At 46.0% G+C, this 107,500-nt stretch overlaps 6 protein-coding genes across 9 annotated transcripts in view; 3 read left to right on the top strand and 3 right to left on the bottom strand.

Annotated features, from left to right (window-relative positions):
* LOC130403232 (aminopeptidase N-like) overlaps positions 1 to 3,412 on the bottom strand; it is a 14,703-nt gene extending 11,291 nt beyond the window's left edge. For both annotated transcript variants that reach the window (XR_008904078.1, XM_056607493.1), the window contains exons 1-2: positions 2,763 to 3,412; positions 1,449 to 1,591 (exon numbers count right to left, since the gene is read on the bottom strand). Coding sequence is in view for 1 of the 2 variants with exons in the window: in XM_056607493.1 (XP_056463468.1) it covers positions 1,449 to 1,591; positions 2,763 to 3,376 (757 nt within the window). In the remaining variant the exon portion in view is untranslated. The remainder of the gene's footprint in view (positions 1 to 1,448; positions 1,592 to 2,762) is intronic.
* A 484-nt stretch (positions 3,413 to 3,896) lies between these two features.
* Positions 3,897 to 26,179, bottom strand: anpepa (alanyl (membrane) aminopeptidase a). The gene is made up of 21 exons (XM_056607492.1): positions 26,006 to 26,179; positions 19,924 to 20,663; positions 19,417 to 19,559; positions 18,953 to 19,092; positions 18,135 to 18,261; positions 17,659 to 17,813; positions 17,315 to 17,428; positions 15,120 to 15,260; positions 14,809 to 14,874; positions 14,606 to 14,671; positions 13,464 to 13,639; positions 12,259 to 12,335; positions 10,926 to 11,059; positions 9,658 to 9,713; positions 9,099 to 9,246; positions 8,552 to 8,643; positions 8,058 to 8,168; positions 6,773 to 6,940; positions 6,323 to 6,463; positions 5,047 to 5,128; positions 3,897 to 4,933 (listed from the first exon to the last, which is right to left on the bottom strand). The coding sequence occupies exons 2-21, from the start codon at positions 20,553 to 20,555 to the stop codon at positions 4,781 to 4,783; spliced, it is 2,922 nt and encodes a 973-aa protein (XP_056463467.1). The 5' UTR covers positions 20,556 to 20,663; positions 26,006 to 26,179; the 3' UTR covers positions 3,897 to 4,780.
* A 1,576-nt stretch (positions 26,180 to 27,755) lies between these two features.
* Positions 27,756 to 33,729, bottom strand: ap3s2 (adaptor related protein complex 3 subunit sigma 2). Its single transcript, XM_056608441.1, has 6 exons — positions 33,552 to 33,729; positions 32,992 to 33,083; positions 32,718 to 32,829; positions 32,518 to 32,589; positions 30,481 to 30,588; positions 27,756 to 29,482 (listed from the first exon to the last, which is right to left on the bottom strand). Exons 1-6 carry the CDS (start codon positions 33,618 to 33,620, stop codon positions 29,357 to 29,359), a joined length of 579 nt encoding a protein of 192 aa, XP_056464416.1. The 5' UTR covers positions 33,621 to 33,729; the 3' UTR covers positions 27,756 to 29,356.
* Positions 33,730 to 42,082: 8,353 nt separating this feature from the next.
* On the top strand, positions 42,083 to 86,306 carry LOC130403193 (insulin-like growth factor 1 receptor). The gene is made up of 21 exons (XM_056607408.1): positions 42,083 to 43,150; positions 47,505 to 48,071; positions 60,451 to 60,754; positions 61,044 to 61,180; positions 61,371 to 61,515; positions 62,565 to 62,773; positions 63,130 to 63,256; positions 63,796 to 64,031; positions 64,598 to 64,765; positions 67,900 to 68,107; positions 68,632 to 68,948; positions 69,897 to 70,030; positions 70,919 to 71,078; positions 71,789 to 71,885; positions 74,466 to 74,536; positions 81,348 to 81,577; positions 82,061 to 82,168; positions 82,595 to 82,754; positions 84,106 to 84,235; positions 84,845 to 84,979; positions 85,141 to 86,306. Exons 1-21 carry the CDS (start codon positions 43,033 to 43,035, stop codon positions 85,478 to 85,480), a joined length of 4,101 nt encoding a protein of 1,366 aa, XP_056463383.1. The 5' UTR covers positions 42,083 to 43,032; the 3' UTR covers positions 85,481 to 86,306.
* Positions 86,307 to 86,374: 68 nt separating this feature from the next.
* On the top strand, positions 86,375 to 96,565 carry lrrc28 (leucine rich repeat containing 28). 3 transcript variants are annotated; one of them, XM_056608294.1, is made up of 10 exons: positions 86,375 to 88,205; positions 88,630 to 88,855; positions 88,969 to 89,009; positions 89,500 to 89,537; positions 89,706 to 89,843; positions 89,972 to 90,178; positions 90,538 to 90,640; positions 90,789 to 90,964; positions 92,134 to 92,275; positions 93,851 to 96,565. In XM_056608294.1, exons 2-10 carry the CDS (start codon positions 88,688 to 88,690, stop codon positions 93,918 to 93,920), a joined length of 1,083 nt encoding a protein of 360 aa, XP_056464269.1. In that variant the 5' UTR covers positions 86,375 to 88,205; positions 88,630 to 88,687; the 3' UTR covers positions 93,921 to 96,565. The 3 variants fall into 3 exon arrangements, with proteins under 3 accessions (XP_056464269.1, XP_056464268.1, XP_056464270.1); XM_056608293.1 differs by having other exon boundaries at positions 86,375 to 88,345; XM_056608295.1 differs by lacking the exon at positions 86,375 to 88,205 and adding an exon at positions 88,212 to 88,433.
* Positions 96,566 to 97,290: 725 nt separating this feature from the next.
* LOC130403604 (myocyte-specific enhancer factor 2A-like) lies at positions 97,291 to 102,461 on the top strand. Its single transcript, XM_056608020.1, has 4 exons — positions 97,291 to 98,051; positions 99,153 to 99,356; positions 101,332 to 101,454; positions 102,450 to 102,461. The coding sequence occupies exons 1-4, from the start codon at positions 97,998 to 98,000 to the stop codon at positions 102,459 to 102,461; spliced, it is 393 nt and encodes a 130-aa protein (XP_056463995.1). The 5' UTR covers positions 97,291 to 97,997.
* The last annotated feature ends 5,039 nt before the right edge of the window (positions 102,462 to 107,500 follow it).

Raw genomic sequence — 107,500 nt, 5'->3', positions numbered from 1 at the left:
CTTTTATCCAAAGCGACATACAATAAGTACAATCTTTCAGAAGAAAGAGAAAAAATATCGGCTGTCGGTACAGTAAGGATGTTCATAGAACCAAGTGCCAAGCACTTGGAATTGTAAGGTTAACCCATTCCCCGTATACAACAGCGATAGCTAGGATAAGATGCTAGACAATGCTACGTACTATTTTTAAGTGCCAGGACGTACAACATACAATAAGTGCATACATTAAGTGCAAGTATGTACAACATACAATCAATGCGTACATTTAGTGCCAGGACGTACAGCATAATAAAGTGCGTAAGAGGGGTGTGGGGGTGTCTTCCGTTTTCCATCTTTGTTCAGACGCCTGAATGGATGCAGTCTACCTGTCTGTCGAGACTGTAGGCAAAAGTCTCAATCACGGTTTGTCATAAAGGGGTAATGTGACATGATCGCTCAAGTCTGCATTTGCTTCATATTCTGCTTCCAGAATCCTTCTTACAATTACAATCAGGGCGTTTAGCAGACGCTTTTATCCAAAGCGACTTACATCGGTTAATACACACATTGACACACCGACGGCAGAGTCAACCATGCAAGGAGACAGCCAGCACGTCAGGAGCAGTTAGGGTTGAGTGTCTTGCTCAGGGACACATCAACACTCAGCTAGGAGGAGCTGGGGATCGAACTAGCAACCACAGTTACAAGACAACTGCTCTACCTCCTGAGCTAAGCCGACCCAGTTACCATAGTGGTGGTAACTAGTGTTTGAATTGCATGCCTTCTCACTCAGACTCGGTGACACAAAGTCACAAAGACTTGGAGAAGTCAAAGCAATAAGATTTGGTTAGTGTGCATAATGTGCATACTATGTGAGAAAGAAGGAACAAACAAGGCTTTAAAAAGAGTCCATTTCCATTCCAGGTTGTCTGTTGAGCACAGTGGCGAGACAGAAAGCTATAACAGACTAACCACATACTCAAGATGAGCCCTGACGAGGAGGAACTGTTTATTGGAGAATTCTATAAACAACATGAGGCAGTGGGGTCGTAAATCAGGGCAGAGCTCCGGAAGACGTGTGTCAGTTGGAGCTGTCAGTTGAAGAAGCTTGGTGGCTTCCTGTCGTGGTTTCCAGTGTTTGAATGATACAATGTTTTCTAGTGACGGTTGAGGTTGTGACTGCAACTGACTGTGGTTTGACTGTAAAAATGTGTGTGAAGAAACAAACCTCATAGAAATGAATAAGATTTGATGACGTAATGAGACTCATAAGGTAAATTAATGGAGGTTACAACCAAGATGATTAACAGCCAAGACAGACATGTTTGGTTTTAATGTTTAGCCCCCCGATTATTTGAAGGAGGCATCTGCCTTGACCTGAGCCCACAGTCTTGTCTTTGAGTCGGTAGTCTTGTGGTTGTGTGTGTGCTGAAAAAACACGTGAGGTTTGGTGAGAGGGCTGGAACTACCGTAGTTGATGGAGTTGGACAGAGCCACGGTCTCCAGCGGGTGAATCATTGTCAGGTCGAAGACGGCCTTCATGGCGGGCTCGTCGAAGCAGGGGAACGCCTTCCGGGCGTCAGTGGGCTGCATTTGTGTGGTGGCCAGGATTCTGTCCAGAACACAGAACATAGAACACAATCAGAGATACCAGAGGTCAGAGATACCATCCGGGTGGTGGCAAGGATTCTGTCCAGAACACAGCACACAGTCAGAGAGACCAGACGTCAAACTTACTATCCGGGTGGTGGCCCAGGATTCTGTCCAAAACCCAGAACACGGAACACAGTCAGAGACACCAGAGGTCAGAGATACCATCTGTGTGGTGCCACTCTGCCCATAACAGCAGGACCAGAGCAGTCAGAGGTATCAGCGTTCAGAGATACCAGTCAGATAACAGCAGTCACGCATACAGCAGTAAGAGATGCTAAACTAGCAGATATACCAGTACTAGCCAGAGATACCAGTAGGGAGATACCAGGATTCATATATCCCAACAGATATTCCACTACTACTACTAGTCATAGATACCAGAAGTCATAGATACCAGTAGTCATAGATACCAGCAGGTACCACTACTAGCCAGAGATACCAGTAGACATATATATACCAGCAGATACCAGTACTAGTCTTAGATAGCTGCAGAAATAGATTTATTTCACTTGTATTGTTTGTTTGTTGTTATCTGTGGTTTTACTGTCTGTGAACCAGGTTTTCAGTGTTGCACAAGAACGTGCGTGCGATCATGCCGTTGTGTGTTCTGCTGCCAATCCCACCCACTCACGGATGGATGTACTTTTTTCCAGAAGGTCCTAATGAGTCAGAAAGGCCACCTAAGGACTTCTCTTTGAGGGTGCGGAAGACATGCGATAAAGTTTAAAGAATTACTTTTAATTAATTAAACGTAATGCTTTAAAGAGCAGGTATTATAATCCCAGAACCCCAACCCATCTGGGATTAATAAAGTGCTTGGTTTAACATCTTGCACGCAAACAACACAGACCAACAGCTTTGTCCCTCACTTTGTCTTGAACAGATTGTTCTTTGTAGTTTACACTTTTAGCAAACAAGTAAATGTAACAAAGAAATATAAATCCTCTTTTGACTGGACTTCTGAAACTCTGTATCTGCTGGCTGATGTTTCACAGGGGAGAAGATTACAAGGACAAAATATTTGACTTGCTCATCAGAAGAAGACTTTTTCAACTGGAGAGAACCGAACTAAACCGAACAAACCGCCCTACCGCTGCTTCAGATTGTTGTGTGCGTGCGGGCGACCTTACTTCTCCACTCCGTTCTCCTTGTACTTGCTCCTGTAGAACCCGGCCAGGTCGTCGGCCAGCTCACCCACAAACTCTGTATGCAGCAGGTAAGACCGCCCCGCCTCTAGCCTCCCCTCCAGCTGAACCACCAGGTAATCCGTCGTCAACTCCATCCAGGTGGCCTTGATGGACGGCGCGGTGGCCCCCAGAGCCATGAGCTGCGCCTCGTGTCCCTGGAAGAGGGTGAAGTTGAGCCGGTTGGAGTGGATGAGGATGAGGTCGGTCTCCTTCAAGCAGACGAACCGCACGGTGGAGTTCCCCGTGAAGATGAAGAGGCCCCGCCCGTCTGGCTCCAGCCGGGGCCACAGGGTGATGGCGTAGTGCACGGGGGCCAGGGTGTCCGGGAGCCGGTACTGCTGCCAGGGAACCAGAGGGCCAGGGCTGGAGCTTGGCCTGGGGCTGGGGAAGGAGGAGTCTGCGGTGGTGGTGGTGGGGGAGGATGGCGACGGCTCAAGGTCCTTGGTCTTCTCCTTGGCGTAGAGGACCGACAGAGCGATGATGGAGGCAAGAGCCCCCACTGAGACCAGGGCGAGGGCGAGGGCCAGCGCCCTGCTGATGTAGAATCCTGCTGCCATGGGTGAACCTCCGTGGCGGCGGTGCGAGGAGAGAGAGGCGGAGGGGGGAGAGCATGAGTTTTTATTGCTGAGCGCCTGAGCCACCGAGGAGGAGCTGTGAGGCCAAGGCTGAGGCGGGGCCAACAGCATGAGGGTTCGGGACCATGGCTGGAACAGTCTGCTGAGATAAGAGAACTATCGGTGAACTTTACACCTCTTGAGGCCATGTCCGACTGACGTCCTTGGAGATCCTGCTAGGGTGTTGCCGTTGGCTCAGGATGGGAAACGCCGCAGCATTGGAAACATCTGGTATTAAACATCTGGCATGAATGTGTTGTGTGCATTGGAGCGTTGTTCTGTATGGACCTGGACGCCCACGTTTGGGACGTTTTTCCTCTTCCTATTAACTGGTATATAAATATAATATTATGACGGCCCAAAGGTGAGTCATTGACTTTTCTTAGAATACAGTTCATCTTAAATTGAACCAAACTGACATGTCCCCAGTGTTAGTCATAGACAATATACACACTCAAGAGTTGAAAAAAAGATTAAGACATTTTATCATTTAATTTGGGTTTATACATCAGATTATACAATACTATCCGTTACAGACTAGATTTACTGTAACAATAATACAACTGAATTTGAACCATTGACTGAAATGGAAATATTCTCTTCCACTATCTGTTATGATTTCTTCTCTTGACCTTATTATTTATCACTGTGTTGTTTCAAACGTAGCATAACAGGCACATAGATCAGTACAATACAATAATTTATTGAGCAGTATAACAGATCATTCATGAAGAAAACACTTTACACAATGTTGTACTTTATTAAACAACACCTTTTCAACTGATATCCTCCAGTGTCACATTCGGGCGAATCCAAATCAATTAGTCTGTTAGTCAAACGCTTTGTACACATTTTAATACTGTTAGCGACATTGTAGATATAAGCTATGACACACAAGAAGGACATAAGCACACACAAATCAAATAGGAATGTAAAAAACTAGCACCCCACCTTTAACCAAAATAAGGTCCACAACCTTGTCGCATATAGCTCCGCTTAATTTTGATTTTGAATTATTAATTATTCCGGTGTCCCTCATCAGATAGATCCACAGATTCAGAACCCACACGTTATAAACACAGGTGGTCCAGGGACCCTAGGGGCACTACATCATTCAACATCCTGCTCGTGGAGCTGATTCAGTCCCCGGAGAATGAACTGCTAAATTTCTCGACATGTGGACAGCTATCCACAGGCCCTGTGACGGTATCGAGGCCTTATGTACACAACAGACTTTTCTGCGCTGCTACGTCGCTTCTTCGACCTTGAGTGTACGTAGCACCAGAATCCCCAGGAGAGACGTATCATTACGAGTCCTTCCAGCGGAGGTCCCGTCTAGGTGGGGTTTCACTTGGCCTCTCCGGACAGCCAGTCCAACACCTGGCTTCTGCTCTCAGCCAGCCATCTGATGTTTGCCCTGGTATTCTCTATCGCCTGCTCCAGAGCCAGCGAGGCCGAGCCGAACCCCACCTGGAGGTTCTGCTCCTTGAAGCGCTCCAGCTGGAGACAGAGGAAGAAGGGAACAGAGCGTGAGAGAGAGAGAGGTTGGATTCGACATCAGATTGATATAGACAAGTTGATGTTTTTGTTTCTTTAGGGAGAGGGGATTGTACCTCTTTTAGCTCAAACTCTGTGGAGAAGCGTTGTGTAATCCCGGTGATTAGACCAGAGAACGAGAAGGAACCACGCCCGTAACTAGACGTAGACGGAGGGAGTGACGGACAGATCATTAAAAAACTCAAATGACTCGTTATCATCATCGTTCGCTGATCAATAGAGAGCAGATGTTTCACTCTGTTGACGGACGAGGCTCTGATCCTCATCACAGCGTTTACCAGAGCTTGTCCATCATTCCGGGAAATACTTGGAACCTGACGGGTGGGAAAATCTCCCTGGAACCGTTCTACTGAATCACGTGCCTCACACTAAACCCCCGCCACCTGCTCGGCTTTAACAACTCAAAAACTACGAGGCTGTGGCTTCTTTTTTTCTCCCAACCCAAATTACCCAAATGCTTACATCTTGTTTATGTGAGAAGGTCCAACTGAGATATTCTCAAAATGATCGCTGAGAAACATTTTGAAACGACACAAGGCTGAGGACTTATGGCCCGTCAAACAGGTTCTCAAAGTATGGCTCTTATTGCAACCAGATGCTGGGACATGAATTTGTGTTTTTGTGAACTTTTTTATAGATTGGACGATATGGACTATTCTAATGCTATCTTTGCTACTCTTGTCAAGCCCTTGACTGAGCATCTGAAAGAGACCTTTTAGCTTCAATTCAGTGGCTCACTAGTCTCGCCAACAAGACTTAAGATAAATAATTTAAAGTCTGATGGCAGATGAGCTCCAACCTGTGTGATCGGGCCATTTCACTTTCTTTCGCTTGTGTTGACAAATCATGTCGCTGGAGGGTGGAATCTGTAATTGTGTAAAGGACTTTTGACAGCAAACAAAAAACCTTGACTAGCTGCCAGACTACCACCTACAGCATCCTGTCCGGACACCAATCTTTTATAATGAGTGAAAGAGGGTTTTCTCCAGTGTAATAGCCAAACAGGAACAAGCTCTGTGCTTTCTCCTCTGGAAGTGAGATACCCCCAGATAAGGGTCTCACTGACTCTTTGAGAATTGATCTTGAGGTCCCTCTACTTGTTTGTATAAATGTTTTAATGGAACAGCACCTCTTTACATTGCACACTTTCTGAACCCCTTTCTGGCCCAAAATGAGCCCTTAGGTCATCTCCAGTTGAAGATAACCATCCCACTTAATATTAGAAGTTGGAAGTTGGCTCTGCAGTTACAAAAATAAAACATTGTTGATCTCTCTTGCAAACTCTGCATTTTTCTTATTATTAATTAAAAAGGTGCACCATGGAATACCTACTTATTGAAAATGTAACTCCAATTTTCCCGGACAAAGTTCCATGCGAGCGGCATTCCCACGACGTTCCGAGCCACGGCCACGATGGTGCTGACGGAGTCCTGCTTCCGAATCTTTGTGGGGTCTATGGAGTACTGCAGATACCTGCCCCAGGGAAAACATACAAGACCACTGAACCACAACCTGGACTTTAAGATCTAAAGGGTCTAGAAGGCACCTTGGTCCTCTGCGAAGATAGATGGACAGGTGCGCTCTTTATTCATCCAGTGTGGACATTTTTGAGAGTGGGAATTTGGTTGCAACAGCAGCAGAAGATACAACAAAGAAATGAAAGTAAAATACAATTAAAAATTCATCATTACGATGTCAGTGCAAATGCAGAATTAGGCAGCATGGATAGCTGCGTGATGAGCGATCCACCTGGTGGATGTTTATGGTACTGCTTCCACAGACCTGTTGAGGAGCCACGGTGCCTTGGTGCAGGCCAGGGCGCCCCGGAGACGGGCAGACTCTGTTGCCACGGTAGCATTCTGAAACATCCTCCAGGCAAAGTCCCACTCCTCCATTCCCCCGAAGGCGATGGCGCTGCAGTACACTGTGCTCTTGAGGTTGGGATGGATCCTGCTCCACATAACGTCAACAACACAAGACAGGGTCAGGGGTGAATCCTCCTAAGGCTGAATAAGGCGTTAATGATTATATTGACGTTGAAAACACACTCGCTGTAAAATTTATTTACGTATCCCATTGTTGCGATCTGCATCCATACTGCTCTCAGCCACTGAGGGTTTAGTGACTGTAGTCTAGGGGTATGACCATAGACTAGTCTAGGGGTATGACCATAGACTAGTCTAGGGGTATGACCATAGACTGTAGTGTAGGATAAGACCATAGACTGCAGTGTAGGGTATGACCATAGACTGTAGTCTAGGGTAAGACTATAAACTGTAGTGTAGGGTAAGACCATAGACTGTCGTGTAGGGTAAGACCATAGACTGTTGGGTAAGGTAAAGAAGATGAAGCTGATTACATCAAACACAACATTTACAGTTCATGTTCTCCCTGATTAAACCATTTCAGCTCATCAACGTCAACCCAGTATTGAAGAATGTGTGTTGACGAGTATGAGACTCAGCAGCAGCTATATGTCAGCCTAGAAGGAGATCAAGCTGAAGAAGAGCCAAGTATTTAACAAAGACCATCTGATAAAAAGCCCTCAGTGGTGATTGCGCTCCAACTGCCTTTCTATATGATGATAATACTGAAGAATGTTAGAAGAAGGTTATGTTCATGTGGATTCACAAGAGTATCACTGAGGCAATTGATGAGATGCAGGTAGAGTTGTAGTTCAGGTTTTAAAGACACAAAGGGCTCCATTAGGTGGATGGGAGGTTCTATAAACATGGTCCCTGTGAGATAGTTGGAGGTTCTCTAATCATGAGAGGGTGATGTGGAATAAGCAAAAACAGCGCAATGATAAATGATCTTGTGATGTGCGGGGATGTCTGCACCATGTAGATCCAGTAGGTATTACGGTTATATAGGCTGGATATGCCTTATTTACAAAGCATTGCTCATAAGGTCATAAGTTCATAAGTCGCGGTTCAAGCGTCATGTTTCTTTGAACATGCAGTTCACGCACTCTGCTGTCAGATGCGGTCGACGCACAGCTGATGTGGCCGTACGAACCCTGGGTTGACACAGGGACTATGGATCAGGTTTGATGACGCTTTCTTACGGGTTGTGTTCCGGATCAGCCATCCACTCGGAGAACCACCTCAGAGCCAGCTCCTTGCATTCCTTCAGGCCCGTGCTGCAGGCCATGTTAAGGGCATTGATCTGGTTGTACCTGGGTCAGAACACACACACACACGCACGCACGCACGCACGCACGCACGCACGCACGCACGCACGCAGGCACACGCACACACACACACAGTTTAGTACCTGGGTCAAAACACACAAACACACACACGCACACACACACACATACCGTTTATTACCTGCCAAAACACACACACACACACACACACACACACACACACACACACACACACACACACACACACACACACACACACAGTTTAGAAGCTGGTTCACACACATACAGAGGTTGGTACCTGGTTGGGTCACACACACACAGCTATAGAGTCCACCGTTTACTGACAGGGTGTAGACAGAGTAAACACATGTCAGTGAGTTAATTTGTTTAAAACAGTTGTTCATTCATACTGGTCATTGTGGCCGGGTGGTACTCGTGCCCAGTTAGCCGTTATCGTCCTGTAGTACTCAAACAGCGGCAGGGTCTGTTTCCTGATGTAGCCCTGAAACACACAAAATTACAAAGGCGTTAGTCGGCTTAGCTGGTAGTGGTGACTCAGGCTGGCACAGTGGTGAAATGCAGTTACTCATGTGGGAAAAGAAGGAATTCAACACTTAAGTTGTAGTTTCAGTTCCTGTACGAGACCTCTGCATGGATTACATCAGTTAATGCAGTTTTAGGAAACGAGTATTTATCTAAAACAAGCTGGTGCTTCTCCATACAGGAAGCAGAAGTTATCTATTTTACAACATTTTGTATGTCATTTTCCCCAAAAATTTGGGGATCGATACATAATTCCTAACGTTTATTTTTGTGCCAGTTAGTGTAACAACACAGGGCTAGAGAGCCCTGTGTTGTTACACTGTGATTTAAATTCACCGGTATAGTGTTCGTTCATCGTGTTGAGCAGGCTGGTATAGCAGTGAGGATACAGGGTTAGGGTTGGATGCAGCGTACCTGTAGAGGCCCGTAGACCTCGGTGCGGTCGAACATGAGGAAGTAGTAGTTGAGGTTACTGAGGGCCGAGGCCCAGGGGATGTAGTCCCTCTCCTTGGACAGGTAGCTGGTAGTCCTCAGAGCCAACGTGGTGTTGATCACCTTAGCCCTGCACGGCGGCTACACGTCAAAACCGTTGCTAGGATACCACCCGCACAGCGTTGCTAGGATACCAGCACTACCACAATTGCTAGGATACGGCACAATGATGCTAGGATAACGGCACAGCGTTGCTAGGATACGTCCACTGCGTTGCTGGGATAACACCATGGCGTTGCTAGGATACGGCCACTGCATTGCTAGAGTACAACCCCACAGCGTTGCTAGGATACCAGCATTTTTTTCTCCCTGATGTTTTTATATTTACCGTCGTCTTTTATACATTCATTTTGTTAATTGTCTGTCATATTTGATGCGGTGAATTGTTTTAATCATTTGCACACTGATATGATACCAAGCAGCATATGGGACCATCATTTCCCATGTTGTAACAATATTGTATGTTATTATATCTATTTACCTGGCCAGGTTAAAGGCGTCATCCAAAAGTTGTGCTCTGTTGACGGTTGGTATAGCCTGAAGGGGCAGAGGGAGTGCACATACACACACACACACAGACAGACACACACAAACACACACACACACAATAAAAGCCTAGACACCACAGAAAGCTAAGATTGAAGGGATACGTTAATGGGAAGGGAATACAGTTTTAAATACTTTCCAAAGATTTTCAATGTGTTCCAAGTAGTCGCTTGAACAGTGACAACACAACAGGTTTGTCTACAAACACACTGATAATTTTGCACTATTTCCGTCGTTGTGGTTATTAGGTCACCTGTGATGCCTCACTGGTTCAATTTGATCAACTGCTGCTTCAGGTGGAGGAACCTGTCATCGCATGACTAATAATTACCATCATCAGAATATCTGTTTGTTGTCAGACCACAATTTTGTTGTGTTGTTACTGTCTTTCTTTCAGGGTGAATGGGTAGCTAGTCGGAACACACTGGAAAGTAAATAAAGTTATATTCCCCTCACATGAACAGGATGCAACTCGGTGGTGGTGGCTAATGGAAAACTAATGCTAACCAAGCGAACTCCCCTTCTGAATGTACAATAATTAATTTGGAATTCAACAACTCTGACAGGCAAACGCCTATCTACCGATATGTCAGCGTATATCTTTGAGGATGGACTGTACGAAACAAGAGCTAGCCACTTGGGCTGCGTTCCAAATCGCATACTTTTTTATTTTACTTACGTACGTACTGCAGCTACCCTCACAAAGTACGTACTGTTGCACACAGTATAAATACAATTGTGACCTAGCACAGGTGATTTCACTGATCAGCACACTTGTAGTGACACCCATGTATCTTCTGCTGGCCAAAGGATTGTGGGGCAGAATAGCCAAGAAAGAAGGCTGGCTTGCACACTGCGAAACGCGACCGGATGTAGTCCAACATCCTGGTACTTTTGGCATGCTGCGTTTTCCATACAAGCCAAAAAAAAGTGTGGTAGTGTGGGTGTTGGACCGCACGGTTGGGTGGTTCTCCTCAGCACTATTCTAGATTTATTTTTTGCATTTTTATACTTTATGATAGAGTGAGACAGACATGAAGGTATCGGATACAGAGGAGAGGACATGCTGCAAAGAACCACGGGCAGGAATCGTACTCGTGGCCGCCTTGATCAGGACTGAGCCTTAGTGGTACGCGCTCTACCCAGTTAGCCACGGGGGCGCCACCTCCTCGGCACACGTAGCTAGCTGGTTCCCAGACTCACCTGGTGGTCGGTATGCAGCAGATGCAGCAGGCGCTCCCAGTTCTCCAGGTCATAGTTGACCCTGAAGTATCCCGAGACGTTGGTGTTGGCCAACACCCACTGGTCCCCCGTCGCGATCACACGGCTCTGCATGTCTGCGGAACCCAAACACACCAAGAGAGGAGGGAGAGAGAGGGAGAGGGAGGCAGTTGGGAGAAAGTGTGCGAAAGGGGGAGAGACAGAGAGAGACAGTAAAGAGAGAGAGAGAGTGGAGAGAAGAGAGAGGGGATAGCTGAATTATTTATCCGTCAGCAGCAGGTGAAATCCACAGTAGTCAGGGTGGGGGTCCAACAGGTATAGATGGGTCCAATAGGTTTGGGTTGGTCCACTAGTTTTGGGCTTGTCCAGTAGGTGTGGGTGAGAAGGTAGGTTTGGGTTGCTCCCATAGGTTTGGGTTGGGTCCACTAGGTTGGTGTTGGTTAGTAGATTGGGGTGGGATGGTAGGTTTGGGTTGGGTCCACTAGGTTTGTGTTGGTCTAGTCTAGTGGATCTGGGTTGGTCCAGTAGATCTGGGTTGCTCCAGTAGGTTTGGGTTGGTCCATTAGATCTGGGTTGCTCCAGTAGGTTGGGGTTGGTCCAGTAGATGTGGGTCCACTAGGTTTGTGTTGGTCTAGTTGATTGGGGTGGGTCCAGAAGAGTTGGTTTGTACATTAGGTTTGGAAGGGTCCACTAGGTTTGGGTTGTTCTAGTCTAGTGGATCTGGGTTGGTCCAGTAGATGTGGGTCCAGTAGGTCTGGGTTGGTCCAGTAGATGTGGGTCCAGTAGGTTTGTGTTGGTCCATTAGATCTGGGTTGGTCTAGTAGATCTGGGTTGCTCCAGTAGGTTTGGGTTGGTCCATTAGATCTGGGTTGGTCCAGTAGATCTGGGTTGCTCCAGTAGGTTTGTGTGGGTCCATAGGTGGTGTTGGTCTGGGCGGCCTCATGTCGGTATGAGGTGGGGTCAGTCTGGGCTGGGTCGACTTGGTTTAGAGTGGAAGGCCGGGGCGTGAGGTTCAATAAACAGGCCTGAGGTAAACAGCCGTGGGCCCCATCTGTACATTTGCGCGGCCACATGTCAGCGACCGTAAAACTACAAAATAGATGTTAATCTTTAAACCGTTTTCCGATTTACTTCAAAGGGCGACTTCAGAAGACTAAATATAAAGCGGCCGATAGCTGCTTTCCGTGAGTAGAGCTGAATATGGTCTACACTCCTGCCCCTGAAATAGGGAGCGACTTTATAAGGTTATGGTTAGTTAACGGCCAATAAACAATATTATTAGAACGTGTTTGCCGCAGTCTCATGACATCAATACCTGTCTTCTTCAGGAGCCAGAACTGCTCCTGTTCAACTCCGCTCTTAATCCATTTGATGGGAACGAACCAGGTGTAGCTGGACAGAGAGAGAGAGAGAGAGAGAGAGAGAGAGAGAGAGAGAGAGAGAGAGAGAGAGAGAGAGAGAGAGTGAGAGAGAGAGAGAGAGAGAGAGAGAGAGAGAGGAGAGAGAGAGAGAGAGAGAGAGAGAGAGGAGAAAAAATAGTGAAAAGGGGAGAAAGTGAGAGAGAGAAGCGAGAGTGAGAGAGACAGAGAACAGGGAAAGAGAGAGAGGGAGAGTTACCAACACATGGATGCTTAATCTATTACGCACCTCTGATCATGTGACCATGTCCATGTTGGATCTGTTGTCCGCATATTAGCATTAAAAGAGCAAGAGATTCGGTGGGTGTTGCATGAAAATGAAATCAAATCGTCAAAATACAAATATATCATTAATCTCAAATCTGTATTCATAAGATATAATATTAAAAGCAACCCAAATCACACCTGGTTTTGTCTGGCAGTTACAAGTCTGTTGTCAGTCAATACAATGAAAGGCTCCCCCAGCTCCCCAACTAGTGTAACATTTACATGGCATTCAGTTCAGTCAGTTCCCAGTCTAAGGAGATTGAAGCCGTTGCTGTTGTCCCGTCCTGGGCGAGGGGGGGACTTTGAGTACCGATCTCTCGTCAACAGGGCCGGATTAGCCAATGGGTTTTCTGGGCACGGGCCCAGGGGCCCGTCCATAGAGGGGGCCCGCCTTGCAGATCGTTTAAAAAAAAAAAAAAAAGTATATATATGTATTTATTTATTTTACATTTCAACAAAATTATGTGATTTATTGGTTAACAAATAAAGTAACTACCCGACAATATTTCTCTACTACAGTAACAGGAGGGCCCGTAAAAAGCCTTTCTAAAATGATGGGGTGGGGGGTGGGGGGTGGGGGCAGACAGGAGAGGAGAGCTTATATTACATTATTTTCATTTAAAAAACAGCTCTGATTGTTTTATTTTTATAGTTATAGGTATTTGTTGCAATGAGCAGTGCTTTCCTGTTTGAGTTGGAAATACTCTGTGTCATTATGTCTGTGTGTTAAAATAACACACAGACATTTGTGCCCAGGGGCCTATGATTTGTTAATCCGGCCCTGCTCGTCAACCGATCCGAACAACGAGTAGGAAGATAAGGAGTTGAAAGCTACCTGAAGGGGGACGCCCGTTCCACCACAGCCTGGGGGTCGTTGAGGAAGTGCTGCTGGCTGACTTGTCCGGTTCTGGTGTCCACGGTAACCACCGGGAAGCCCATCTGCAGGACCCATCGGTTCATGATGTCCTGAACTGAGCGAGGGAGACTGATGCTCGGGGTGTCCTCTACTGCCTGAAGAAAAAGACAGAAAGACAGGTAGAGACATGGAGGAATAGAGAGAAAATAGATGAGTTTGACCAAAGGTTGAAATCATTGTAGACTGTATTGTTTTAAATCAACGTAAAATTCAGCGTTCATAATGCCGCTTTTTACACTGCTGTATTATATTATGGCGTAAAATGTGCTTGATAAATAATCAAAAACCCTGTATTTTACGCCGTTAACCGTTAAACACATATTATTATGCATATTATGGCGTTTTGAAATACAACAGCTTAAAGAGTGGCGTTATCAAAGCCTAAACCCCAGATTTTAAGTTGATTTAAATCAATGTGTGTTTACAATGAGGTAGTCTAGGCCTTCCGTGTGTGTGTGTGTGTGTGTTTGTATCTTTGGCTGTGGTGATGACAAACACTCACACGAAGTGTGTATGTCATCACCAGGACACCAGCGTCAAGTGGTCAGTAGAGAGGAGGTCTGAGTCAGCTGTGCGGGTTAAACCAGCATAGAGGAACTGTCTGATGAGGCTGGTAAGTCACAACAGGCGCTCCTCTGTGAGTAATTGCCGCCTTGCCTAAGTATCAGTTTCCAAGAATCGAATTAAGCTTGTGTCTGTGTGTGTGTGTGTGTGTGTGTGTGTGTGTGTGTGTGTGTGTGTGTGTGTGTGTGTGTGTCTGCGTGCGCATTACCAGTTTCAGCCTTGCGTAAGTTTCAGTTACCAAGAATCAAATTGTGCGTGTGTGTGTGTGTGTGTGTGTGTGTGTGTGTGTGTGTGTGTGTGTGTGTGTGTGTGTGTGTGTGTGTGTGTAGGTGTGTGTGTGTGTGTGTGTGTAGGTGTGTGTGTGTGTGTGTGTGTGTGTGTGTGTGTGTGCGCGTGTGTGTGTGTGTGTGTGTGTGTGTGTGTGTGTGTGTGTGTGTGTGTGTGTGTGTGTGTGTGTGTGTGTGTGTGTGTGTGTGTGTGTGTGTGTGTGCGCTTACCAGCTGCAGATGGTCCCAAAGGTCTGTGTACACGGTGTTATTGAAGGCGAACATGTTCAGATAGGACTGAGGAAACACCACAATATTTTCAGGCCATGAATGTGCTTTATATGTAATATTTACCATGAAAAACACACACATACACAGGTATACACACACACACACACACACACACACACACACAAACACACAAGTATACTCACACTGAGCCCTTTGGCAAACACAGGCTCTGAGAGAAACTCGGACAACATGCGTAGAACGGCTGCACCCTGAGAGGACAAAACACACAAAATACATCCAGAAACAGTCACATTGTGTGTGTGCGTGTGTGTCTGTGTCTTTCTGTGTGTGTGTGTTTGTGGAGTTGTGAGTGTGCGTGTGTGAGTGCGTGCGTGTGTGTCTGTGTCTGTGTGTGTGTGTGTGTGTGAGATTGCGTGTCTGCGTCTGCGTGCGCGTGCGTGCGTGCATGTGCGTGTGTGTGCGTGTGTGTGTGTGTGTGTGTGTGTGAGGGCACCTTGCTGTAGGAGATGGTGTTGAACATCTCAGTGATCTCGCTGGGCCGGTTGACCTCGTCCTCGCGACGGGACAGCGGGTGAGAGGAGGCCAGGGCGTCCACCGCAAACACCTTACGCACGTCAAAGATGATGTGCTCTTTCTGTGGAGACACACACACACACACACAAGACGCACACTACTGAAACCAATAACATCTAGTGCAATGCATCTGAAAGGTATAATCTGAACTTTATCCCAGCTACAGTGTGTCCTTTATCACAGCTACTGTCTGTCCTTCATCACAGCTACTGTCTGTCCTTTATCCCAGCTACTGTCTGTCCTTTATCCCAGCTGCAGTGTGTCCTTTATCACAGCTACAGTCTGTCCTTCATCACAGCTACTGTCTGTCCTTTATCACAGCTGCAGTGTGTCCTTTATCACAGCTACAGTTTGTCCTTCATCACAGCTACAGTCTATCCTTCATCACAGCTACAGTGTGTCCTTTATCACAGCTACAGTCTGTCCTTCATCACAGTTACAGTCTGTCCTTTATCACAGCTACAGTCTGTCCTTCATCACAGTTACAGTCTGTCCTTTATCACAGCTGCAGTGTGTCCTTTATCACAGCTACAGTGTGTCCTTTATCACAGCTACAGTCTGTCCTTTATCACAGCTACAGTGTGTCCTTTATCACAGCTACAGTCTGTCCTTTATCACAGCTACAGTCTGTCCTTTATCACAGCTACAGTCTGTCCTTTATCACAGCTTCAGTCCGTCCTTCATCACAGCTACAGTCTGTCCTCTATCACAGCTTCAGTCTGTCCTTTATCACAGCTACAGTCTGTCCTTCATCACAGCTTCAGTCTGTCCTTTATCACAGCTACAGTCTGTCCTTCATCACAGCTACAGTCTGTCCTTTATCACAGCTTCAGTCTGTCCTTTATCACAGCTACAGTCTGCCCTTCATCACAGCTACAGTCTGTCCTTTATCACAGCTACAGTCTGTCCTTTATCTCAGCTACAGTCTGTCCTTCATCACAGCTACAGTCTGTCCTTTATCACAGCTACAGTCTGTCCTTTATCACAGCTGCAGTGTGTCCTTTATCACAGCTACAGTCTGTCCTTAATTACAGTTCCAGTCTGTCCTTTATCATCTGTACTTTCTGTGATTTATCACAGCAACATTCAGTTCTTTATCACAGCTATACTCTAGTCTTAATGACAGTTCCAGTCTCTTCCGGTCTTTACGACAGTTATATCATGTCCTTTATCACAATATAGTCTCCATCACACTTACAGTGTCAAAGTCCATACAGTCTTTGAGGCCTTACCACCATGGACACGCCCAAACTGGTCTGATCTCGGAAGCTAAGGATAGTCGGATGGGAGACCACCTGGGAATACCAGGTGCTGTAAGTGGTGTCGGGTGGTGGCCAATAGGTGGCACTCTTCCCTCTGGCCTTAACATCAATCCCGATGCCCCAGTGCAGTGACGGGGACACTGTGCTGTGGAAGGCGCTGTCCTTCGGAGGAGACGTAAAACCGAGGTCCTGACTCACTGAGGTCATAAAAGATCCCAGGGCACTTATCGCAAAGAGTAGGGGTTTCCCCGGTGTCCTGGCCCAACCAGGCTCACTCAATCTGGCCCCCTAATCATCCTCCTGTATAATTGGCTGACCCATTAATTCCCTCAATCTCCACCTCAAGCTGGTGTGTGCTGAGCGTTCTGGCGCAGATTGGCTGCCGTGTATCCCCCAAGTGGGTGCTACACACTGGTGGTGGTTAGTGAGGTCCCCCCTTCACTGTAAAGCGTCTTTAAGTGTCTAGGAAAGCGCTACATGAATTCAAATCAATCCATCATTTCTTTATCACAGCTGCAGTGTCAAAGTCCTTCATCACAAAACAGTCAATCACAGTCCTCACAGCTCCGGTCATCCAAGACCTCCTCATTACAGTCTGTAAGCCTCCCATCACAGCTCCAGTCATCCAAGACCTCCTCATTACAGTCTGTAAGCCTCCCATCACAGTGAAAGTCATCCAAGACCTCCTCATTACAGTCTGTAAGCCTCCCATCACAGCTCCAGTCATCCAAGACCTCCTCATTACAGTCTGTAAGCCTCCCATCACAGCTCCAGTCATCCAAGACCTCCTCATTACAGTCTGTAAGCCTCCCATCACAGTGAAAGTCGCCGTCTCTACAGCGTTTCTCCTTACGATGTCCCAGGTGGGCTCTGCGTGGTCCGCCCCCAGGTACTCAACATACGAGGCGAAGCCTTCGTTCAGCCAGAGGTCGTTCCACCACCGCAGGGTCACCAGGTTCCCAAACCACTGAGGAACAAACACAAGACACCGTCTAACGCGGCTAGATGCAGAATAATACCTGTTGTTGTATACAGGGTTAGGGTTAGTGTTAGTGAGTGTAATGAATGCATATAAATAAAAAGCCCTTAGAAAGCCGTCCTTCCATCAATGGACATCCAGTTTGAGATCTGCGCCCTGCGACTCTCTCTCCACCTGCCTGCGCTCAGACAGGAAGTGAGGTCATCGCACAGTCCTACCATGTGGGCGAGCTCGTGGGCGATGACGGTGAGCACCCTCTCCTTGTTGCCGGTGGAGGAGGCGACGGGGTCGTACAGCAGGGCCGTCTCCCGGTAGGTGATCAGCCCCCAGTTCTCCATCGCCCCCGCGTTGAAGTCGGGCAGGGCTACTTGGTCTGGGTTGGGGTGGGGCGGGGCGGCAGAGGAGAAGCAGCTTGGCTTAGTTTATCTTAGCCTAGCTAGCCTAGCATAGTGTAGCTTAGTGTAGCCTAGCCTAGCCACTGTCTCTTAAACTGAACCAAACTTACCCTCATTAAAGTGATTTTAATGTGACTTTCTGTCATTCTTTCTTTTTGTATTTAAAACCCTAATCTTTGACCTAGTGTACCTTGCATGTCCGAAAAGATAAACCTGGGACTAGTAACACTAATAGCGGCCGAGCTAAAGCTAGCAGCCGAATGACGGCCACCCAGACGAGAGGATGTAGAGGAAGTCACCTGACTTGGAGAGAGGGTAGGAGGTGTTGTAGTAGTGCTCGTAGAAGTTCAGAATGGCTTCCGTGACGTTGAGAGCGTAGTCCCCCTGGCCCTCCGTGATGGCCTGTTGCCGGGCCCAGATACGAACCTGCAGTCGAGGTTAAACCCCCTCACATCAGCCCGTGGTCTGTGAGGCTGGATGACATTCTGACCTCGAGTCACCTCGACGACATGTTTTCTCTCTTGCCTGAGATCAGCTATTTTCTAATTTATAAACCCTTGATCTTGGTTCCGGGCTGTGAGGTCACCACTCCCATTTAAGGGCATTACAACCTGTGTTGTTGATCGGAATGTGCATTGAGTATCTTAAAGGTCCGATGACATGCCACAAGGTGTGAATGTGATTGGCCTTACAAGCCGTTTTGAAAATCTGCACCTTATGACATCACAAGTGGGAGTGTCCACCTAGATGTGTGCTGGATAGATCAGTCTACCAGCCTACCCAGTGGACTGTAGCAAACGTTGCTCATCTATCGAGCCCACATCTAGGTGGACACGCCCACTGGTGATGTCAGAAGACGCCGATTTTCAAAACGGCTTGTAACGGCTGATCACACTCACACCTGGTGGTATAATATGTCCTTGAGTGTTGTGCGTATATTTTGTAACATGGGCTGGCAAAGTGGGAATGGATCCCCTAACCCGGCTGGGCCTGAATCTATTGGGAGCGTCGGTGTGACCCGTTTCACCTGCATGTCTCGATCCTGTGCTCCCAGTAAGTGACCTGTCTCACCTGCCTGTAGCGACCTGTCTCACCTGCCTGTAGCGACCTGTCTCACCTGCACATCTGTCTCCTGATCTCCCTCTATGTAGGTGAAGCCGCTGACGATAAAAGCCAGCAGGTAGGTGGACATCCTCTTTGTGGGTTCAAAGGTCGTCCTGGAGACTGGGATTCCGTCAAACTCCATGCGAGAATTCTCTACAGAGAGAGAGAGAGAGCGAGAGAGGGAGAGAGAGAATCATTTTGTAATGATTAAATGATGTCATGAGGATGTCATGATGTTGTGAGGTTGTGATGATGTTTTCATGGGGACGTAGCAATGTTCTGACATTGTGACGACGACATGATGTTGTCATGGTGTTGTAGTTATGTTCCGATGTCATGATGTGGTCATAACGATGGCATAATGATGTCATGGCGATGTCAGGACGATGTCAGGAGGACGATGTCAGGACGATGTCAGGAGGACGATGTCGGGACGATGTCATTAGGTTATGATGTCACAGTGTTGTGTGAGCCCACCCATCTGCTTGCTGTTGGAGAGGGCGCCGGTCCCCAGGGGGTGAATGAGGACCACGCTGAACGTGGCCTTCATGGCGGGCTCGTCGAAGCAGGGGAAGGCCTTCCGGGCAAACGTCGCCTGCATCTGAGAGGTGGCCAGCACCCTGACACAGGGCAGAACCCACGTTAACTCAACGTAACACAACTGTCATATTGTGATAGTGCTGGGTAGTTCAAACTTTGCTTCATAGGTTCTGTTGTGTGGTGCTGTGTTGCACGCCATTACCTTGGTGCAACAAAGTTAATGTGGTGCTCTGTTACACGCCATTACCTTAGTGCAACAAAGGTAATGTGGTGCTCTGTTGCACGCCATTAACTTGCACCCTTGGTTTTAGTTGTTTGCACGTGTTTCTATAGTCCCTGTCTGTTGTTGATGTTTAACGTATGACCCTCAACCATATCTAACTTCCAGCTTGTCGCAACTTACGGCAATTAAAGAGTTCTGAGTCTACCCGGAGCTGAACTCACTTCTGGACCCCGTCCTCCGTGTACTGGCTCCTGTAGAAACCCTCCAGGTCGTCCGCCAGCTCTCCCTTGAACTGCGTCTCCAGCAGGTAGACCCTCCCGGCCTTCAGCGCTCCGTCCAGCTGCAGCACCAGGTACTCCGTCTCCTCCTGCAGCCAGGAGCTCTGGACCTGGGGCACAGGGTGGGCCGGGTCCAGGGCCTCCAGCCGGGCCTCGTGTCCCTGGAAGAGGGTGAAGTTGAGCTTGTTGGCGTGGATGATGATGAGGTCGGTGTCCTTCAAGCAGACGAACCGCACGGTGGAGTTCCCCGTGAAGATGTAGAGACCCTGCTGGTCGGGCTCCAGCCGGGGCCACAGGGTGATGGCGTAGTGCACGGGGGCCAGGGTGTCCGGGAGCCGGTACCGCTGCCAGGGCTTCTGAGGGCCCGGGCTGGCGCTTGTGGAGGAGGAGTACGGGTCTATGATGGTGGGGGTGGAGGAGGCCCCCATGCTTGGAGCGCCATTACTGGGAGCTCTGTTCCTGCTGCGCTCCTTGTCGTACACCACGGACAGGGCGATGATGGTTACCAAGGCGATGGCGGCCAGGAGAAGCCCGGCCATGGCCAGGTTCCTGCTGAGGTAGAACCCCTTCGCCATGTCTGTCTGTGTGTCAGTGCGGTCGCTGAGGACAGACGCTGCTCTCTTCGTTCCTCGGTTTATGCCTGATCTCTTAACTCGTCCAAGAGGAGACCTCTCAGTTTGTACCTGCGGAAAGACTGCAAGCTTTATGGAAAACCCCTTGGCAAGCAAAGGCAGTGACAATGACACAGCAATGTTCTCAAACCGGTTGTATATTAATCGTAATCTGTATGCTGCGTGTTCTGAATCTCCTTAAATTTCCATAATACAAAGTCTCCCTGTAGTTTCAGGAGTTTCAGAAGCCTAGGAGGCACGTCGCTGATCTCTAGTCTGCAGTCTACAGTCCAGACCCCTTCAGTTCCCCGACCGAATCTCAAATAGTACAAAGGGAGCAGCTTTCCAAAGCAGAGAAAACCCTTAATGTTTCAAAGGAGTCGTGCCAGGTTTGGAAGGGAGGAAACTCAAAGGAAAGGGAAAATCACATATTTTGACTGGCTACTCTGTAACGAGCACTTTTTGTTAAAGCCAAACTAATAGCTGGAGGAGAGTCTAATCTCTTGACCTTCATTAAAAAACCTAAAAGTTTGATAGTTATCCGGTTCTACTGGGATTTGTAGCAAACATATAGGTATATTAGACTAGCATTGTTTAGCACTATGCCGGCATAAAATCACTTGTGGCTGTATAAGCATTCCTACAACCATGTTTATTGATATGTAAGATAGTGTTTAGTAGTTCAACTAGAGTGTACTCCAATACTACTATCCCTAAACAGATCCAATATCCAAATAAGAACAACATCATCTGTGAGTCTTGATGCATTGCTAATCGGTGTATGTTGTAGCTGTGAATCTTTAGCAGCACAGTGTGATAACATTATCTTCTCACGATAACATTCACTCCTTTTGCACCATATACCATCTATCTACTGATTGCTGTGATTTCCCCCTCTGGGGAACCCTATCAGCCAGACTATATCCGGTCAAAATATGTTTGACAATAATCCCATCGTTTATACAAGAATTATATCCACAAAACATACAGCATACACACACACGCACACAAAACCACACACAAACACACAAAATAAACACAACATACATACTATGTTCCCACCATAGTACAAAGCTACTCACATAAACCAAACTCACACAAATACACACATAACATAGTACCACAGTACTAACCTAGCACTGCAGTACTAACAAACTACCACAGTACTCACATAGTGCCACCGTACTCACATAGTACCACAGTACCAATGCAGCACTAACATAGTATCGGACTATAGACACAGACAAAAACTACAAGGACATCATGAGCACCAATGCAATTTGACTTTAGATTGGCTATTTAACGAATCTTTAACGTTGATTAAAAAAGGAAAGGTGGGACATCAATTGGAATGCCCAGACAATTTAAGAGGGACTGTTTTAATAGCAGATTAAGCCATTTATTCATATTTCGTTAAAAAAAATTACATCTGGAAATGATGTGTCGGCGGGAGAGAAAGATAGAGAAAGAGAGAGAGAGAAATAGAGAGACCACACAGACAGCCTACCACACTGCCAGTAGCCCACCACCCAAACCTGCATCGCCGTTCTGTTTAAAGTAGAACATCAGAACCGTTTAATCTAACTGGTAGATAAAATAGATGCATAATTCCCAAGAGTGGGTCATTAACTGAAATGTACCTTCATTTCCACTAAAATAAGTAGTGTACAACCACAAGACAATTATAATAAAATAAAATACTGAATGTGTTCGTTCACACACACACACACACACACACACACACACACACACACACACACACACACACACACAGAAAATGCAGTTAACCCCTATAAGACTCCTGATGCTGACCAGAGTACTGTTGAAAGCAGATTGACTAACCCTCTCATATCATTCTTACAATCTCGTTCCCGTGAAACAGCAAACAACCACGAATGACGAATCATTCAACAGATAAAATATGGTCTTATTCCTAATATGGTCTTATTCATAATATGGTCTTATTCCTAATATGGTCTTATTCCTAATATGGTCTTATTCCTATTCCTTATTTGCGGGAAGCGACCACAGCCTCAATGAAAACTTCACTATGAAGGTCAAGGAATTTTAACGCTTGAAACCGACATAACTCAAGTGATTTTGGAACCGAATCGGGCCAACTGTCCCACGGAAGAAGTGAGGACTGATAGTGAGGGAGACGGGGAGGGAGACGGGGAGGGAGAGGGAGGAAATGGGTGGGAGGGCCGGAAAAGGGGGAGAGAGAGAGAGAGAGAGAGAGGCCGGAGAGGGAGGAAGATCGATAGATTTCTAATAGCTTTATTTATAGCTTTTATATCAGACAATAATATAATACGTGCGGTCATTAAGTTTTACACAAAATAGAAAGTACATTAATGATCAATTAGTAAAGTAGATGAGTAATAGAATACATCAGAAGATGAACATGCAAGCCAAACATTTACAGCATTAACACTCGCCGCCCGCCCGACTTCCGATCCCTAACCTCTGCAACACCAGCAGTCCGTGTCAAGGTGTTTCATTGCTGTGTGATCATTAATTACTCGCTCATCATCTACTTCTCCCGGGCTCTGTACATTCCAATGAACAAGCGTTCTGTGCCGTTTACATTTTCCCTCTCCTGATAAATTGCTGCGTCTGTGTGCCTAATAAACAGTATAAGCAGCATATTTTCCAGTATTGAAGCCAAGAAAGCAAGAGGGAGACAAAAACCTGAGAAGTATTTCTAACAAACGAAAGAAGGCTATACCTATGTAGAGAGAGAAAGAGACACCAACGCACCCAGAGAGAGAGAGAGAGAGAGAGAGAGAGAGAGGGGGGAGAGAGAGAGGGAGAGAGAGAGAGAGAGGAGAGGAGGGAGAGAGAGAGAGAGAGAGAGAGAGAGAGAGAGAGAGAGAGAGGAGAGAGAGAGAGAGAGGGAGAGGAGAGGAGGGGAGAGAGAGGGAGGAGAGGAGGGAGAGAGAGGGAGAGAGGAGAGAGAGAGAGAGAGAGAGAGAGAGAGAGGGGGAGGGAGGGAGGGAGGGACGGAGGGAGGGAGGGACGAACGGACGGACGGGCGGACGGACAGAGCGAGAGAGAGATAATCGTCATGTTTAGGACTATAAACAGACAGCAGCTATCTTGGCTTAGCTCTGTCCATCCGGTGCCTGATAAACATCTGCCCTTTGCATTGAGGGTGGCCTTGGTGCACCTCCTGAGGATGCTGATGGGATACTATGTTATCACAGCAGCCCTCTGATGATGTATGTGAGCCTGGCTATGACTAAGAGCTGTGCTTAACATCTCAGGTGGATGGCGACGACAGCAAGAGCATACGTGACCTGAGGCGATTTTGATAAGAGCTGAGACCTTTATCTCAGTGGAGAAGAGCACAACAGTACCCAACTTCAGTTCACGACCCACTGGCACCACCACAAGGTCCCTGAGCTCGAACCGCTCTCATAGAAATGACCAAAAAAACAGGTTCAGTCAAGGGCTACTGCCGCAGACCGGGCTGAATTCCTTACTTAGCCGAGAGCTAACAAAGTGTTCACACTTCGTTATTCTTAAGTGTAATAATGACTTTGCACCTGGACTACCTGGCCAGTACCTTGTGAGGCAGCAGCTGGATTTGCTGGATCCCATTCACGCGAGAATCCATGTGAATGGGAAGAACTTGTGAAGAACTTGTGAAGAACTCGAAGCCAGGCTTCAAGTTATGCCCCTTTGGCCGAACCATAGTGGTCGGGGTCAAACAGTATGGAACTACGCGATAGACAGTGATAGACAGACGGTTCATCCAATCAGGAGAAAGACAGAAAGTGGCTACTCTGTCTGGGTATCTCTTCAATCTGTTGCCTTTCCATAAACAGAAACATGTTATTGTTAGTGTTGTTACGCCATGAGTGATTTTGTTTTGTAAATATGTCACATTTTGGATTACTTGACCATTGACGACACAGAGAGACATTATGGAGAGCTGTTGAGATGGAGGAGACAGAGACACATATACAGTGAAGGAGAACGAGATACATACACATTTGAAGGGGATGGGAGAAAGGCACACAGAAAGATGGACTGGAGACAAGAGGGGACAGAGACAGAGGGAGGGACAGAGTGTTGAGAGTGTGAGAGAGAGAGAGAGAGAGAGAGAGAGAGAGAGAGAGAGAGAGAGAGAGAGAGAGGAGAAAAAAGGGGGAATGTGCATTGGAAAAAGATGGAGAATGAGGAGAGAGATGGGGAGAAGAAAAGGTTTGAGCGGGAAGAGAGGTGAGGCAGGATTTGTTATGCAGTGTCATAACAGAGACATTTAGATATAAGAAACCAGTATCCCCCTCTCTTCTCCTCTCCCCCTCTCTTCCTTTCTCTCTCCCTCCGATCGCCCATCCTGATTGTTTCCATCTCTCCATCCTTCCACAAAGTAGGTAGAAGTAAACAATGTAGTAATACTGCACTCAAGTCTTTGCATAAACACATACAGTGTGATTCAGTGCCTGTCACACACACACACACAAGCCTCATTTAAGGGTTTTACCCAAACTTTGTAAAAACAGTTAAGTATTTTTAGTAAAATGGGATCATGTTGCAACACTGGGCAAACCCCTGAGACTTACTTTGCAGCTTAAAAACCTTCCACATGATAGTTCTGTATGACTCTGAACTCTCAAGCTTTCTCTGCAAAACTGCCCTTGTGCTCTTTTCTGGATTATTCAAAGGAAGGACCTTTATGTGTTATCAGCAAACCTCACCATGAATTTGGGGAATTTACCTTTACCTGAGTATTAGTGAGGAACCTTTTCATTGTGGTTCCTATTGGTAACCAGTCTGAACTTGGTCTATTTTACTTTACTTTACTGTATTTACTGTATCATAATGTATAGTATACTGTTAGCAATGTCTGTAGAAAAACATGAAACGGAAAATGTCTTTGGTTGCATTGCTCAAAAATATCTCTCTTGTAGTTCAATCCTCCCTGGGAGATCTACAATAACTATATTTGAATATATAATATTTATAAAGCACTGATATACTGCGCTGGATGATGAGTGGATTTCCGAATGTCTATTTGCACAGACACACGCACACACACGCACACACACACACACACGCACACACACACACACACACACAGTAAGAGAGGGTTTTAATCTTCAGTTTGTCAGGCAGTGTCTCTTGCCCTTCCCTCCTAAACTGAGCCGTCAGGTTCCGTTCCTGCCGTTATTCTTCGAGGAATGCTGTTTTTTCCTGCGATTTTGGGAGTTTGGGTGTAAGTGAAAACACCTGTTCATGAAAGCCCAACTGGACTGGAAATCAACACTGCTTGTTAACAGTTAAAGTTGCATGGAAATGTTCCCACGTCCCGGACGCCTAAAGTCTTTCACTTCAGTCTTCCTCCGGGGAGCGAAGGAAAAGCAGCTTAGACGTTGACTGGACATTCAATAACAAGAGTGACTTACCTAGTCTTAACCGCTGCCTGTCCACTTCTGGGCTGGATGACGGGTGCGTGACCATGTGTTGGGCAATGTGTGTGTGTGTGTGTGTTTGTGTGTGTGTGTGTGTGTGTGTGCTTTTGTGTGTGCATGTGTGTGGCTTTGAGGGAAAGAGGCTGATGTGGAGAACCTTTTTCTACATCTGTGAGGGAGTCGAAGGAAGAGGAGGAGTAGAAGGGGGGTGGGGGGGAAGTAGGCCGAACCGCAGCCTTCCTGGGCGGGGGCTCCACAAGAGAAGAAGACTCAGAAGACCCAGCGGGTGTGTCTGGTGACTGCGTGTATGATTTGGGGGGGGGGGGGGGGGGGGGGGTTCTGTGCGATTGTGCATGAGATTGTTTGATTGGAGTTCCTTATGTGTGTGTGTGTGTGTGTGATAGGGGCTACTCTTGCGGGTGGTGTGTGTGTGTGTGTGTGTGTGTGTGTGTGTGTGTGTGAAATGGGGTTGGGCCAATGTGTGTGAGTGTGTGTGTGTGTGCGTGTGTAGATGGGTTAGAAGGGTTGTTTGAATATCTGTGTGCGTGTTGATTTCAAGAACTCCAAATAAAGGCCACACCTTGTTGCGTTCCCGGGTGTGAGACGGTCTCCGTATCAAAACATATGCTGTGTGTTCCATGAACATGCGCGTGTGTGTGTGTGTGTGTGTGTGTGTGGGGGGGGGGGGGGGGGGGGGACTCCATCATTAACGCGACATGTCTTCGCTTCGACTACTGCTCAGCCTGTTGTATGTAGAATATAACCATAGTGTAGTAGAAGTATAAGAGTAGTTAACATTGGGGAATATATTTGAAGCAATAGTTGCTGACACAATGCAGGTTTTATTATCGCACTAGTTATACTGTTCTTAATATATACATAGATATATACGGTAGAGATGGGAGTAAGTCACATACATGCAAGTCGCAAGTCGCCAGTAAGGAGGATCAAGCAAGTCAAGTCCAAGCACAGCTTTAGTCAAGCAAGTCAAGTCAAGTCTCATCATCAAGTCAAGTCAAGTCAAGTCATTATCAAATTAGTTTTTTTCAAATGTCTGTATTTCATCAAACCTGTTTTTCAGTCATTTTTTTTAAATGTAAGAAGATAAGTTACGTAATGAATCAGCACCCCTGATATGTGAAGTCATGATTTAGTGCCTCCTTAAATGTGCTCCTCGTCCTCTGCCTTTCTCTCTACACGTGTCTGCATCCATAAGCTTGAACACCGCCTGCTAAGTATCTATCTATGCATGCATGCCTAGCGAAGCAAGAGAGCAAACCAGAGGATGATGTGGGAGCTTGCCATCACTGCCTACAAATTAGTCATAACATTTGAAAATGAAGTTTTTATTCCGTATAGCCTCATTATATTCTAGGCATGCAGTTTTAGTGTTCAAGCTCAGGGATGCAAACGCAAAAAAAGTTTGATTCCGTATAACCTCATTAGAGGGCGTGCATGCATTGATATTTAGCAACTAGCTAGTCAGTTCTGGTGTTACAGCTACTAGCGCTTCGAGAATAGCAGCTACTTTTCACCAGATTTGCAATTTCAGATATATATTTTTTAGCTTAAGTAAAATCATCAATAACAACTAGCCTACTAGTACTCTCACTAAGTTCAGCAGCCAAGTAGCAAAATGACAATCAAGGACGTTAATCCATCTAGGTTTGCAACATGTTACTCACCTTTCTTTATGTGCTGTCCTGAAATGTCGTATGAAATTCGACGTGCTGCTTGGCAAATCCGTAATTTAGATTTTGCATGTCGCTCCTCTTTTATTTTGTGTTGTTGTGTAATCTTTATAGCCAAAATTGATTATTTTCGGGATGTTGGTCGGAGCGCCTTCAATCTCTGCTGATGATCACTCACTAGACTCATGCAGGAATGTCACGTTGCGTGGAAGAGGGCGGGTTGCCAGGTTGCAGGTCAGGAGCACTCGCGCACAATAAAAACAATGTTCATCTAATATTTTTTTTATTATTATTATTTAAAATATTTAACAAGCCTGCAATGACTTGGCAAGTCACATGACTCAAGTCAAGTCAAGTCACAAGTCAGGAAGGGGCAAGTCAAAGTCAAGTCAAGTCTTTCGTTAGTGTTGGTTCAAGCAAGTCACAAGTCGCAAAACTGGCGACTCGAGTCGGACTCGAGTCAAGTCTTTGACTCGAGTCCCCCCATCTCTGATATACGGGAAAGGGATGAGCCTAACAATTGTTAGTGCTTGGCACCTGGTTCTATGAACATCCTTTCTGTACCGACAGGGATATAATGTTATATCTCTTTCTTCTGACAAATGTACGTATAAGTCGCTTTGGATAAAAGGGTTTGCTAAATGCCCTGAATGTAAATATATTTTATGCAGTTATGTTTTTGGTTGTTTCTTTTTAGCACACGTTTCTCTTTCAATTTCTACTGTCTTGTACTCTCTGCTATGACAGCTGGATTTCCTGTCAGGGATTAATAAAGAACCATATAAGCGTTGCATAACATATAAATTAAACTGAGAAAGAAGACGGCTTCACTGCAGTTCAATGTCACCTGTACCTTTTATTTACACAGCCCAAGAATGTGGTGAACAGCAGGAAGCTCCGCGCTCACTAAAGAGAAAAGACGTCAGTGATCTCTGCTTCGTCTCTGCGCTCACTAAAGAGCAGAGACATGAGTGATCTCTGCTCGTCTCTGCGCTCACTAAAGAGCAGAGACGTTAGTGATCTCTGCGCTCACTAAAGAGCAGAGACGAGAGTGATCTCTGCGCTCACTGAAGAGTAGAGACGTGAGCGATCTCAGCTTCGTCTCTGCGCTCACTTAAGAGCAGAGATGCGAGTGAACTCAGCCTCGTCCACACGTCTCCAAACTCGCAGAGAATTCTCTTACGCCCCTCCGTTACACTCCACATCCACCGGCACATCAATTAGAACCAAAAGGGAGAGCTGACACAAGGAGCAAACGGGGGGTTGCAGAGGGCCTGCAGAGAACCAGATGTCTTGGAACAAAGTGCGACCTGCAGATCACACCCTGAGATTCACAACAGTAACTACAAGCACAACACAAGGAGCTGCCAGTGGATGCTGGGAAAACCTCAGGAAGGAACGCCCACCCGCTGGGAAAACAGAAACGCGAGAGAGCTCGCAGTAGCTTTCGTTAGCGAAGCGGAGAGCAGAAGTCCACAAGAACGACACATTGACAAGACCGGCGGACAACAAATCCGCTCAAAATAATTATAAAAAAATGAAAACAAATTATCTATTTGTATACATTGAACAGAATAAAATCTATGTAACAGTTGGTCGTACGTCAGGACGAACACAGACCACCCCCCCCCCCCCCCCCCATCCCCCGGCCGGCTCAAAAGGGCGAGAGGCTGGGGACCTTGATGTTGAGGTCGCCGATGTTGATGTTGCGCGGCATCTCCGGCAGGTTCATGTTCTTCACCGCGGAGACGGCCCGCGCAGGGGCCGCTGACAGACCGCCCTGTTGGGGGGGGGAGACATCCCATAATATTACACGCCTGTCTCGGAGCCGATCGAATAGATAGTGGTTGTGTCGGGTAAAGGGGTGTGCTCTGTAGCGAACCGAGAATTATCTGGATGTCCGATTCTAGTTCGATAGCTAGGTGAATCCATTCAATAGCCTGCTCTTTGACAACCATCTGGACGATTCTACATTTGGTCTATTCTCAACATTTAGTGTTACATGGTAAAGGTTAATCTGCTTGTCAGACAACCAACCATCACCTCGAGGTCCTGGTCCATTCTAAACATCTAGTTTTATTTGGTAAAGGTTAGTCTGCAATACAGGTGACAAACAATCATCTGTCGGTTCATTTCTTAAGCTCCCGGTGAGTAGAGAGGTCTATTAAATGGACCATAGATAATAAATGGTATTGGATCATAGATAATAGAAGGTATTTGATCGTAGATACTAGGGCTGGGTATTGCCAGGTACCTCACATTTTCTTTTTACTGGAAATAATCAACATCTGAAAAGATTTAATCAAAAACAGATAAATTTCAGTGCATTGATGAATCGATATTTTTACCCAGCCCTAGTAGATACTATAAGGTATTGGATCATAGATAACAGAAGGCATTGGATCATAGATAATAGAAGGTATTGGATCATAGATAATAGAAGGTATTGGATCATAGATAATAGAAGGTATTGGATCATAGATAATAGAAGGTATTGGATCATAGATAATAGAAGGTATTGGATCATAGATAATAGAAGGTATTGGATCATAGATAATAGAAGGTATTGGATCATAGATAATAGAAGGTATTGGATCATAGATAATAGAAGGTATTGGATCATAGATAATAGAAGGTATTGGATCATAGATAAGAGAAGGTATTGGATCATAGATAATAGAAGGTATTGGATCATAGATAATAGAAGGTATTGGATCATAGATAATAGAAGGTATTGGGTCATTAAACCCTAGAAGGTATCTGGGATCAGCCTCTCACCTCTGACTTCTCCATGCGGTTCTGAAGCTCCACCTGGGCCACGATTTCGTTCATGTTGGTCTCCAGGACCATGCCCCCCATCACCACCTCCTGCAGGATGTAGTGCACCTGGGGGGGGGGGGGGGGGGCAGGAAGTGAGCAGAACACTAGACCCACGCAGACCCAGTGGGGCAGAACCTCGGACCAGAGATGGCGGCGTCTTCCATTTGACCCTGGCCATGGCCGTGTGCTACATGGTTGAATTCTGCGATGAAACTCTTTTGTGATTTTGATTCTGATACAAGTTGGCCTAGTTCCTTCGTTCTTTGTTCCTTCACGACGCAAGTGTGAATGCATGTTCGCACACGCGTTTGTTTTCGTCACCGGTACCCCCCACACTGACTGAGTCACACTGACTGCTTATCTCTATGCACACACCCTGAGATAGGGAGTGGTTGGTGATGACATGTAATGACCCGTCGCCTATTCAGCAGTACTACGCCAAACCACAGAGCGAACTCTGTACGGCCTACGAGACGAGTGACTCCAGAGCATGGCGCTTATTCCCTCTGATGACATTAAACTGAGTAAAGCTGTCCCAGAGGCTCGGGTTTACTGAAACTGAAGGCAGAGTGTATTCATCATCTCCATGAGATCACGGTCAACACTCCTACTCCCACTCCGACATTCCTGCTGTCGCATGTCTGCTCAGCGATGCATGTCTGCTCATAGTGCATGTGCTTAATGCTCCCTGTCTGTTCAATGGTGAAGGTTCTCTCGCCTTTGCATGTCTGTCTTTGGCTTCAAAACGCCGGACTCAATATGAGGTTCATTTCCTGCTGGGGAAATTAGTCCGGGTTGGTTGTGAGCTCCAGGCTCTAGTCGGCTGAAAAGACAATGCTCTTCATCTCCAATCCTTAGGCCCTTAAAAAAAAGAGCCCTGCTCACGTCCTCTAGAGACTCAAACCAGACCCCGCTCACATCAGCTAGAGACTAAAACCCTTCTCACATCATCGAGAGAATGAAACCAAACCCTGCTCACATGATCTATAGCAGGGGTCGCCAACTAAGTTTGGCCTCGGGCCAATCTTTTTTCAAGCCAGTAGGTGGCGCGCCAGAACATTATCAAAGGCTAATTCAAGGAATTAATTAATGAAAGACCTGGAACTGCGAAGCAGGCCCGTCAACTGGCTTAGTCATATGCCTACCAAGCACTAGATGACCCCTTAAAAGACGTACATATAAACAAGTGTATGCCCTAATAACGTAAATGTCATGCCTGATCACATGGGGTAGAGGTGTTTCTGCACTTGTCTCCACAGAGACAACGCAGCGATATCATCATGAGCAGTTCTAACAGGAGAGAAAGGGAAATTCGTAAGCTGCTGATCATGTGAGAGAAGGTGATGCAGTCGTATTAAACAAAGACGTTGAAAGATGGTGCGATCTACGAGAGAGACCCAGAGAAACTGTCCTTACGAGGCTTTTGTCGGGATAACACACCCTAACCCTAACCCAAAAGTGGACAGCAAAATAAAGAATATGTTGGCGTTTTTGCACTTGTAAATATCAAGTGCATAAACTCGTTTGTAGCCTATACTCAGATGTGAACTCATTCTTGCATGTGTCTTCATTCATAAAAAAATAAAAACATTTGGGATGTCAAAACAATCACATCAATGCATTTCCTTTTTAGTTCTTTGGAACTTTGAGTATTATAGTTATATACAGTAGTTATTAATACTAGTATGGAAATTTAGATTTTTGTTACGTGAGATACTTGTAGACACTTGAAGGTACTTCTTTGAAATACCTTCAAAGAAATTGAGCTTTTGAGAACAATAATGGATGACTTCTCTCCTCTGCAGACATTGGCCCCTCCCCTAGAATAACAGACTCCTCCCTGAAAACAACAGGTCCCTGTACCATGCTATCAAACACTTCCAATAGAAGCCTTCCCATTTCCTGTTGATACAGGGAAACGGGTGTCATGTTGAGCCCACGCCTCGGAGTACGTCCTGTAGGTGTTTCAGAATGGCACACAATGCGTTTACTCACCTTATCCATGTGGAAGATCAGATCCAACTCACAGACATTCTCAAAGCATTTGTCCAGGGTCTCCACAAACACCTGCAAGAGTTGAAATCGGTTAACTTCACAACAACGATATTATTTAGACCTGTTGTACAGAAAAAAAGATAAGCCAGGCAGGTTGCACATGCGAAAAAGGCATTAACCAACAATAGAGAGAAACTGACCTGGATCAAGTCCAGGATCCCAAGCTCACTCTCTGATGAGTCCACGCAGAAGACAAAGTACAGCGTAGCATAATGACGGTAGATCAACTTGTAGTCAGAGCCACCAATCAGACTAGACTCAAATAGAAACAAGAGCCAATCAGATACAACAAAACAAAGGGTAACAAATATTATTTTTTTCCATGCGGTCATTGGAAGATTGAGTTGGCAACCTTTCATCGCCATAGTATTTCAATGATTATAATATATTTTTTATTAATATTGAATGAGTTACCTGCCGCCCTCTAGGAAGTTGCAGACGTTGTCGTCCCGTTTGGACACCAGATGGAAGGTTTCTCTGATGATCTGCTGCTGCAGTTCCTCCGCCTAGCGGCCACACACAGCATCCCGTTAACCACACAGCATCACGTCACAGCACCAGCATCACTTTATGCACAAACAGCATCACGTTGTTTACACACTATCACTTCATGCACACATTTAACCCAACATTAAAACACGAACCAGTTTAATTTTGGAAAGTAAAGATACCAACTAAATGCCTTTTGTGTTGTGGTTGCTTAGTCACGCACACACACACACACACACACACACACACACACACACACACACACACACACACACACACACACACACACACACACACAGTGTCCGTCCTCAAGAGGTCCTCACTGAGCTATGACATTGCCACACAATGATATAACGTTAAAGGTACATGCAGAGTCAACCACAGAGCCTGAAGACAACACCGTGTAAACGTGAACAGAAGCATACAATTAAGCTGCAGGACTAGAGGCTGTAGCAGGCTCAGGAAGTCTCGGGGGAAACACTCACAAAGTACTGATAGAAGCGGATCAGCCGAGGCTTCCCGTGGTTATTAAATATTAATATAGCATTAATCATTTTGAAGTCCACTGCTTTGGGTGTCCCCACTGCAGTACGTACTAAATTAAACGATGGAGATCGAGCTTAATGGTACTCTGACAGCAGCGTCAGACCAGCGGTAGTAGAAGTCGAGACTTCCGGCGTTCTGAACAAGAGCTGTAATTTCAAAATAAAGGTCAGCAGAACGTTGATGGACCTAAGAAAGACAGAAAGAAAGGATAAATAATACATTTCTGATAACAATCTTGCATCATCATATATCTTTAACGCATAATTGATCTATAAGGAGAACGTCAAATATTCAATACCACATTCAATTTAATATGTTGCCACAGACAAATTGGCTTTGTTTATTACTGGCTAACCCAAGTAATTACAGTCCTGTTTTTGCTTTCTTATATGAATTTAAATATCTCTTATTTGGTTGGCTGGGAATTGATTAGTTAGGAGAAACACATAATCGAATTATTCATTGATTACTAGAAAGCGGAATCGTTATGAAATCGTTATGAAAAAAAACCGTGAAATTCTTCAAGGTCAGGGATTAAAGTGGTTCTCTGAACCCAAATCATCCCAACAGGAACTCCTCTTTTGACCTAATTACAGTTGTCTTTACAGTTTCCGCCGAGTCTGGTTCGAAAGTGTTGCCAGATTGGGCCACATTTTCTGCCTCTTGCCCAATCTGGCAACACTGATCTGATGTTTCTTTTGTTTACATCCGGTTACCTGTAGACATTATTTATAGCACCATATTAGGAGGGCTTTCAAACTCTATGGTCGTTAACGCATAATGCCGATATTACGTTTGTCTTCTTGTGAGGGTTGAACAATAGTGTTTCGGCTAGCAGCCTGCTTTCAGAAGTATCCTCGCTGCGCATCAACCATTTAAGTTAAATTGTGCTATATGGTAGATGGCCACTAGTGGGCAGTGACATTCGACTGGGGCGGATTCATCAGATTGTGTATAATATCTTTCTATCGGTCCGTCTAGTATATCTATTTATAAATATGCTTCCAATAAAAAATGACTTTGAGATCTGTTTATAGGGATAACCGTAATGTCATATTGGACATTGGCCTCCTGAACCCTTGAGTGGGGCGTCCGATTCACCAATCAATTAATATATTGGTTCTCAATTTATGCCTGAATAATGCGCACTTGGAAAAGTTGGGTCTAGATGCTGGCTGTCCGGCATTCATTTGAATGTTATTTTTATTCTATAGCGACAATAACTCGTATTATTTATCATATCAATAAATGATAGTTAGAATAGTAGTAGCAGAAAACTTTTTCCCAGTAGTAGTAGTAGTAGTAGTAGAGTATAGTATTTGTGGAATATAGTAGTAGTAAGCCTAGTAGTAGTAAAGTAGTAAAGTAGTAAAGTAGTAGCATAGTACTGATAGTAGGCCTCACGGGCGTTTTTGTAACCACAAAGGCTACTTTATTCGAACTTTATTTAGTTTGACCTTTCTGTTTACATGATACACTTTGAATTTTTCCGGTGAAACATGCTATTAATAACCCAACTGTGTGGAGTTGTGTCAATGTGCTCCAGTTCAGTCCAGGAATGAGGACCCCCCCACTCCTGCGAACCCCAAACCTGGGTCGTGTTCACGTCCCCCTTCAAACGTCGTTATAAAACAATCATTATTATAAACGGATGCAGACTGCCCTGTGCTGCAGGCGGGTCGACTGCACTGCTCACAGACCCTCTATGCAGAGGTCTCATATGTCAAATAACTATGTGTGTGTGTGTGTGTGTGTGTGTGTGTGTGTGTGTGTGTGTTGTGTGTGTGTGTGTGTGTGTGTGTGTGTGTGTGTGTGTGTGTGTGTGTGTGTGTGTGTGGGGGGGGGGGGGGGGGGGGGGGGGGGGGGGGGGGGGGACTCCATCATTAACGCGACATATGTCTTCGCGTCCCTCCATTATTCGATCCCCCATCCGCGTTTTGTTTTCAGACTGAATTCCGTTCCTCTTGCATGGGCGCAGTGAAAACCCCCCAACAGGCGCGGCGCTCATTAGCATACACGACCCTGGTTGGCTGGTCAACGCGCCGCTTTCCGCATGAGCGCGGCGGATGAATTGACTCGACGGATGGGCTTCGAGGTAGGTGGGCTGGGCTCCACGGTGGGCTCGCCGTCGCCGGCAGCCTTTATGGAGTCTGTTTATAGAGGGTTTCACACGGGGCACGGGGCTCCCGTTCATTGAGGGTTTTCACAAATGCAAGTAGACAGACACGGCGATCCAGCAGCACGCCCCGCGTGGTCCTGCGGGTACATTATGTACTTGTTAGAAAACGGCGACTCCCGTGCGTTTGAAGTGGGTGGCCTTCCACAATTCGGCTCGGTTTGAATGTTTTTTCCCGCTCCTAATTGTGGGAATTGTGTAACGGAAGCCGGGTACGTATTGCCAGGAATGAGGTAATGCGCCGCTCGCTGTCTCTGTGGCCCTCTTTAAAGTTATGAAGGCGGCCTCTAATTGCAGGGAAAGTCACACGGAATTGTCCTATGATTTGTATCCTTTTATTGCACTCAAATGGGATGCCTTTGTGAAAGATCGAACTTACGACAGCCTTTTTCCACACTTTCCAGTGTGAAAAAAAATCGAATACTAAGACCATATTATTCACAATGAGCCACTTGACATGGAGTAGCAGTAGTGATTAACTGTAGGGTTTAACAGCAATAGGTTGAGTGGCGACCTTCCATTAACAAATGACAGTCGTTCTTGTTTATATCCACCAGGGGGCAGTGCTGAGCCCGTTGTGAATAGTTCAATGTATTCTGCTTCTGGCCACACAAAGCTCAGGAGAGTGGAGATGGAGAGGGATCCTGGATGTGCAAGGCGGCTCCATGTTTACCCCAAACTATTGTTTACTGCTGGGGGTTTTGGTTCTGAAATAAACGTTGGGCGCATGTAACAAAAGCATAATCCCAGTCTATTCAACGCAGATATGGATGTCTGGTAGATAGTCATAGCATTTTCCAGGCCAATTATCCAGTTAATAAATATAAATTGTGAACAAAAAAACATACCATCAAGCTGTAAACTGAAGATTAAATTCCAACACAAATAATAAAAATCAGCCGTCCTTTATATTCGTCCGTTTTTTTTTCCAACATCACCCCATTACAATTACATCAAATCAGCGCAACGAAATCACATTGGGACACCATTTCAAAAGCACAATAATGTCTAAATTAAAGCTTGCACGGTGTATTGACCCAACAAAACGTCCTCATGGTTGATTGCGATCTCTGGGCAGGCGGGCGGCAGTCTGGACTGTTTTCAAGGTTTGCAGTGTACCTGTGTGGAAAAAGCAAAACAATCCCGATACAGGACCCCGGGATCCGTCTTTTCCTTCCCACCTCGGTCGCGTCGCAGTAAATGGAGCGAGTGGTCTCGCTGCAGCCTGTAGGACATGGACATCCAACGTCCAAGTGCTGTCACGTGACGACAAGATGGCGGACGCGGTGAGACTCCTTAGCTGTGTCCCAATTCCTCTACGAATAGTCAAATCTCCTAACCTTTATGCCTCCTTTACTTAACCTTTGTGGAAAACGTCATCGGGTCAAGGAGAGATGAAAATGTGCTTCCTTTCGAACATAGGAAAAGACAGCGCTGTTTAAAATGAATTAGACTGCAAATTAATAAAACACATGATAATACATGGGTTAAAATGGCAGAATTAGCCAAAAGGCTATTTTTCATCTGTAGTCCCCAAGCAATGACAATACAATTAAACAAGATAAAAACAACAACAACAAAAACAGCAGGAAACCCCACAACACAAAACAGGGCATCACAGAAAAAACTGAAGAACTGACTAACTAAGGTAAAACAACAGAACACAAAATACAAAGCACCAGCGAAAAAATAAAACAAATACATAGTGTGTTGACCACATGCAACAACAAATTACTTTAGTGCTAATATGTCTATGTATTGATCATTCATTTTCTTAATTGCTTACTAAACGATTTGTATGCGTTTAGTTCCCTGATATGTTGTGGGATTTAATTCCATTCCTTTGCACTTTTGACGGACCAGGCTGACTGATTAAAAGTGCTTTTTCGCAACGGAATAACACAATCACCCCCTCGACGATCCTTTGAGAATCAATGGTTTATAGGAAGAATGGTCCATATTGAACCTCACCATGATTGAGAGCATGGTGAATCTCCACAATCCAAACCAAAACTCCAGGCAGATTGTCAGCCGACATCTAGCCCAGAGTGCCCTCCATTTAAATAAATTAGAATCAGTTAAGTTACTATCTATTGCTTAACAAGGTAACAAAATGGTGATTTAGCTTATGGCGCACTTATGAAAGCCCTTGTGCAATAATATTAATTTTAAGAACTGGGTGTTGGTGGGTCCCCACATGTGTAAGATAATGTAATAATTGCAAAGTAAACAATTTCTTTTTTTCTTTTTTTTAGAGCTCACTTGACCTCACTCCCAGAGGTCCATGGTGCAATATTTTTCAAAAAATATTTCACCACTGGGATGCTGAAGGCGTTTCTATGGAGTTAGATTCATGCCAAAACCCCTCACACACGTAAAACGTGTTTTGCTCACGCAAAACGTGTTTTGCTCACGCATAACGATTCACACGCACACAAAACGTGTTTTACTCACGCAAAATGATTCACACACACGCTCAGTGTGGTTTGCAAATGCAAAACATCATTCACAAACTAAAGCATTTTGCTTCAGAAACAAATACAGTATGTTTTACACAAAGTACAAAAAAAAATCCTTCAAGTACACAAAACAATTCTACAAGTACGGAACACGAAAGCTGCGCGTGGATCGGAATGCAACTGCGCACGGATCGGATTGCATTTGTGTGAGGAACAGCAAGGCGGAAAATCAGTGCCAAAAGTCACGTGACAAATAAATGTCCTGTTATTCACACTACACAGCAGCAGGTGGCGGTGTTGAGTCAGTTTAAGGACGCCAGGACGATCTTTTTTCTCCCCAAAATCTTTATCTTTTATTTCCGCCTTGCTGTTCCTCACACAAATGCAATCCGATCCGTGCGCAAATGCATTCCGATCCACGCGCAGCTTTCGTGTTCCGTACTTGTAGAATTGTTTTGTGTACTTGAAGGATTTTTTTTTGTACTTTGTGTAAAACATACTGTATTTGTTTCTGAAGGAAAATGCTTTAGTTTGTGAATGATGTTTTGCATTTGCAAACCACACTGAGCGTGTGTGTGAATCATTTTGCGTGAGTAAAACACGTTTTGTGTGCGTGTGAATCGTTATGCGTGAGCAAAACACGTTTTGCGTGAGCAAAACACGTTTTGCGTGTGTGAGGGGTTTTGGCATGAATCTAACTCCATACGTTTCCCTATGAAGGTATTATTGTAGCAAAAGTCTTTAGCACCTGTAATTGCAGAATTTGAATGCGTACACTAAAGTCACAGTAAATTTGAAGTTGTATATATTTATTTTGCATGTGTACTCTGAAGTCACTAATGTGTAACAGTACATTTGTAGTCGTAAATATTTTTTATACCATTGTAAACACAAAATAGGGTCTACGCACATCTGTGTTACAGGTGCACAAATCCTTTTGCTACAATTATTGCAGCGCAGTTGGTGCAAAACACATTCGCACACCCGGGTTTCATAATCTGAGAACATGCCCAAAAGGTGTGCATTCGTAAATCCAAATTTGAATTAATGCATCAGAAGTTGCACATCTCTGAAAAATTTCCTCACAAATAAAATGTTAAAGAACGCTATGTTAATTCAGCATTTTAATGAGCGAGAACAAATCCATTTTACAACTGCTCGAATCTGCTCCTGCAAGTCTCAGCTATAGGTTTTTTTGCAGGTAGTTTTGCAACACGTCTAGGTGGTAAAGTGCCAGTGGTAAAGTGCCAGAGTGTCCGTGGGCGGGACAAAATAGTTCCACCCATAATTTCCTAATCCAATGAAAATCGCCGGCAGGGATGCATTTCTCAAATTACACTGGGACCCACCACGTGCCAGCAGCCATGGAGCTATAAAGATCGCCAACACCCAGTTCTTAAAATTCACGTTTGCCGAGGGTCGGCAAACATCAGCATCCCAGTTGAGAAAAAAAATATTGCACCGTGGACCTCTGGGAGTGAGGTCAAGTGAGGTCTAAAAAAATTAAAAAAAGAAAAAAACTTACTGGCAATGATGGAAAAGTATAACAAAATGGGGAACGACTTCAGGTGACAAATTTACTGTTACTTTAGTGTACGCATTCAAATTCTGCAGTTACAGGTGCTAAAGACTTTTGCTACAATAATACCTTCATATTTCCCGCCTACATTTCTTTCCCTTGGCGGTGTGGTGTCACACCAAATTTGTACCGGGTGCCAAATTTGTTGCCAGGCAGGTTTAAAAAAAAAAAAAATTGCGCTCATGTTGCCAAAGACGAAATAATATGATACAGATAACGGATCGCTAGATAACACTTGCTTTTACTTTATATTTGTATTGTGTTTAATTGTTTGATCGAATTTAGCTAGTAAACTGAGTGTTTAAAGCAGGTTTCAAAAAACATTCGCGCTCATGTTGCCAAAGATGAAATAACATAATACAGATAACGGATCGCTAGATAACACTTGTTTTTACTTTATATTTGTATTGCATTTAATTGTTTAATCGAATTTAGCTAGTAAACTGAGTGTTTAAAGTGTATCATAGTCTAGCTAGCTTGTGTTAATTTAATTTCCTTAATTTAATTTAGAGAATAGATTATATAGGTAATAGATAGATTGATAGATAGTAGATAGATAGATAGATGGGTAGATAGGTGAGTAGGCTTTTACTAACTGGTAAATGTTTTTTATTATTATTATTCACGTTATCCCCATAACATTTAGCTATTACTGTGTAGGGAAATAGATAAATACAATACAATACAATACAAATATAAAGTTAGGAACGCTAATAAATGTAATTTGTAAAATAATTGTTATCTGTCTTGTCGCGCTCAATGAACGAGTTCGCGAATGTTCTTGAACCTTCCCATGTCATTCGACGCGATCGTCCGTTGCCAGGCAACGTTCGACGCGATCGTCTGTTGCCAGGCAGGTTTGGAATGGATTACGTATGGATTACGTAGGCGGTAGAAATTTGGCACCCGGTACAAATTTTTGTGTGACAGCGGCCCTCAGTCAAATTTTGGGTTCCTAAATTGGCGATCCTACACGGGGGCCTACAGGGGCCAGTGCCCCTTTAGACATGTCCCTGGCCCCCCCTGTGCCCCCCCCGTGATGACCAAATAAAATAACTATGATTTTACTGATTTTACGGAACTAATTTGACGCAACGTTCTACACGGGTAACTTAGAGCGGCTAACCCAAACACTGCTGCCCAACCGTGAGAATCCCAATTCACATGTGAAAAAAAGAGGCTCAATTTATGTTGATTTTGAAATTAACTTCCCCCAGTAGCCTTTTTTAAATGTGAAGTCTGCATTTTCTTTTCTTACGGTGTATATTGTGTGCTTAATAACCAGCAATATATGATTTCATTTATATTAAAATAACATGTTTCTTGGAATTGGTATCCATTATTATCAATTTTATTTTCTGCTCTTCTCTTCAAACAAACCAATAAAAAGTAAAGAAATAAAGAAAAGACAAATATTATGTCTCCTCCGTTTCGGACACTAAGGGCGTGTTCACACAGGCAGTTTTTTAATATTATATTAGCGCTTCCCCGGGATACCGAAGATAGGCGGTAGAGTGCCATCTCTCTGCCCTCCTCCGTGAAATGAGCAAACCGTCTGCAATGACTGCACACAAACACACACACACACACACACACACACACACACACACACACACACACACACACACACACACACACACACACACACACACACACACACACACACACACATATAGTTTTGTAGGTCATTGTTACGGTTGTGTTAATATTGGAATTCACAGCACATCTGCTTCAGAAGAACTATACCCTTCTGCATGGAGATTCTCCAACAAAGTGGAGAACCACCACTTCCTGAGATGTGTTATGTCATGCTGTGGAAGATAACAGTATCAGTCAGAATTAACTTCCAAAGACTGCAATGAGAGTTTGTAGGCCTACTCGACTACATCATAATTTTGCATTAACTTTAGCCATTTCATTTTCGTATATTTTCCTTCATATATATTTGTATGTATCTAGTATAGCCTACTATTTGAAATTTCGTTTGAGATAAATAAGTTATAACAATTATTTAAAATGTCTGCTATCGTGGATCAATACGTTAGCGTAAGGAGTGGACCCATCAAAAACACATTTCACAAACGCATTTTTTTGCAATCACAATTAGGTTGTTTCAGTCATTAATTTTAGTTGCTTGCCGTCGTTGTCATCTTGGTGAAGTAGTCGAGTAGTCGAGAAGAAATGAAGCTCTCCCGCGCGATTAGCCAGTGACGTCAGTGGGGGTGGCAAGTGGAATCACGTGACAGCACTTGGACGTTGGATGTCCATGTCCTACAAGCCGCAGCGAGACATTATAAAGTGGAGCGGTGCGACTGCTGCTTGTTTACAGCGCGGATCCCACGGTGTGCGGCGGGGAGTTCACAGCGCTCACAGCCGTCGACCAGCAGCATAACACAACCAGAGCCTCCAGCCCTCCACAACAGACCGCCTTGGATCATCACACGGCGAGTACACCTCAGCTTTAATACATTTCGCCATCGTCCATCCACGTTTTCCCTGTGAAACGAAGACGCAATTCGCCAGTGCGTGCAGGAACTAAAAAGGACCGAAGACGTCGGGTAGGCTGCTGGTGCTGAACACGTTATCCAGGACCTGACTGCGACGGGCAGATATTGGAGATTAACTGTGTGTGTCGGTGTGTGTTTCCGATGAGGAGGTTGTTTTCCCGTTCCTTCATGTGTTCCACGCACTACGGACCGTAGTCTGGCGATATCCAGACCTATTTACCCCGTTTTTTTTTTAATCGGTTGCCCGCTATTTTCAGCCTCTGCGAGGCTGGCATTTCAAGAAATGGAGTCGGAGGATGCGGTTGATCGCAAAGGGATTCGTGATGCGATTTTTTCGGCACCGTTTTTCGGTACCACGTCGTTCTGCCGCTAGCACACGAACGCGCCACGACTATGCCGATTAAAACAAGATTTATCGCCCGAAGGATAAATCGGTGATTTTCGCCGCGGATCGACGGAGCCTGCCGCTCTCTCTCCCCCAAGACATTCCACAGCAGCAGCACGAGACGAACACTGGGAGCTCGTGCGTGAGAGCCAGTTGAGCTAAGCTAAGCTAGCCGTGCTCCCCCCGTCCATAAGACCCGCTAGATCCACCGGGTCGCTGCTGAAGAACGACTCGTGTGTGTGCGTGTCTCTGCGCCCCCTCATCACATAGTAGCTATCCCGTGTGTACACACGCCTACGGCCCCGGTGAGGAGGATGAGTCGGCCGGGGACCAGGAGGTGTCTCACGGAGGGAGATCCGTTGACCTTGTTCTGCTGGCTCCTGCTGATCCTGGGTCTGTCCACGCGCTGCATTCGGCCCGCAAATGGAGAAAGTACGTATACGGTGTTTCACTGACGTCGGTTCCTATAGAAACTGACCTCCTGAGCCTTCTCCTGGTGACCGTGTGGTCATCCGCCGTGGTGGGATGCAGCGCTGCCACGATGGCCTTACGTTAGTTAATAGCGTCCAGTAGGCATGGAAACCTCCATGGCAGGGCTCGCCACTGGAGCGCGCACACACACACACACACACACACACACACACACACACACACACACACACACACACACACACACACACACACACACACACAGGAGCAATGCGGAATGCTGCATCTCTTCGAGAGCAACACTAATAGACCTAGATAGGGACGTAGTGGCGTTTCCTAACACAGCTTAGTGATTTCGTAGGACCATCTTTCTTTTGATGGACATGAAGGTTATCCTGGATGTGCCACTGCTTAACTGTAAAGTGATCTTACTCGCTATTCACTTTATTAATGGGCAGGGATATGGGAGACGTGTGTGTCTGTGTTCAGGGTTTGTACTTGTGCGCTATGGGTTGTGTATACAGTGTGTGTGTGTGTGTGTGTGTGTGTGTGATATTGAGAACGGAAGGTAGCAGGAAGCAGATTAACTCGCTGGTTCTTTGTGTTTTTGTTTTGATTCCTTCGTGTAATGTTTCCCCTGTCCAGGCAGACATCTTCTGGAGATCTGTGCTTTGGTTAAACAAAACAGTGCTGGGCTCAGGGTCACTGGTCGTAGGTGATCAGAGAGCAGGTGTTGTGTTCCCGACAGGGTCGTCCGTCCATCCATCCCCATCCCTTATCATCCACATTAGGTCGTCTCATAAGAACGATAGCCTAGCCCTAGAAGGTCAGGTTGTGTCCCCTAAAATTGATGTTAATACAGATTGACTCTGCAGCTTAAGGACAATGTAAGTCTTCTTCATCCTTGAACCTTCGCCATTCTTTAAACAAATATTTGGAGTGTTTTCAGGACAATTGTAGACATGATTTTTAGCTTATCCCCCCACCTCTCCCCCCCCGTCTCCTTTCCCGTCCATAATGAGAGGGTTGGCGAGTTTAAAATAGATCCAGCCTAAAGCTTTCTCCAGCACGGACAGAGGTGTTCCTGTTTGCCGGTGAAGAGTAAGGCTTCTGTCAGCGGACGGTGTGGGCCCCTAGCCTGCAGTCTGCGGCCCCTTGGCTCTGCAGCCCTTGGTTCTGTTGCTTGCCCTGCCCTGCATCTCTCTCCGCTGTCTTCAGTGTGTGTGTGTGTGTGTGTGTGTGTGTGGACACCCTGGCCTATATCGCTGGCTGCTTGTTTCCTTGTCTTTCTAGGAACGTTTTGTATGCAGGTACCCATGTGAGTAATAGTGACACGGATAGAGACTGATATGAAGGTTGGTGTTGTGCGACTTTTAAAAAATCCAAAGCAGCTGTGTTACCGCTGGTTGTCATGGTAAACTAAGGTAAACAAGCTCATGCCTAGCCAGTAGGACTGCTCTTCAAACGGCTCTTTGAAGCAAAATACTAAGATATATTGATTTCTAGAAATAAACATTTATAAAACGTTAAAGTTAAACCAAGGTCCACCGTTCAAACATGGCCAGCACTGCACAGCCTTGATGGCTGGGCTTTCAGACCAGAGACATGGCCAGGCGTTTCTTTGCAATTTTACTTTATGATTCGAACATAGCTGGAATGTTTGTTATGCTTGCTGTTCTTGTCCTATGATTGCTGCCTATCTAGGATGCCTCCTCACCAAGGAGACTCAGACATAACATAGCGGAGTCGATGAGGATGGGTGCACTGTTGTCTCTGATTTATGCTCAAGGCCTCCACCAAACTGCTCTCTAATCTCTCAGTAAGGCCACTTAGAACCACACATGGCCCACATCCTGGCACAGCAGTCCCCACTGTAGGCACAGAGCAGCCTAGAATCCATGTTCCCCAAGACTGTTGGATCCGCTCAGCCCAACAGTGGCCGATCCAGCAGCGGCGTAAAACAAAGCCCCATTCCTGTTCAGTCCACACACAGGCACATGACATACGAACCCAACCAGGAAGCAGGTGTAACCCCACACCTGGACCCAACCCCAGTAACTCCAGGGAAACAAAACTGGTGGATGACTGCTCGGAACAGGATCATTATCCAACATAATCTCATTCAGGCATTGAAAACTCGGGGGGGAAAGCCCTGGTTTGAAATGTGAGAGAGTACAGTAGTGGCGCTTCGTGTATTAATGTGGATATGAGGCGGTTATTACTTAGCACTCCTCTTGATGATTCTCTGCCGGGCTCTCGCGGAACTCTGCTCTTCCTGTTTCCGTTGTTGTTGACAATGAATGTTTTCCTGCATGGTGTGGTCCTTCGGGAGGGTCTGGCCTGGGAGCCTTTCTCTCATGGGGGGGGGGGATTTCTCCGGATCTGAGGTGTTAGGAAGGGCTTCAAAGCCAGGACGCCAGCAGGTTTTCCTGGTTATTCAGCTTGATAGGGGGGTCTGGTGTTGGGGTCTGAGGCCCCTCTAGTGTGTGTGTGTGTGTGTGTGTGTGTGTGTGTGTGTGTGTGTGTGTGTCGCTGAAGTGTGCTCCTGGGTTAGATGGTGACAGTGTTGAACTGCATGAACCTGGGTGACTGACTGCCCAAGGTTCTCCAACCTGTTATGCACACATTTTATGGTTTGTGCAGGCAAATGTAAATGTCCCGAAATATATGTTTCAGCAGGTTATCAGGCCTGGTGGAATATGCATCATGTGTGATGGGAACAGGTTTTGGAATAATTGGAACGCATGCAACGTCAAGAGTGTGTTTAGGGCAGCTGTTGTTGTGCTACAGCTTTCATCGTTTTTAGCTCCGGCCTGTATAACACTCGTAGGCAACCACCAATTTGGAAATCTCTTAAAGTGCAAGTCCTGAGTAAGCTTACCTCGAAACAAACTGAGTTGGCGATTCAGCTGTTGATAGCACTTGTTTCCAGGCAACCACTACTGGCGAAACCTTCCTCTATGATGGGCTCTGACTGAGCTCTGTGACCGGCTGTTCTTTTCAAGTGCGATTTCATAGATCTCCCTATTTCATATTAACTAATGTCAAGCATTTTCTTTGGTCAACATTTTTCTAAGTGTTTTTTGTTAAATCATTAAGTGATATTAGGCTTGAATGTCGTCTCTGTGATTACCGAGTGTGGGGTTGGGTACGGCGGGTCTAAGTGTTGTCCAGAGTATATTTTGCAGGAACTTCACACAGGTTATGTACTTACTACAGGAAATAGCCCCGACCTACTCTGTAATCAGTCCCGTCTGACGCTTTAGCGAGGCATGTGTCAACTTAAAGCCCCCATACAATTGATTTACTGTGAATATTATTTCTTAATAATCATCAAGCAATACTTTTTCTCACAAAAACATGTATGCGACACAACTATGTATATATTGCATATGAACCCACAGACAAATATTTAGTTCACTTACGACAATCATTGTCCCAAGCCCTCACCACAACCAGCCTATGGAAGCATACAGAGCGATGCCTACACATAGGATTATTATTATTACATTGACAGTCACCCTTGTGAACATCTGGGCCAAATGAAAGAAGATCTGATTGGAACTTTGTAATGGCATCCTGCAGACTTCTTTCCCCCCAAAGTAAAGATTGCGTCGTTATTAGAAATATGTGAAGACTGATGTTATGGAGGGGACTTGGGAGGGCTGAGGAGCTGTCTTCAGTCGAACGTCCCATGGTGCCGTGGCCCTGTGGTGTGTTTATGCATGCTGGTACATGCCTTGGCCACACTCTCTAATCAAGTCTCTTACCGTGAAGGGTCTCAGCTGATGCCTGTTGTAGATCATCAATGTAAACACCCTGCTAGCCTTCTGGGAGGATGCATGCTATGATGTTGAAGGATAATACCAGCGTAATACTGATGTGGAGGACAAAAACATTAGCTTTCAGCCGATGTTCCTGCGTCCCCCCCCCCCCCCCCCGACTCATCATATGGATGTCAACACATGTAGAGAATTCTTGGTCTATAGCCTTGGATGGGAGCCCCCTGGTCCTTCCCCCTTCCCCCTACCCCTTCAAAAGAAGGGGGAGGGGTAAGGGTAAGGGGTAGGATTGGGCCTGGGTCTCCACCAGATGGAGGGGTGTATGCCCCTAGGCCACCCTTTTGATCTGGGCTCTGTTCCTAGTTACTATGTGCATAATAATACCCAAGCACATGTAAGATACCTGTCCTGTTTTACCCTCTTACGACGTGACTATGGCCTCCCTCTAAAGTACACTACAATTTTGATCTGTTTTGATCTGCCTCCAGCGTTGTTGACACACTTCAACGCCCTCTGTGTCTCTTCTCTATATACCTGACTGTGTGACACCCTTCTCTCCCTCTGACTCTCTCCAGTCTGTGGCCCCAGCATCGACATCGGCAACGACATCAGCGAGTTCCACCGGCTGGAGAACTGCACGGTGGTGGAGGGCTACCTGCAGATCCTGCTCATCGGCGACAAGAACAGCAACGTCGCCAACCAGGAGCTGTTCCGCTCGCTCAGCTTCCCCAAGCTCACCATGATCACGGACTACCTGCTGATGTTCCGCGTCTCGGGCCTGGTCAGCCTCAGCACCCTGTTCCCCAACCTCAGTGTGATCCGCGGCCGCAACCTCTTCTACAACTACGCCCTGGTGATCTTCGAGATGACCAGCCTGAAGGACGTCGGCCTGTACAGCCTGAAGAACATCACGCGCGGGGCCATCCGCATCGAGAAGAACCCCGAGCTGTGCTACCTGGACTCTGTGGACTGGTCGCTCATCATGGACGCCGAGTTCAACAACTTCATCGCCAGGAACAAGCAGGCGAAGGAGTGCAGCGACGTGTGCCCGGGTATCATGGAGAACCGCCCGCAATGCGGCCGCACCATGTTCAACCACAACTACAGCTACCGCTGCTGGAGCTCCAGGCACTGCCAGAAAGGTAAGGCAGAGCATCTTCTTGTGTGGGTGTGGGGGGTGGGTTGGTGGGTAGGTGGTTCTTTCCAAAATTAACTTTTAGTATTTTGACCTACCACGGGTAGAGAATTCAACTGGATATGCAATTGCCCTTAAATGTTACTGAACTGTCAATTGAAAGTAACCAACCATTGGCGGATGGCAGGTGTTAATCTTGGTGTATGTGTGTGTTGGCTATCTCATATTGGCTATAGAAAGAGTGAAAACAGGAACTTACAGTGTCAGCAACAAGACTATGTGAACCCAAGAGACGAGTCAGCCAGACTCCACCCGCGCAAACGCATGCACGCTCGCATACACAGTCTTTGGAAGCAACAGACTGGAATAGGATGGTCGTCAGTACCTGGAAATCATGCAACCTTTTCTCACTGCAAACACATTACTCTAACGCTCTGAAGGGTGTGCAAGTAAGTGCATATGTTCCTGGCCGAATAATGTGAGCCGACTCTTCAGTGTCCACCACTCTAAAACATTTCAAAGCCAACCTGGCTATTACTTATTTTTCTACTACTTTGATGCCGGTTGTTTCCACTTTTACGCTCTGTCACCTAATATACTGTATCCTTGTTCCCGGGCAGCCACAGGCATTCAGTTACGGCACCCAGCTTGCGTTTAGTACAAGGACGGCTGCTTTGTGTTTAAGGCCGGTTGAGAACCACCTATGCTGCTTGGAATCGCACTGTGATTGGTTGTAGATGCAAGGTTGGAGATGGTTAAGTTTAGGTTTTAGGTTGGAAATGTTTTTTAGTTGAGGTATTAGGTTAGAAATGGATTTACTTTAGGTGTTAGGTTAGAGAGAGTTACGTTAAGGTATTGGGTTAGAGAGGGGGATGTTGTTGGGAAGGTCATGTTTAGTAAACAGAATGCCTCAGCAATTCACAGCATGGTTCTCGGCAGCATGTGCGGGCCGTACCGATTGTGCTAGGTCACCCTGGGTCCCAACTGCTGTACGCTGTCACGAACCGTCTGACCTGTGACCGGGTCACGGCGGCGTGTAGCTGTGGTATTTCCTGGTGTCCATGGATCGGATGTGAGCTTGATGCAATGGGAGAGCACCAGCGCTGTGTGCTGCAGGTCGAACAGATCAATAAGCAGCTGGTGTTTCCAGCCTCCACTCATTCATAAAAGCTCCACACAGCCACGGCGCCATCCCATTGGTTGGTCTGTGCAAGCAGAGAGACCAATGGGAGGACCCGGTCAGACCCTCTCCAGTTGTTCCCCTGGATTATTGAATACATTAAAAACCTGAATGTTTCCAGGCCTGGTGATGTCATGTGTTTAAAACGAAGGCAGTGCCCTTTGGTAACGGGGTGATTGCTTGGCCTACAGTAGTGCTGCTTGCAGCTTTTTCGAAAACCGCTCATCCAAACAACCTCACACTTGACACTGCACTTCTTTTGTCCTCAACCATACACCGGCACATGCATACGTGCGTAAACATCCTTAGTTAGATCATGTCCCTTGTTAAGTTTCACAATATCTGCTGATTGTGAAACGTATCTCATGGTTATAGTCTCATGTTATAAAACATGAAAATGACATGCTATTTGTTTGTGGGTCTAGAAACAGTGTTGAATGAGAAAACGCTTGGAAAAGCGATCCTGTATGTTAAGAGGAATGCTGGTTTTAATGAAGGGTGAATAGAGCGTGGGCCCGGCCTCTGGGTGAGATGAAGTGTGAATAAAGTCTGGGTCCGAGTTGGATGAAAGTTGAATAGTGTGTTAGCGTGAGAGGAAGGGGTGATTAAAGCGTGTGTCTGGGTGAGATGAAAGGTGAATAAAGTGTGTCAGGGTGAGATGAAAGGTGAATAAAGTGTGTCAGGGTGAGATGAAAGGTGAATAAAGTGTGTTTTTGGGTGAGAGGAAGGTCAATAAAGTGTGTGTTCCCGGATGAGTTGAAGGGTGTACAAAGTGTGCGTGTGCCTGCCGGATGTGCCTCGGTGCTGGAGGTAGGACGGCAGTGCAGGGGAAGATCTGGGCGAAACCACAGGGAGTACAGGAAGCCCCCAGGCAGTGGGCTGTTTACAGCCGGTAGAAACTTGTTACCTACCACTTTCTAGTACAATCACCGCCGTCGTTGTGTCGCTGATGGCTCGCAGCGACACCGACTTAACGACGGGCCCCTGCAGCAGGGCTGCACAGCGATAGGTCGCAAGGTCCTCCCTCCCCGAGTTTACCGTTTAAAACAAATCTGGTTAATGACGACGGATTTAACTTCATAGTGGTTATGTTGTTCCAATTCTATTCTAGGATGAAAGGGGTGCATCTCGGGTGTATCGGGCACCGTCGTAGTTCAGTTGTCTAAACTCTTGGATTTGAACGGTTGCTGGGAAAGTTCTTTTTAAAGTGAAAACAGCAGATCAATCCGTCCTCATTGCCGGGAACAATGACCCGGAGGATAATGACATATCCCATCTTCACCGCTACGGCGTGTTGCCACAACAACCGCCAACGCATGACCGGGTGACATCATTGTCTATTCAACGGGGGCGCTGGTGGCACACGGTGTATGTGTTTCGGTCCGGTTCGACATCATTATTTTAATTTGGCTCGTGACATCGTGTCTGTTCACTAATGCTGTTGACATCGTAGAAGACTTCACTGGGCCAGTGGTGAGCTTGTGACCCCGTCACGGTCATTTTGCGTGGGACACCAAAGTCCCGCCTCGTCATCCGAGTCTATCCAGTCTGTCATGACGGCGGCGTCTGGTTGTCGTTTCTTCTGTCATCGTTGTCTGTTCGGTCTGCCTTTGACCATGTAGCTGGACCGGCTGCCAGGGGCTTGGAACAACACCAGCCTTTTTTGTTACGCTTGGAGACAACATGGTCTGCAGGCCGGGGAGACGGGAAGTGTGTGTGTGTTGTTATGTCACAAGTAGTATGCACGGCTCTGACCCGGCTGCGGCGCCGAATGCAACAGGAGTTTATCGATATCCATCTTATTATACTGGCCTGAATGTGATCAGCGCTCTAATCACATCAGAGATTAATTGAGTGTGTATGTGGGGGGTGGGGGGTGGGGGGCAGAGCCATGGGAATTAGACGGGACATGCTGTCCTCTATTAAGCCAGCTAATGCTCTTTTCCGTGGTTAGCGTTGTCTGAGGAGCTGAGTGCCTTGCTCTTGTCAGTGGGAACAGGGCTGCTGTACACTGGATGCTCGTGCTTCTCTGTCTGTGTATCTCTGTTCACCCCCTTTAACCCCACCCCTCCGGCCTCACACTCGTCAACCTCAACCGCCTCTATACTCATCCACCTCACACGCCTCTATACTCATCCACCTCACACGCCTCTATACTCATCCACCTCACACGCCTCTATACTCATCCACCTCACACGCCTCTATACTCATCCACCTCACACGCCTCTATACTCTTCAACCTCACACGCCTCTATACTCATCCACCTCACACGCCTCTATACTCATCCACCTCACACGCCTCTATACTCATCCACCTCACACGCCTCTATACTCATCCACCTCACACGCCTCTATACTCATCCACCTCACACGCCTCTATACTCATCCACCTCACACGCCTCTATACTCATCCACCTCACACGCCTCTATACTCATCCACCTCACACTCTCACCCCTTACTTCACATATCCAACCTCAAACTTATCCAACCTCACACTTATCCAACCGTGCACCCCTCCAACCTCACTCCTCCAACCTCATCCCTCTAGCTTCACTCCTTCAGCCACACCCCTCTAACAACATTCCTCCTACCTTACACATCTCCAACCTCATCCCTCTAGCTTCACTCCTTCAGCCCCACCCCTCTAACCCTCCTCCTCCTTACTCATCTTCAACTCCCCCTCCTTAGTTATCAAATCGAGTACCGTACATTCCTCAATTTTTCTTTAATCTTTTTCCGATACATGACATATTCCAATCACCACCATTTCCCCCCCCCCATAACATTGAAGTTGAGGGTTTTATCAAACAAAATTAGGTCTTTCCCTTCCATCTGTTTCAATATCGTATCACTTCGTTAGTCTGCCTCTTCATTTATTGATGACAACGCTAGCCTGTAAATGAGAATATAAAAATAATCTGCCATCCTGAACACAAACACAAGAGTGTGTGTGTGTGTGTGTGTGTGTGTGTGTGTGTGTGTGTGTGTGTGTGTGTGTGTGTGTGTGTGTGTGTGTGTGTGTGTGTGTGTGTGTGTGTGTGTGTGTGTGTGTGTGTGTGTGTGTGTGTGTGTGTGTGTGTGTGTGTGTGTGTCAGGGGGTGGGGGTGGGTAATTGCAGGGATGTCACAGTAAACCAGAGCCACGGTGCTTGACTCGGACCCCCCCATTATTTTAGGGAGCGGTCCCACCCATTCCTGGAACTCCCTGGAGAACATTAGTGGTTTGGTTTTGATCGAGGCTCCTCTGTCATTATGGCTCCCGGAGCACCACTACACACAGGGAGGGAAAACGGCTGCTCCCAGGCACAGGAGCTTCAATGGAGCTCTGTGCGCGGCCGGTGTCTCCAGCCACCGTCATTTCATGTTAAGCCTCTCTGGAGGCCCAGTTGAACTCTTGGGTCTGTGTTGTGGCACAGGGCCAGGCAGGGATATGTTGTGGAAGGCAGGGGTTAAACAGGTTCTTGGGTAATGGCTTGTCTTTGCAGCCGCTGGACGGGGGCTAGGTAAAGGCTAGACGGAGGCTAGGGATAGGCTAGATGGAGCCTTGGGCCCTGGCCGGGCCCTATTCAGGGACTAGGCAGGCTACCCTCAGATAGATGGTGTCCTGTCTCAGGCCAGCTAGGATGGGCTCTCTCATCACATTCCAGAGATATTTCCATCTTCAACCTTGGGTAAACACTAACGCAAACACTCAGGAATGTCAAGGCTTCTTACAGTTACAACATTCACATCCCCGCTTGATGAGAAAAACAGCACAATGCACCATGTGTAATCTCACAATAGCTGTGTTCGAAATCGTTCCCTATCACGGATATAGTGCTCTATATAGGGTGCTCGCCATATTGTATTGGTGTTCGAATTCTCAGTGGTTAATTTCATGCACTTTCAGTGGACTTAAAATGCCCAAAATTTGAGTGTACACATGATGTTCCCTACATGTTACTCCTGTATACCACCACAATGCAATGCGGTCGTGTTTTTACGGAGGAGAAGTAGAAGCTAAATAACCGAAAATGAATACATTTAATGATGGAGTCTCCGGCTTTCGTTTAATAAAATGTCAACAATTAATTTGGGATTAACATAAAAAAATGTAACATTCAAAATTAATAAAAAAAACCTTGATCAAGGAAATATAACATTCAACATCAATACAACCTCCAGCTTTCCTCGTGAGTGCCCGGTTTGTTTACATGATGTGGGCGCATCTGTCTGCGTCACACCATTACCTGGCGCATTTACTGACGTAAATTTTGTTTAGAAGTGTTCAGCGTAGTGTAGTGCTGCACGATTTGGTGAAAAAGTCATATTGCGATAATTGTTGACAGTATTGCGATTTGCGATATAATAAACAAATGGTGTGTCATGAGTCTACTTGCTTGGTTATCAAGGAAAATGCACACAGATTACTGATAATTTTAAAATGTTTCTTTCTCAACTCAAACATACAAAATTAAACTAGCATAAAAAATACAAAAACAATAATGTGTACAGTACTGTTTTAAAAGTAAAAAACAGTTAAAGTTAAAAACAAAAGTTTAAAAAATATCTTTTTCAAAATAATGGCATTCTGCTGTGCAAACTTGTTAGGTTTTCTCAATAGTACAACTGGATGAAATGAATATAATTAAGAAAATACATGAAAAAAAAAGGACCTTTTTTATTTCCTTTCAATTAAATCGCAGCCTTTTGTGGTTATACAATCGCAACGACTGATATCGCGATTGCAATTCGATTAATCGTGCAGCACTAGCGTAGTGTCCGAATTCTCATTTGTTTGTTCCCTATATAGTGCGCTATATCATAAACACTATATAGGGAATAGTGAGTGAGTGAATAGTGAATGATTTCGAACACAGCTTCTGTCTCCCGGAGGCTGTTAATGTACGGTAGGCTGGCTCTCCCATCAAAGCGCCGCCCTTCAGTCCTGCCGCGACACCTTGTCAGCCAGCCATGACACAGAGCCTCGGGGCATGCTCTCTGCTACGTCTGGACCATTGCCACAATCAATCTTTAAAGTGGCCAATAATTGCAGCAGCAGCATGAGACTTGAAACAGAGGAAACACAAGTTACATAAGAAAAGGGCGGGAGCATTCCTGTTTTAGGGTGCCATTTAAGTGCATTCTTTACAAGAGCAGGATCCCACCATGACAAACAAAAGAAAATAACATAAATTCAGAGTTCATTAAAGACCCTTTTCCCCACATTTTAATCTATAAAGTATTTATCTTTTCTGTGCCAGTTGCTTTTGAGAGCTTTCGGATGTTTTCGAACAGTGAGGCCCCCAGATAAGCCCCGCCCCCTGTTCTGTGTTTCCGGGCCACGGGGCCGCGGCTGTTCTTGACGGGCTGTTCATCACGCTGCTGCCACCAGCTGTCAACACACCTAATGGGGAATCAGTAGCTGGGAGAGCTGCGAGCGACGTCTCCACAGACGCAATACTTCCCCATTTGTTTTGGCGACGGCCAATCCAAGATGGCGGTGACATTGATTCAGTGATCAATAGGCCAAGACGGCTTATTTTGTCCACGGGCGAAGACCATGACATAAACAGTGTGACACGAACATGGAGTTATGCTCTGTTATCGTACGGTCTGCGAGACGGTTGGGATCGGCCGTAGCAGGTCTTACGACAGTTATTCCAAACTGACAGTTGGCTTGAGCCATCGCAGACTTTAAAGCACTAATGGACCGTATTTATACATCATCTCCAGCTGCACGTTTCACTTTGGCACTTTAGCACCATAGTTGGACCAGACCTTGCACTGCTCTTAGACCAGGACTAAACCGCAGTCTGATCAGTTATTTTTTTTACCACAGATGGATTTGTTTCAGACCAGGATTGGATCACATTTGGACCAGACCAGTCATGGACATATAACTCATACAGACCAGGGTCACGTCTCAACACGGTGGTTACACATTATTGTTGTCAGCTGCTTCACCTTCCCAAGACAATAGTCCTCTCCAGTTCAGCAAACAACCAGGGCCCGGCCTCTGTGTACGGGGCCGTGTGCTGTCCTCCCTCCACTTATTCTGTTGTTCTAGTTATGCAGGACTTCTGGGTGTAAACATCTCTGATCCTCCCCCCCCCCCCCCCCCCCACATTTGTTTTTGTGGTTGGTTTCTAAACACTGTGTTTGAAGGCCGGCGTTTGTGCGTTTGTGTGTGGAGCCAGGGTTCAGTGGTGTGTCATGCCCAGCGTCTGAGCTCCCTCTGTGGGTCGCGACGGAGCGACGGGCCGCTGGGTGCTGCAGACCAGTCGGTCAGCAGGCAATTAGGCTGTGAATGAAGAGAGCGGAATAATAGTGGTCTTTGTTGTCTCCACAGCCCAAGACTGTTGGATAAACACGACATGCGGGCACTCACTCACACACACACACACGCACACACCACTGGCTGATTGGTTAACTAACTAACTTGCTGACTGACACAGGTCAACTAACCAAGTGTGTTGACTTTCTGAATACTGCAGCTTGCCCTGAACTGACCCTACTGAATATTGACATGCCTAACTAAGTGTCTAGCCAAGACCGCTTTTGAGCATATTTATTTATCTGTCGATTTTAAAATGAATTACGCTGCGAACTTTATTGTTGCCAAAAATTGGTTGAGAGGATGTTCAAAATGTAGTCTCGAAGGCCAGCTTCTGAGGAACGGTTGAGAAGGAGTTGAAGGTTGAAGTGTCAGCTCGCGTCGACATCACCGAGTGTGAAGCACAACCTGCTGAGAGGGTCATTCGCGCGGGTATCTCTGTTGTAATCTACCATGTCTAGACACTCACCTCCTTCCCCTTCCAGCACACATGTGCTGACATCACCAGAGGCCCCGGTCGCCATGCAGGGGCGGTGGCAGTCTTTATGGGGGCGGAGTCTGCTTGCCCCCGGCGTCACTTTGTTTACCTGGCCGTTCAGAGCTTTCGAAGAAGTACTGGGCTAGAAAACGCCTTGAGAGAGAAACGCCGGGTGTATCGGTGCCCGATACACCCGAGATGCACCTCTTTCATCCTAGAATAGAATTGGAACAACATAACCACTATGAAGTTAAATCCGTCGTCATTAGAAGAAGTGTTTAGTCAGAGGAAGCACATGTACAGCATTTTACCATGTCAAGACAAAGTGCTAAAGCTAGCCCATGATTTGGTGATATCAATGACTATGGCTGTATTAATCATAATGGGCTTATCAATGACTATAGTTGTGTTAATCACTATGGTGGCATTAATCACTACGGTATTAATGGCCATGGCGTTGTCGTTCAGAGACTAGTCCTTCTACCTAGATACTGATTCCTGCAATGTGATGAAAGCTACAAATTAGCCGTTCAAATAGGCTGCAAACAAGAGGGCAACAATAGAGGGCTATTGAAGTTGTATCTACCCCTGGTTGATGTGCTACCGTAGGTCCATTTACCCCTGGTTGATGGGCTACCATAGGTCTATCTCCCCGTGGTGGTTGAAGGGCTACGCTAGTTACATCTACCAATGGTTGATGGGCTACCGTAGTTGTATCCTAGTAGGATTTGAACAGCGTAAGAAGCTTTTTTTATAAACTAGCTGTTTTTTGTTTGTGGTATACTTTTTTTTTTTTACTAGAAACTATAGTTATGTTTTGTATGAAAACAAAAGTATTAATGTTTTTTTTTTTAACATCTATGGATATTTGGGGACTGCTGGTAGAAGGCTAGGTTACAATTAGTCTGATTATCCCAGTGATAAAATGTTTGTTGTTGCTAGACGTCTGAGAACGCCTCACGCCAACGCTTCAGTTGAGGTAACGGCAGCTATCATCAGAACGGCCAAACAGTGAGTATTTACCATATTTGTGTTGTGTTGATGTCACAACATGGTAGGTCTGTCAAGGTAAACTTCTGAGGATCGGATAGCAAAATAAATGTCTCATAGACGGGTAGATGTCAGATAGATGAGTAGATGCTGCCTCAGGTGGTTCTCATGCTCCAGCAGATGGGAGTTAGTAGATAGGAGATTGCGGGTGAGGAGGTATCACGCACGCCAGCACTCGCACATGGCCGTACACACGCAAACATAAACGCACAGTCAGGCATACGTCCAGTTAGCAGAGCGGCTGCAAGCCAGTATATAAAACCAACCTCTGGTCCCAGCCCGTAGCACAACATGTTTTCATGTGCACATGACAATAAAAACGTTAGGCTAGTCTTAATTCAGACAAATAGCAATGCACAATCATCCATAGTTAGCAATACAAAGTTAGGTTGGTTAAAATGCAATCGGAAGACCATAGTCTTTGCAGGTGCAATAAGGTCCTGTTCTATTCTCATCTACTTTACCTCAGACATTTTTTTTTTTTCTACCTCCTCTCCCGGGTAGAGAAAGTGAGAACATTGTGTGCCAGCTCACAGGCTCCTCAGACAGACAGGTGACAGACTTACTGGAGGAATGCAGAACATTTCCCTCATACCTGTCACATACTCGACCCCAACCTGGATGTACGTTCAAAACCGTTTAAACTACACAACAAATCCAAACCAGAAATGAATTCCAACCGAGGGAATATAAACATTCCTGTCTTTTTTCTTTCTTTTTATTTTTTTGTAACATCACAACCCACATTCCCTGTACCCTGTATCATTCCGTGAGGGTCCATCCATGAAGACTAGGTTTCGTTGGGTCTGGGGGTACACCAATCCTGTCCTATTGGTGAGGGGCTGTTCTGGGCCGAGCACTCTGATTGGTGGTTATATGAGGAAGCAGTTTGGTGGAATGACACCTGACCAGTGACCTTTTTAAACTAAACTGACCTGGATTCTGTGCGCTGCTGGGGTGTTTGTGAGAGAGGGCGGGAGCCAGAGAGTAAATTCCACGCATAGCTGACCTCCTTTAAAGACTCTCAGCCCTCGTTTCCTTCTCACGCTTTTCTCTACATCTTATTGTTTAACCTTGTTCCGTTCTGAAAAAGTGTGTGTGTGTGTGTGTGTGTGTGTGTGTGTGTGTGTGTGTGTGTGTGTGTGTGTGTGTGTGTGTGTGTGTGTGTGTGTGTGTGTGTGTGTGTGTGTGTGTGTGTGTGTGTGTGTGTGTGTGTGTGTGTGTGTGTGTGTGTGTAATGTATCACTCTGCGGTGTTTGTCACCTGTGCTGCATGCAGGAATGTCTTCAAACTTCATGAACTCTGCGTTGCCTTGAAATCTCTGCTATTATGAAGAAACAATGCAGGATTATAGCATAGAATTTCAGAGGGGTTAGGCGTATATGTAATGACAGAATTTTAAATAGATTCTGTGACTATAAATTTGTCACGGCGTTTCATAACCCCCACTGTGTTGAGTAACTCCCTAGCAGACTGCAGGGTCTGCTAGCCGGTCGAGACCACTCACCCACAAACGGGCGGGAACGGAATGAGTCTGGCAGTCTGGTATACATTAGCATCTTCATTCACCACAAACTGCATGCGGTCTTCGGGGTTCAATCACCAGATACTGGTATCTTGCCGTCCTCGACCAATCTGCTGCTCTTTATAAACCGTACGAAGGCACACCTCAACCAATCACATTTAACCTTTTAGAGGATAGAGTGCTCAGCCAATCGGAGCTCGCCCTTGTCTCTGGGCGTGGTGGATGCTCTTTCAATGGGGAGTCTGGTACGTCTTTCTGTCTGTCTGTGCGGGGCCCTTGGAGAGGAGAGCGTGTCTGGGCTGGCTCCTGACATCAGACACAGCAGTGTGGGGGCCTCCAGAAGGACATCTCTGTTGCTCAACAATGATTCACTGGACTTACTCACCCTTGCCAAACTCTCAAAACTTGATTTTTCTTTCCTCATACCTTCATAAACATACTTATAAACGTAAACACAATACACCCTCAACTAAACAAAACTCTCTACCCATATACCTTAATATAACCATTGCAACTTTAATTCTAAACTCAACTACAACAAACCCTCACCTGAATGGACTATCTCTACCCCTATACCTAAACATAACCATTGCAAACATTGCATTGAAACTCAACCATTCCTAATCCTTGACGTCACCTCAGCCGTTCTTCCACCTACAGTCGACCATTCTTGTGTACTGTGAGAACATGCTCCATCTGGTTGCAACCACAGTAGAGGGGTGGAGGTAGCACAAAAGAGCCATGGTCCTAAATATTACCAGTCCCGCTGCTGGGACCTCCCCTAGTCACTTTTTCCTCTGCTCTGGTACAATAAGCACTGACTTATTGTGACCCAAACACTGGATGAGAGAGTCTGATGAAGGCACCTGCAAAACGTGGACTGGATCCGGGGAACTCTGGACTCTCAAGGCACAGGATTGGAAAACCTGTTTTTTGTTTTTTCCTAACTAAATCCTGCCGTTTTATCTTTAAATGGCATTGGCGAAATGTAAATATGATGGGTGGGTCCAATCAGTGCTCGGGGGAGGGGGTGAACGAGTGCGTCGCCTCTCCAATAAAAACCAAACGAACAATGGCAGCCCCTATGAAAGCAACAATCTACGGAGCAATCAAATGGTTTAATCCACAATAGACTGTTAACCATGTTAAAGTTGACCAGAAATCTGCACCAAAGGCTTTTCCCAGAGGAGAATATCTTTTAATTAGCTTTCAACTTTTATGTCCGGCAAGAACAAAGGGCGAGAGTGTCCCTTGAATCTGATGGCGAGAGTTTTTTTGAACAATGTTGGGCTGTGCCCATATTTGGTCATCACTTGCTGACAAGCAAAGGCCATGCTGATATTCATTGCGAAAGCAAACGCTGGTTTGTTTTCGTTCGTGCCTAAATCATGTTGTCTGAATGAACCAAAAATGTATCCCTTTGTTCGAAGCTAGAATTTCACAATGTTTGTTGACCATTGCCAAGATTGGTTGTGATTGGTTGAAATGACGTGAGACACTATTGAGAACACTTGTGAATGTGCTGAAGCGACTATTTCACAGGGTGTCCAACTCCTTGCCTAAGGGAGCATCGGGCAATCAAAACAACACTGACTCTGCATGTTTTGACTTGCGGCCATAATTACTGTCATAAACTATCTTCGTAGAGTCGCCTCCTTCTAGTTAGAGTCATGTTCTAGCTCTACATTCTGCAAGTATCTGAAGGGTGTAACCTTTAGATTAAAAGTATAGGGCAAGCATGCTAGCTCACTGCTAGCTCCCAGCCTGCCAACCAATCACAAGCACGTCAAACACTGCATGAATGTAATTCCTCTCTGTCTCTCTCTCTGTCTAAAAGAATGCCCTGAGGCGTGCGCACGGCGGGCGTGCACGGCGGCTGGGGAGTGCTGCCACCCGCAGTGCCTGGGCGGCTGCACGGCGGCAGCGGACGCCACGTCCTGCGCGGCGTGCATGCACTACCACCACGGGGGCCGCTGCGTCCCCGACTGCCCCGCCGGCACCTACCGCTTCGAGGGCTGGCGCTGCATCTCGGCCGAGCTCTGCTCCCGGGTGCACCTGCCCTACTTCGACCGCTTCGTCATCCACGCCGGGGAGTGCATGTCCGAGTGCCCCTCGGGGTTCACTCGCTCCACCATCGACAGGTGAGACAGACCGGGCCCGATCCGCCGCTAGCGAACGCCAACGCGAGGGACGGTTTTGTTAGCCTGTGGCGTTCGTCCGGGTTATGAACCGGGCTCTGTTGTTTACGTTATGCTGTGTTTAGTCTGCGATGTGATCTGTTATTGTCTTTGGTGTGATATGTCGCGGCTTGTGTCTTATTTGCAGTGTCCTTCCCGTGTTCCCTTCCAACCGTGTCTGATAAGTAATGAGATGTTATGGTGTTTGTCTCGGATAAGCAACGATATGTTATGGTGCGTTTCCCCCCCGCAGCATGCGGTGTTCGGCCTGCGATGGCCTGTGTGATAAGTACTGCGAGGAGAAGGTCATCGACTCGGTCGACGCGGCGCAGTCGCTGAAAGGCTGCACCGTTATCAGAGGCAACCTGCACATCAACATCCGCAGAGGACGTGAGTTCCGCTCGCTCTTCCGCTACTGCTAATACACTACGGCTAGTAGCACTAGTTCTACTTATGCTACCACTTATGCTAAAGCTATTAATACAACTGCCACTTAACCACCATTCGTTGTACGAGTGTTTGAGTGTAGATGATGATGTGTATATGTGTGTGTGTGTGTGTGTGTGTGTGTTTGCGCCAGACAACATGGTGTCTGAGCTGGAGAGCTTCATGGGTCTGATCCAGAGAGTGACGGGCTACGTGCTGATCAGACACTCTCACACCCTCAGCTCCCTGTCCTTCCTCAAGAACCTCCGCTACATCGACGGAGAGGAGCTCCTGGACGAGTACGTACGCTCGCACACGTACACACAAACGTACACGCACGCACGTACACGCACACGGGAGCGCGCACACACACGCGTACACAAACCCTTGCTTCTCCGATACTACGCATCAGAACAAACTCTTTCTCTCTCTCTCTCTCTCTCCATGTCTGAAGCGCAGCCAGATCCATTTCTCGGCTGTCTCCTACTTATCTCTTCCCCTGATCGTTCTTTCTCTAAAGGACAACTTGATTAGGGTGTGTGTGTGCGAGCGATGGAATCAGATAAGGGGGGGGGGGGGTACTTTAAATGGAGGTCTTAGTTTCAGCACCTTTATCTGCTTACATGCCCCTCGTCCGTGGCCCTGGCGTTGCCATGGTGACAGGGCCAGTGTAGTTTTAGAGCCGTAGTGCTGGAATGCAGACGGAGGTGGTCGTCAAGACGACGGCATACTGCAGAGATGGGGCGCGGGAGGAGCAGAATGTATTACGTTGACACACACACACACACACACACACACACACACACACACACACACACACACACACACACACACACACACACACACACACACACACACACACACACACACACACACACACACACACACACACACACACACACCCACACACCAACCATTGGATCGGTTACATTCACTTGACACCGTTATCAGATTTGGATAATTGGGTTTTATCGAGCTACTGGTGACCTGGTTCAGTGAAAGCCCGTAATATGAAAAATGGTGTCAATTTCTAGGCAGGTAGGAATCTTGTACAGGGTCACGTTACATCTAAACAAGCCCAATATCTGTCTGGAAGACTTTCAAGGTTTGTCTCCCAGGGTCACTGGAAGGCCTTGATCGTCTCTTCCTCCTCTCTGACCTTCCCCCTCCTCCTTGTGCATACCCCGGTACGATGCCTTCAAAACAACCGTGTGACAAGGCCGTGAACCTCTGTAGCAACCTTCTCTCCGTCCATCTATGAACCTCTACAACCTGGCCTCTGTCTGTCCAACCTTGACTCCGTCCATCTGTCCGTCTGTCCATGAACCCGTTTACCTCTGTCCTGCAGTTCGTACGCCTTCGCTGCGCTCGACAACCAGCAGCTGCAGTACCTGTGGGACTGGAAACGGCACAATCTGACCATCCGCAACGGCAGCCTCCTCTTCCAGGCCAACCCGCGGCTCTGCATGTCGGAGATCCACGCAATGTGGAACAAGACGGGGGTGCGCAGCCACTTTGAGGAGAAGGACTTCCGCAACAACGGCGACAGAGCCAGCTGTAAGCCGGGGTCTGTGGGTCGTCAACCGCGTAGTCTTTGAGATCTCGTGCCGAGAGGGTTGAAACGGGTCAGTCACAGACATGGGTTGCAAACAGGTTAACCGGTTTCCGGTACATTTCTGGTAAATTCGGCCACATGATATGAATACATTTCGGGACACGGCAGATAATTATGCTAGCAAACTTTAATTTTTACAATGATTACTAAATGAGCAACAGATGTGTACACGGGACGAGTACATTCTTTTCCTCCTTAATTACCGTCGAACGTGTGTCCAACTTTTTGAAAATTCCCGGATTTCCTCCCTCTCCCCAGTGATGTAGCCTTGACCGCTTGACCTCTGTCTCTCCCCCAGGTGAAAGCACCGTGCTGCAGTTTAAGTCCAACAGCACCAGAAGTACCAGGATCAAACTGACCTGGCTGCGCTACCGCCCACCCGACTACAGAGACCTCATCAGCTTTGTCGTCTACTACAAGGAAGCGTAGGTTCCCCCCTAAACACCTCCTCCTCCTTAACCCCTTTCAACCATCACCCCCTCCGTCCCTCCCTCCATTACCTCCTCTATTTCTCTCTTTCTCTTCCAACCCTTCTCCTGGAGGAGGATGAGGAGGAGGTCCTCCTCTTCCTCCTCTCGCTCCAATTCTGAGCCACAAATTGTTTGCAGCATTTGAATCTCCTGTTGTTTTTAATGATCTTCAGCTGCCGATGTTTAAGTTCAAATCAGCGTCTCCTGTCATCTGTTTACATTCTACAGTTTATTTACATTCCCCTGGCCTCCTTCAGACCCTCTCCTTCCTGATTGGGGTCAATTGTAACGTAACACTGCCAATAATGTCTACCTCAACTCCCCATGAAGATACATTAATTGTGCTTCTACACACTACTCTTAATTGTGCGTTGACATATTTCCTAATATGTTAAACATTCTTATTCTTATTTTAATGTTTATACTGCTACAGTCCTGTTTTTTTCTGTCTTGGGTTTCTGTTAACGATCCTATATGACCTCGTGTCCCCACAGACCCTTCCAGAACATCAGTGCGTTTGAGGGCCAGGAGGGCTGTGGCTCCAACAGCTGGAACATGGTGGACGTGGAGCTCCACGAGGACCGCGACGTGGACCCGGGCGTGCTGCTGTCCAACCTGAAGCCCTGGACCCAGTACGCCGTGTTCGTGAAGGCCATCACCCTCATGGTGGAGGACAAGCACACGCCTGGGGCCAAGAGCAAGGTGGTGTACATCCACACGAGCCCTGCAGGTGAGCTATACCACACTGGAATCAAACTACAGCATTAGGTAGAACTACAGCACGACAACAGAATCAAACTACAGTATAATGCAGAACTACAGCACAAAAACAGAATCAAACTACAGTATAATGCAGAACTACAACACTAGAATAACACTACAGTTTAATGCAGAACTGGAATACAACCAGAGTATAATGCAGAGCTACACTAGAATCAAACCACAGTATAATGCAGAACTACAATTCAACACTGGGTGGTGTCAAACTTCACAGCAGCCCTGCAGGCAATCTAATCAACACAATACTATTGTACAACACAAAGTGTCTATATCTGTGATACCAGGTTGTATATAATCCACTTTCATATATTGTACTCTAATGCTACTACACAATACAATAATAGTACAATATGATGCAACACAAGGTGTTTCTAGCCACTGCACCAGGTGATGTATACTACACTCCAATACTAAGACTATTATTAATGTAATAAAACACACAATAGACAGGGCCCGCAGGTTATAGTACACCAACACCCAATACCATACGGTGCATGAACCCTCTCTCGCCCCCAGCGCCCTCCATGCCTCTGGATGTGCGAGCCTACTCCAACTCCTCCACCCAGCTGGTGGTGCGCTGGTCCCCCCCCCTCTCCCCCAACGGGAACCACACCTACTACCTGCTGCTATGGCAACAGCAGAACGAGGACCGGGAGCTCTACAAGCACAACTACTGCTCTAAGGGTAAGACGCACGCGCACGCACAACCGCGGATCGGGCGGATGAGGCGACAAAAAATAATACTTTAAAGAGCCCATGCCATTAAAATCACATTTTTCCTGTTGTTTGTTAAATAACATAGGTCTGAATAAGTTTGTGAGCTGTGGTAAGTTTGAAATCTATGCAGTTTGTCTGCTGAATGCAATAGGCAATGAAAGGAAAAAGGCAGAAGAAATGAGCCGATCTGGATAAGGTGACACTGTGACGTAGCGTTGTCAAACTATTATTCATGGCCCTGCCCACTTGGTTGGTTCGTAACCACCCACAAGAATTCTGAAGGAGTCGTGATTGAGCTAGTGCTAAATGCTAATACGTGTATGGTAGTTGCTTAGTTCGTAGTAACAGGCTAGTTACAGAATTTTGAATGCAATGGCAGAACGACATCGAAGTACATAAACTGCGACATGCTGCCTGCCGCCGGTTGCCGCGGCGCGAGGCACCACCGCCGCGAAGCACCACCGCCCGGCAGCGGGCAGCCGGGCGGTGGTGCCTTGCGCCGGCAGCAGGCAGCAGGCAGCAGGCAGCAGGCAGCAGGCAGCAGGCAGCGCGCGGTTCTGTCTACTACAGATTGATGTGGAAGTGGAAGAACCAGAGACGTCGGAGAACCCGACGAAGTCCTTTGTGATTCATTATCATTCATCGTCTGGACGTGCACACAGCTTTTGGCCGTGATAATATGTATTATTTGATATAGATATCTATGTATTATATGATATTATTTAGATATAGAGCTCCAGGACTGTAACGCAAGTGTTGTACACTTCCTTGTTATTTGGATAACCGTTCTGCTGTTGGTGTGATGGCGCATAGCACGTCGGACTCTCGTCTCTGGTATTTCTACAACTAGACCCGTAGTGGGGGTTATCTCAGCCATGGTTGAGAATGAATTGGGGGAAAGGAACTTTGGCTTTGACTCCCTGAAGTCATGAACCACGACATGGAGGAGAAAGGGATTGTTGACCGCGGTCGTCTCCCGCCGGAGTCTCGCTGCCTATGGACCACCGCCTCGGCTTCAGGATGCGGTGATTAGCGCTGACCGCTGCCGAGGCGGCGGGAAGCAGGGCTCAAGCGGGATACATTCGCGGCCAACAATCCCTTTCTCCTCCATGTCGTGGTTCATGTAGCCTACTTCAGGGAGTCAAAGCCAAAGTTCCTTTCCCCCAATTCATTCTCAACCATGGCTGAGATAACCCCCACTACGAGTCTCGTTGTAGAAATACCAGAGACGAGAGTCCGACGTGTTATGCCATAACACCAACAGCAGAGCGGTTATCCAAATAACAAGGAAGTGTACAACACTTGCGTTACAGACCTGGAGCTCTGCTCTATATCTAAATAATATCATATAATACATAGATATCTATATCAAATAATACATCACGGCCAAAAGCTGTGTGCGCGTCCAGACGATATAATGAATCGGACTTCGTCGGGTTCTCCGACGTCTCTGGTTCTTCCACTTCCACATCAATCTGAAGTAGACGCGGTCGTTTGAGATTCATAATAACCTATCGTCTGGAGGCTCACACAGCTTTTGGCCGTGATAATATATATTATATATTATATGATATAGATATCTATGTATAATATGGGTTTCTAAGAGCCATTGCGATACATCCACCGTAAACAGAGCGCATGGTACCGTGGCTACAAGCTGCTCAGGGCCAGGTGATAATATTATATATTATATGATATAGATATCTATGTATAATATGGGTTTCTACGAGCCATTGCGATACATCCACCGTAAACAGAGCGCATGGTACTGTCAGTGGCTACAAGCTGCTCAGGGCCACACCCCCACCCCCCTCCTTGACCTGCCTTGACACGCCCACCGTATACAGAGCGCATGGTAGTGGCTACAAGCTGCTCAGGGCCACACCCCCACCCCCCCTCCTTGACCTGCCTTGACACGCCCACCGAAACAGCGCGTTTGGGGGAAGCTCAATGTGCGACTGTTTCGGAGTGACTGTAACTCTGCACCACGGCTGAATTTCGGGGACGTCTTTGAATACTGTGTTTGTGGCCCACTAATACCTATATTAAAGCATCATAAAATAGAATGGCATGGGATCTTTAATAAATTTGGGCGGGTGGCGGTTAAACCAATCAAAATAAAAATATTATTTTTATTCTTGGATCCAACATCTTCCGGCGGTGAATTATATTTGATAATCAGATCACTGTCGAGGAATGTGGCTAATTTTTTTTCTTGGTAACTTGTCAACCCCAGCGTCTTCGGTTGCTAAGCGACATCAACGTCTTTGGGGGCTGACTATTGATCAACGCTTCGGAGATGGCAGCGCAGGCAATAGGCTATCCTACTAGGGACTTTAGCCGTGCAATATCTTTGCTTCTTTGGATCAGTCTCCTTTCAAGAACACACTAGAGCTTTCTAGCCTGGCGTCCGCAGCGCTTTGCATCGCCGTAGAAAACCGACCGGCGGAGGGCAGGCGGATGCGGTTTTAAAAATGTGTCAAACGTTGGTGCGGATGGTTGATGCGTTTGTGATGCGGTTGTGGATGAAATAATAGCACACGCACGCTAGGGCTTTGACTCCGAACTTCGTTATTCGAATATCAAAAAATAAATCAAAATTTGAACGAATATTAGGCAGCCTTTAATATTCGAACCTGTTGTGGGCAGGCCAAGAGGGAGAGACGTCAGAGAACCCCACGCAGTCTATTCATAATATTGTAATGACCACGGAAGAGGCAGTGAATGAAGTATTGATTATACAGCGATTTATTGGAAACCTAATAAACCATTGGAACGCGCAAAACCGGTAACCATAGCAACGCGGTAAACAAAACCTTGTGATCTCGCGAAGCACAATCCAGGTCTTACTGAAGGCATTTAATGGTCTAAATATTATTAATAAATATTGGAATATATTCAAATATTAATATTAATAAACAAACAAACTTTGAATATGATTTTTTGGCAAAAGTCAAAGCCCACACACACACACACACACACACACACACACACACACACACACACACACACACACACACACACACACACACACACACACACACACACACACGTGTCCAAGGGGTACTCATGCAGGGCTTCCTATCCTCGGCCTCCTCCAGAACTGAAGGTGCCCATCAGGATCGCCGCTAAGGGGGTGGGGGACCAGGAGGAGGACTCCAAGCCCACCAAGCAGGACCAGGAGGGGGGGGACCCGGGATCCTGCTGCCCCTGCCCCAAGTCGGCGGAGGACCTGGAGGCCGAGGCAGCGGACGCCTCCTACCGCAAAGTGTTTGAGAACTTCCTGCACAACTCCATCTTCACACCACGGTGAACACACGCACGCACGCATGCATGCACTCACTCACACACAAAATAATGCCTAATTTGTTAGGACTTCTGCTTGGTTTAATGGTCGCATAAAAATAATGAATTGGCTTAATAATGAATTGACGCTGCTGTCTGCATTTGAGGCGGAGAGCCTCCACTAAATGCCTCTACCAACAACTTTCTAGCAACTTTGAAGACGATGTGCGAGTCCACTCATGTCCTCTGCATTCAATTTGAAAAATGTGTTCGCTGCTATTAGCATTATATATTATACCATAGACTTGTGTAGTATACTGTAGTGAATGACATTATAAAGCTGATCCCTGTGGAGGCGGAGAGCTCCGTCCTGTCTGTTCACGTACGCTATTCACTTCCCATCGGGACAAAACTCGCACCAATACTTTTTATACTCTGATAACCCGGGAAACTGTGCCAACTTGACATGTAAACATAGCGTCACCTTCAGGCCCTGGTCCATAGTTAACGAACAAAACATAAAAACAAACGTAATCCCCCCCCAACAGCCCCCCAGACCGTCGCCGTAGGGACGTGGTCGCCGGGGCCCCCAACGCCACGGTGTCGCGCGGCGCAGAGCGGCTGTACGCCAACAGCTCGGTGGCCCCGCCCCTCCGCGCCGGCAGGCTGAACAGCAGTGGGCCGGCGCCGCTGGTCCCGCCCCTGCAGCAGTTCGACTTCATGGAGCAGGAGGTGGGGGAGCGCGAGCTGCAGATCTCGGGCCTGCAGCCCTTCACCGTGTACCGCATCGACGTGCACGCCTGCAACCGCCAGGTGCGCCACTGCAGCGCCGCCGAGTGGGTCTTCTCCAGGACCAAGCCCGCAGGTCAGTGCGCCGCAACGCTACACAGCCAGGTCTCGCTTACATCAAGGGCGTTCTAGCAGACGCTCTTCATCCAAAGCGACTGCCGATGAGTACATTTTGTCAGAAGAAAGAGAAACCACAATATATCGCTGTCGGTACCGTAAGGATGTTCATAGAAACAAGTGGCAAGCACTAACAATCGCTAGGTTAACCCATTCCCCGTACACGACAAAGATGGATAGGATAAGATGCTACACAATGCGAAGTACTATTTTTGAGTGCCAGGATGTACAACATACATTAAATGCGTACATTATGTGCCAGGACGTACAACATACGATAAGAGCTTAAATTAAGTGCTAGGAAGTACAACATACGATAAGATCATTAGAGGTGTGTGGGGGGCGGGGGGGGGAACTCCAAACAAGTGAGCTTTGAGACTTTTGCGTAAGCTGGTGAGCTACTGGTGATCAGGTCCGCCTCTGGTCAGATGAGCAAACCCTAACCAACCCAAGTTGTAGTCTTTAGAGGTACTGCCTGTAGTCCCTTTTGACTACAGAGAGTAGTGTTACTAGGGTGACGCATCCAGCGTTCTCACAGAGGGCTGCTGCCCCCTGTTGGTGAAAGGGGGCATGCTTAAGACGGATGTACTTTATTAACCCTCGAATGGAAGTGTGGTTGTTACCTCAGAGAGGACTTCAGTAGCCTCTATATCGGCTGCAAAAAATTAAACAAGCGTTAAAACTGGTTTTAACAAATGAGTATAACAAGTACAAATGGTAGCAATGTCAATTAAAACAATGTGTAAATATTAGATATCTAGTTGAAGTAGATTTACAGTGTATGCTACATTATTGAAGCTAAACACGGTTGACCATCAGACTACCAATGTTCAATGAGGTAAATGTAAGGATGGAAGGCTTGTTCAGCTGACCCAGCATGCCCTCCTCTCCGTGCCCCCCCCCCCAGAGAGAGCTGACGACATCCCGGGACAGGTGACCTGGGAGGGCCACGAGGACTGGGTCTCCCTGCACTGGCCAGAACCCCCCCGGCCCAATGGACTCATCCTCATGTACGAGATCAAGTACCGCCTGGCCTCCGAGGTGAGTCCCGCACTCGGTAGACCCCCGCCAAGTGGTACGAACCTGTTGTGGCTGGTACCAAGCCTGTTGTAGCTGGTACCTGTTCTAGCTGGTACCAACCTGTTCTAGCTGGTACCAAACGTGTTCTACCTGGTACCAAACCTGTTCTAGCTGGTACCAAACCTGTTCTAGCTGGTACCAAACCTGTTCTAGCTGGTACCAAACCTGTTCTAGCTGGTACCAAACCTGTTCTAGCTGGTACCAAATACATTATCTAGTTGGAAGAGAACCCCTGTATCTAGATGTTTTTAAAGTCTCTCACGATCTAGCTCCACCACCACTTGCTGAGTACATCGATAGAAGAACAGGTACTGATCGTGTCACAAGGGGATCGTCGAGGGGTGATTGTGTTATTCCGTTGCGAAAAAGCACCTTTAGTCAGTCAGCCTGGTCCGTCAGAAGTGCAAAGGAATGGAATTCAATCCCACAACATATCATGGAACTAAACGCATACAAATCGTTTAGTAATCAGTTAAGATAATAGATGATCAATACCTATACATGTCGGCGCTAAAATCATTTGTTGTTGCATGTGGTCATCACACTATGTATTTCTTTTATTTTATTTTTCGCTGGTGCTTTGTATTTTGTGTTCTGTTGTTTTACCTTAGTTAGTCAGTTATTCAGTTTGTTCTGTGATGCCCTGTTTTGTGCTGTGGGGTTCCGTCCTGTTTATGTTGTTGTTTTTATGTTGTTTAATTGTATTTTCATTGCCAGGGGACTACAGATGAAAAATAGCCTTTTGGCTAATTCTGGCATTTTTAACCCATGTATCATGTGTTTTATTAATTTGCACTGTCCCCTTTTTAAATAAACTGAATTCAAAGTGTGTGTGTCTGTGTGTCTCAGTCGGAGAAGCACGAGTGCGTGTCCCGTCAGATGTACCAGGAGCAACGCGGGGCCCGTCTGTCCAACCTGACCCCGGGGAACTACTCGGCCCTGGTGAGGGCCACCTCCCTGGCCGGGAATGGCTCCTGGACCCCTCCCGTGAGCTTCTACGTGGCAGAACGTAGGACATCCATCCATATTTATTTTTTATTTATTATGTTTATTTATTTATTTTTTCCACAATGTCTTGTTTTTTTAAACGATTTATGATGACTATATGCTCTGTAAGGTGACCTTGGGTGTCTTGAAAGGCGCCTCTAAATTAAATGTATTATTATTATTATTATTATTATTATATCCCATGTTCTCACATCGGGCTAGTCGTACCCCTAGGGGTACTTTAGAGTAGTGCAGGAAGCAAAAAAAAGAAATATATAGCTAACTATCATTTTCTTCAACCTGAGCAAGTTTAAATTCTGAAAGCTTCTGTTGTGTGCCGGGGAAGGGGGTACTCAGCTGAAAAGGTGTCTTAGAAGGGGTACACTAGAAGACAAAGTTTGAGAACCATTGTCCTAGGACATGCTATTCCAGTTCACAGCTAATGGAAAGCCAGCCAGGGAATGATCAAGGCACACAAGCGTTAAACATGTCGCTGCAGAACCACTAGTTTCCACATTCACCCAGATGTAAACAATGCATTGAAATTAGCATTTTGTGGTTGATTTTCCAAAACCAGAGTTGTGTTTTATAAAGAATATATTCTTTCTCTTTGGTGGTCCATTGAGATACAGGAGTTTTAGGCTTCAGCTTCTATGGTCAGACCACACAAACACCATTTATTCAAGCTGATTCAAGCTTTTTTTGAATATTTTCTCCTGTGTGTACAAATAGGATATGAGAGCGTCCTCTACATCCTGATCTTCGTCTTCATCATCATCCTCCTGATCTGCATCGCCATCCCCCTGCTCTTCATCTTCAACAAGAAGAGGTCGGTCTTTATCTGTCTGTCTGTCTTGTCACTATGTCTTTTTTTTTTTCAGAAATATTTTTTATTACAGTTTAAACAACTTACAATACAGTCTGTCACAGTCATATAAAAATGAAGTACAACCATACATTACTGCAATAACAAAACAAAAAAAAAAAAAAAAAAGAAAGTGCTTCTTCTGTTTAGAAAAAAATTGTAATCTTTGCAAGGTTGAGTAAATATATCTCAATACTGTACATGTAAAATACAACATTCTTCAGAACAAATTGAAATCTGCTAGCCTAGAAACTACATTAGCCATGTTTTCACAATTATTCATTTTCTTGATCCGCTGTTAAATCTAAATCTTTAACATAGTTCATGAAAGGTCTCCAGTAGGGTTGCCGCGGTGTGGACATTTTCACACCGAGTAATACGCTCCTGTCAACAGCGGTATAAACGGTATTAACTTTGAAACTATAGGTCAACCGCCATCTTCTCCGTCAACTCACCTCTCACACTCGGTGACAGCGGCTGGCAGCGCGCCAATTCTCGGCGTCTTATAACGTTCTATATATAATAGTATAATATAATTTTATATATCATAATATCACGGCCAAAAGCTCTGTGCGCCTCCGGATGGCCGTAGCGCGTGGAGCTCACGTAGGGATTTTGGCTTCGCGGTGTTTGTTTACCGGCGTTGCTATGGTTACCGGTCTTGTAAGGAAGCACGTAAATTATCGGCGCGACAATTCTCCCGCACAGAGCAGAACTGTGGCCTATTCTACACATTTTAATTTCTTAATTATAATTATATTATTCATTTTTACTGAATTTGTTTTTTATTGCTGAAAAAAAAAAAAAAAAAAATCGGTGTTGCCGGTGCAACACAGAGTAATCGGTGTTGGCCTCAACACCGGTAATACCGTATACCGCTGCAACCCTAGTCTCCAGATATTTTCAAATTGTTACTGTTTAGCTTTCAATATGTAAGTTATCCTTTCTAAAGGGAGGCATGACAACATCCGTCTGATCCATTGAGTTGTGTTTGGTTTATTAACCTTTTTCCAGAACATTGCAATACATGTTTTGGCATACAGCAAGCCGAGGTCTATGAATGCTCGTTAATTTTTACTATAATTGTGTTTTTCTGGGAATAAACCTAACAGAAAAAGTTAGGGTCAAGTAAAATTTGTTTTGAAATGATCTTCTCAAGTATTTCTCGTAGCTCTTCCCAGAACGTTTTGATTTTTCTGCATTGCCATATACAATGAAACAATGTTCCCTCAAATTCCAGACATTTTGTGCAAATGTCAGGGATGTAAAAATCTGAGATTTAAATCAACAGGTGTCACATTAACCATTTATACTGTATCAGTTTAAGACGTACATTTATAGACTTAGTATGAGAACCAGCACAAGCTGCCTTCCAATCTTGATCAGAGATGCAAATTTTCGTACCTAATAATTGAATTATAATAATTATTAGCGAATTATTACCTCGGCCGGGGTGTTGAAAGTGTAGGTTTGTTCTTTATTTGTGACAAGCATCTTCGGGATGAATCACTCCATGTCGGATCCCTAGATTGCGCAGCTTCTGTCGGACCGGGTCTAATTTTTTCCTCAGTTGGTGTATTCCCGTAGCCAAGTCCGGGTAGAACCGTATTTGCTGGCCTTTGTACCGAATGTCTTTTTATGCCCGTGCAGCAACAACTGCCCGTTTGCCCTTGTAGCTGAGGAACTTCATGATCAGCGTTCTCGGCGGCATATTGGCGTCCCTCGCCGGTCCAACTCTGTGCGCCCTCTCAATGACCACTGATGACTGTAGAGCCGTATTACCATGCACCTCCGGTATCCATTTTTCCAAAAAGGGGCACGCATCCCATCCTTCTGCCCCCTCCGCTAGGTTAACTAGTCGCAGGTTGATTAGTCGAGACCTGGTCTCCAAATCCAAGAGCTTGTCCTCCAGCGTTTTGTTTTGTGACTCCAGCGTTTGTACTTTAGCTTACAAGTCAACAACGTCATCCTCAGCACTTGATATACGCATCTCAGCCTGCGAGATCCGTTCGGTGCAGTCACTTATCTCCTTCATATTTTCTATCACCTTCAAAACTGCATCAAATCTTGACAAACTCCTTTTTCATAGAGCTTAAAGCAGTCACTCCTGCGCCTTCACTTTCTCCCACAAGTTCACCTTCTCCGCTGGCCTCCTCCGCTGCCACCGCCACCATGTTGTCTTCGTTAGCTTGCTTTGCGTCGCTACGAACACGGTAGTCCGTTAACCTCGGCTGTGTAGGCGACGCTTGGCCCTTGTTTTTGCCACCCCTCGTCATCGCAGAATCCACTCCAACACCGTTCGATGATATTTTTTTGCAAATTAGTGTTTTCAGTAGAAATTATAGTAGCAAAAGCAGAGCACTGTGAAACGCGTCTTCCTACGTGGCTGCCATAACCGGAAGTCTCACTGTCTTTTTAATCATGAAACAGACTGTTTATGTAGATTTCCGTCCGTCTGTTTGTGTGTGTGGATGTTTTTATGTATTGTCTTTGTATTCTTATTTATGTATGTAAAACAAACGTGTGTTTGTGTGTGTGTTCCAGGAACAGCGATCGGCTGGGTAATGGAGTCCTCTATGCGTCGGTCAACCCAGAGTACTTCAGCGCAGCAGAGAGTGAGTACTGCTGAACCCGTTGATGAGACACCATATTGCTTGGTTCTAGAGAACGTAGTGGGACCTGATGAAGCCCATAGGATGGGCTGTTATAATATTTGTACTGATGTATAAAAAACAATTGTGCTCTGGACTAGTTCCATCCAACCCCAATGTACATGTTTATCTCAAGTCTCTTTTTACAACCCGACCAGAACCAGATCTGTTCCTAAACATATTCTCTGGAGTTTGGGTCTTCTAAACAGGCTTTTATTATCATTGTGTTTCTACAGAGAGGCAGCAGAGAGAGGTCATGTTTCCTGAATCTCCGCTAGGCATTGGAAAAAACTACTTAATTCATCGTTCAGATCTACTTTATTTTATTTTATTTCATGATCATAATACTTAACGATATATAGTTTGTTTCTGTCGTCCTCCATCGCTCGATTCAACAATACATTTTGGCACTTTTTATGACTCCCGCATCAGACCGCAGCAAAAGCCTTGGACTTTCCTATCGCCAACATGCCTGTACTCAGATATCTCAGGTACGGAGACTGGGAAATGCACAGACTGCACCCAACTGCGACACAGTGGCTTTATTTGAAACGAGACTAGCAGCATTAGAAAAATGCAAAGGGCTCCTCCAGGATACAGTTCCGATGGGTGAGTTTGCTGAGCTAACTCAGACAAATACACAACAAGATGATCAAAGCTACATTGTATCCTTCCCGAAGCTGGACAAGAGAGACAGTTCCAGCTGCGTCTTACTGGCACAGAGTCGGCGCTAAGCAAAAAACAACATGCCAAACTGTATCAACAAGTTCACTCAACGCCAAATGCTAAGCTACCCAAAGCTAAAGTTGCATGTATCAGCCAGATTAGCCAGTCACTGAAGTTAACCCTGCCGCTGAAGAACCGGTTCCTGCCCCTTCAAGAGTCCACGAACGCGCCTGACACCCATGCACCCATACACCCCTGAGCCCCGAGATGCGTCCGGACGGACGGTGCGGACAGAGACAGATCAAGAACCAGTCGCCATGGAGGGGAGCTGCGCATGCGTCGGCCACCCGTGCACCCCTGAACCCCGAAATGTCTGCGGGCGGACAGAGATGGAACAAGAACCAGTCGCCAAGGAGGCGGGCTGCGCATGCGTCTGCCACCGCCACCTCAAGCCAAATAGGGCCCATCTCACAGAAAGCAGATGAACCAGACACTCTGATTATAGGAGATTCAATCATCAAGGAAATAACTGGTAAGAAGATCAAAACATGCTACTTCCCAGATGGAATGGTTAGTGATGGAGACCAGAAACTAGCCACAATCATATTGGAAAACACCAAAATCTCACAGATTATTTTGCATGAAGGACTTAATGATATTCGAAGAGAACAGTCAGAACTTCTGAAGAGGGATTACACTGATCTATTGGATACACTGGACGTAATACACATTAAGTCATTCATCAGTGGATCCATACCAGCAGTTGACAGGGAAATAAACAGATTCAGTCGTCTACTTGCACTGAATACATGGCTTTCCAGTCTGCAATGAAAGAGGAAGGGGCTTTATTGACAATTTCAATTTTTATTCTGGGGGCGCAAATATCTTTTCAGAGCAGATGGCCTACACCCAAACAGGTGAGGCTCAAAACTGTTAGGGGACAATCTTCTCTTCTCGCTTTCCCACAAATCTCCATGGTCTGACGCACAGGCCACAATCAGAGCACAGGTTGAGAAGAAGCGAGACTACAGCCTCCCCCACACATCTACTCTGCCACTATCTGACACACATATAACAGACAGCCCACTGACCTTGAAGAGTGACAACGGCCCGCCCGACGCCATCAACACTGTGCCTTCCCCCATCGCTGATGCTGGCTTGGCGAGGAACGGCCACCCCCCTCCTCTGCATTCCCCCATCGACGATGACCCCCAGCCTCATCTCTCCCATAGCCACAACAACTCCAGCTCCACTGTCTCCTCCCTTTGCGATTTACCAGCTGACTTTAAGAAACTGGAATATGTTGGCATCAAACTTGCATCTGTGTCAATGATGGCATCGCCATGTCATGGATACAGGCTGATAGCACCCAAGAGGTGGGCGACCAAGCCCCCCCCTGTACTGAGAGTAGTCCTGAGTAGTGGTGCAACGGTTCACGGGTTTACCGTGATCCGTACAGATCAACCCTCACGGTTCGGGACGCAAGTGATCCGCGGATCGGCTGATAAAAAAAAATAAATCTGCGCATGTTTAAAGGACAATTCCGGTATTAACAACATCAAGTATCATGGCGAAGTACAGTTTCTGTTGTGTTTTATTTGGCGTTCCGTAAATCCCATTGAAACGGGAAGCGGAAGCGGACATGTTTATGTTTGGTTGTAATCTTTTCGCTCGGTTCTCCGTATCAACAGTAGGGCTAGAGTCGAGCGAAAAGACTACAACCAACTAGAGCTGAAACGATTCATTGATTGATTCGAATAATTTGACTACAAAAAAGGATCGATGAATTTTTCTTGCCTCGAGTCATCGTTTATTTAATTTTACAGCTGAGGTCACAGTTTTCCGCACGGACCATTTTTAGTGTGACACAACCGGCGCATACGCCACCCACAGAACGGACAGACGTGGCATGTTTTGACTTGTTTAGGGGCTAACATTAGCACTTGCTAAAATGGAAGACATGAGTGAAAATAGTGAGGAGAGCCAAACGGGCAGGAGAAAGCGACAGCGAATGACCAAGGTTTGGGATCATTTCACGTTGAACATTAATGAGAAGACCGTGGTGTGTGTCACTGCAAGACCGAGCTGGCGTACCACAGCAGCACAACTTCCATGCTGCAGCATCTCAACAGAAAACACCCATTAATCGATGGAATAATCTGTAGAATAATCGATTACTAAAATATTCGATAGCTGCAGCCCTACAACCAACCTCCCTTGCAATGAGCAATTCGTTTTCCAACCGAAATCAATGGATTTGTAAAATGCCAAATAAAACACGACAGAAACTGTATTTCGCTACCATACTTGATGAAAAAAAAAGAAGATGAGGATGTCTGCATTGCCTTGGGAGAGTGTAGACTCTAAACTCTCCCCAGGCAATGCAGACATCCTGAATTGTAAATCCCGGGTTAAGGATTATTTAGCCTACTATCCATGTTAAAAAGAAGAAGTAATAATGCCTCAGATTGCAATTTTTTAAATATTGACCATGCTTAAAGGAAGCAGGATTATTACCTAATTTAAATTCACATTTGTCTTATCTTCATTGTTGTTGTTGATCTGAAAATGATCCGACCCGTGACTCAAAAACCGTGACACGATCCGAACCGTGAGTTTTGTAATCCGTTGCATCCCTAGTCCTGAGTATTACTGAGACAAAGAAGAGTTCAGCCGTAGAAGCAGTATAAGGGAATTTTCACATAATCTGCTGAACCCAAGGTTGCCTACGTCAATACATGGCAACTTTTGCATTCATGCTGTAACCACTAAGAGAGTAAACAAAGGGAAACTTAGACACACTGCTAACCTCACAAATCTCAGATCTATTGCCTCCAAACCAAAAACAACCTTAACGCCTCCGTACCGAACCGAGCACCCCGTACCGAAACGGTTCAATACAAATACATGTACCGTTACACCCCTACTATAAAGAGAGCCTTCGTGCCTACTATTTAGACTTAAAAAGTGCTAGAGAAACATTTTTCTCCAATATCATTAAAACCAACACTAATAATGCAAAAACCCTATTTGCAACTGTTGACAGACTGACCAACCCCCCCAACACAAATTCCACCCAGAAATGCAATGAGTTTGCAGCTTTTTATACTGATAAAATTGACGCGCCATCAATATCTCCACTTCAAAAAAAAATGTTGGAGTACCACCCTGTTCAGGCAAAAGTGACATGGCAAGGATGGAATGCTTTAATAGACTTTCAAACTCTTGTGGAAACTGTGACACAACTAAAGCCATCCACCTGTTGCCTTGATACTTTACCTACCAACCTCTTTAAGAATGTTTTCGACTGCCTAGCAGTAGACATATTGCAGATAGTAAACAACTCTCTCCAGTCAGGCAATTTCCCAAAAGCTTTGAAAACTGCAGTTATTAAACCCCTTTTAAAAAAGCGGAGCCTAGATGCCTCTATTATTAACGACTACAGACCAATATCAAATCTACCCTTCATAAGTACAATCATTGAGAAAGTTGTCCCCCAGCAACTATATCACTTCCTGGCATCAACTGGTTGCTATGACGCCTTCCAGGAGGATTAAGACACCTGCACAGCACTGAGACCGCCCTTATTAAAGTTGTAAACAACATTCGCCTTAACACAAGACTCTGGCAAAACCTCAATACTAATGCTACTTGACCTCAGTGCTGCATTCGACACTGTAGACCATACAATACTTCTGGACAGGTTAGAAAACTGGGTGGGGCTTTCAGGCACAGTCTTAAATTGGTTCAGGTCCTACCTACAAAATAGGAACTACTTTGTTTCCATTGGCGATTCGTATCAGAATCAACCAACGTGACATGTGGAGTCCCACAAGGTTCGATCTTAGGACCTTCTTTATTCATCATCTACATGCTCCCACTAGGGCAAATCATGCAAAATAACAATACTGACAATCATTGCTATGCTGATGTCACGCAAATCTATGTATCGCTATCACCAAATGACTATCGGCCCATAGATCTGCTGTGCCAGTGCATTGAGCAAGTGAAAGAATGGATGTGCCAAAATTTCCTTCAACTAAATGAGGACAAAACAGAGATAATTGTATTTGGTTCTAAAACGGAAAGGCTTAAAGTAACCCAACACCTTCACTCTTTGTCCCTGAAAACCTCAATCAAAGCCGGAAATCTAGTGGTTATCATGGATTCAGATTTACATTTCGACAGTCACATCAAATCAGTTACAAAATCAGCATATTATCACCTTAAAAAATTTAGCAAGACTTAGAGGGCTCATGCCACCGAAGACTTACAAAAACTTGTACATGCCTTTATCACTAGTAAGCTTGAATACTGCAATGGTCTCCTTACAGGTCTCCCAAAACAAACTCTGAGGAAGCTTCAGCTAGACCTGTCAGGATAACAATTTTTCTGGGCGATTAATTGCCCCAGAAATTATTGCGAAAAGCGATAATATTGCAGTTTTTCCACTAATATAATGATAATGGCATAATAATGCAAGTACACCCTTTCGAAGATCAATAAACTTTTATTTTTAAAGAACACTGGAACTGGACGTCTGGAAGACATTTAAAATGTCCAGAATAAATTAACAAAACAACCAAAAACAATAAATAAAATGGACTCTATTTTAACAAAAAATGCTCAAGGGGGTTTACTCGTTGTGCCCTGTAATTATGAGTCAGAGCCCGATTTCAACCCGACATTTGTTACTTAGGCCTACTCTGCTAAATAAATATAATATATATATAAATATATATAATGTATAGAACGCCGGTCATTATCGGGAAAATAAGCCCCGACAGGGTGAACAGGACACTGACGCGCAGCAGAGTTGTCTTGCTTCGCCCTGTAGGGGCTTATTTTCGATAATGACCGGTGACGTTCTATACATTATCCTGCTTATTACATGGCTACTTGCCAAAACGAAAAAATAACTTCACATGGTTTGTCTTTTTACAAATTATTCGTTGGCAGCATTCATAGTGTCGAGAAATAGTCCGCCAAAGACGTTGACGTTGCTTAGCAACCGAAGACGCTGGGGTGGACAAGTTACCGGACTACTACCTATGCAAGTGAACGGAGCGTTCTACGGCATTCAGGAGACCTGTGTAATGGAGATCTAGAATATTTCTGTTTATGGCAATCGATTTCTTCTCAGATTAGGCCAATAATGCAATGATTTAAAAAAGAGTGCGAATGGAAATGATTGCGGCTGGCAAAAAATGATCGCTCATTTTAATTTATCGCGTAATTAATTGATTTATTGCTTATCGCGACAGGCCTAGCTTCAGCTTGTTCAGAATGCTGCTGCTAGAGTTCTAACAAAGGCCAAATAATTTGAACATATTAAACCAATTCTTAAATCGTTACACTGGCTTCCTGTAGGACAGAGAATTGATTTTAAAATCATGTTGCTAACCTATAAATCCCTACATGGTTTAGGCCCAAAATATTTTACTGATATGCTTCCACTACATAAGCCTTCTAGACCACTAAGATCCTCTGAGACCAATCTGTTAATTATCCCCTGAGTATACATGATACATGGGAAGGCAGGATTTAGTTACTATGCAACAAATAGCTGGAATAAAGTCCCTGAGGATTTAAGACTTGCCCCAACTCTGAGCACCTTTAAAACAAGACTGAAGTCTTTTATGTTTGCTTTAGCTTTCTGCTAAATCTTAAACACATTGCACTTTCTAAAAAGCATTATAAAAATGCCTTTATTTTCTATTTTAATACTAAAATGCCTTTTTACTTTCTATTTTACTCATTTCTTTGCATATGTTTTCTTTTACGTATTTATTTTATTGTATGACAATGTTTATATGTGAAGCACTTTAAGTCTGCCTTGTGTAAGAAAAGTGCTATATAAATAAAGTTGCCTTGCCTACATCTCCGTTTTGCTCTTTATGTCCAGTGTTCTGCTCTCTTCTTCTGTGGTGCTAACTGCCTGTGGTTGTGTGCTGTGTTTTGCTCTTCTGTGGCACTCTCTTCTTCTGTGGTGCTCACTGGTCGTGTTTGTGTGCAGTGTTTTGCTCTCTTCTTCTGTGGTGCTTACTGCTCCTGGTTGTGTGAAGTGTTCTGCTCTTCTGTGGTGCTTACTACTCCTGGTTGTGTGCAGTGTATGTTCCTGACGAGTGGGAGGTTGCCCGGGAGAAGATCAAGCTGGCACGGGAGCTGGGCCAGGGCTCGTTCGGCATGGTGTACGAGGGTCTGGCCAAGGGCGTGGTCAAGGACGAGGCGGAGACGCGCGTGGCGGTGAAGACGGTCAACGAGTCGGCCAGCATGCGGGAGCGCATCGAGTTCCTCAACGAAGCCTCCGTCATGAAGGAGTTCAACTGTCACCATGTGGTACGTGCACGCATGCATTGACAAGGGTCTCACGCACACCCCTGCATACAAGCTTGCTCTCACTCACTCACATTCTTGCACGCACGCTGTTCGCACTTACCGTACGTATAAACATACAGACACTTGCATACTCCGCTCTCGCACACACAACCATTACAGAGACAAAACCAGTCGCACAGTAGTGTTTCATTCTTGTGAGGGATTGATTGTGTTTAGAAGCTTTACTGACATCACCACACTTGCTAAGCTTCTAACATGAATATATTTTGTTGTTTGCTCTTATTCTACTACAGTGATGTACTTCTGCATTTCCCATAAGGGATAGAAAACAGACAATTTTATGGTATAATCTCTGCCTATTTAAAGCTTTTTAAGAGCGGAGGTGTTTTTTGGAGTGTCCGATTGGGATGCTCATAATTCAGTCAGTCCAGGTTACACTGTGATTGGTTGTGGTTGCTGAGGCTGTGCTGTGATTGGCTGTAGGTGCGTCTGCTGGGCGTGGTCTCCCAGGGCCAGCCCACCCTGGTCATCATGGAGCTGATGACCCGAGGAGACTTGAAGAGCTACCTGCGCTCCCTGCGGCCTAAAGAGGTACCCTCACATTACCTCTCACCCCGGAACCCCAAACCCCCTTCTGCCTCCTTCCCTTTGACCCCCTTGCCCCTGACACATTACCTTCGACCTCTCAACCCAGACCCCCAAACCACCATCTGCCTCCTTCTCTTTGACCCCTGACACATTACCTTTGACCTCTTACCCCTGGAACCCTCATCCTTCTCCTGCATTGATTTTATACCAGCGTTAAAATGTCCAATTATTATTAAACTAGCCTGTGTTTGTGTTGTGTTCTGTGTTTGAGAGTATTTTAGTTCAATTAGTACTAATCTTATTCAGTTTAATTAAAATGAGTATGGTAAAAATGCTCTTGATGACGGCCTGGCCACGGCTATATATGGGCAGCACGTCCTGGGATGGACTTCTCCATTGTAATACACGGCGATGTTGGTCTTCCTCCAGCAGACGGAGACCCTCTGCCTCCCTCCTCTGAAGAAGATGATCCAGATGGCCGGAGAGATCGCCGATGGCATGGCCTACCTACACGCCAACAAGTTCGTCCACAGAGACCTTGCCGCCAGGAACTGCATGGTGACCAACGACTTCACCGTCAAGATCGGAGGTTCGTCCTTTTGTGTAGTGTATAAGCAGCGAGTTTGATAACGAGAATATTTCAAGGTGCATTGTAGGCCGACCGATATTGATTTTTGAGTGCCGATGCCGATTATTTTCAGAGAAAAATTACGATTACGATTTAATCGGCTGATTAAAAAAAAAAAAAAGCATATAAAACATAGTTTTTGATACCTTAAATATACTTTAAACACTTTTGACGAATATGTGAATTGAATGCAGAACCTTTGAGTGTTTTAGAATACATTTACAGTCAAAAATTAGTGTAATTTAAAATGTAAAATAAATAACTAACTCCCAATGTGCTGCGCTCTTGAGCAGTGACTAACACGTGCGTGCTGAGCAGTATGGTCTAACCGTTAGAGTCTACAGTATAACAAATTAACATGGCCTGGGACCTAAAGAAAAACAGGCACAACATGCTCAAACAACGCGTCTTGTGTACATTGGTGAGGTGAGCGCGCAGCTGCCTGAGCGAGCGTGCTTTCATGTTGTACGGTAAAATTCAATCTCCTCTTTTTACTCCAGCTAAAGTTGTTAGTTAGCTAGGCGAGTAGGAGCGCAATCTGCAGGATACTAAGCGCAATAACATTTCTAAAAAAAATAATAATAATTTTATTAAATTTTATTAAAAATATAAATCGGTTGTAATCTGCGTCTTTTTGGCAGATGTCGATTATTTTCAAAAAGGCTATAATCGGCCGATTAAATCGGCAGGCCGATGAATCGGTCGGGCCCTAGTGCATCGCCTTGAGGCATGACATCTGCACAGCTGGAATCATTCTGTACTTTTGGACTGTGATCCAAAACTATTAGTAGGTGTCGAGTTAGGTGAGGTCATGCGGCACACTGGGTGAAGGGGGGAAAAAGGCTAGCCCTGAAATTGCTGCGGTGCTGTCCCCCTGAGGGGGACACCGGGATGGGTCCCGTTAACGTGCCTCAAGTGAACCGACGCTTGGAGAACCCCATTACCCAGCCGATCACTGTTCCTGGAACACACACACAAACACGTTTTGTTACACATATAATTACAAATACAAAGAGAATACATAAAAACATCCACACACACACGACTACATAACTAGACAGACATCTACATACACAGACCGTTTCATGATTAAACAGGCATAGTGACGGACGGACGGTTAGTCAGATAAAGACCGACCTCTTCTTGTTGAAGATGAAGAGCAGGGGGATGGCGACACAGAGCAGGAGGATGATGATGAAGACGAAGATCAGGATGTAGAGGACGGGATCATAAGATACTGAATATCCTCTGATAAGGTGTGTGTGTGTGTGTGTGTGTGTGTGTGTGTGTGTGTGTGTGTGTGTGTGTGTAGACTTTGGCATGACCAGGGACATCTATGAGACCGATTATTACCGTAAGGGAGGTAAAGGACTGCTTCCTGTCCGCTGGATGTCCCCAGAGTCCCTGAAAGACGGAGTCTTCACCACCAACTCGGACGTCTGGTCAGTATATATGTTGTGTATGTTATGATGTATGTGTGTCTGTCATGTTTAACGTGCGTGTTAATGTGTGTCATTTTATTTTCATATATGTGTTTGGCGGAAAGGTTACTGTGACTATAAGTAAGGTATAACGTGTTGAACGCCGGTCGTTATTGGGTAAATAAGCCCCGACAGGGCGAACCGGACGCCGATGCAAAGCGGAGGTTCTGCCCCTGAAGGAGCTTATTTTCGATAATGACCGGCGACGTTCTATACATTATCCCGCTTATTACACGGCTACTTGCCAAAACGATAAATTTACTTCACTCGTGGGTCTTTTTACAATTTATTTGTTGCCAGCATTCGTAGTATTGATCAGCAGAGAAATAGTCCGCCAAAGACGTTGACGTCGCTTAGCAACCGAGTACGCTGGGTTGATAAGTTACCGGACTACTTGCGGAGTGATACAAAAGATTGCAAAAAAAATTAACTTTCCTTGCCAGCGGTCATTATATGCTTGGCAACGGTGAATTATCAAAAAATAATTCCCCGCTTTGAGAAGAGCCGTGTAATAATGTGTTCATATACATGCGTTTTAACATACGTGTGTGTGTGTGTGTGTGTGTGCAGGTCGTTTGGCGTGGTGATGTGGGAGGTGGTGACCCTGGCGGAGCAGCCCTACCAGGGGATGTCCAACGAACAGGTCCTCCGCTTCGTCATGGACGGGGGAGTCCTGGAGAAACCAGAGCACTGTCCTCACCTGATGTGAGACACACACATACCGCACAAACACACGCACACTTGCTCTCACTCAGTCTCTCGTGCGACTTCTCCCTCTCTGTCTCTCAATCATAAGTCATCATGTCTAACATTACAGATGACTGACTGTCCCTCCTCCTGTGTCTGTCCGTCTGTGTCCCTTTTAGATTCGAGCTCATGCGTCTCTGCTGGCAGTTCAACCCCAAGATGCGCCCGTCCTTCCCGGAGATCATCGGCAGCGTGGAGGAGGAGCTGCAGCCCTCCTTCAGGGACCTCAGCTTCTTCTACAACCAGGCCACCCACACAGACACGCCCCCCACCCCCGCCCCCTCGCTGGCCCAGAGCCCCCAGACGCCTGGCTCCGCCCCCTCCACGCCGGCCCCGCCCGCCTCTACCGCGGACATACAGCCGGCGGCCAACGGGGAGACGGGGGCGGGACACAGGCTGCCGTCGCCCGAGGAGTTGCCGTCGTACGCCCACATGAACGGACGCAAGAACAACTGTTGACTGAACCCCCCACAAACCCCCCACCCCTCACAGACATAAACACTTCCTCCGCTCGGAGGGAGGAGAGTTACTTTCTCTCGTTCTCAGAGAGTCTTAAGATGCTGAGCTACGGGGGCATGTCTTCAGTCAGACCCTCCAGTAGAGGCCGTGAAACACAGATGGTAGTTCTGCCTTATTGTTGCCAAAATGTATCCTCCATGTTTTTTGGGGGGGGGGCGGGGGTGTGTGTCTGACCCCCGTCATCCGGTTCGACCCCGATTCTCCTTTGTCACCATAGAGACCGGGTTTCAGAGCTTGACGCACCAAGTGCCCGACGGACGAGCTATGAACCATTACGAGCGCTCGACCCGGACAGGGCGTCCACCATGAAGAAACACTCCGGGAATCGATCCACCATGGGAGAGGTCCGAACCGCGAACCCTCTGACATGACCAGATCCGTGTCACCACTCCACCCCTACAGAGTGTCTGAGCCCAGAGACAGTGCAGAGTTCAGCACTCCAGAGAAGCACTCCACTCCCTGTGGATCTACAGCCAGATCACCACTACTCTACTTCCTGCCTTTACCTGGGGTTTTGTGTCTACAAAATCTGCTGCTATCTCCTCCCCCTTTCTTCCCGTTTTTTGGTTTCCGGTCTCAACTCAAACCTAAAGCCGAGCGTTTCGGCCGCGTGGGACCTGGGCTCGTCGGAGAGCGATGTCGTCTGTGAGGTGGCGCCCCTTCATGTGAAGGCTGTGTCTTCGTCCTCCCATAAGCGTGGCTGGCAATTATCATCCTCCTCGTCATCGTCAACCTCCTTAAGGCCGTGGTCCAGAAGTGAGGTTCGGAGGGGGGGGGGGGGGGGGGGAGGAATCGGCTCCCGTGCTCCCCCCCCCCCACCCCCCCCCCCCCCCCCCCCCTCTCCATGGAGAGACCACTGGAAGCCCCTCCCACTCCATCCTGGCCCCGCCCAGAGGGCCACCAGGGAATCATTTAAACGCTCCGTTCACTACAAAACTTTTCGAGCTCGGAAGCTCAATCTTTTTTTTTTTCTCTTCCCGACCGGAATATTTATTTTCCTTTTTTTTTATGTATTTTATTTTATTTTCAGAATGTGTAAAATCACTGTACATGTAAATGACCTGCTAGTCTCTCCAACTCCTCTTCTTTGGTTTTGTGCTCTTGCTGCTGTTTGTCAGCATCCATCTACCTCACTGTTTAGTTGTCAGAAACGGATGTCTACACTCACATAAACACACACACAAACACATACTCCCGGACGCAGTAACCCGGTCTGGCCAGCAGGGGGCAGCATTGCGGACGGGAGCCGCCTGCAGGCTTTAGCAGGGTGGAAGGTTACCATTGGGTTTTCGGTCGCAAGGGGGCGGCCGTGCTGAAGTGCCCGCGGTCCAGCAAGGGTCAGTTGCTCCTACCGACCTGTCCAGAGTCCATGAGAGGGTATGGAGGGAAGTACGGTACAGCAGATGTTTTAAAGGATTATGAGATACGGGAAGGAGAGCTCCAATTTCCCTGGGAAAACAAAAAAGACGCATTTCTTTGTTTTTTGTTTTTGCAATTTAGGAAATCTTTAAAGGAAAATGAATTAAGTTTTCTGCCTTTTTGTTTAAAAAAAATCCTGATTAGAAAAATGAAAAAAATCCCTGTTCTGTACAGATGTTTTTACGTTTTTTTATATAAATATATATGATGAAAGCATAAATATATCTTCTGTGGTTGAAAAGGATCAGTTTGAGGATGCAGAGTTTGGTGTGTGTGTGTGTGTGTGTGTGTGTGTGTGTGTGTGTGTGTGTGTGTGTGTGTGTGTGTGTGTCCCCATCATACTCTTAATGGCAGCCTGTTTAAGACGTGGACCAGTACAAAATGTGTTTTCTCGGACTGTCTACCATCTGACAACATGTGTGCGTCACAGCCAATTCGATCCTGGCGGGATGGTGTTTTGTTTTTTAACAATCGGTTGGACTGATTGGCTGTACAGATGTTCAAATTAGTTGGCTGTCGACCAGACAACTCAGCTGGCCATGTCTGATTGGTTGCTGTGAAACGCACACATATACACACACACACATGGGTGTGTGTTGGCCGTGTTCAGGTCGAGTCAGTTCGGACCTGTTATCAACTTGAATTGTTGAATTGAACTGATTGTTATTGGGTTTATGTTTTGTTATTAATGACAGTAATTTTGTATGCGCAACCTGTGACTAAGCAGTAAAAGAATAATATATATTTTTTGTTTTTCCGTTTTGTACGTTTCTTTTGAAATAAGGTTGTATTGTCTACGGGCTGCTGTGAGTTCTGGGAATTATGGAGCAGCTGTTGGTTTATTGCTGTCTTTTTTTCTAAGAGTTTACCACATGACTTAAGGTGAATAAAAAACGTATGCAAAACTGTTTGAATTATTTGTGTTCTTTAGAAAAACTGTTCTCATTAGTACCAAACATCCTCCCCATGTCCAGATGTCTTTAGATATACAACTGTAAAACAAATGTATACTACGGATTTATGACGGATTTAAGCCTAGAATAAGCTAAGCTTTTCGACCCGCACGTTATTTTATTTTTCTATAGGCCTACTCAACTATGGCTTCAGAAACGGTAGGACTACAAAACGGCAGTTCAAAAAACTACAAACCCCAGCGTTCTGTGGAGTCAGCGTGGATGATGTCAGAGCGTTTACCTCCGCGGCTCGACGCCGATGCTAGGCTGCTAGGCTAGCAGCTCGTCGCCAGGTCAGATATAATGTAGGGTTTATGTGTCACAACAAGGGGTTAAACAGAAGGGTGATGTGCTGTCGAAGCTCCCAGTCGTTCAGCGTGTTTGCTGTAAAATGTTGCTGTTGTGAAACGAAACTGCTGGAGCTGAGATAATTGTGAGGGAATTGAAGACGCCAACATTAATAACTATACACTGTCATATTTTACTTCCATGTCGACTCTTAAAGATGTTAGGATATGAAGGTCAGACACTTCTAATGCTGATTAATTCATCACTAGGGCTGGCTCTTTGCCTCTGTATTGAATTACTAACCTTATACCGTAGAGCATCATGTATCATGAAGTTGGGACCCGAATCTTATTCAATAAAAATGTAGACTTTCAGTACAGTCGTTTACTTAGCTTGGTTTAATTGTATACCATCTTTTTCAATCAATAGCCTCATCATGCTATAGACTGAGAGGTTCTTCCCAGCATCTTCTTTCCCGGGACCAGCCATGGCGACTGAGCTCCACGAAGCCATCTGCATGGCCAAGCAAGAGCGCCACAAGAACCTGTTCCTCAACTACCGCAACCTCAACAAGTTCCCCGCGGAGCTGCTGAAAGATGAGGGGCTGCAGTTCCTGGAGAGACTGTACATGAAGAGGAACTCTCTCACTACACTGGTACACTCACACACACCTTGTGTCATCTTTCTTTTACAATCTGGGGTCTTCCTACACTGACAACTAGAGTACTGTTGTCTTTCTGCCTGTCACCTTCTCTCTCTCTCTCGCAGCCTGAAAACCTCGCCCAGAAGCTTCCAAATCTGATTGAGCTGTAAGTTCTCCTGTTTGGTTATTATTAATTGTTCCCTAAATGCAGCATTGTTGGGCTAGAACAAGTGCTTCTTGTTGATGTAAGTCATGTACATTTTATTTCCATAGCCTTTAAGCACAGTTTTCCAGTCTCAACAGGTTTTAAAGGCAATGTATTTATGACCCTAGCCTCCCAAAGGGCAAGAAAATGAAGTCCATATTTAACAATAAATAATTCTTGAGAAGGACCACACTCACTCCAGGGATGGTTAGGGGTACAATTGGTGCCACCATTGCAAGATGCTTTGCACATTTAAAAAGTAATTAAAAATAAGTTTAGTCATGATAACCGCAACCAACTAAAACAGATAGTGTTGTTGTAGTTAGTGTTGTGGTGTCTGTACTGTGAGCCCTTGGAGGTTGTGGTGTTGTGGTGTTCTAGCATTTGGCCAGCAGGTGTCGCCAGGACTTCAGAAGCAAACATTGTTGACTGTTTTGTGGTTTTTTTCCAGGTACCTCCACTCTAACAACATCGTGATGGTTCCGGAAGGTAAGTCCTTCTAACAGTCAATGCTGTTAAAAATAAATCAGACAAAATTCATTCATGCAGATAAATCTTCAGTGTTCATCTATGAAATGTGTGTGTGTGTGTGTGTGTGTGTGTGTGTGTGTGTGTGTGTGTGTGTGTGTCTGTGTGTGTCTGTGTCCGTGTGTCCAGATATAGGAGAGCTGTCCAGGCTGAGGTCTCTGGATCTGAGTGACAACGCCCTCCTGTTCCTCTGTCCAGAGATTGGTCGACTCCGCTCCCTCCGGCATCTCCGATTGGCCAATAACCAGCTAGAAGCCCTCCCCTCAGGTACCGGCTTTCTACTCTGTCTCTCTCTCTACCTGTCTGTCTCTCTCTACCTGTCTCTCTCTCTCTCTCTCTCTCTCTCTCTCTACCTGTCTGTCTCTCTACCAGTCTGTCTCTCTCTCTCTCCTCAGAGGTGGGGGAACTCCAGGAGCTGGAGTCGTTGGACGTGTCCCGGAACCGTCTGACCTGTCTACCCGCGCGGCTCCATCGTTGTCGCTCCCTCCAGTACCTGACGGCAGACAGGAACCAGCTGAGACACCTGCCCCGACACCTGTGTCTCCTCACCAGCCTCAACGAGCTGTCGCTGTCCGCCAACCGCCTGACCAGCCTGCCGCCAGGTCAGCCCCCACTGGTCAAACGGGGAACTGCACCATACACCCTAACGTGTGTTTTTGGGGTGCGTGTGCGTTCACACCGAAAGCAAAGCAAATAATCGCACCGCTTGTTATGCCTTAAATCGAACACTCTAACTGACACCTCTCCGTAGCCCACTGTGGGGAAAACCGTCTGATCTTTGCAGACCTGTCTGCGTACATACCACCGGCCTCACATCAAGCTGTCCACTAGGTGGCAGACTTTCTCACCCCAAATGTACACAGACCGATGAGTAATTCTCGAAAAAGAGGCAGAGTCTTCGCCGTTTAAAGTATGTTGATAAAGAAATGCATCCGTCTGATAGAGAGTGTGTGTGTCTCAGACCTGGGGCGCTCCCGGGAGCTGCGGTTTGTGTTTGTGGACTACAACGTCGAGCTGAAGGGTCTCCCGTCCTACCTGTACAACAAAGTCATCGGCTGCAATGGGTAACGCACACAGACACACACAACTAAATACACACACACATTAACCCAAACAACCGTAAACACACATACACTTCAACATCAACATGTAAACACACACACACAGAGCTTGCTATTTCTCTATATGTGTGTAACTAATTGTCCCCTCCAGGTGCGGTACCTCCGACGTGCTCCCTGAGGGGGTGGCCGTGCTGGGGGGCGCGGCCGGGCTGGGGGTCCCGCTGCCCCCAGAGGTCAAGCTGCTGGCCTGGGAGTCTGAGCGAGTGGCTCCCTTAGAGGAGCTGGCCATGAGGAGCCTGCATCGCACCCACCTCCACGACCCCCACGGTAAACCTACAGTAACCCCACCCACCTCCACGACCCCCACGGTACCTCCAGTAACCCCACCCACCTCCACGACCCCCACGGTAAACCTACAGTAACCCCACCCACCTCCACGACCCCCACGGTAAACCTACAGTAACCCCACCCACCTCCACGACCCCCACGGTAAACCTCCAGTAACCCCACCCACCTCCACGACCCCCACGGTAAACCTACAGTAACCCCACCCACCTCCACGACCCCCACGGTAAACCTCCAGTAACCCCACCCACCTCCACGACCCCCACGGTAAACCTACAGTAACCCCACCCACCTCCACGACCCCCACGGTAAACCTACAGTAACCCCACCCACCTCCACGACCCCCACGGTAAACCTCCAGTAACCCCACCCACCTCCAGGACCCCCACGGTACCTCCAGTAACCCCACCCACCTCCACGACCCCCACGGTAAACCTACAGTAACCCCACCCACCTCCACGACCCCCACGGTAAACCTACAGTAACCCCACCCCCCTCCAGGACCCCCACGGTACCTCCAGTAACCCCACCCACCTCCACCCTACCAAACGGACCCCCACTAACCCCACCCACCTCCACGACCCCCACGGTAAAACCACATCAGAACCTCCTCCTTCCCAACAATACCTCCACTAAACCCCCATCAGAATCAACATCTTCTCAACCCAACCACCACCAAACCACGTCAGAACCTCAACTGTTCCTCCACTAAACCACGTCAGAACCTCAACCTCATCTCCACTAAACCACGTCAGAACCTCAACCTCATCTCCAGTAAACCACGTCCGAACCTCAACCTCATCTCCACTAAACCACGTCAGAACCTCAACCTCATCTCCTCTAAACCACGTCAGAACCTCAACCTCATCTCCACTAAACCACGTCAGAACCTCAACTGTTCCTCCACTAAACCACGTCAGAACCTCAACCTCATCTCCACTAAACCACGTCAGAACCTCCGTCATACCTCCATGAAACAAAATAATGTTATGGGTGTTGTGATTGGCTAAAGAACCCCTTTTTAGTCAAAAAAACCTTTCGCTTGTGTAATAGTATGCACTTCGAATTCCATTGACGATTGTGTGTGTGTGTGTGTGTGTGTGTGTCTGTGTGTGTGTGTGTGTGTGTGTGTGTGTGTGTGCGTACTCTAGACCTGGTCCTGCCCAGGAGCCTTCAGGAGCGCTTGTTTTGTCCTCTGGGGCACTGCCCCCGCTGCAGTCAGCCCATGTTCACCTCCGCCTACCCCAAAGCCTTCCCCCTGAGAGACACCACCCTGGGCGGGGTGCACCACAGGTCAGCTTCTACCAAACAACCATACATACGTCCACAAACATCTCCCCTACACACAGACATACTGTACATCTACAAACCATCCCCTGTACATACGTCTACACCAGGGGTTCTCAAAGTTTGGACAGCTGAGGGCCAATTTAGGAACCCAAACTGACTGAAAAAAATCAGGCAGGAAACGCCGTCAGCATCCCAGCGGTGAAAAAAAACATCGCACCGTGGACCTCTGGGAGTGAGGTCAAGTGAGATCTAAATCACGAAACTGAGGTTCATCCTTTCAAAGTAATGTACAGTCGGATTAAAAATAACACATGTAACAGGCTTTAATTGAAAGCTAGAGAGGGTCGACTTTTCTCTTTATATTTATTTATTTTTGTTTAAATTAATAATATACATCGGTATGTCATTGTGGGCCGCCATTGGCCCTCGGGCCGCACTTTGAGAACCAATGGTCTACACAAACATCTCCCCTACACACAGACATACTGTGCATCTATACAAACCATCCCCTGTACGTTCATACTGTACATCTATGCATACGTACTGTACATCTAGACATACATTCATACATACGTCTGTGCAAACCATCACCCATACATACAGACATCTATGCATCAATACATACATTCGTCCATTCAAACGACCACAAATACATACATACAATCAGTTATACACGCACGCACGCACACACACAGGGGTGCGGCTTGCTGATGGTCACTGTGGAATGCGTGCTGTCATGTTGCTCAGGCCTAAAAAAAAAAAAAGTTTGGTTCCTGTTTGTCAGTTGAGGTCATGGGTAGGTAGGGAATTTATTTAATTTTTTTATTTAATTTTTTCCAGCGGCAGCGAATGATAGGTAGGTTGTTTTCATTTAAAAACGAGAAAATTCGCTCATCCTTGTACAGAATGAAGAGGTGCTGTACCAAAACGTAATTATAGTTTGCATTTTTTTTTTTTTTTTTTTTTTTTATAAAGCTCATAAAATAATTTGGGTCGCACATAAATTGACAGGGTCGGTCGGAAACCGGAACCAAACAAAAACATTTTTTAGGCCTCAGAGTCTGGCACACTTCGACGGATTAAACATGGAAGCAGGAACAGAGCAGAGGAGGGCCACAGAGGGGACAAACGGACCCACGAGGGATTAAAGGTGGACGTGGCTCGGCTGCTATGACTGTTCTGATCAGCGCTGGAAACGGCTGGGTTCCATTCTGAGTCGTTGAACCTGTGAGCTAAACCACAGTCTGACTCTTCAGACCGCGAGAAAACCTTCTGGGCTGCAAACAGGAAGACCAAGAATGCTATCAGCACTTACAACACTCCCGCCATTACCCCCCCACACACACACACACACACACACACACACACACACACACACACACACACACACACACACACACACACACACACACACACACACACACACACACACACACACACACACACACACACACACACACACACACACACACACACACACACTTAAAGCCGTATCCCCCTCTCCATTCCTATGTCACCATCCACTGATTAAACTGTCGTGTGTGTCTGTGTGTGTCTGTGTGGGGTCTCTCGCTCTAGATCCGCGGTGAGCTTCGTTGCCTACTGCTGCTCCAGCCGCTGCCTGCAGATGTTTGACCTCCAGGGATGACCTCACCTTTGGCCCCGCCCCCTTGGTGTTGATTTGCTCTGCTTTGCGCTGTGACTGGTGGCTGTCTGACCCCCGGCACAAGGAGGCCACATTGATTGACAGACCGCCGTGGCGAGGTAGGCGGGGCCCATTGTGAAATGGGTGTGGCCTTTGCGTGCCTTCATCGTCCCCATAAGCGCCGATCGCCAGCGGGGCTGTGAAGGAATGACAGAATGACGCCCAACCAGTTTCCTCGTTGGACTTCAAAGTTGTGCGTTACCAAGGCAACCGGTGACAACGATCATTTCCATGTCCCTGGAGGGGTTGATAACAACCAGCCAATCCAAATTCCAGACCCCAAGACCCCCTGTCTATTACTGTGCCCCACCAACATTTTTGATCACCAGCCGCCACTGTTAATGCGTTGAAAAAACATGATTTTGTTCATTGTGTGTCACGAATGTATTGACGTATAGAGCCGACCGCACGACTGAGCGCCTCAATATATTTTATTTAAACACGGGGAAGTTTCATATTACTTTCTGTAATATAACAAGGGTTGCTTGTGCACGTTGTTAATGTGCACAATGTGTGTGTATTTTTGTGCGTGTGAGCTGTGTTCACATAAACCAGAAGGCAGCATACAATATGTAACTTCAAGATAAGTCAATGTTTCCACGAACAACAAGTTATCAGTGAACATTGAGACAAATTCAGCTTCTTCTCACTTCCGACGCACCCCAGACTCAACCTGGATTTACCCCAGACTCACCCCAGACTCACCCCAGACTCAACCTAGATTAACTCTAGACTCATCCAAGACCAAACCTAGATTAAATCTAGACTCACCCCAGACTCATCCCAGTTATCTGATAACTGACATGCTGGATGTTATGCAGAACATCTGGCCTACACTGGTTTTTGCTTTCAGGGACATAAAATGTTATGTTAAAGTAGAATCAGTTCAACCTCAATCGGTTTAACCTGGTTTGTTGCAGTAGAATCAGTTTGAACCTGGTTTGTTGCAGTAGAATGAGTTTGACCTGGTTTGTTGCAGTAGAATCAGTTTGAACCTGGTTTGTTGCAGTAGAATCAGTTTAACCTGGTTTGTGGCAGTAGAATCAGTTTAACCTGGTTTGTTGCAGTATAATCAGTTTAACCTGGTTTGTTGCAGTAGAATCAGTTTAACCTGGTTTGTTGCAGTAGAATCAGTTTGAACCTGGTTTGTTGCAGTAGAATCAGTTTGAACCTGGTTTGTTGCAGTAGAATCAGTTTGAACCTGGTTTGTTGCAGTAGAATCAGTTTAACCTGGTTTGTTGCAGTATAATCAGTTTAACCTGGTTTGTTGCAGTAGAATCAGTTTAACCTGGTTTGTTGCAGTAGAATGATTTTAACGTGTTTTTTTTGCAGTAGAATCAGTTTAACGTGGTTGTTCGCTTGAATCCTGATTTCGGTCACCTGAGGACTCCACTGGTTCCTGTTCTCTGCTGAAACACTGACGGAAATAAAGTGCGAGTGAGTTTGAGGTATTTTGTTGTGAACATCTAGACAAAACACACTGCCTGTTTTGAATCGCGTTTGTAGTTGTACTGACAGCTCAATGTCCCTCATCTGTCAACACTCAGACAAATAAACAGATTGATTGTGGTTGTTTCTGAGGTTTGAGGAAATGCCTGTGTGACACGACACCAAATGCAAAATCATTTATAAATTGTGGATCCAGTCTGTGCAGCCAGACTATTTTAATATTGTCAACAACTTGGGAGTCACATTGCAATTGGCAGAGCATGACAGAAGAGGAAAACCACTTAAGTTCACTTCTGCGTTCCAGTGAGCCCTTGAGAAAATCACCTACCACATATACATTTTGGCACGGAAAGAAATAATGCCTGTCTGTCTGCCTGTCTGCTTGTACGTCTGTCTGTCTGCCTGTGTGGTGATAGCGGTTAAAAATAAAGAATAGCTCGAGTTTAGTCAAATGCGACCCAGCCTACCCATCTGAAGCGTGTGTCAGGATGTACTGTGTTACTGTAATACTAATAAGTAATACTCTGATACCGTGGTACTATGTGAGTACTGTAGTACTCTACAAGTACTGTGGGCAGGGTGTCCGCGCATCCTTAAAAAGATTTAAATTCATGTTTCTAAATTTAAGGCCTTGATAAGTCTTCAATTCGTTAGAAATGTCATATGCTGGTCTTAAATACTGTAACTCAAAGTCTTAAATTTGTTGGGGGGCAGGACAATTTTATTTATTTATTTTTCTCGTGGGACTTTTCAGGAACAACACCGACACCAAAAGCAGAGGTTTTGTGGATTTTAAATACAGTGGTCAAGCACCAGTCTTACAACTCCAATGAGGGGATAGGAGATCGCCTCCGTTTGATGTTTCCTGACTCGCAAATCGCGAGCAAAATGCTTGGGTTATAATACAGCGGGATCCCAACCACCATCGCGTGTTTTAGGTCTTATATTTCATTCAAGGTGGTATTAAAAAGGTCTTAAAAAGTCTTAAACTTGACTTGCTGAAACCTGCAGATACCCTGACTGTGGGACTATATCAGTTTGCCGGTACTTGGGGTCCAGTGGGGTTTTACAGTCTGTAAAACAGTTATTCAGCAGATAAGGCAACACAACCCACCCTATCAGTGAGCATAGCTGGAGCCCCCGAGCCGATAGGCCGCCATCCCCTCCCAGGCACGATGTCAGCGTTGGTGTGGCTCTGCGTGGCCTGGCCGTGCAAATGCAAATTATGTTGCATTTGTGGATCCAGTCGGTGTGGCCAGACTATTTGAATATTGTCCACAACTTGGAACTAACATTTCTATTGGCAGAGCATGACAAAAGAGGAAACCTTTTCATCCTGATATAGGTGGTTATTGTTGGTTGGTTACTGTGAACGAAACAAGATAGGTTTATGTTCACTTCTGAGTTCCAGTGCGCCCTTGAGAAAAACACGTACCACTTATGAAGGATACACTTTGGCACGGAGAGAAATAATGAATGTTTAATGATAACCCTTTTTTAAAATAACAGGTCAAACAATTATTAAATATGCTCATTTCTCCAACAGACAAATATATACGGGTGAAAGTTACATTCCAACCACAAATAACATGGTTAATCAATCAAGGTTAATCAATTATATTCCGGTTAATTAACACTATGAAATATAATGATATGACGACATTACTTTTGTTGTCCATTAAACGAGCTGTAGGTAGGATTTGGAAGTAGATTTAGACACTAAACCACCCAAGAACATACCCTCCCTCTCTGCTCCCCTCCCCTCCCCTCGCTCCGCTGGATTCCCATAACCAATCAGGGAAGAGATACCGTGATTGGTCAGAAATCAGCCAGGAGCGGTCAAAACTCGCGTAGAAGCAGACGCAGACAATTCTCAACAGATATTCTCACAGCACACTTCACTTACTAAAAGCTGACGAATGGCCGTGGTTTATCAAACAAATTACACTGAAATGGTAGCGCTTCAATCTAACAGCATCTTTAAGTAGGCCTGAAGAGCCCATACACACTTCATAAGATAAGGATAGAGAGGGCATTGTGTAGGTGACACTTTCGGAGAGCCTCTTAATGTTTACAGGTAGCCAACACAGACAGAAGCACCCTTTTTCAAGCCTGTGTTTCAAACTTTGACCTCTTCAGGTAAGTGAATATGATTCATTTGTCTCTTTGAGAAAGGGGCAGAGAGTTTTATGTCCAGTAAAATAATGCACTATTTCAATCTTTTTTTAAGATTGAATAGATAAACTATCATTTGTGTAGGGTTTTGAATCCTCATTTGAGTGCTTTCTGAATGCATGTAATGCATTAGCATTTATTTGAAAGCAGGTTCCTTGTTAAATGTAATTAAATTCATGTTTGTCCTCACTTTTCTATACATACATCAAATAAGATTGCAACTAGTAGACCTAATGATCTGTCCCTTAACGACCATGAAATACTCCACCTTTTCTTCGGTTTTTAAGGATCTGTAACCTAACGAATGCAGATCTCAACCTGATTCTCCGTTTTCTTTTTGATCCGTCAACTATCCCCTGCTTCACTCAGATCTCCAGCTGATCCTCAGCGTCTAAGATGGGGAGGAAGAAGATCAGCATTTCCCGCATCCTGGACGAGAGGACCCGACAGGTGAGCCAATCAGAAGAGAGGAAACACATTTCATTTGGTTGGTTTATTTGTAAGCTATTGTACTGAGAGCTGTCCAGTGCAACTCTACAACTGGTTTGACTGGGCACAGCCCAGTGTAACATATAATTGATTAACCATGTTATCAATATTATTTGTGGTTGGATGTAACTACCACCAGTAAATATTTGTCTGTTGGAGATATGAGCATATTTAATAATTGTTTACCTGTTCTTTAAAAAAGGGTCATTATGAAACATTCATTATTTCTTTCAGTGCCAAAATGTATCCTTCATAAGTGGTACGTGTTTTTCTCAAGGGCCAACTGGAACTCAGAAGTGAACTTAAACCTATGTTTCATTCACAGTAAACAACCAACAATAACCAACTATATCTGGAGGAAATGGTTTCCTCTTTTGTCATGCTCTGCCAATATTAGCTCCAAGTTGTTGACTTTATTCAAATAGTCTGGCTGCACAGACTGGATCCACAAATGCAACTGATTTTGCATTTGGTGTCGTAACCGACAGACAATAACCAACCATATTAGGAGGAAATGGTTTTCTCTTTTCTATAAACCTGAGTAGAGGGCCCAGAGACCCCGAGTAGAGGCCCAAAGGTAGTACCCCTAGGAGAGGGCCCAGGTTGCGCCCAGGGGTACCCCTATACCAGAGTACCTGAGCATCGGGCCCTGTTCCCGGGGTACCTGGGCCCAGGTAGCGCCCTGGGGGTAGGTGGATCTCCGACACTCTCCCGTTAGGAATGCACTGCAGGGCTGAGCTCTAGTGTGAGCTGGTCCTGATCCGGTGGCTGAGCCCTCTCCCTCCCTCGGTGTGTCTGTCCGTCCCTCTGTGTGTCTGTCCGTCCCTCTGTCTGTCTGTCCGTCCCTCTGTGTGTCTGTCCGTCCCTCTGTCTGTCCCTCCCTCTGTGTGTCTGTCCATCCCTCTGTCTGCCCGTCCCTCTGTCTGTCCTTCCCTCTGACTGTCTGTCCGTCCCTCTGTCTGTCTGCCCGTCCCTCTGTGTGTCTGTCCGTCCCTCTGTCTGTCTGCCCGTCCCTCTGTGTGTCTGCCCGTCCCTCTGTCTGTCTGCCCGTGGTGGGACCAGGTCACCTTCACCAAGCGGCGGTTCGGTCTGATGAAGAAGGCGTACGAGCTGAGCGTCCTGTGCGACTGTGACATCGCCGTCATCGTCATCAGCGGCAGCAACAAGCTGTTCCAGTACGCCAGCAGCGACATGGACCGCACGCTGCTGAGGTACACGGAGCACGGCCAGGCCACGCAGAGCCACACCAACGCCGACATCGTGCAGGTGAGGCGATGGCGGCCTATCGGCTCAGGGGCTTCAGCTACGCTCACTGATAGGTTGGGTTGTGATGCCTTATCTGCTGAATAACTGTTTTACCCCACTGGACTAAGTACCGGCCAACTGATATAGTCCCACAGTACTTGTATAGTACTACAGTTCTAACATAGTACCACGGTATCAGAGTATTACTTATTAGTAGTATTACAGTAACCCAGTACATCCTGAGACATGCTTCAGATGGGTAGGCTGGTTCGCATTTGACTAAACTCGAGCTATTCTTTATTTTTAACCGCTATCACCACACAGGCAGACAGGCAGGCAGACAGACAAGCAGGCAGGCAGACAGACAGGCAGGCAGTCAGGCATGCAAACTGATGGGTGAAACCTGAACTAGATCATCTCTGTCCTTCCGCAACTTTAACTTCTTGCTAATGGCTTTATGGGTATTTGACTACCTACCTGTGTAAACAGATTACCTGGTTGTGTGTGTGTGTGTGTGTGTGTGTGTGTGTGTGTGTGTGTGTGTGTGTGTGTGTGTGTGTGTGTGTGTGTGTGTGGTTGACGGTGTGTGAACACAGGTTCACATTACTATTGTATCAGGTGTTTTCCGGAGGCCGGCAGCCCGTGCTGTCATCACGTCGTTTGAATGTTTACATGGAATCTCGGATTCCTCGCCAAATGCAAATGAATATTAAAATCATACGGTGTGAAGTGCAGCCTTCCCTGCAGTCAGTTTATTATATTTACATGATTTCCATTATTTAGTCATTAAGCAGGCTGGGAACAATAAACAAGCAGTCGTTATTGTGTTACTACAAACACTTTCCATGTACCGCACAACCAAGGTTTAAATGTGCTCAGTTGATGTGATGAGGCTGGCCCCTTGTGCCTGATGTTCTACTTCCAACAAAGAGCCTTTAAGTCGTAAGATATAACCTAACCCTTTAAGTCGATCTGAACTCATTCCATTGGGTTTGACAAGGGACGTTTAGCCAAGAGAGGGAGTTTAAAGCGTTGTCCAACCCTTTAGTGTGAAGTTTAAGTGAAACCTACCTGGTAAAGAACAGGTAGGTGAAGTCAAAGGTGCAGTCTGGATTTAGTGGCATCTAGCAGTGAAGTTGCTGAGGTATCTTCCCCCACATATAACACATGTTTATGAATATTATATTCCATTTCTGCCATGTCTGTTCCACTATAGATGCCACTAAACTCTAGACACTGTCCCTTTAAGATAAAGCGGGATTCTATACCAACTCTGACAGAGCCTAATCTTTAGCGTCATTGTTATTAATTTTCAGTATACTTTCGAACAGTGTACAGTAGTGGGTATTAGTACAGTATACGTCGTATTTGTTAGTACTGAGTACATTTATATCTAAACAAACTAATTTCATTATATTGGTACAGCATAGAGTGCTTGTTCTGGCCATGAGGAGCATGAAAGCCAGAACAACCAGACTTAAAAACAGTTTTTATCCACAGGCCATCAGACTGCTGAATGACTCTCAAACACTGATGACACCCTATATTTGCACTATATCCAATACTGTGAACTATTTATTTTCAACTGTGAGCTTCATTTGCACTATGTACTTATCTACTAATAATATTCAACATCCAACTTATATATTCAAAAACGTCTGTATTTCAATGTCTTTCAGGGCCTTCTGCTGTCTGCGAACATTGCACATGCTAAACAGCACCTTATATTTAACGGTTTTTGTTTAACTCAATTCTGCTCTTTGTACAGATATTTTTAGTAGTGTCGTTTATTTATCTACTCTTTTTTTAATTATATTTTGTGTGAAGGGAACTTGCAAATTAAGAATTTCATTGCCCAGTGTAGACTATGTTTCCATTGTGTAAATGACAATAATCGATCTTGTATCTTGTATCTACTGCTGTATTGCTGTACAACGTTACTTATTGATCCAGCGTTCAGTAGGAGGTGTAGTTACTAAACTACGTCTGTCCCCAGGCGCTGAGTAAGAAGGAGCATCGACGCTGTGCGCCTCCTGATCACCTGACCCCCAAACCGACCAATCACGACGGGCCGCCAGGGCGTCAGGTCAACGCCACGCTAACCCCACATCACCGCATGGTAAAGCTCAAGTAATCTACAATTAAAATGTATTTATTTAAAAGGAATACCATGGATTATTATTGTTAGGATTTGATTGTGAGGATGTGGTGATCGTTATACCATTATAATTATAGCTAACATGAATAACGTTATGGGCCTTCTTTTTATCTGGGTTCTTAATCTTAGCCTGGTGGGGGAACTGAAGGTGTAATTCTGCATGAGTTAACAGTGTTTTTACCTGGAAGCGTCTGAGAGGAGCGGGGAGGCCGTGATCTCGTGTTCCTCGGTGCTCCCTGGATGCTCTAATGACGTCCCTCTGAGAGAAAAGCCCTGTTTAAAGATTCAGTCAATCAGACGTCTTTGTTCTTTAGGCCCACGGGAACCAGGGGCGTGGGGTCCCTCCAGCCCACCCCACAGCCCTCCTGGCCCCCAGCCCTGCGTGGGGGGCAGGGCGATGCAGGGGGGAGGGATGGAGAGAGAGCCCCTCTGGTCCGGCTGACCTCAGGCTGAAGCCCTACTCCTCAGGGCCGGGTCCGAACCACCTACTGCCCCCCAGGACCCCAGGTAGAGAGAGAGAGAGGGGGGGGGGGGGGGGAGAGAGGGGGAGAGGGAGAGAGAGAGAGAGAGGGGGAGAGAGAGAGAGAGAGAGAAGGGGAGAGAAAGAGGAAGGGAGGGAGAGAGAGAGAGAGAGAGAGAGAGAGAGTGATTGTGTGAGCATGTATGGCACTATAAAAGTATAGTTTAAGTATATAAAAGTATTATATAGTACAATATTTTAATACTATGATATAAATATAATATACCAATATAATAATGTGAAATAAGTATCCCAATTTCTTAATATATGATATATAAAACAGTATAATAATATGAAATATGTATAACGTTTAATAATATACTATAAATAAAACAATATGATAATCATATGTATAACAACGTCATAATATATAACACGCATAACAATCTTTTGTCCCTGTGTCCGTGGTGATGTGTTTTTTTGGTGCCGTCATCAGACTTCACCCTGAGCAGGGCGGGCCCCTCCCTCGCTGGTCTGTTACCGTGGCAACTCCATCGACTGTCCAGGGCGGCGGTGCTCTACGCGCAGACGTAAGCACCGCCTACGTTATCCCGTGACGGACAGCTCCCCTACCCTATAGGAGTGAAGTATGTCACGGCAATGCCTTTATGAGGCGTTGCGTCGCGGACGGAGGAGACTTTTAAAAGAGCCCCGTTTCACCGAGTCTTTTAACAAAGTCTCACCTCCTACCAGTGACTAGGATCATCTCGGAGAGGTTATTGACCAATCACAGCCATCGTCGGGTGCTGTAGCAGCAGCCTGTGTGGCCTGTAATTGGCTAGTTAGCTTCACCAACTCCAACAAGACCAATGAGAAGCCATGCCAGGATAAACATCAGGGCTTTACTGAGCACAAAAGATGCACACAAAGATACATCCACATCACGTTAGATGTGTCACCCGTCTCTTTCTGTCTGCAGGTCAAAAGGCTCCTCCCTCCACAGTCGACAAATCAAAGCCGTGCCCTACCCCCTGCTGTTCCCCCGCAGCAGCCAATCAGAGTGCAGGCTTCCAGCCGAGGGGGGCGGGGCTTGCTGCAGCGACCGACAGGCGAACAGGACGGACGTCTGCATTCCTCTGGGGGGCGTCGCCAGCCACCAGGGGCCAGCCAATCGGTGAAGCGTATGTGTGCAGACAGCTGGGTGACATAGGGGTCAGAGGTTAAGCGTGATGAGTGTTGATGTCACCTAATACGGTTGTGTTAGTGTTTATTAAGTAGCATTACCGAAGCTTTAAATGCATGCAAATGAGCTGTAAATTACATTTAAGAGCTGTTCATTTATTGTAATGTGTTAGAAATTACTTAGCCATCCATCAACTATTAGTGAAATTCTTTCTGAGAATATTTCTTTTTGAGTTGACCACTGTCCACTGCCTCTGTAGGAGAGCATTTAGAGCAGGGGTCTCAAACTCAACCTACCTGGGGGCCGCTGGAGGTAGAGTCTGGGTCAGGCTGGGCCCCATCAATTATTCAACAGAAAAAAGGAGCACAACTAACCCAATCTAAGTTAATGATCGGGCTACCATTAGATCATGTTGGCTATTTAATCGCTGACAACACGGGACATTTCATAGCGGTTGGGGGAAATCGGGACATTTTAGCGTCCTTTGGTTTTTGTCGGGACTCAGGACACGCAACTCAAAATTGGGACTGTCCCGGCAGAACCGGGACATCTGGTCACCCTATCACAAGCGATAAAAAAGCGTGGCAAGCCACTCAGCAAAAAGGTGCGTTTGACAACAATGCTAAACTTTGATGTCAAGTAGGGGGCCACAAATCCATCCTTAATCCATCCCGTTAATCACAGAAGTGTGAGATGCATAACTTCCCTTCAGCATCTTTAATTGTTTTCGGTAGCTGTAACGTCTTTGGACTGAGATAAAGATGCTGCTTTAATTGATTGTTTTTCCCATGTGATTGTAGAACGTTGGTGCATTTCAGGGTCCCTCTGTGTTCACATCTCTTAGTCTAGAAACAGGCCAGTGCCTCTCATATTGATACGAGGTGTTATTTCCAACATTTCGCCATTTGTGATGTCTCAACAAGGATGAACCAACAAAATGCCCATGGGTTAGCTAGGGCTAAAGGGGTGAAGTAGTGTTGGTTTTGTGGACTTATGCCATTTTCATCTCAGGTATATCCTTACCTCGCTGTCCCGTTCACCATCCCAGAGTATATTGCAGCTTACAAACATGTCATCGAAGATAACCACTCTCCTAGATCTGTAGCATCCCAGGTTCCCTATCACACCGTCTCGATGGATGCAGGTCACCCAATTAAGTTCAAATTGACCTATGCTCCTAAGGGTGTCATTTGTTCGACCAATGAAGGAAGTGTGTGTTCATATTCAGCCAATGTGAGCCAGGGACAGGTTTCCATATCAGGAAAGAATCTGTTTGTAAATGTCCCCCTACCCCCATTAACCTGCGTGCCTGGTGCTTCAGCCTGCCTAACGATTGCCACCGATGCCTTGCCTGCGGTAAATGGGACCGTGTTTGTGTGTGGACAGGACGTTTACTCATATCGGCCTCATAATGGGAGTGGTTCATGTTACGTCGCTTATGTAGTGCCTGCTTTGGAGATTGTGTCAGAGGAACATTTGGAGGGTAATGCTACCATTAGATCTAAGCGTGATTTATTCCGTCAGAACTTTCAAGTTGCTACTCCAACTCAGAGAGTCTTTTCTGCTATCATTCCACACTATGGTGTCACAGTTGCTCTTACTGCGATTAGAGATTGAGTCCATATTACAGACGCTATAGCGAATGCTTCCGGCCATGGCCTGACTGACCTTTATCATGAATTGTACAGGCTAAGGACAATGATTTCCCAACGTCAGTATCTATTGGACTTCCTTGCTGTGCATCTTGGAGGGTTACTGTCTCTTTATCGAGCGCCATTTACACCAGAGATGTTGCACATACGTCCCTGATGCTTCTACAAATGTGTCTAATTATGTACATGACTTCTATGATAATGTGGCTAGGCTGAAGTTGGAAACCGCTGGTGCGACCTTGAGAGAATGGCTAAGTGGGTTGGGTGGGTCTATGTTTTCTGAGATAGTTGAAATCACACCTCCCTTTGTCCTTCCCATTATTATGCTTTATGTGGTCGTCAATTTAGCTCTCTGTTCGTTTCACCGAATGACCGCCCCACCAATCAACCCCCTTCCGGGTACTGCCCCGATCTTGTTGGCCCCCCTTAGGGTGGCCAACTAGGGTGGCCCAACCCGTCGCAAGGTCTGGTGCCCAAAACGTTGCAACGTTTCTAAGGCTAAGCCTTCCTCTGGGCCCTTTCATTTTGTTCAGACTAACCACTTTGCTGCGGGAACGGTGGGAGCTATTAAAGAAAGGTGGACCTTCACTGCCGAGCAGAGGGAGGTGTCTGGACAGTCGATTTCCTTTATTTTTTCTATTTTTTATCTGTTTTGGTTTAATCATGAGTAGTGATTTTAGTGAGTTTGTTATTTTTTAAGTAGCCTACACCTGTTTTACTTGTGTATGATGAGTATACTTTTATGTTTATGATTGCCTTTTATGCTTTCTTTCATTGATTTAGTTAATTGTTAATTGTTTACCAGTAAATACACTGAATTATCATTTTTAAGGGTGTTCTTTAAACTACGTTAGTCTAGAAACAGGCCAGTGCCTCTCATACTGATACTAGGTGTCATTTCCAACATTCTGCCATTTGTTACGTCTCAACAAGGAGGAACCAACCTGGTCGTCTGGGACATAGCCAGGGTTATTAAGGGTTAGACTGCTTCTGTTCTCTTGTTATTCACGTTTTCTCTATTATAATACTCGCCCCAACCCTTTGGTTCGGTGAGAAGAGGGATCGACAGCCAAGGAGCACATCGGGAGACTGCCCCTCAACCGCCTAGAAACACTAGAGATTATTCCACCTAAGTCTGCATCTCGCTGTATTACATCCTGGAATAAACCATCTATTCAACCCTCTTATCCAACCTGTCAAGTTGCTTTGATTTCCATTTCAAGAATTACTACTACGCCGAAAAATACACAAAACAGAGGCTATACGAACAGTTTAGAAATAAGCTGAAATTGATCATGATTGAACGTGCATTCAAGACTTGACTTGACTCCACCTGACTTGACCTGGGCTATTAACAGGTGTGCTGACTGCTATCTGAGGATAATACCTGAAGTCTCAAGGGAATCTCCCTCAGCACAGATTGATGTGCACTGGCAATATTTACACGCCCTAGTGAGATTGCGTGACAGTCCCACCAAGGAACGATAAGGAATGCTGCGAGTGTGTTCATCTGCTATGTCTTATTGGGCCTATTTGTTAACACTGGAAACCCAGGGTAAGGGTTATCAGACATAAATCATTGATTTTTTTTGAATGATAAGGACACCATTTTGTATCTAACTTTTTATTGAATCTGAAGAATTGTGTAATCAATGTTGTTGTTTTTGTTCAGTGTTAATATAGTAAGTTATTGTTTTACAACCACTTATCTACATTAGGGTTGTGCCTATCAATGTTGATGCATGCATTGATATGGATGTAGCAAATAATACTACTTTGGTGGTGGAAACTGAAAATGTAATTAAGTCCGATTCTGAGTCTATGTGATCATCACTTGAGTGTTTGTTTTGGCTACGGCCCTGGTTGCAAGGCTACGAGGACTGCGTGTGACCGTGTTGTTACAGGTGTCAGTCACTGGGGGGCGACCGGCAGCAGCTCTGAGGGACGCGTAATACCAAGTCAAAATGTTTGGAATGATATTCTTACCTACGCCTTCCTAGTGTCCCCATAAACATCCCTGATCATATCAAACAATGCGCGTCCCTGTGCCTTGAATACCTGAAGCAAGGAAGGACCGGGTAAATTATAAGTTGTATAAGTTGTACGTATGGCCTACCACAAGATAATGATGATTGACCTTTGTTTTGACCATCAAGGAAATAACTTCCTCTTGATGGGGGTAGGTAGTTTACAGGCATACTGGTTATACTAGAGAATTGTAAAAGGTCGTCAAAAAACTATAGGCCTTTACTTTATGATTAACCCTGGTCAGTGTGTGCGTGTGTGCATTATACTACTCAATGATCCTTATGCTATTGACTGACTACCTCATCATCATCATCATCATGCAATACGCCCCTTCCGCAGGTAAAGGTGTGTGCTCTGTAACTCAACGCCTGGCTGATATGTTATGTTATAGGCCTACGTCTGAATGCAAAATAAACAAAGCCAATCAAAACTCGGTGTGCGTGTGTGCGCGCGTGCATGCATGTGTGCGCGCGTGCATGCATGTGTGCGCGCGTGCATGTGTGTGTGTGTGTGTGTGTGTGTGTGTGTGTGTGTGTGTGTGCGTGCGTGCGTGTGCCCGTGCCCCTGCCCGTCCCACCAAACAGGAGAATATGGGCGGCGGCTAGAGCGTAAAGTATGTTGATGAACGACCCACATTATCTCTTTATCTGCCGGCTAACTATTTTGAGGCTGTCGTTTATTTCG

Source organism: Gadus chalcogrammus, chromosome 14, assembly GCF_026213295.1.
Source record: "Gadus chalcogrammus isolate NIFS_2021 chromosome 14, NIFS_Gcha_1.0, whole genome shotgun sequence".
Classification (NCBI taxonomy): Eukaryota; Metazoa; Chordata; class Actinopteri; order Gadiformes; family Gadidae; genus Gadus; species Gadus chalcogrammus.
Note: the sequence above shows the minus strand (reverse complement) of the source record. Positions and strands in the feature narration are given on the sequence as shown.

Excerpts from the sequence above, each read along its gene's own strand:
- anpepa (XM_056607492.1), bottom strand. The coding sequence starts at position 20,555 with ATGGCGAAGGGGTTCTACCTCAGCAGGAACCTGGCCATGGCCGGGCTT. Across the intron at positions 14,875-15,119 it reads ACACCATCTCCTACAGCAAG|GGTGCAGCCGTTCTACGCAT; the intron begins GTGCCCTCACAC and ends TTGTCCTCTCAG. Across the intron at positions 8,169-8,551 it reads CCACCCGGCCACAATGACCA|GTACAACCAGATCAATGCCC; the intron begins GTATGAATGAAC and ends GTTCTGACCCAG.
- ap3s2 (XM_056608441.1), bottom strand. The coding sequence starts at position 33,620 with ATGATTAATGCTATATTAATATTTAATAACCACGGGAAGCCTCGGCTG. Across the intron at positions 32,590-32,717 it reads GGATCCTGGACTTGATCCAG|GTGTTTGTGGAGACCCTGGA; the intron begins GTCAGTTTCTCT and ends CAACTCTTGCAG. Across the intron at positions 30,589-32,517 it reads TGATCTTCCACATGGATAAG|GTGCACTACATCCTGCAGGA; the intron begins GTGAGTAAACGC and ends CCCCCCCCCCAG.
- LOC130403193 (XM_056607408.1), top strand. The coding sequence starts at position 43,033 with ATGAGTCGGCCGGGGACCAGGAGGTGTCTCACGGAGGGAGATCCGTTG. Across the intron at positions 64,766-67,899 it reads GCACAACTACTGCTCTAAGG|AACTGAAGGTGCCCATCAGG; the intron begins GTAAGACGCACG and ends GGCCTCCTCCAG. Across the intron at positions 74,537-81,347 it reads GTACTTCAGCGCAGCAGAGA|TGTATGTTCCTGACGAGTGG; the intron begins GTGAGTACTGCT and ends GGTTGTGTGCAG.
- lrrc28 (XM_056608294.1), top strand. The coding sequence starts at position 88,688 with ATGGCGACTGAGCTCCACGAAGCCATCTGCATGGCCAAGCAAGAGCGC. Across the intron at positions 90,641-90,788 it reads AAAGTCATCGGCTGCAATGG|GTGCGGTACCTCCGACGTGC; the intron begins GTAACGCACACA and ends TGTCCCCTCCAG. Across the intron at positions 92,276-93,850 it reads CTGGGCGGGGTGCACCACAG|ATCCGCGGTGAGCTTCGTTG; the intron begins GTCAGCTTCTAC and ends CTCTCGCTCTAG.
- LOC130403604 (XM_056608020.1), top strand. The coding sequence starts at position 97,998 with ATGGGGAGGAAGAAGATCAGCATTTCCCGCATCCTGGACGAGAGGACC. Across the intron at positions 98,052-99,152 it reads TGGACGAGAGGACCCGACAG|GTCACCTTCACCAAGCGGCG; the intron begins GTGAGCCAATCA and ends TGGTGGGACCAG. Across the intron at positions 99,357-101,331 it reads CCAACGCCGACATCGTGCAG|GCGCTGAGTAAGAAGGAGCA; the intron begins GTGAGGCGATGG and ends GTCTGTCCCCAG.